We start from the raw sequence: 144,179 nt of genomic DNA on the forward strand, positions 1-144,179 counted from the left end.
ATGTACATGTGAAGCACATATACGTCACAGGTCCTATTCAACATCTTTACATGCGCAGGACATGTGCAATGCACACGTACATGTCCTGCACAAGTGATTTACAAGTAGCACATATTCGATTTACATGTAGTGCACAGGTGATTTACATGTAGGACAGCGGTGATTTACACGTAGCATACAGATAATTTACATGTAGACAGAGGTGATTTACACGTAGCACACAGGTGATTTACATGTAGGACAGAGATGATTTACACGCAGTAACCAGGTGATTTACATGTAGAACAGATGATTTACACGTAACATACAGGTGATTTACATGTAGGACAGAGATGATTTACACGTAACACACAGGTGATTTACACGCAGTACCCAGATGATTTACATGTAGGACAGAAGTGATTTGCACGTAGCACATAGGTGATTTACACGCCGTACCAAGGTGATTTACATTTAGGACAGAGATGATTTACACGCAGTACCCAGATGACTTACATGTAGGACACAGGTGATTTCCTCGTAGTGCAGAGGTGGTGTAAAAGCATATTCGAGATGCAACGAAAAAAAGTTTATATATTTGGTGCCTTACGCAGTAACACCATCTATAACACCAAAGACATCACCTTCAAAGTATATCACAAGTAACTAATAATTGCCAGTGAGAATTGTACTTTTGGAGTTCATTATTTGCAACGAGCAAAGCTTTAGGTAGTATCTTTGGCATGTTTGCCAAGTAATAAATAACGCAACATATTCTGCTGTAATCGGTCACGAAAATAATTTTGTAAACCTATGAACTGTCTGACAGTAGTTACATCAGTACAATGCTGCCACCTATTCATCTTGTATCCTAGCTCAGCGGACGTTATGGAGTGTTTACAATCATTCAGCTGTCATTCGTCGAAAAGTCTCTATAACACCGCCTGGAGGAAAAACGACACCTACCAAAAATGGAGGTTACTTTATATTGTTGATGAGAATGAGAGTAAAAGTATACACTTGCACGATATTATGGACGTCTCATACACACGTGCAGTAGTCGTGCAAATGCACATGTGCACATAACGGCTTAAGCACCGGTAATTTAAATTTGCTTCATGCACGCAAATGCACATGTGCACATGCACGGGTTATGTACGGCTCAAGCATGGGTTATGTACGTGCGCTGCATTCACGCAAATGCACATGTGCACATAACGGCTTAAGCACGGGTTACGTACTTGCGCTGTATCCATGCAAATGCACATGTGTACTTAACGGCTTAAGCACGGGTTATAGAAATGTGTGCTTCATCCATGCAAATGCAAATGTTCACATAACGGCTTAGGTACGGGTTCTATACGTGCGCTGCATCCACGCAAATGCACATGTGTACATAACGGCTTAAGCACGGGTTATGTACGTGCACTGCATCCACGCAAATGCACATGTGTATATAATGGCTTAAGCACGGGTTATATAAATGTGTGCTTCATCCATGCAAATGTACATGTGCACATAACGGCTTAAGCACGGGTTACGTACGTGTGCTTCTTCCACGCAAATGCACATGTGCACATACAAGGGTTGTGTGCTTCATCCACGCAAATTCACGTGTACGGCTTATGTATGTATTCATCATCCACACAAATGCACATGTAGGCACGTAGCCAGGATTTCGTGAAGGGGAGGGGGGTCCGTGAAATGAAATACTGTGGTCATCCAACAGGGGCTCGATCATTCTAAACTATTTTGCCGTGGGACGTAAAACTCAAAAAATTCATTTCATTTCATTTCTAAACTATTTTACTGGAACATATATTGCATCGTTCAGCCAGGATTTCGTAACGAGGGGAGGGGGGCGTGACATGGAATTCTGAATGCCCAGGAGCTTGATCAATCTAAACTACTTTACTACCAACATATATTGGTTCGTTAGGACAATAAAATGAGGATATGTTGGTATTTTAATAACAAACTATGAGAAATCTCGAGTAACAATAATAATAATTTAAAGAACGTGCTGAAAAAGATTTTACAATATTTACATCCTTCCTTTGTTCATTCAAATATAACACTTTTCCTTTCATTATGACCCCAACTATTATAAAAAGTACATACCCAATAATGTCTTGTAAAATATTTTACAATATCTGCATTCCCCTCTCTGTTGAATCATATGTTAACAGAACTTTCTTTCCATATAATTTTTTGTTTTTATTATTCCGTCAACTACTGTCTGTTCCAATGGCAGGTTAAAGGAGCAGTAGAAAATTGTTTTTGAAATAACATGTTTGATACTGCAAGGATGCGATGACGAAAATTTATGATAAAAAATGTCCACGTTGTTACACAACGCTACTATACTTTCGGAAGCTTGAAATCTTCCTTGAAATCCCCCTGACTAGTAGTAGAAATTCTGAGAATTTCGTAACTTCTAGAAATTCTGAGAATTCCGTAACTTTTCTAGAAATTTCAAATTCACTGACTCTTCCAGGATATCTCGCTCACCTTGCCACCATGTATTTCAAGTAATACAAATCTCCTCATAAGAAAGAGTAACCAAAAGCTTCCTGATTTTTTAAAATTTTTAACGCGATCCTTCTTTTTCTCATTTCATTTTCATCCTTCCTTATTTTTTTCATTTCTGGTCTCGAAGGGGGGCTCCGGTCCCCCCCCCCTGGCTACCTGCCTGGCACATGTACGGCTTATGCATGGATAGTGCACATGTGTCGTACACGTACGTGTTGTCTGGGACTCTAGCGTATATGCTTTTTCTGTATTCCTTCATTCAATCCAGATTTTGGCTTATTTTTTAATGGATGGCATATGCACAGTCTTTGTCTTACACTTGCCCAAAAGTTTATATTTATATATATATATATATATATATATATATATATATATATATATACACTATGGAACGTAAGCTGTTCTTTGTTTTTCTTCTCCGAAATCTTTCTCCTCGTTAATCTTTTTTCCTTCAGTTTCACTTTCATAATGCTCTAAACCTCTTCGTGATACACTTTTTAATTTTTTTTCTTCTAAGATGTAGTTACTATTCCTTTGCAGAGATATTCTGGAATAAAATTATTTATGGCATAATATAAAAGAATATTGAGAACTGCTTTTTTTCTGTGAAGATATAAATCCACTCTTAAGTATATATTTATATGGGTCAGTTTTCTGTGTCCAAGCCGACTATCATTTTCCTTGATCGTATGTATTTTTGGATATTTGGGATCAACATAATAGTCTACTTCGACAGAACGATCAAGAAAGCTGAAGGTCGGGTTGATCACAGCATATGAAGTGCTAATAATGAGAATAAGAAAACGAAAAATCACAAAATATACAGTTTTATATTCGGTATGGCATAATTTTCATATGAGAAGCGGTACAAAGAAACTCTGAGATGGATTGAAGAGCTATCTGAAATTACAGTTTTAAAAGCTAAATTCACTGGTTTCCACACACATTTTTTTATTGTTCAATATCCTATATGCTTTATTTTAAGTATTTACTTATGCTATTTTTCATAATTAACGCCTCTAAATTGTAATCAACTTAAAACCTTGTATTTAGCTTACCACTAGCCTTACTTCACAATTACGAACTGCGATGTAATAAAATACTTAATCTGCATAGAAATTCTCTAAAGAAAATCTACATAGACATCACATCACGGCACAAAACAGATTCGTATGGACATTTTTCAAATATTTAACTACTTCCCACTCGTTGCGCTAACAATATTTGTTTAACGAGGACAAGCGGTGCGTCACAGATCAGGACGACGTTTAATCAAAATAAGATAACATGAACAGTAACCGCAGTATCATTTAAGTTAATTTATAATAAATATCAGCAACATTGGTCATTATGATGTATTGACCTACGATTTTTCTTCTTTGCAATGTACTTTTGAATGTTTCACCAACTCCGCTTGTGTATCAAAACAGACCGCACACTCGACACAGCTGTACGTTTTCTGTTCCGAGTGACTTTTAATGTGCGTTGTCAACAGAGCTTTATCAGGAAATTCCCCTCCGCACTGATCACATTTAAAACATGTGTGAGTTTGTACATTCTCGTCCATTAGAGGTTTCGTAATAACGTTCTTTCCGTATTGTTTACAAGGTACTTCAGCGACTTCCGGTGTTGATTCATTGGACATCACCTGACTTCGTGTAATGCGTAAGCATGACTTTTTACTTGCATTCTTCGTAAAGTCCTCTGTCTTTACCACTTTCTTTGCGACAATGTTTTTCTGATTATTCACAGACTGAAGATTATTACTAGTTCTCGGCCTCAGACGCTTCACTTCATTTTGGGAACTGGAAATATAAAAGACTCATATTAGGAACTATTTTATCAATTCAAAAATGCGTAAAAAGAAAAATTATAGAGAAATGTCTGTATGAAAACACTACACCTGACACTGCTGCTACGTAATATACTATTGCAGTGACACCAATAACTAAGTATATTTCGTATATATGTGCGTGCATGCCAGGTCATAAGAATATAGATATTAGATGCCCAACATATTTTCACTTTTTTTTCTTTAATTGGTGATTAAAGTGTCCATGTCTATTTAAGTCTACAAAATATTAAGAAACTATGAATGTTAAAGAGGATTAAATTGTGGTACCTGGAAGAGACCCACTCGTATGATATTAGATCTACTACTAATCTACACACCTAGTTACCATTGAGCTGTTAATTCTTCCTTCAGTTGCCAAATAAATTAGGGAATTTTTACTAAACTATTATTGTCAAATAAACAACCGTATACAAAGGAATTTTTAACCATATTACCTTGTCCTTTTCATTGGAGTTTTTTTAATCTATATTTTTTTAAATAAGTAAATTAATATTTGGAACATAGCTGAGATTGTGATTAAGCAAGATATTTCCAACGAAAGTGATAACAACACGTCTCATTATCACATCTATTTTTGCCATACTACCAATTACTTCCCCTAATTCATTAACAGAAGAAAGACTACAGGAGATGATTGGCAAAATAGTTCACATTGGAAAACTATATGGAATGGAAGTCAACATTGAAAATCGAAAGTTATGAGAATATCCCGTGGGAACGTGCCCTTACGGGTCAGAGTAGAACAAAGAGAACTTGAAGGGCTCGATAACTTCAAGTATATGGGAAGTATTTTGACGAGAGACGGTTACTGCACAAAAAATATTCAGATCAAGAATTTCCATAGTCAAAGAAGCATTCAACACGAAAAGATCACTCTTAACTAGCACACTTAATATTGGGCTCGGAAAAAGTTGGTCAAGTGCTATAACGGGTTACAACTAAAAATCTGCACAAAATGTGCGGAGTCATAAAATAAAACCTATTGACACAGTCATCGCTATTCTTTGGTATGTTGATAGTACACTCTTTGTCTAATTCACAATATGTTTGCTTTCTTTCAGATGCGAATTAAGTGGTAGAAAATGGCGTCAAAGGAAGAAGTCCTCCGTGCACGCATTGTAAATTTCCACGAAAAACATCACAAATTGGGGAAATCATACTGTATGAAACACTTTGCTGCTGAAGGTGTGCCAAAAAGAACAATTTATGCGATACTTACATCCGGAACAATAGAAAGAAAAGCAAGAAGTGGTCGAAAGGCAGCAATTATGACGAATAAAAATAAACAAAGACTAAAAAAGATGTTTGACAAGAAAGACAACATTAGTCAGAACGACGCAACAAAAACATTTAGTGTTCACAACAATATATATCTAAAACATTAAAATCAATGGGAATTAAAGCGTGCAAAAAGAAAAAAGCTCCATCTTACACAGACACGAAAATAAAAACTGTGAAATCAAATTGTCGTTGGGTGATCAGAAATTACAAAGGAAAATCGTTTGTTTTGGATGATGAAAGTTACTTTAGCCTTTCTAAATCCTAAATGCCCGGAAATGACATTTATTATTCCTCAGACAAGCAACACACTGCTTCTAATATAAAATATAAAGGCAAGCAGAAATTTGAAGGCAAAGTGATGCTTTATTTAGTTGTATCGGACAAAGCTGTGTCGCAGCCTTATTTCAAGCCTAGTGGGTTAGCAATCAATCAAGATGTGTACGTGAAGCAATGTCTTCAAAAGATCTTAGTTCCCTTTATACGAAAATATCATTCTGACAATAATTTTATTTCCTGGCCTGACAAAGCCAGTTCTCATTATGCGAGAAAGGCTCAGGAGTACCTCATGTCCCAAAACATCCCTTTTGTGCCCAAAACCAATAATCCAACTAACTTGCCCCAGTGCCCTCCAATCGAAGATTTTTTTTGGACAATTGAGTAACAAGGTGTACAAACATAATTGGAAGGCAAAAACTGTTCAGCAGCTTCAAAGAAGAATACGCAAATGTTTAAAAGAAACTGACCCAACTGGCATCCAAACAGCCTGTGCGTCTATTCCAACACGTTTGCGGACTGTAGCTGATCACGGACCATTTGCAATGTATCATTAGCACTTTCTTTTGTGCCTATGTATATACTGTAAGTAAACATTAAAATATAATTTCCATTTGTCGTCTGGTTGCTTTTATCTTACCTCACATTTTGTGCAGATTTTTAGTTGTAACCCGTTATATAGAGTATTGGACTGTATGGTTCAAAGACTTGGGCACTACGGAAGTTAGAGAAGAAATGTTTAGAGAGCTTCGAAATGTGGTGTTGGAGGAAGATGGAGAAGATAAAATGATACAGAGAGAGCAACAAACGAAGATGTTTTAAAACAGATAGGAAAGAAGAGGACGCTTTTAGCCAACATCGTTCGTAGGAAGGCTAATAGGATTGGACACATCTAGTGAAGAAATTGTCTTCTTCATATTGCTATAGAAGGAAAGTGACGAATAGGAAGACGAAGAACACAACTATAGGTCGTCCAGCGTTTGGTCTGTACTGTGGCTGCTTATGGGCTTTTACTTCTGCGTACTTACCCCCTTAAAGAGAACAGATTTCACTACTGTAGTTTATCTTTAAAAATGTTAAATATTTAACGACGATACCAAAAATAATTTTCATAACTTCTCTTTTCCTTATAAAGTATTTAATTAGCTTTTAATAGCTAGTTTTTGTTTTTTAAACTTGAAGGGGGAAGACACGATAAGTGTAATAGCTGCTAGAACGTTGCCGCTCCATTTGTACGTGACTAAACCTGTCTGCTCAAAGATAGCGTTTCCAACTGCCGAAAAATTTCACCGTAGTGTCAACCTACATTCGTGAGCTCATTAGTATTCACTTCCACTGATTTTACGTAGCTAAAAAGAAATAAAAGTACGGCCAGAAAGAACTGAATGAAATCTTTCTGATTTTTGGAAAAAAGTAAAATTTCTTTCCATCTCCTTTTCTTTCTTTTTTTTCTGTCTCAACCAAAGAGAAATATTTTAATCAAAAAGGAAAGAGAGCAGAAAAGGAGATGCGAAGCTTAACGTGAGATTCGAACAACTTGTGTCCGCACCTGGAATCGAACCCGTGACCCTTTGCTTACAAGGCGACAAGCGTAACCACTCATCCACGGGGGACACTGTGAATAAAAAGGCAGTAATAATTTCAGGGGATGATCTGCAAGATGATTTTTCAAGTACGAAATTACCATCTCAGGTAGTTTAGTTTTATTAGGTCATTATTATTATTATTATTATTATTTAACAAAGCTACAGCCATAATCCATATCTTTCCGAAACTATTAACTTGCTTTGTATTAAAAATAAACGCTAAGTATAAAACTTCTTAGGCCTAGCACTGATCCATGAAATTTTTCTCGGTACATCTGAGTTCGATTATTTACATATATTCCTCGTCGGGAAGGAAATTTTTAGCGAGAATTACTGTAGGACACATTTCATATATCTTCTTTCATCTTTCTTGTATTGAAATTTCTTTGGGAGTTAGAAACTGACCGATTTTTGTTGGGTTTTATAATAGTATTGGTTTCAGAAACTACACCAGGAAATAGGGAGACCGTTTGTTGCGGTGGGTAGGACTAATTGCTTACCTACTGTATCATCTATTGTCGCGCTAGATGACTCATCTCAGACTCCAGACAAAATTCTTCTCTGTTGTGTCTGCTAGTGTGCAGTGTGTGGCGGAGTGTAGTCTCTGAGCATTCGGCATTTTATTGATTGTGTTTATTTACGTACTGTGCTGTTCTGGGAACAAAATCGGGTGTGTCTGTGTGTGAATAGGTGTGTGTTAATATATCAAAATGGAAGAAGTTACAGCAGCACCTCTTTTAAGCGTAACAGTGGTCAAGTGTTGAAGAGCAAAGAAAGGGCTATTGTTATGAACGTGTTTAATTACTTAAAGCAGAAAAACCCGGGTAAAAGTATAAGTTGGTTCGCGAGTGAAACAGCTGAAGCCACGAAAACTTCCAGGACAGCTGTTTTCAAAATTCGAAGCGAGTTATAACGTGGACCTTTAGTAACACCGAATAAGAAGCGATTAAGAAAAAAAATTGCAAAGAACAGTCGATTTGTAAAATATAATGAATTTGTTAACAGTGCGATCAGACAAAAGGTCCATAAGTTATTCTTTAGAAATTTGTCACCAACACTCAATTCCGTTCTCAAACAAGTGAATTCAGATCAGGGGCGGATCCAGGACCGACCTCTGGAAGGGGGGCGGTGGGTTGTCATACTGCTCTTTTTAAGAGCTCCAAACTTTGGGATGGGTTTTATTTATCTATAAAAAATAGTTTCCTCTTCTGGGGGGGGGGGGGCAACTGCCCCGATCGCTCCCCTGGATCCGCCCCTGATTCAGATCCCGATTGGCTGAACTTTAAAAGATCCACGTTCCACGTACGTTTAAAAGAGCTTGAATTTGTTTATGAGAAAAGACAAAGTAAGGCCATGCTTATATAGAGAGAGGATATTGTGTCGTTGCGTCACAAATATCTACGGCAAATAAGAAAATTTCGAAACCAAAATAGAAACATAGTATACATGGGCGAATCGTGGGTAAATATTGGGATAGCCGTGGATAAAGAGTGGAAAGACAAAACATATGGAATGAACTGATCCTTTGGAGTGCAATTTATTCAAATGTGATAAGTTGTTTATTATTATTATTATTTATTAATCGTCGTGGTGGTGGATATTTTACTACGTGAGTTGGCAACATCAGCCGGCAGTATAATAGAAGCGCGATCTGTTCTGCATTTGTGTTTAATGTTCAACTTGGCATCGCTGTTCCCATAAGACCAACAGTCCACTCTTCAGTCTGGATAAGCCATAATCGATGATTTAAGAATAGAAGAAAATATTGGGAGTTAAAAAGAAAGCTGAAGATAGAGAAACGTGGAAGAAACATTTTTAGACCCAAACCTAAAATTTAAACTTATTAGTCCCAGAACCTGCCAACAGGCAGAATACTTAATAATAATAATAATAATAATAATAATAATAATAATAATAATAATAATAATAATAATAATAATAATAATAATAATAATAATAATAATAATAATAATAATTTATTGCAATTGTCTTCCTCACCACAAGAGAGGTTTCGTTCAGATCGCCAGAAATTGCCTATGCCTAAAAGTACTGTAAAGCTAGGTAACTGTATTTGTATCTACTTGATTCTTCTTGTGTTCTATGAAGTGCCTATATTTGTGCATAAATTTGAAGTATTACATCTAAGTATATAAACATATGTACTTCTAGCATCATTGTCTCATTGTATGAAGCTCTTTCACTTTCGGTGACGATCCAAATTCCACTCCTGGTGTGATTACATGTAGTTTAGAACCTACGTTAAAGTGAACGTCCATGCTTCATAGCTTTTGTACCGAAGGGTGTTAACCTCAACCAACATTAGAATTAAATAGTACTGTATGTTTTGTAATTCCTAAATGCATCCTGTTCTCTAGAAATGAAATTGTATTATTTAAAGCAGTTCTACGTTTTAATGTAAGAAAGGAATGTTACAAAATTTGCACATGCACGATTGAAAACAACTATGCCGTTAGCTGTTGTTCACTTATTAGCTTGTGCTGAATACTAGTTGACAAAGACTTTCATGAGATAATTCTGAAGATGGGGGGGGGGGGGGGGTCACTTTGGTCTACATTTGGTTGCAGTGGATATAAAGTAACTTAGCACAAGAGAACGATTTTACCTTTGATAACGAGTAGCGTAAGATGATGTTATCTGTGGCGGAAGCTTTATACAAATATCTGGGAATAAATAACCGTCATAAAATTTTTATCATAAAAGAAGATAAGCAACCATCATAACCCATTAAAACTAAAATTGTTAACACTCATTTTACTGATCACTTTAGGTTAGGTTTTCGAAATAAAGACACTAGGAATATAAATAAAAATACTTTTTATTTTTATAATCCTCTCAAACATTCTATTAGCAAGATTGACCCCATACGCAGATGAAATTATTGGAGATTATCAGTGCAGATTTAGACGAAATCGATCAACTATCGACCAAATATTTACCATTCGACAAATACTCGAAAAGAAGTGGGAATACAATACCCCGGCACATCAACTATTTATTGATTTTAGAAAGGCTTACGACTCGGTTAGGAGGGAAACATTATACAACATTCTTACAAAATTAGGAATACCAAAAAGGCTAATTAGATTAATTGAGATGTGTTTAAATGAATCCTAAAGTAAAGTCCGGGTTGGAAACCTCTTGTCCACGAGCTTTCAGTCGAGAATGGCCTAAAACAAGGAGATGAGTTGTCGCCATTATTATTCAATTTTGTTCTGGAATACGATATAAGGAAAATCAAAGATAGCTACCAGGGCCTAAAGCTGAATGGTGTTCACCAGGTTATGGCATATGCTGATGATGTAATTTCAATACGATATGATAGAAGAACAATAGAAAGAAATGCAGGTCTTATTAAATGCTTGCAGGGACATTGGTTTAGAAGTAAATATAGAGAAAACTAAATACATGGAAGTTCGTCGGGATCGTAATGCAGCAAATTATGGATGCGTTAAAATATCGAATAATACTTTTAATAAAGTGGATACTTTCAAATATCTAAGGATCAGTGTTAACGGACGAAAACCATATTTGGGAAGAAATTAAATGTCGACTAAAAGCAAGAAATTTGTGTTATTATTCAGTTCAAAATCTCTTGTTGTCGCGATTCTGTCGAGGAATTTAAAGCTTAAAATATATAAAAGATAATCATTCCTGTTGTTCTGTATGGTTGCGAAACATGGTCGCTTACTCGGAAGGAAGAGCATAGACTGAAAGTATTTGAAAACAAGATCCTGAGACGAATATTCGGACCCAAGAGGAACGGGAATGGGAATGGCGGAAACTTCATAACGAGGAAGTGCATAATCTATAGGGTTTACCAAACATTGTTAGGGTCATCAAGTCTAGGAGGCTCAGGTGGGCAGGATATGTAGCTAGGATCGAAGAAAGTAGAAACGCTTTCGAAGTCTTAACTGGATGACCAATCGGAAAACGACCATTAGGAAGACCTAAGCGCAGATGGGATGACAATATTAAGATGGATCTCGCAGAAATAGGAATACAAAGTAGAAACTGGATTCAGTTGGCTAAGGATAGAAGTCAGTAGAGAGCTTTTGTGAACGCGGCATTGAAACTCCGGGTTTTATAGGCCATAGAGTTAGTTTAGTTAATAAAAAAAATGATATTTTAAATTTTAGAAGCACTTAAATATCACCTAAGTCGGGCTTAAAACTCAAAATAACCAAGGAGTATACATCACTGCCTTCATTATCTAATGTGCTGATGAAGGTAAAGGCATACTGCTGGAACTGTAACACGGATTAGTAATAAAAAGTGTTTCCTTTGGTCAGATTTTATTTCTATTTAAGCTATACGTCGTTCCTTGAGCAGCTTTCAGAATGAAACGCAATCTTATCACGAAAGGAAATACAATCTTTTCAAACAGAGATGGGTTTTGTTTCAGCTCTAATGATTACTCTTTCGAATTGGTTGTTGGTTGGATTAGAGTTTAGAATCCTTTTCAGCACCGAGGCTATATGAGACGTGGAACTATACGAGCTCTCACCAGGAAGTGTTTCTTTCGAAGTTGCAGACTAAAATTTACTTCTTTTAAGTATAAATTATAACTATGCAATAATAATAGGATTCGTAGAAAATAGACACAGGTTTTGTTTTATTCTCGCTTAAATATATATGACCCGCAGTTTTTAAGGGTCTTCTCATGCAATCTAATCATTTTCAATTTCTGAAAAGGTATTTTCTCATTTAACTCATACAGAAAACTCTTCGGAGAAATTAAAATAATGATTTTTCTATGTTTTTAGATTTCCGAAATTGTTATGCTGGCAGAAAAATACCTTAAACTTTTATTTTATTTAATTTTATGAAGTCTTTACGGAAATGAATTAATGAAATATTTTGTGGTGTATCATCCATGTTTTAGTTGATTTTACATCCTTTGTGCTGATGTTCCCGAAATATTATAGCCCTTTTTGGGATTATTACAACTAATTAAACTATAAAAGTAACGTGACTGTTGACAGCAATGCGCTTCTTGTATCCATCTATTGTGGTAATTTGTAGTTTCTTGAATTGAATTGATTTTTACTTCAGCGTCCCTTTCAGCAGCGAGGCTATATGAGACGTGCACCTACTGATTAACGTGGAATCCGAACCAAATGAGCTCCCGCCGGGAATCGATCTCGGGTCTCCCACACCAAAGAATTTGTAGTTTCTGTTATCAATGATGTCATTAAAGGTAATTTATAGCTCTGTTCAATCTGATTTGTCCTCTTGCCTGAGGTATATACAGGGTGTTTCAAGACAACACTGACAACGTTTGGGAAATTATTCCTGACACCAAGATAAGACAAAAAGTATAGACCAAACCTGGGTGCACAAATGCTTCCTTTCGGAGTTATAGGCTGCCGGAAAAAAAAAAATAAATAAAAAGAACTTGAAAGGCCCGTAGCTCCAAAACTATGCGACGTACCGTAGTCGGGTCAAGACTTCACTTAGGAACTAGTATGTACCCTATCCAAATATCCAAGTTTCAGAATCCTGCAGTACTTCCGCAACAACTTTTATGGAGGGACTTCAAATTAAATGTCTGTAGCCAAACTCCCTCTATAAAATTGTTGCGTGAGTACCTTAGGACTTTGAAACATGTATTTTTGGACAGGGCACATAAGAGTTCCTAAGTGAAGTTTTGACCCGAGTACAATATCGCCCATAGTTTTGTAGCTATGGACCTCTAAAGTTAATTTTTTCACATTTTTTCCAAATTATAACTCCGAAAGGAAGCATTTGTGCACCAAGGTCGGTCTATACATTTTGTCTTATCTTGGTGTCAGGAATCACATCGCAAACGTTGTCGGTATTGTTTTGAAACACCATGTATATACCCAAAGGACTACAAAAAAAAGTACCCTATGAGGTCTTTCGTTAGGACACTACATTAGATAAGGACACGAAACTGAGAGATAAGGAAAAATTGAAGAACAAACTTATTCTGTCCCTTTTTTCTCCTCCCTTATCTGATAAAGTGTTCAGCGAACATATTAAAAAAGAAAAAAAACTCTCATTCATATCCCGACACTGGTAACCAGAAGCTGTTTTAAAAAAAGATAAAGAAAGGGAAAAATCAATTTAATTTTTTTTATTTATTTGATGAATACTTACAGTAAAATTTTAAATATCAATGTGTCCTGTGCAATTAAAAAACAATGCCCTTTTCTGATTTTGCCAATTATAGTTTCCTTTCTTGCTTTTTTTTTTTTTTTTTTTTTTTTTTTTTTTAATAATTCGTATTCTAATTTTGCTACATATTTGATGTATTAGTAGACCATAGTATTATCGACAACTCCTCTTAGTGGACATTTTTTCAAGCAATCAATACGAAATCTCGTAAGGTTAATAAATTTTGAACCCAGCTCAACAAGCACCAGGCTGTGGAGGAAAGCACGTGCACACTCAAGAGCCATTTTTACTTGCATCAAGCATTCTATAGAGTAAAAAGCTTACATGCTTGAACACTCCCTCCCACATTCGATTTTTACCTGGAAGTACTTTGTTCTTCGCAACAAACCAATTCGTGTACTAAGTTAGAACTGTACACAGCTGTGTGCTATGTATATATACTTTTGTCTTCATTTTGTCCTAAGACATTCCAAACAGGATGAATGAAATACACATATGAAATTGAGATATTCTGAACTTTGAATGAAATTTTCAATATACGTGTTAAAATGAGTTCGAATGTTCTTGTACTTTGTAAATTGATCTGAAATAAACCGAACTACGTTATCTTTATTCTATATGATACCTGTAGGTCCTTATATATATATATATATATATAAACTTGCACTGCATGGAACCACATAAATATTTTTTTTTTCCAGAAAACAATGAAGACAGCGAAGAGAGGTAAGTTCAAACTTACCTAATTTTAAGTTCAGAGACACTGGTAACTGTAGAGCAAGGTTGCAATTTTACGAAATGTGATAACAGCGGGCCTATTCATGACATTTCATACGCTTATAGACTCCCTTGAAAAAAATGTATCACCGACTTACAACTGATTCCTTCGTAACTTAATTTTAAGTAGTGAATGACAGAGTTTAGTGTAGTAGTAAGGGAATAAAATATTTCGAAATTCTAATCCACACCCTTTGCTCCAAAGGAAACATCTTACCCTTACTCATGATGCTGTGTTGTGCGAATTTTGTATCCGTAGCGACATTATATCGGAAAAGAAAGAAAGAAAAAATAAAACTGTTAAGTGACCATTTCTCTCAACGACTAAGTCTCAAGCAGTTGTCGCTCAATGTGAACTCCGTACATACAGGGTGGATTATTTATCTTGAACGCCCTTGTAACTTTTAAACTAATGGACAAAAATCGCTGAAATTTTGTGCCATACAAATATCAGGAGGGAGGGGAAAAATTCAATTCCAAACTTATCATACAATGTTGCAAACATCCAGAAACAACCACATTTTTAAGGTTCTAAAATATAATAACGCCAAGTGAAACGGATGGGGTAATGCACATCCGAAGTACCTTAATGTCGAATACTACGGTCATCATACAACGAATTTCGAACGAAGTTACAAACAGTGGCGAGGCTTGAGGGGAGACGGTAGACACTGTCTACCTTTTAGAATTTTATATTAATTTTAATTTTTTTCCCTAACTTAAAATTTTCTTTAATTTCTTTTCCGTTTTATTTATTTACGTTGAAACTAGATCCATGTAAGTAGACAGATCAGCCAGTGTCTAGCGAAACCTTGAACATTATCCCTATATTGGATCTGTATTTCTTGCATCAACTTACAGAAGCATAAGAATACCAGTGGCGAGCGAAATGAAGGACCAAGCACTCGCCGTGTAGAATTCTGTAGAAGACGCTCGACTTTCTGCCTATTACAGGATTGCTAGTCTTGTTTATTTTAAGGTATAATTGTAAGTGCCAGAAACACCGCTTCTTTCTTGTTGTTATTGTTTATATCTTAAATCATCTTTCGAACTCACTCTCTATAAAATGTTAAATTGCTATAACGTACCTTTGAAGAATGATTTTTTAAACACATTTTGTCATTTTGTGTCTAATACCGTAGGAAAAAACTACCAGTAAATTCAGATGTTGCATTGGCACCTCTACTACTATTGTGTATATGTGAAGGTGATAAATAAAAGTGAAATTATTACGACGATTTTTTTTTTTCTCCGTGAATGTTTTACATTACACTGTGTTCAAGGGAGAACGCAACAGGGGGCAATAGTTCCCCCTGGATTTGCGAAAGAAGCTCGGCTTTTAGAAATACATACCAACACTCAGTGATTACAGTATTTAATATATACCTGTAGTTAATAAAGTTATGAAATGTCCGTCAATAATAATTGCAGAACGTGAAGTATTATGTGCGTTACAATGTGTATATTCGCAAATTCACGTATGCATCGGTATTTTGACCCTTGAAAAAAATCCTGCTGGCGTTTCTGACTATTATGAAATCTTAACTATATATAAAACTACATGAACTGACATAAAATAAATGGTCACTTCCATTTGACATGGAAAGTTGAAATTTGGCATGATCGTAGCTTTCCGGGATTAACTTACAGAAAAATTGCCAAAAGAGAATATTTTTAATTTTTAAGGGGTTTAAAGGGGGGATGAAGAAATTCCCCATCTTATTTATTTATTTTATATATATATATATATATATATATATATACCTTAAAATCTCATGTTTTAGGTACTTGGAGTTGGTCAGTCCATATATAATCACCGATATTAGAAAAAAATCCCCAGTCGACCATCTGGAATTTTGATGAAATATGACACACAAGTACCTACATCCCTCGTAAGAAAGCCTGTAATTTTTTTATTTTCTGTCTCTGCCAGTTCTTGAGAAATTGACTTAGAAGTGAGGCAGTCTGAATCGTGACTTGCTGAACACACTGATTATTTAAGTTTTCAATGAGCAAGATCTCGGTTACTAATTATGTTATATGAGTCAAACTTTTTCTGCAATAAATATATGCATCGTTGTAATGAAGTAATATGTTGAAAGTGGCATGACCATTTTATGTTCGGATATAAAAAATGTCAAAATCAGTACTTTTTTACATCAAAGTTTATAAAGCTCATTTTTTAACGTGTCACAGATTTCCTAGATAAAACAACAAATGCCTGTGTTTGTGTGCATTAACTCACAGGGTAGTGAACTATATGCACCAGTAATACAGAGCTGTTTACACGTTATTTACAGGATTTATGGGATGTTAAAGCTGATATCATTGTAAGAAAACACATTTTTTGCTTATTTTCAAAGCCTTATTTAACTATGTTGACAGTTGAATATGAGTGTGATATTTTGGGTGAACACTGCTACTCACGTAACAAACAACTTGTGTGAATTTCAAAACCCTGATGTATTTCGTTTTATTATAAATCATCGCCTTTGTCAACAGGTGTCGGTAGTCTTTCAGGTTTAGAACGGATATGGAGAATGGAAGTAATTAGAGCGAGATTCTCAACAGATGGTATTACCTGAGACTGATTTATCACATACTTCTTATACCTCGCCACTAGATGGAATTAGTATATGAATTAGTATAGAAGTAGCATTTTCCGTTTGTGAACCACATCAGAGAAACGAAACCTTGTAATTTAGGTGTTAGGAATGGTGAAAAGTGCCACAAATTATCATTCTGCAGGAAAGCAGAATTGAAGAAACTGAAAGATATTGAAGAGACAATGTATGTTACATTACTTTGTCAATTGTGGAAGGAAGGAGGCTGTGCAAGATTATCTAATAAACCGTTTTGATGATAACTTACTTGAAGGTGGTGACTATGTCAAATTTAAAAACTGGGTTCACACAGACCGGTTGACATTACAAACCCTACAGCTTTCGGTGAATGCGTTTTGTGACACATTAGCTCAGGGAATTGATAGTCTTAGAGAGCACTATTACATAGCCAAGGCTCTAGCTGCATACCTGAGGAACAAAAACTTCACTTCAGGAAGCAGAGCTAATTGTTTTACTGGACTTTGGCGAAAATTATACGTTCGTTATACGGGTCGAGGTTCAGAGTGCCATTGGAGAAATCCCAGGCAACTGTGTATCCTTTCATGGTGTACCGTAATGATAATTAAACCCTGCAATGTATCAATTTCTGTTGCATATCAGACAGTTTGCAGCATAATGATACTACTGCCTGTATATTCCTAAGGCATTTCATGACACACCTGACACAAATCCTTCAAGATAGGCAGATTGATAAGATAATTTACTTCAGTGATGGTGCTGGATCACAATATAAAAATTATAAGAACATTTACAATCTATATCAGCATGAAACTGTCTTCGGAATTAAAGCAGAATGGCACTATTTTGTAATATCCCACGGCAAAAGCCCATGTGATGGTGTAGGAAAACTACACAAAGATTGACAGCCAGAGCCAGTCTTCAGTCACCTACAAGACCAATTGTTACTGCACAGGGGATGTACGAATAGGCTTACAGCAACATTAAAGGTATACTCTATTTTTATGTGTCTGCTGAAGATATCTCGAGGAAGAGTGAATGCTTAGAAAAGACATGCAAACTTGAAGATCATTCCTGGAACTCGCTCTCACCATGCATTTATACCAACTGAGGCAAACACAGTCCTCATGAAGATAATTTCTGCAGACGAGTTTGATACCACAGTGTATCTGGTGGAAGCAAGAGAAGAATGGCAACATAAGCTTCATAGTGATGTGTACGTTGCATGCATGTATGACAGTAGGTGGTACGTTTGTATGATCAACGAAGTGTCATGTGAAAATAAAGAAATACGTTTGAATTTCATGGTATCACCCGAGTCCTCAGTGCTGACATGGACACTGCGGAAAGATGAAGTTTGGATACCATTTCATGATGTTATCTATACCTAGAAGTACCTTTATTACAAGGCAGCAGTGGACGAACATACAGACTGGATTATAATAGTTACCAAAAAGTACTAGTAGGGGCCACGGTGGTTCATTGGTAGAGCATTCACTTCTGGTGCTTGGGGTCCCGGGTTCGATCCCAGCCCCCGCCAAGTGAATTTTGTGGTGGACAAACACCGTGTGCATGCGTTTTCTCGGGATTCTCTCGTTTCCTCCCACTTTCTTCATTCCACAACTTCATTCATTACTCATCATCACCGTCTCCTTTAGCCTAACCGGCATAATCGTGGGACGTAAAACTCAAAGATTTCATTTCATTTTTTAAAAAAGTACTAGCATGTCTTAAAAAGTAAAGAAAGGTATGTTTTTTGCAAAGGGTTAGTTCATATATGTTTCCACAATTTCAAATCATTTATGTTTCACAACATGCACGTATTATTTGCTTACGTAATCTGTTTAACAGGTTTAGTATGTTCCTTTTCACATTGCATGCCCTTTCTTTACTTATTTGAACACTCAATTTCTTATACTATCAGCTCTGGTGCATGGGGTCTCGGGTTCAAACCTTACTCCCGCCAAGTGAACTTAGTGGTGGACAAACACCGTGTGTGTGGCTTTTCTCGGGGTTCTCCTGTTTCCTTCCACTTTCTTCATTCCACCGTTTCATTCATCGCTCATCATCACCGTCTCCTTTAGCTTAACCGGCATAACCGTGGGACGAAAAACTTAAAGATTTCATTTCATTTTCTTTAATTTCTTATACTAATACAACTGTAATTTTGACCCACAGAACTCTACTTTTTGTAACAATTAATTTCTTTCTATGGCAGGTTGTTTCTTCTTACAGTCTTACAATATATGTTTTCAAGTGCACAATCATTGTAAATGATTGCACCTGGCGCACACGTACGTCTTTACTTCCATTCCTCATATTCGTTCTAAACCTGAGACTACGAACACCTGTTGACAAAGGCGATGATTTATAATAAAACGAAATACATCAGGGTTTTGAAATTCACACAAGTTGTTTGTTACATAAGTAGCAATGTTCTCCCAAAATATCTCACTCATATTCAACTGTCAACATAGTTAAATAGGGCTTTGAAAATAAGCAAAAAATGTGTTTTCTTACAATGATATCAACTTTAACATCCCATAAATCCTGTAAATAACGTGTAAACAGCTCTGTATTACTGGTGCATATAGTTCACTACCCTGTGAGTTAATGTACACAAACACAGGCATTTGTTGTTTTATCTAGGAAATCTGTGACACGTTAAAAAATGAGCTTTATAAACTTTGATGTAAAAAAAGTGCTGACTTTAACATTTTATATATCCGAACATAAAATGGTCATGCCACTTTCAACATATTACTTTATTACAACGATGTATATATTTATTGCAGAAAAAGTTTGACTCATATAACATAATTAGTAACCGAGATCTTGTTCATTGAAAACTTAAATAATCAGTGTGTTCAGCAAGTCACGATTCAGACTGCCTCACTTCTAAGTCAATTTCTCAAGAACTGGTAGAGACAGAAAATAAAAAAAAATTGCAAGCTTTCTTACGAGGGATGTAGGTTCCTGTGTGTCAAATTTCATCAAAATCCCAGATGGTCGACTGGGGAGTGTTCGACGATTTATAATGGAATAACCCAGTTGGAATAAAACTTGAAATTCGGTATACTTGTACGTTTTCGTTAGCGTTAACCAAGTAAATCACCAAAAATTAAAATTTCCATCTTTAGAGTGGATTTATGCGCAATTGAAAAATCTTTCCAATGTTATTTATATGGGACACGTTTTACACCCCAAAATTACTGGGCCCTTCCTGTACGGCTCCGATGATTAAATTTAGCATGATTGAAGCTTTTCAAAACTAACCTACAGGAAAATTGCCAAAAGTGAATACTTTTAATTTTTACGAGGTCTAAGGTTCCTAAGGTTTACGACTCGGTTAAGAAAGAAGCATTGTACAACGTTCTTACAGAACTTGAAATACTGAGAAAGTTATAAGACTAATTAAAATGTGATTAAATGAGTCCCAAAGTAAGGTCCGGGTAGGAAAATTTTTGTCCGTGCTTTCACGTCAAGAATAGCCTGAAACAAGGAGATGCGTTGTCGCCATTATTATTCAACTTTAATAATATGTCCTGGAATACGATATAAGGGAAATCAAAGATAGCAACCAGGGCCTAGAGTTGAACGTTGTTCACCAGGTTATGGCGTATGTTGATGATACGAGAACAATAGAAAGAAATGCAGAGGTCTTATTAAACGCTTGCAGGGACATGGGTTTTGAACTAAATGCAGAGATAACTAAATACATGCAAGTGCGTCGGAACTGTAATAGCACATTATGGATGCGTTAAAGTATTAAATAATACTTTTGATAAAGTGGATACTTTAAAATATCTAGGATCAATATTAACACACAAAAATCATATCCATGAAGAAATTACATGTCGACTAAAAGCAGGGAATTCGTGTTACTACTCAGTTCAAAATCTCTTGTCGTCGCGAATTCTGTCGAGGAATTTGAAGCTTCAAATATATAAAACGATAATCATGTCTATTATTCTGTATGACTTCGAAACATGGTCGCTTACTCTGAGGGAAGAACGTAGACTGAAAGTATTTGAGAACAAGATCCTGAGATGAATATTCGGACCCAAGAGAAACGGGAATGGGGAATGGCGGAAACTTCATAACGAAGAACTACATAATTTATACGGTTTACCCAACATTGTTAGGGTCATTAAGTCTAGGAGGCTTAGGAGGGTAGATCATGTGGTTAGGATGGAAGAAAGCAGAAACGCTTTCAAACTCCTGACTGGAAGATCAATCGGAAAACGACAACTAGGAAGACCAAGGCGCAAATGGGACGACAATATTAAGATGGATCTCGCAGAAATAGGAATACAAAGTAGAAACTGGATTCAGTTGGCTAAGGATAGAAGTCAGTAGAGAGCTTTTGTGAACGCGGCATTGAACCTCCGGGTTCCATAGGTCATAGAGTTAGTTCAGTTTTATAGCTCTAAAACTGTCTCTTTCATACGTTTGTTCTGAATGTCTTTGAAGAGCCTGAATAAATAAATAAATAATAATAATAATAATAAACTGTTACAAAAAATTCACAAAGCTTCATAAACGCCTTTATTTGCATTCTTTCCCTTCTTCAAAGACTGCATATCACATCAAGCTAAGAAGATGCTTCCTCTGTAATCTATGGAGAGTATCAATCATAGCAGTAGGTTTTGTGCTTCCCGAAGTCTGTAATGCGGGTGCAGAGTTCTAGAAACTCTGACAGAAATGAGTGTTATTCAATGATTAATTTCATTTTGTTTCCCAGTAATTACTAGCAAATGTTCCAAGAGCGTCATTTGGGCAGGACAGAAGGATGTAATTCCTTCCCTTAAGTGTGATGACATGTATATCATCACATGTATATCGCTTGATCACATGTATATCAAAATATTGATATAAAAAGCGAAACTCTTATGTCCGCGGAGAATCCCCCCCCCCAAAAAAAAAATCTAAAATGACGCTACTTTTAGCAACAAACCTATAAAATTATGATAGCACATTGCTAGAGCGCTTACATTTTGTTTCAAGAGTCGAAGGTTTGATCACAAGCCATGTGCGTTCATAGTGTACGATACTGAGACAGAGAGAGAGATTCAAATATGCAGACAGAGGGGGATGATTTACATATGCAAGTTTAGAATTGGGGAAAAATAATCGGACAGCATCCATATTATGACGAAATTTGTGATTTTGTGAGACAGAAGGAAAGTTTCCAAAGTGCAATGATCACATCAGGCAGTTGTCGAATTAAGGTTGAGGACTCTTTTTAGAGCATCAGATGATTGCAAAGGGAGAGAAAGAACTTAAGATCTGCAGAATTAAGAATTTAAAAAAACTTCAGTTTTCAAGACGGGTTTCGAACCACGAATCTTTTAGCTATCGAATCATGAACCTATCCATTCAGCCACGAAGAACTCTACGCACTCATTCATATACTTTTCCTTTAGCTGCATGAACTTTCTCTTGTTCAGGAACACTTTTTAAGGCAGTAAATCTTTGTTGCTACTGTGTTAATTGAGTTATATTTGACAGAATCGTCTGATAAAGTAGTGCCAAATACTCAGACATAAATCATTTTTTGCAAAGCTCTAGTGGAAAATGAAACAAATCGTCGTAAACATGTTAGACTTCTCAAAAGAACAAGTTAAAAAAATAGCACTGAAAACGCGCATAAAAACGTCACTTGGATGCGAACATATAACTCTGAAAAATATCACGTTTACGCCATTAGGTTTTACATGAATGTTGCCTCTCCACGTTGTCCACTATGAATGCATGGCTTGGGATCAAATCTTCGACTCTTGAAACTAATGTAAGCGGTCTAGCAATGTGCTATCACACCTAGGTTTGTCGGTAAAACAGCATCATTTTAGAATTTTTTCGGGACAGGGAGGGGGGGGGGGATTCTTCGCCGACGTAATAGTTTCACTTTTTATATCCGTATTTTACTGCACATTTGATCAAATAATATGTTTATCACACTCAAGGGAGGGGGAATTACACTCTCCTGTCCTGCCCAAATGATGCCCTAAGAACATTTGCTTGTAATTATTGGGAAAAAAGATGAAATTAATCATTGAATAACACTCATTTCTGTCAGTAGTTTTTAGAGCTCTGGCCCGCATTACGAACTTTGGGAAGCACAAAACCTACTGCCGTGATTGATAATTTCCATAAATTCCAGAAGGAGCATCTTCCTAGCTTCATGTGATATATAGTCTTTGAAGAAGGAAAAGAATGCACATAAAAACGTTTATGAAATTATGAGAACATTTTATGACATTTTTTCATTCAGGCTCTACAGACACTTCAGAACAAACGAATGAAAGAGACAGATTTAGAGCTATAAAGCTTGTAAACATAGTACCTGTTTTTCGCCTGAATGGAAAGAGTATATTACGTCACACAGACTGCTTTAGACAAGGAGAGGAATAAGAGGAGTTGGATTGAATACCAGGATCAATTAGTCGATCAAGATGTGTGTTTCTGAATGCATAATCAAACGGCCCAAGTGTTTGTTCGTAATTTGGACTTCAACTTTTTGTAATATTTTTAATGCCGCGAACTGTACTATACATTTTCCACTTCCTTAAAGATCCTATGAGAGAAAGCCAAGATGAAAATCCATGTCCAAATGTATTATTAGTTGACATTCCTTAAAGGCAGTATTTGTAGCAAAATCAATATCAGCGTTTTCCACAGATTTTCTTAAATATCCAATTCAATTCGTATACATGAGCTCGAAAAAATTGAAGTTTATGGTTTTGAGACACGGTCATTTGTATGTGCATTTTACCTTTTGTGTGATTTGTTACCGCTGGCCGTCTCAAGTTATTCAACGAAAAGATGCTCCGGCAAATGTTGCAGACGGCAGAATTTGTTACCTGGTACTTTTTGAATCCATGATGAGGAATTATCTAACGACCACGAAGGATTGAACGTGGCCTTCGAATACTTGAAATTGACATGCTTCTTATATGGACAGGAACATTGGAGAGAGCAAACATCAAACACCACAAGTACATCTCTTCACTTAAGATTTTATTTGCCTCTGCAACTTGAATATCCACGCTAAACCAGTAGTAATAATGTTACCTAGGTATAAAATGCGCAATAAATTTATCAGAAAACTGTTACTATCATTCTCCCCGTTTCCTGCTTCTCGACTGTCTTTCTATACAACAATATGCTGTCGTAAATAAAAGCCTGTCGTTGACGATTGTATAAAAATCTCTGTATTCCCACGTACGCTCCCTCACTCCGCTGCATCAAATCAACTTGCATTTGGTACTTCTTGTCCATTTTCGAACACAGCAAGTTTTTGAGTTTAAGCATTGTTAAGTTTCTTAGATAAGAAATAAAAATGCTGAACTAAAACACACAAACAATGAAACATGATCGCGCTCTTAATACATGACAATAAAGCGTATACACTCATTTTTAGGTTGCTATTTATTCATCCAGAATTTCTTGTAATAATGTTTTTACTACTTTGTATTACCTACTAGCTTCGCACATTTGAGTCTCTACAAAATTCGTTTTTAGCAACGAATACTATTGCGGAAGTAAACTAAATTTCCACGCCAGAAAGCGAACAAAAAACCGCTTATTCCTAAGAAAAATAAAATATTGTCCCGGAACATTATTTACACGGGAGAAACAAGTCAATCATTGCTAATTCGTAGTTTCACAACTGCCGAAGGCGCTGTTGGATATGAAAGTGGATATATCGGGTGGAAATTCCTATAAATTTTGATAATAATTAGAAAGGAGAAAAGAAAGACGTTGTTGTTTATACGACATATGAATATTCTGTGAGTTACAAAATAAATGGCTGATGGACATAAGCCTAGCACATCAGTACCGAATTGCTAATGTCAGAATAATGTGGTAATTTATTAATGTGACGGTACCTAATATAATGTAATTGAGTGAGGTACAGTTTGTTTTCAGTACGATCTGAACTGGAAGTACGGGAACAAATGAGTTACAGTATAAAAGGGTAATCATCTGTTTATGTAGCATCAGATGTAACTAGTTAATAAAGTAATATCCTGCAGTTCTAGTGAAGTTCTGGTAGCTTTACGGTAAAATTGAAAATAATTCTACATAACCTAGCACTTAATCTAACGCTAGTTGTAACAATTAGATCTTGATCTTAAATACTACAGGCGTCTTACGGTCATTGACAGAGGAAAGCTCCTTGCTTATCATTTACACTTCACATTAAAACTTTAAAATTCCACAAACGAAATGGTATTTACTGTGTTAATAATTTAAGAAAGAGTCGAATGCAAATAGAGGAAGAAACGGAAAAACCTCGAGAAAACCCGCCTACTTGATGTTTATTTACTATAAAACCCATATTGTGGACCATGATTTGAATGCAAGAGGCCAGAAGTGAATGCTCTGCCGACTACGTCACCGAATTTGTGTTTAAGTTAGTATCAACATGCAAAAGTGTTTCAAAGGCGCACATCTGAAACATAATTGATCCTTTGGATCAGTTTCCTACATTCAATGTAACACATAATAATGAACAGTCAGCAAGAAAGAGTATATTTGCATCCCTAGTTCCAAAGCGCAAGGAACAACAAAATATAAAATAACGTATGAACATGTCAACATTACAACATGGATTGCACATCATGCAACTTGGCTTCTTCCACAGTACACTGAAATCAAATGAATATTATTTTACAACAACGTGAATCGCAAATTCTAATCGTCTCCTTTTCTTTCTTTCATTTCACTGCGAATTGCTCAATACAGAAATCCAGTCTGTGTTACATATTTTTGGGGAAAGGTGCCAACACATGTGTCCCTATAGTTGCACACATCCTCCAATCTTTAGAGCAGTTCTTGTGCCCTCCTCTAAAAGCTGCATTCCAATTACAAAATATTTTTTGCATGTTTTTTCTGAAAGAATCTTGTTTCATAAAACTTTGAATATTTTGTATTGGCATTGAAAAAGCATATAAAAATTTGGCTAAAAGAATGATTGAAGATAGAGAATGAAATTTTATCTGAACTCATGTATCATAAGTTATTCGCAAACTGCTGCATCATTTTTAATGTCACAATAATTTTAAAATGAGAAGAAACAATATTTTTCTAACTTATGTGACGCATTATTAGATATGTATTAGCATAAATTATTAGAGATGTACAGCTATTGGTGAAGGATTATTAAATCTGTGGCTACAAATATATAACAATTAATAAATATTGCATTATAAGCACACAATAGTAGGCGTATTTTGATATCTGTAGACGTATCTCATATTTAACGATTACGAGTCTGATTAAATTAGTCCAGCTATCCACTGAGTGCAAACCCAACGCATACGCTGATGTGCAACCTTATGAGTAATTTTCGTTAACTCATGTGCACTTCTGAAATAAAAGTCTGCAAATTAAAATGCATTATAATGAAAACACAGAGGCTCAAACACGAGTAACTGTATTCAAAAACCCTTTTAGTGGAAAAAACATAAGTTTCTAAGTGGAAAGCTGCCAATTAAATTGATTGATTGATTATTAAATATTTAATGGGGACGTCAGCAGCTGGGCTATTTGTTTTCAGCTCAAGGTCAATAGCCGACACATTCTGTGGACTGAAGATTGAAAATAAAATTTCCAAAAAAAGGGAAGTTCAAGTAAAATCCTGACAAAAATAAGACATTAAAACAAAATAAAATTCAAACTGAACGTGAAAATGCTAAAAGAATAAATAGCAAAATAAAGAGATATAACTAGAAAATAAAGCAAGTTTTTAAAAGGCAAAATAGTGACATATGACAGAAAAAAATCTAAAAATAAATCCTCAAAGCTCGTTAACTATTCCAATATCATGAATAAAAGTGAGAATACGGTCACTGGGGACCGCATTACCTAAAACCAGATTCAGATTTTTTAGTAGCCTTAAACGTTCTCTGAGGTTTGATTATTCAGCACATTCTACTCAGTAGCATAATACAATCCTTACAATACGGACGGTTAGCGCCGCGTACTAAATAGCAATGAGTCAGATACGCAAGCGTATCAGAATCACTTCATCTCGGCGACTAGTCACATACGATGTCTGCCAATTGCGAGAAATAGGCATTACTGAGTAAAGCTTATTTTCGTTGATCTGATTTCAATCTGCTTGCCAGTGGGAGCACATCCGTTGGATGAAACAGCTACAGATATCAGAGCGCGGAAGAGAGTGCTTCAAGTGCAACCTCTCTCAATAGCAATTAAAAAAAAAAAAAAAAAAAAAAAGCAAGCACTCAATCACATCTAAAGTAGTCTTAAAATTTTCATTTTTAAATATTTATTCTTAGCAAATCGAAATTCCCTGACTCTTACTCGTTAGCAGAATTACATAAGTTTTTCCCGATTTCTCAAATTCCCTGAAATTTCTCTGTTTTTCAAGTTTGTCGCCACCCTGTGAACAGTGCCGCGAAAAGAGTTAAAGATTTAAAGATCGTCTTCACGACATAAAGTCGCGGCCACTGTTAAGCGACCCTTACCCATACCCTTCGTAAGAAACAGCTCCTTCCACAAGCATGACCACAAGTGACCACAAAAGTGTTTTCTGCACGTGCTGAGGGACAAGGTTGTCACATTTTTTTCTTGAAAATGTCTGGACACCATATCTTCTTTCTTCTAGAGAGAGCCATTGAGAAAACCGTAGTAGAAACGTATTGACTCGTGAATTGTGTAATAAAAAATGATCTAAGAAAAATGTTATGATCGAGTGCCAACAAAATTCAAATAGGGTGAAAATACCAAAACTGAACACGAATTATTTATGAGTTTTTAAAAAGATATATACACTATTATATTTAAAAAAATAAAAAAAAAAAGATTATATCTAAAGTGACTTACTCATCAATACCTTACTCAAACTATTATAGATAGAAACATGGATTTGTACAGAATATTCCTTTGCCAAAAGGCAAGGGCTAATAAAACAATTTTAAAAATATATGTCCTATAGGAGACAAAGAGGTTTTTTTTTTTTTTTTTTTTTTTTTTATACGAAAATAGAATATATCATAAATTCTTGAGGTTAAGAAGATGGAACTAAGGGATAAATTCTTCATTAAAATTAACAGAAAACACGTTTCAATGATTGCGAAAACTTCGCTCCTATAGGAGAAAAGAGGGGGTTTGTATTAATAATCAAATTACCGATTATTTGTTTAGAAAATGCAGAATGTGAGGATTCGCTTAAGAAGGCGTAAAATTCAGCACATACACTTCTCATTAAAAAAAATTACAGGCCACGACCTTCGGATTTTCTTTCTTTCTTTTTTTTTTAATTCTGTTCCTGAGAAGGGGAAATGGGGTCAATTTCTATAATATTATAATTTTAGTTTTACTAAAGAAATATCCTCAGGTAATTAGAAACAAAGATTAGTGCAAAATGTCAGTAAAATTGCAAATTTGATTAGCATTCGGTTGATAAATCTGTCAGTACCGAAACTTAAAATAAAATTGAAAACAAGCTGTTGAGAATTATATCTGTAAATACTTTACTTTTGTATTGAAATCAATGTAATTCAATTGAGTGCAAGTATCTTACATGAAAAGGTATCCTAAGGTTAGTGACGAGGGCTGGCTGTATGGTTTCATCATTGAAGCCAATAAACTGGTGATATTAAATAAATGTTGTTTAGAATTATTTTATATTATTCCGATATGTGATCTCCTTTGATTAAAGTAAGGTCACTGGTTTTGGAACGCGGAAAAACGATTTAACTCAGCCTTGACTAGTGTTGTCCACGAGAGGAGACGTCTTGTTAAGGTTGAAGAAGTCTCGTTTTGTCTCGATTCTCAAATAATCTTTATCCTTTCTTTCGAAAATGTTCTCGTTTTTTTCTTTCTTTCTTTTTTTTCTTTTTTTTTCAAGTAATTTTATATCCTTGACTTTTGAGAGTAATGTACGTCAATTTTTGCACTTAGTAATAAGAAAATTAAATGCTGTGTGGGGATAAGTGTTGAATAATTAGCATTGATTAAAAAAGATACATATCGCCCGGATTTCTTAACCAATATAAATATCGAAACCAGACCCTAGCTAGGGGCAGCTAGGGTTTGAGCCCCTTTCGACCACCTTCAGCCCCCTGAAACTTTCATGTTTTGCTTCCTCTGCTTTGCTACACTTCCAAGTACACGATTCTTTTATTTGTTACTTAGACTTTTCTGGCTAGAAGGACAAGGTTGCTTATCCTCTGGTACCCCCGAAAGAAATTAGACATTTCCAATCAGCAAGAAAATACGTAGACACCACCAGCATACTACAATCTCTTCGAACAAAATCTCAAGGGAAAGTAGAGAACTAAAACTTACCAACTGACAACTGTGAAAAAAAAATGATGGTCATAAACAATAAATTGAAGCGTTCTATAAGGAATGAAATTTTTTGAGAAAGCATTCCAAGCTAAGATTTTCACTTCCTTCTCTTCGTTTCTTTAATTTGCAAAGCAATACAAAAAAGTTTTAACTTTTAACTTCTTTTTGTGTTGTTACTCAATCGTGGATGAAGACATACTCTTTCCTTCTTTCTTTATATACACTTCAAAAAAATCATGCTTAAATTTACAAATACACCCTCCATTCCAAAAGAAACCGAACGTTTTAAAAAAACAAAAAAGCAATGTACATTTTGGAACAAATCATTTTTATTAATCAATGTATTCCCCTTCTGCACTGATACACATATTTGCACGCTCCAACAAGTTGTCAAACGACTTCTCCATGTCCTTTATTGCAATGGTATTTAGGACGGCGGTCGTCGCCTTCTCAATGGCATCAATCGATGCATGCCACTTTCCTTTCATCGCCAAATGCAGTTTCGGGAACAGATAGAAATCGCACGGAGCGAGATCTGGTGAATAGGGCGAATGATGCAACCGAATAATGTGATTTTTGACCAAAAATTCAGTTACAAGTCGCGAACGATGTGATGGTGCATTATCGTCCAAAAGAGTCCAACTGCCGATTTCGCGATATTCGGGCCGAATACGACGAATTCTTGCCAGCAAACGCTTCATGACGCCCAAGTAAAACTCTCCAGTGACTGTCTGGCCGGGCTGAACAAATTCTTTGTGGATAATTCCTTTTGAATCGTAAAAACAAATCAGCATCACTTTAACTTTTGACTTCACCAAGCGACTTTTTTTGGGTGTTCCTTCATCCGGCGCTCTCCATTCAGCACTTTGCCGCTTTGTTTCGGGCTCATATTCAAAACACCACGTCTCGTCACCAGTTACAATCGATTTCAAGAAGTTTCGATCCTGCCGAGCACTTTTAACGATGTCTTTGCAATGCGCAATTCGATCAACTTTTTGGTCTTCGGTGAGTTTGTGTGGTACAAACCGCGAATTAACCTTCTTAAGGCCCAAAACTTCGGTCAAAATGCGGTATGAGGTTGTTTGAGGAATGCCTAATTCCATTTCAATAACTTTCACCGACGATTTTTTGTTATGTTTGATGAATTCACGCACTTTTTCGATGTTTTCTTCCGATAATCCGGTTCTGGGACGGCCTGATCTTTCGTTATCATCCAGCGTCTCTCTACCCGATTTGAATCGCCTGAACCACTCGTAAACTTGCGTACGGGATAGACACTCATCACCATATGCATTTTGTAGCATTTGGTGCGTTTCACTAAAAGTTTTGCCCAGTTTAACACAAAACTCAATTGCAGCTCGTTGTTTGAAACTCATTTTCCGATGTACACAACACACTGACAGTTGAAACGCAATAACTTTGTTGCCGTGCATCCAAATGTAATGACATTTATACCAGTTGTCAATGAGGGACTACGCCATCTACCGGTAAAATATTACAACAGATGGCACTAGTGGTACTATTTGTTTTCAAAAGTTCGGTTTCTTTTGGAATGGAGGGTGTATATGATTCATTTTATTATGGCTTGCAAACATCGGAAAACTATAAGGGGAAGAAAGGAAAATCACCCTACTACCTGCCTTAAGTTGTAAACTATAGCGCCAAAAATTAGGCTCTTGCAGAAATTGAGAATAAATCAATAAATATTTACCTTTTAAGTGCGTAAATTTTTCCCTTTCCATACTTTTTTTCCTTTAAAAAAATGTCATCCCGAAGAAAATAGAATCCGTTTTTAAAAAATGAGATACTTCGTTAGCTCATTTTCCCTACAGATATTTTATGGGCAATAAATAAACATATCACTTTATCGAAAACTTCCGAATACTAACATAATGCAAGTTGTGTCTAGGTTGAACTAAAAAATAAGTTTTTACTTCTGCTGTTCCCATATGACAAACTGGAATGGAAACCTTCAAAACAGAGAGGAACCAGTTCATTCAGTTTAGAAATCTGGCATCATTGAGTCCTTCGCGACCTCCAGTGCAGTTTGCGGTTGCTAAGCCACAGGGGGTAGAGGAAAGTCTTCCTTCTTCCAGGAAAAATAGTCGCTTATCCATGGCCCCGACTTTATAACAGGTTACGAGAGTTGGATTTCTTGATATGATTCCGAAATGAAAAATCAGTCTTCAATTTGAATATTTCCAGACGAGAAAACTCTCATGAAAGATATTGTGAACAGCGACAAATAGTGATAAGTTTCTCCCCCCCCCTCAAAAAAAAAAAAAAAAAAAAAAAGAATGTAGCCACTGTTCCTCTGAAGGACAAAAAGACGGTTAATGGCAAGTTTTTGAAAACTGCCATGTGGCAGTACGGCAGCTCAAGTTTTTGAAAAAATCGTTCAGAGGCAACCAAAAACATATCTCCGATATCTGCACCATGACGACATCCATGCACAGACATTGCAATACGTACGACTGAATTTCCGGAGTAATCGTTTGTTCAGTTGGTATTCGCCTTGCTTACAATTTACATCTGACAACATGTGAGTTTTATTCCGGAAAGTTACTCTTCGGAAGCAACGGTCAAACACAAGAGGCAGTTGAAGTATATAGGCAAGAACTTGTGATTTACCCAAAGAGGGACTTTAAGAAGCTTTGATAGTGGCTTGGAAGCTGTCACGTCTAATGTTTCTCCCCATCCGGAAATTAAATTACAGATCCTCGTATGAAGTAAATGTTCATATAAATTATCTTCAACATCCTCATTTTCCGTTAGATTTGAATAATTTAACTTTGGAATTAATTACACTTTCAGTACTCTAGAGCATGTGACTATAAATTATTAAATGACTTATGTAGTATGTTTTTTACACTAATAATTATACGAATGTGAATATGTTAGATAAACGGACTGACAGAACCACGGGATCATATCCGAGATATTTGTGCTTATGTACTGTATGAAACAACAACAAACTATTAACTTACATGAACTTTTCTTTATCTATGATGGTTGGTTAAAGTTTAATGTACCTTTCAGCACCGAGGCTGCATGAGACGTGAATCTACAGCTTAACGTGGGATTTGAACGTAAATTTCTATTGGAAATCGAACCCGATTCTCCAGCGCCGAACGCGCTGTGCTAATCATATAGTGACGAAGAAATTAGTTTATTACTTCAAGGTACAAATTTCAAGTGCAAATTACCTTAAAATTACGAAACTATATCAAGTATGCAACATCTACTATATCTGCGGAATATTTAATGTCAGTTGAAAATTTATGTTTGCTCAACACGTGTGTGTAAGCTGGATTAATCATAGTAATGGATACATTGCTTTGTGAAAATAATATGAAGATTGAGCTTAACTAGACTATTGGTAAATTAAGTAGTTCTTTTACGTTGAATAACTTGAGCTATTGAGTACAAAAGAGCGAAGATGGTTAATGATGTTCTCATGTGTAGAACGATCTCTACTCGATAAATTCTTAATAAACACTAGAAGCTGAAGAAAGAAAAAAAGCACAAAGGATAATTAACGTATTGCCTTTAGGATTGAAGAAAAGATAGCATACAATACAAGGTGGCGCGTGGGAGTGGGGATTTTGAAAATGCCGTAATGCATAGTAATATTATATATATTCTTACATCATACTGGGCAGAAGAAGATATACGTATGCCATTTACGTAAAAACAAAAATAACTCAAGTTTTAAAAATGTCCTCTAAATAGCGTCCCTCTCTGCAGTGACATTCTTGCATTCGCGATTGGATGTTTCTGGTAACTCTCTGCAGTATCACCGCAGTAATGGATTGAATCTCTTCACATATCGCAGCAGCTTTATATTCATTCAGTGTATGGGGATGAGTAGCAAACACACGATCCTTTAAATAGCCCCATACAAGGAAATCACACCTGTCAGACCTGGCGATCTTGCAATCTTGCACGCCAGTTCATATCGCCATTTCTTGACATGATATGGATTCCAAATAAGTCTCGTAAAGCGATGATCGATATCCTTGCTGTATGAGCTGTAGCTCCGTCTTGTTGAAACCATATGGATTCATTTACGGAATCGTATATGCTATATTATCATGGTCTCATAGCGTTGTCATATTTAAGAATAACTGTGTACTACGTGATTTAAAATCTCCCACTTCCCTACCCTGTAGAAATTAGTGAAATGAATAATAAAGATTACAATCACTTTGTTATGTCTGCCTTTTTGTAAATCCCTTTAGACAATCTCAATATACGATTTTTAGTGTTGTACTATTGGTCTTCTACCTCGATTCTTCCAAAAGATTTTTTAAAACTTTGTTTATATGCAGGTGTAATACAATGTTCAATTCAATGCCTCATATTTATTCCCTGCAGATTACAGGAGCCAATGATAAATGTAAATGAAATACGATGAAATAATGGTAGTTGAAGGAAATGCGAGTTAAGGAAAATGCATACAATGTCTATATAGCACGAAGATTTCATGACTGTGGGACTGAACTCTCAACTCAGTTCACCAATAGTGAGTGCTACATCCTGAGTCCGTAAATATTCAAGTAATGCCACAACAGACTAGCTCCTCTGGAACAGAAATTCATCTAAATATTCTGAGTTAGACAATGGATTATAATATTTCTCGAGACGTGAAGATAATTAAAAAAAAAAAAAATGATATAGATATAAAATCCAAGACACTAAAATTTTAAGGAAGTACATCAACTGAAATCAGTACTACAAAAGTATGTCCTGAAATGAAATCTTTGAGTTTAACTCTTACGATTATGTCTTTTAGGCTGCGGCAGACGGATGATTAAAGCAAGTGAACGATGATGGAAGAATCAGTGAAATGAGTATGTGGGAGGAAACGGGAGTTTCGCTACGGGCATATAATTTGAAGTACTCATCAACTACCTCTATAAAACTTGTTGCGGAAATATCTCAGGATTCTGAAACATGGATATTTAGATAGGGCACATACTGGTTCCTAAGTGAAGTCTTGACTCGACTACGGTAGGTTCCATAGTATTGGAGCTATGGACCTTTAAAGTTCATTTTTTCAAGTTTTTGGCAGCCTATAACTCCGAAAGGAAGCATTTGTGCACCCAGGTAGGTCTATACTTTTTGTCTTATCTTGGTGTCAGGAATCACTTCCCAAACGTTGTCGGTGTTGTTTTGAAATACCCTGTATAATATACAAATGTATATCCTCTTGTTTATGACCTATTGAAATGCACCATAAGTATCCAACAGTAATAAATGTATTGAGACTGTAGCCTACACGGGTAAAAAATGACACATAACACATTTTCCAATAACAGAATGATTAGCTCGCTCTTATCTTACCTGTTGTTTACATGTTTCCTAATGGAAACTCAGACTTAGGTAACTTTCAAGCTATATACGAGTATGTTTAACTAAAATAACAACATTTATGGATACCAAAGTACTATGAGTTTTACACGAAACATAATAACACGAACTAAGAACACTATACCCGTCTATCTAAATTAAGTGATTTTTAATAAATTTTCACAAACCTTGTACTTGAAGCAACTGCTTGCTTAGAAACGTACTTTCTAAGCTCCTTGCAGAGATCGATTACCTCCAACTTCACGTAGCATTTTTTAAGTTGCAGTCTCATCTCTCGAAAATCAAGTTCTCTTTGCACTAGACTATTATCACTGGGAACTTTTACAGAACCATTCTCCCTCATTCGACGACGTAAATTTGTACTTGTGTTTCTGACATAGGGTTTCCCGCGTTCTCCTTCAACTTTCATGTCGACGAAATAATTACCACTTCTATCTCGTCCAATTCTCAAAGGGTCTACGATGCTATTACTCCCGTGCTGACCTTCAATTTTAATAGAGTCCGTAAACTTGCCATGATAGCGCGTGCTACGTAAACAAGGTCTGTTGTTTTCTCTTCTAATACGCTTAGCATGTTTTGACCGTGCCCTGCCTCCCGTGAAGGAGGCTATGTCTATAGGCTCATTCTTGATATTTTTCGAAATATTATCTATGTTCAACAACACCTCTTCCTTCACATTTCCAGACAAATTGACACTTTCTCCGATTTCAGACTTGATTTGTGCCAGTAATTTGTTCCTATTAACCATAAAATTTCCAAGAGTGAAGCCTGATTCTTTGTTGTCGCTCATTTTAACTACCATACTTTACAATAGGTAGTATTCTCTACAGCATTGCATAGTTCTAGTGTAAGAAACACACACAAATTCACATTACTTCTTTTGAACAGTGAACCTAAGAAGAAGAACAAATATTAGTTAAAACAACTGAAAATCCAGTTAAGTTAGTAAATAGATAAATATTAATTATAAAATATGTTAATCGATTTACAGATCCTTTACAGTTCATCATTTAGTAGATATTTTAATAAACAGCACAGAAAATGATCTCAAACTCCTACTATTAGTGTATATAAGTGTAAATACTAGTATGTATATACTATTAGTATATATACACCCTGTTTCAAAAAGAATATACATATTTCGAATGCATATATTTATTAAACTTTAAGACATACGAATATGAAATTTTACACACATATTTACGAACCTCTCAAGTTCAAATTACAGATGTTCAATATGTCCTCCATCAGCGACACGAACAATATCACATCGATACTCAAATTCCTCCCATACACGGGCAAGCATGTCCTGCGTCACTGATGTTATGGCAGTACGGATCCGGTTCTTCAACTCTTCCAGGTTCTGTGGGAGTGGTGGTACATAAACGTTGTCTTTAACGAAACCCCACAGGAAGAAGTCACAGGGTGTAAAATCCGGTGACTGTGGAGGCCAGCTGAGACATGCTAAGTTGCCAGCTCTTTGACGACCAATCCAACAGTTCGGTAGAGTTTTAATCAGATATTCACGCACTTGGCGACTCCAGTGAGGGGGTGCCCCATCTTGTTGAAAAATGAAGTTGTCTTCGTGCAGCCTTCGAAACAACCAGTTTTGTAATATAGCGAGATACTGCTGACTGTTAACTGTGTTTCCACTAAAGAAGAATGGGTCGTAAACAGATGATCGGGATATCGCACAAAACACATTGATTTTGGGCGAATCTCATACATGTTCAATGACTGCATGTGGGTTCTGTAGGCCCCAAATTCGAACATCCAACAGGCTGTTTACTGACCACTAACACGGAAAGTCGCTTCACCACTGAACACGATGCGTTGTGCAAAAGTGTTATCATTGTCAATAGCATCCAGAATCTCGTTACAAAATGCCACACGTTTGCGTTTGTCATCAGGACGCAGAGCTTGTAACAGCTGTAACTTGTACGGCTTCATAACCAAACGACATCTCACAACACGCCAAATTGTTGTTGTCGGCACTTGTAACTCCTGACTGGCACGACGAGTTGATTTTGAAGGACTACGTTGGAAAGCAGTTTGAATTCGTGCAACATTTTCTTCAGGAGCACGAGGGCGGCCAGGACTTTCCTTTTACATACATATCCTGTATCTACAAACTGTCGATACCATCTGCGAATGTTCCACCCATTCGGAGGATCAATTTGGTACCTCAACATGAAATGTCTTTGCGCTGTAATCACGGAATTTTACTTTGCAAACTTGAGAACACAAAATGATTTCTGCTGCGGAGTAGCCATTTTAAACATATGACGGTTACCAAACAAAACAGAAGACAACTAACATCTAGCGGCTATTAATATAAATTAGACCAGACTATGTATTCGTTTCTCCAATGGCCGAGCCGAGACACAGCGATCGATAGTTTGGAGAAAATAATTCTTCGTAATACGTATATTCTTTCTGAAACAGAGTGTATTTGAAAACTAAAAATTAATTCAATTTCAGTGAGGTCTTACACACTGACTCTGCGAAACTTCAATTTCTTATGCACAATATAGTACGCTGTGCTGTACAAAATGCCAATATTCCGAATTGCCGCCTCAATACCTCCGACAGTGGCTTCTGTTGCAGCAGTTATAGGTCAACTTAAAAGAAGCGAATCAGCATGGTTCACCCGGCACTCTTCAAAGAACTTCCCCATCTCGTAATACTGCTGTACCATGCATTGCGCTATAAAGTTACACCAGTTCACTGTGAATTTCAATATGATTTTCTCGTTTAGCCTACAAAAATCTTACCACATCTTGTTGCTCCTCCTTTGCAGATAATACTTAAACATTCTGCCCACACTACTTCTAAGGCAACGGATAAATTAACTATATCGATCTCTAACGTGAACATAAACTAGCTGCGTTTGAAAATTGTTTTCTGCACACTAAAAATGAGAAAGAAAAAGTAAACATCAACCGATGACCTAGTTACGACCATCCTTCCGAATAATGGATTCTACTTTGTTTCCATGTGATTTTCGCGATAATATAACGTGTACACCAGTAAGCACGTACCAGCCGGTCACTAGTGAGGATCTGCGTGATGGGTAAACATTTAAATTTTATCAATATCTGACAACGGTCAGATCGTGAGGTCCTGAAGGGCTGATGCTTCGATCAAGGAAGTGATTGTACTTGTACTAATGGAGTATTCGAAAGTGGCCGTGGTGAATATGTTCTAAGACTAGTGTCAAAAGTTCCAGAGGACAGTTCCAGATTGATTGTCAGAGTGATCGTCGTTTTCGGCAGCTGGTATGGGTTTATAAACGCAGTATGGTAGACTTCTCAACAGCCCAATACAACTGTACCTGTGAGCAAGTGTCGCGTACTCATACGTATAGGATATTCTACCAGCTGCTTCTGCCGTCGCCCGCTCCTCAACAAAATTCATTAAAGCCAATGATTTACATGATACAAAGATGTGTGAACTGAACAACAGAAGACTGGAAGAAGATTTGTTAAATTCACCATTTTTACTACATTCCGTGGGTGAGTGTACGCATCTTTGGCGGAAATACCATGAGGCATTGAAGTATGGTGTCAAAATGAAGGCAGGAGGTTGCCCGTGCATAGCGTAGGAGATGTTTACATGGGAATTACTAGGCCTCTGGTAGTTGTAAACAAACAGATTACTGATATCTGGTATAACGATCTCCTAGTAGATTGAGTACATTCCATCATATTACACTTTATTTGTTATGCCGATGGTATTCTCAAGACGATAACGCACCTAACCTTCGCGAACGTCCTGTGTAAGAATATTTAAAGAACACTGGAGACTTTTAGCATCTTCCATGGCTCCCAAATTTCCTCAATCTCAACCACATTGAGCACACGTGGTTCGGTGTGTGTTCGAATAATGCGTGGTTCGATGTATTATTTGACACTTATAAGTGTGTTAAAAAATAATGAAATATACCACGAAACAATACATCCCAGCATGCGTTATACCGAATACTAGGAACCACGAAGCCCGTATTCGTTGCTGTTAAAGAAGCTGATTTTTTGTCTACTTTGGACTCACCCTTAAGTCAGACGATATCTGAGAATTTTGTTGGGAGCATCTGTGGGAATCATGCTCTGTAGGAAACTTTGTGTACCCGCTGCACATTACTGAAATGTGTATTTTTGGATGACATACGTATGAGTTTCTTTATACTGATATCGACCACCACTTCATGGTTTCTCGTATTCGAAATAACGCGTGTTGCAATAAGAGACATCATTTGGGAAGGAGAGGAAATTGACACTTCTCGGTTTCAGAAACACCTCTTATTTCAGTTACGAAATGATTTTTAATAAACTGTATATTAATAAAAGATGTGAAACTCTAATGTCAGCAAACTATCTTGTCATTGTATTTAGTGTTTTAATTTTATTTGTGTTATGTAAGCATGTTTTGGTCTTCACGTAAAATATATGATTTCGTTACGTGTGAGGATTAACAATAAATGGTCCAAACCAGGTAAAACCTTACTTTTCTTCACTTATAACTGCTGATATCAAAGAGTTTATCTATCGCGCATGTATGATACTGTACATAATTATCTTCATGTTTGAGCGGTAGAAATTAGTAGTCTCTCAATAGCAAGACAATAATTTAATTCATGTTCGTATTTTTTAAGTAATATTTTTTGTATGCCCAAATTCGAACCATTAATTTAGTTTGTCAGAACAGCTGATTGCGTTTATTATGTCTGTTGGTAGTAAGGTTAACCTTGCAGGAACTTATCCTGTACCAGGTGCACAATGGAAATATTGATTACAATTTAATGTCCCTCTATAACAGGGACCGAATGTATATCGTTGGTGTCCGAAGCAGAGGATGAATTTACCCTATAACACAATTTTTCTTTGAGGCAGCAACAGTAAAAAACACTTTATGTTAAGAACTAAATTAAGAGTAATTAACAGTGGTCGAAGTGAGACGGTATGCGCTGGTATGCCATACCGCCTCTGGTTTTTCAGTGATGAAGGCATACCGTCTCTGGTTTTTCAGTAACCAAGGCATACCACCATGGAACACTAGATGCGAAATACCTTTAAAAAATCCATTTTTATACACAATGGTTTTTATAGGTTGTCAACACGACAATTATATCTTTTTTTCTGTCGTTTGTTTTTAAAGTGAGGCGTCTTCAAAGAAGTTAATCTATTTTATATTTTGATGTGCCATAATTTCTTTCGTATGTATGTATGTATCTTCTTGTTTTAATTCATATAAATATGTTTTGAGCATGGGCGAAATTGGGAGTTGTTTGCTTGCATCTTACAGGGGTTTCAAATACCCTTCATTCGATTGCAGTGACGTGCTGTGGGGAGGGCGAGTTTGGCGCCGAAGTAAGGAGGCGCAAAATTTGGGAAGGAAAAAAGAAAAGATACATACAAAATGGTAGTGAAAAGTAATAAAAAGTACTCAAAATCAAGGAAAAGCAAGGTTTAGTTTTGAAAATTTTCTTGCATTTCGCGGCTAGTCTGTCGACCTCATTCGTATGTAAAGGGGCACCATCGTATACTCTCGCCCCGGGCGCTTATTTTCCACGGCACGGCACTACTCGAGTGGAGATCCAGGAGTTTTCTCGCAGGAAATTGTTAATATATATATATATATATATATATATATATATATATATATATATATATATATATATATATATATATATATATATATATATATATATATATATATATATATTAGCATTTTCGTGTATAATTTTCTATAATATAACATAAGGAGATATTTTATATTTTTTTTCCAGAAAGTTGTTGGTAATGGATCAAAGTCTCTCCATGATCCCCCCCCCCCCCATAACGAAATAGAAGCTCTCCAGTGGTTTTCAGTCATTATGTAAATAGAAATGCAATTTTTAGACAACATACGCTCACTGGATTTCAGCACTTAGATAGCCGCCATGTCGAGTCAAAATCGTAATAAAACATACCACATCTGCTTTTTTCCCACTTCAAACACTGGTAATTAATCAAATATTTTCTTACAGTGTAACCACAAAGAGTGAATCATAGGCGCCGATCCTGGAGGGCCGAGAGGCTCCGAACCTCCTCAAAGTTTACTTGGGCTCCTAGAATCTGAATATATTTGCTTGACTGAACAATTTAACACACACACTACTGAACGGGTCCTCCAATGTTACACAGAAATTGAATTTTAGTATTAAATTTAATATTTCACAACAGCTACTAGTTATGAAGATCTATTGGAGTTTATATAAGATAAAGGAAGGTAAGTAAAGATTGACATTTTCTCGCCTGTGATAGTCATAAACAGTAAGTGTTTATAACACAGATACACATGAAATATGTTCTAGCAAGTCACGTTAAAAACCTACATACAAAGCATGTTTGTTGATATTCTGCAAGTTTAGACATTTTTCTTCGAACCTGCAACAATAATTTTAGTATGAGGCTCTTCATGAACCACACTACACGAATGTTTGTTAATAAGCTTCTTAACTCTAGTCTTCACGAAATCGAAATACAATGGTTCATGTAGCGTCTCATACTAAAATTGTTGTTGCAAATTCGAAAAAACGTCTAAACTAATAGAATATCAACTTTAATGCTTGAGCTTCATATGATATAGTGGCTTTAATATTAACACTTACTTTTTATGACCTCCGTAGATGGAAAAAAAAGTTGATCTTTATGCAAAGGAGAGGATGAATACTCGGGATGACATATATTAATCTTAAATTCATAGTTTTCTGGGTTACTGAGACGAATAGTGACACTTTCCACGTCCTTCAAGCCTAACTTTAGCCCCTCACCATCGAGTGGTGAATAGCATTTACAGAAGTGTAACGCGGAAATCTTGGTGCCGATTTTTCTATTTACAGGTTTTGAAGTGATATAATAATGAAATTAAAAAAAAAAAAAAATAGATTCCGGCTAACACCACGTCTGCGCTTGAGGAGGATTCCAGAGAGCATTGAAATATGAAGAAAATGGCTTAAACACTAACGGAAGTTCGGAGTATAAGGTAAGATTTTGAGTTTCAAACTATGTACCTAAGAACACAATTTAATAACTATCTTAATATACACCTCTTTCCCTGGAATTTTAATTTCTCAATCTGGTGATCCTCTTACTTTATCAGATATTTAAACAAAGGGAAAAACCAGGGTGGAAAAAAATCATGATTTTTTTCAAAAAAATCATTTTTGTTGATTTTTTTTGACTTAAATCGATTCTTTTGATTTAAATCAAATCTTTTTCTTCATATAATACAAGTCGCGAACTGAAGAAAAAACATTAGGAATTAGCATTAAATGTTAATTATGTCATTTAAGTGAAAGTACTGGGTTTTAATTTTGAATTAATTCCCAATCGTTAACCTATTTCAATCCCAAACAATTAGTTTTAAATTAATTCCCAATCGTTAACTTATTTCAATCCCAAACAATGTTTCTTAAGCATTAAGGAAAAAGTACAGCAATGTATATCAACATGACACTTTTCTTTTCACGAAAGTTACTGATATTTGGCAGGGGCATATTTTTAAACAATTGGAACTAGCTAACGGCACGAAATACATATAAAGTACGTAAATTTCGCCTAAAATTAACTAACTCACTCTATGACCTATGGAACCCGGAGGTTCAATGCCATGTTCACAAAAGCTCTCCACTAACTTCTATCCTTAGTCAACTGGATCCAGTTTTTACTTTGTATTCCTATTTCTGCGAGATGCAACTTAATATTGTCCTCACATCTGCGCCTAGGCCTTCCTAATGGTCGTTTTCCGATTGGACTTCCAGTTAAAACTTTGAAAGCATTCCTACTTTCTTCCATTCTCGCTATATGTCCTGCCCACCTGAGCCTCCAAGATTTGATGACCCTAACAATATTTGGTGAATGGTATAAATTATGCAGTTCCTCATCATGAAGTTTTCGCCATTCCTCATTTCTGTTACTTTTGGTTCCGAATATTCGTTTCAGGATTTTATTCTCAATTACTTTCAGTCTGCGTTCTTCCCTCAGCGTAAGCGACCATGTTTCACAACCATACAGCACAACAGGCATAATTATCGTTTTATATATTTTAAAGCTTCAAATTCCTCGACACAATTCGCGACGATAAGAGATTTTGAACTGAATAATAACACGAATTCCCTGCAGCACTTCCAAAATAAAAAAAAATCAAGATGATCAGTTTCAGAAGAAGAAACACTTGTGATTGTTAAAAATATGCTTTATGTGACGTGAAAAACAGTTTAAATGCGAGTTGTCCGTGCATTTAAGACATCTATACATAGCAGGCACGTTTTTATACTTTTCTGTTGGCTATTTTATTTCCTCTGACAATTTTTCCTGCACAGGCGCGGCAAATTTTCTGCGATCACATCGCAGATCGCGGCATGTTCTGCAATGGGGTCAAGTATACACTTTATCAAAAGTATTATTCGATATTTTAACGCATCCAAAATTTGTCATATTACGATCCCGAGGAACTTTATGTATTTAGTACATAAATTTCGCCCCAAATTTTTAATTTTTTTTTTTTTTTGTTTCGGAGAGGGGATCAGACCCCTCTAAATACGCTCCTATTATCTGGAAACAAACAAATAGACGTAGACACAAAAGAGTTTTCATCTTAAATGTCCATGGCGATTTCCCCGTTGAAGTAGAAATTTTAAAACCTTGTGTTACAAAGACAAGAAAGCAGGGTTCACCCGTCACCCGTTCAAACGGGATTTTCCCTGATCGTTCCCTACATTATACTTGTTTTCATACTGTGCTTACATACATTTGAGTCTCATTGTACTATGATTATTATCTTCCATGATCGAAATGACAGAAGAGAAACGGGATTTTACTTACTTTCACTTTACATTAATTCATTTCGGAATTTGATTTAAATCAACGATTTTTATTAAAAAAAATCAAGTGATTTAAATCTTGATTAAAATCGTGATTTAAATCAGACTGATTTAAATCAATCCACCCTGGAAAAAACTCTTGTGTAGTTCGGTAGAGGCAAATACCATAATGTTGCAAATATACGAAAATATTGATTTTTTTTTTTTTTATCTTGGAAGCTACTGTAGGTAAAAAGTAGTGATTGTGCTACCTTTGTTCATTATCCTCTGTTTTATTACCAGTGTTCGCACCTTTATTAAAGATCGCATCTTATTAACACATACATCTGTATAGTAAGGTACGAAGCTGCAATCAAGCAAATTCTAGAATTCCTTTATCTATTTCTAGAATTTATGATATCTTCAGATGATGTTAATTTTTTAATCTGACCACAAGATCTACCTGATATGTGAGTGAGGCTTACTATGAAATACTAAAATTCAGCGATGAAATTTTTCAGCATTAAAATATTTTCCTTGATTCTTTCTTTCAGTTTCTGTACTAACGTCATGTCATAAAAACCTTTGAATTGTTCAACTAGAACACTGCTGAACATTTTTAACAGAAAAACTTGCGAAAATTTTAAGTTAGGGCAAATTCTTAATTCTTGAACTCGAATGATGTGATGAAAAAAAAAAATCTTCAAACAATTCTTTCTAAAAATTTGGAGAAAAATAATATTTTTACGTAACCTTTTCTTTTCTTTCTTCGAAAAATAACCATATTTAGAACGGAGAAATTTTATACCGTCTTTTACACACGAATATAGTACACAATTTGATATAATACTGTTTACTGTCTCACATGAAATGTGGCCTCAATCTCCGTTTTTTTTTCCCTTTCTTTCTTTTTCCATAGAAAAAAGATCAGTCCTGTTTGTAGGGAAATAAACTTTATGTGAATGAATTCCATAAATAAAATGCATTATTTTTCGCTACTCTTTAAATATGTAAAAGCGTACATCATACACTTTTTTATAATAAACATTGAATTAGGAACTGATCTTCAGGGTTGCACGAGTTAAACAGAAATGGGAGTTTAAATTGCACGGCTAAATAACAATATTAATTGTTATTCACGCATCTTTCATTAAAAATGAAAATTTTACGGAAAAATAGTGAATAAGTTTCCGCTTTATATCACTGGCAAAAGTACACACGTAACTTTCCGCTGCTAAGAATGTATGCAGGTAACAGACAAGTTATACTAGTTTCCATTTGTATGCTTTACATAGGGAGCTCCGTTAAAAATTGTTGAACTATAAACTTCGTGGAACATTATAGTCATTACTATAATACGCAACACTTTTTTGTTAAATTTTAAAATGTTAGTTATCTAATATTAAGTATAATTACATTGGACGTACTGTAAGGGTAGTCATGAGGATCCTCTCATGGAACTTGTAACGTTGAAATCACTACTACTGACGATGATTACATGGACCCATTTGGTAAGACATTATTTCATAAATATTATAAGATATTTTGACCGCCGTTTGATCATGCTAGGTATAAGTGCTTCCATTTGTAGGGAAATGTTATACAAACGGAAGCAAAGTCGGTCCCTGAGCTCTCCAATCCAAGGTGAGACGCGTGGCAGTGGGGCGACTACTAGAATCGTATCACAGACACTGCGCTACACACAATGAGGATGCCACCGCCACAAATCTTCGCCATCCTGAAACCCCTGCAAATCAGCTTACCGCACCATCCAACTTTACAATGAAACGGGAAGTCTCAATGACGGCAGCGTAGTGGCAGGCTGCGCACAGTGAGGATACCACAGACAGTTAAAGCAGCAGCTGCAAGAATTTGACGAAACCTCATCAGGACTCAATCAGACATGTCCCGAGAGATGTCCATTTCGAATCCAACAATTTCACGAGTGCTCATTCAGGACCTGGGACTCGAGAGCCTATAAACAACGTACAGGTGACTGATGCATTACGCCACGAGAATGGTGAAATTAAACGTCTTCTAAGCGTTACGCGGGAAATGGTCAAAGAATAATTGATGCTCAAAATAACCGTGTGTACACATCATCATCAATGCAAGCTGCTAAACGTGTTTCCAGAGTGCAAAGATCCCATTACCCAGGATTAGTCATGATGTGGTGAGGTATGAGCTTCAACAGCACAACACGGTTCCATTTTTGTGAACATGGGGTGAAGACATCGGCTACCACGGACCAAACCACAGTTTGGAGCCCATTGTGAAACCACTGAGTACCACCATGTTCCCCAAGTAACAGGATTCTGCTCCCGCGCACAAAGTCAGTCAACATATGAGTGGCCACGGGCCAACATCCCAGACTTTGTTTCCACATTAAACTGGCTCTCTTGCAGCATGGATCTGAAGCCGCTCGACTACAAACTGTGATTCAATCAATGCCTTGCAAGAAGAGACACCTTAATGTGAACTCCCTGAAGCGCGCTTGGATCAGGGCAGCCCGTCACTTTTCCACCAACACTGTTCGTAATTTAATTGACGAATGGGCCGCCGGACTTCGGGCCTGCAATCCAGGCTCAAGGTGGATATTTTGAGAACTCTTCATGCTCCACACTTCCATGTATCACCTTGCAAAACGACATCAATATATCGTAAACAATGTGACTGCTCCAAACCTCTGACAGTATTTATGAAATAACTATATATATATATATATATATATATATATATATATATATATATATATATATATAGGGTGTTTCAGATAAAACGTCCAGTGCTTATAAATCCGAAACGGCTGAGAATAAAAAGATGAAACAAAAACTGAGATAGGAAAATGCCATAGGGCGCATCACATGGTGTTATTGCGGTTACCCACAAGGGCCCTCCTTCAAGGGGGCCCAGGGTCCAACTTCAAATTTTCAAAGAGGAACATGTATTGAATCATACCTCATTCAATAGTACTTGAAAAACGAAACAACTTTTGTAGGAAACAATTTTCGATTTGGGCCACCGTTTTTAAATGGCCGCAAACAGTGGGTCCTATATCAGATAAAACGTCCAGTGCTTATAAATCCGAAATGGCTGAGAATAAAAAGATGAAACAAAAACTGACATAGGAAAATGTCATAGGGCGCATCACATGGAGTTGTCGTGGTGACCCACAGGGCCCTCCTTCAAGGGGGCCCAGGGGCCAACTTCAAATTTTCAAATGGGAACATGTATTGAATCATACCTCATTCAATAGTCCTTGAAATACGAAACAACCTTTGTAGGAAACAATTTTCGATTTGGGGCACCGTTTTCAAAATGGCCGCAAAAAGTCCTGTATCAGTTTGAAGTTGATACCTGGGCCCCCTTCACAGAGTTTCCTGAGGGTCACCACAATAACACCACTTGATATGCTTTATCATCGTTTCTATCTCAGTTTTTGTTTCATCTCTCTATTCTCAGCCGTTTCTGATTTAGGCCTATAAGCACTGGACGTTTTATCTGATACAGGACACTTTTTGCGGCCATTTTGAAAACGGTAGCCCAGATCGAAAATTGTTTCATACAAAAGTTGTTTCGTTTTTCAAGTACTATTCAATGAGGTATGATTCAATACGTGTTCCCATTTGAAAATTTGAAGTTGGCCCCTGGGTCCCCTTGAAGGAGGGCCCTGTGGGTCACCACGACAACACCATGTGATGCGCCCTATGACATTTTCCTATGTCAGTTTTTGTTTCATCTTTTTATTCTCAGCCATTTCGGATTTATAAGCACTGGACGTTTTATCTGATATAGGACCCACTTTTTGCGGCCATTTAAAAACGGTGGCCCACATCGAAAATTGTTTCCTACAAAAGTTGTTTCGTTTTTCAAGTACTATTGAATGAGGTATGATTCAATACATGTTCCTATTTGAAAATTTGAAGTTGGCCCCTGGGCCCCCTTGAAGGAGGGCCCTGTGGGTCACCACAACAACACCATGTGATGCGCTCTATAACATTTTCCTATCTCAGTTTTTGTTTCAACTTTTTATTCTCAGCCATTTCGGATTTATAAGCACTGGACGTTTTATCTGAAACACCCTGTATATATAAATATTGTTTCTCATAGAAGTACATAAAGGTTAAATTAAAATGCATAATTTTAATTGGTCATTTATTTTTCAATTTCATGTCAATTTATTTTTATTTTTATTAATGATCAGTTTTGTGTGAGAACACTAACTTTTTGAATTAATCGATTAATTTTTCCCAACCCTCTAATTTTATCGAATAAATGATACATTACGTTTCACAAATCACAATTCACATTGCACAGTATTTAAAATTTTAATTTTAATCGATCAATTTTGAAACATTTTAATTTTCAAAATTGAGTCGTTATTTTTTTCAGATAATAATTTTTAATTTAATCAATTACTTTTTTATAACCTTTTTGATCTGTTAAATTTTTTTATTAATTTTTCTAACTATGGATCTTTACAATTTTGTATAACAGTGGAAATTTAAGAAAAAATACGTTAATTTTATCAGTACTTGAGATCGCTTGCCGTCCCTATTATCTCCACCTTTCACTCCTATTATCTTACAACTCATCTATACATTTTAAAATATAATTACAAAGACTAGCGTACTAATCAACCAACTAATGCCCTTTCCTTGTAAGCGTGTTTTATATATTCCAGATTTATCAACAAATGGACTCTTCTATCTCCTAATCACTCGTTAAGAAACCTGTTTGAATCGTTGTGCTCAATGTAGCCAAGACTCATTATTATTCTATTTTTACGTCTACTCGTACATCCATGTCTCAAATTCTTAAGTTAATGTATCAAGAATTAATTATATATATCAAAGACATGTAATAAAGTTTTTTGAAGCCAAATGTTTGTTTTTTATTTATATATTAATGCACACATAACCAGAATTCTGCTCGTTGAGCGCCTATTCATGAACCGATTTCCTCAAGCAACAGTCTAAGCCAGTTTTGAGAAGGAAAACTTTCTAATGAGTGTTTCGAATTCGATATTTGTGACACCATATGGAGAGTTGGAAGTGGAATGTTTCAGTATATGTTCCGAACTATGTGTCGTTAACTCGTATGATCACGATATAATCACTAACATGTACACTATCAAACACAATCTCATTCAACCCCTTCATTAAAAGATGAAATTTTATTTATTTGTATTATTTAGTTTTTAACTTACTATTTCTATTACTACTATCACTACTACTATTAATAGTATTATCTGCAGAGGGATCTGTGGTGTTCAGTTCCAGATTACGACACGCAGTCTATCCTGGGTTTGGTTTGAATTCCCCCGAAGAGCATGCGCAGTTTTTAACTGTTTTAAGTGTTAATGTCATCATGTTCCTGTCATTTGCGTAATATTAAAAAAAAAAAAAAAAAAAAAAATACAACACAGGTGACTAAAGTAAATATGCTAAAAGATAAGTCAGCAGAGACACTATCTACTGCTCAATCGCTTATCACAAATATCGAAAATTTCGTATAAAACAAAAGGAGTTACGAGCTTCAGAGATAGTAAATTTAAACTCAAGGATTTTGATATAGATTGCCTGTAATTTTTTCTATCATTATTATAATAATAAATACAACTCCAGACAATTAAATAACGATATTTAATAGGGACACAATACTCTCAAAAGAAACTGGGAAGGTATGGTATTGATTCCCTATGAGAAGAAAACTGGTTTGGACTCCACATCAAAATATAGGTCCATGCGAACATATAAGTGGGTGAGTGCTTAACGTGTGTGCTCCCTGTGCGTGAGGTCATATGTCCGTTTTCTGCTATCTGTCTTGGATACAAAGCCGAGTAGTAGTTGGGATTCCACATTAAATAATTTGTTTTAATTATTTCATACTTATTTTGTTTCACTACAATTATTAATTGGTATATGTTTAGTACGTTCTGTCTCACATAACCTCGTCGCTGAAGGGGAAACTTAAAGTCCAACTCACTCAGTCAATAGGTATGATGCAGTTTCCGTTTCTTTTTAAACATAAACATCCACAAAAATTGTGAAGTAAAATAAAAAAAGCGTATTTTTTAAGAAGTCAGGTCAAAGTGTTGATATTATAAATACGACTTCATCACTTTCCTTGTGAAACAGGCAGAAGCTGGAATAATCTAAGCTAGTTAAGTCAGAATGGCTGGCCGTACGATACAAACACAATAATTCCCGTCTCTCGTTAACAAGGTGAGGTTGAACAGTTTACTAAAATCAAATTTTCCAATGTGTAATTTAAAACAATGACCTGTCTACTGTTGTGATCCGATGTATATATGTTTCTGACTTAGTTTATTTTGGTTGAGTATTAGAGATTAGCGTCCCTTTTCAGCAACAAGGCTGTATGATATTAGAACTTACATTTTTTGATGAAATCCGAATCCCCGAAATGCGTTCGAATTTCAAAGATCTTCCACCGGGAAAGAGTGCATCAAAAGGTCGCACGCTAACACTGGAGTTGCGAGCTATTATTATTGACAAAAATAGTAGCCAGAATGGTGTAATTTTCTTGCATTATTTTCTAAAGCTTTTGTCATACAAGTCTGCCAGCTACATAATATTTGTACATATCATGTATCCTCTCGTTTACTACAGTATATCTCAATCTTTTAAATACTTCTTTTCCATTATTGCTTTTTGTAGAATGACATGATTTTATTTAATTACGTTTTCCACTTAAAAGTTTCATATAGTGTATTTTCAGACAAAAAAGAAAATTTAAAAAAAGTAACTTCATTAAGCAAATGTAATTGTAAACCTTAACATTATGAAGTGAAATCATTACCAAACACGTCTTTCGTATGTTGTGAAGACGTTTTGTGATTTGACGTGTGATCGAAGTACCCTGCACATGTTCAATGGCTTCTCTAGTGATTCAACTGAAACAACGCTCAAACAGAGGAAACAGCTCAAATCTGATGGTGTCTGTATTAATATATTATTATTATTTTGTCCGAATGTAATATGCCACAAACACATTTCTTTCAATATCAGAGGCAGCAGGATGAAGAACACTCATATCTTGCACAGTGTTCGGTCGCTTGAAGGCGCTTTGGTAATCTTAAGATAGGCTTTTTTTGCCCTCTCGGAGCCCCTTTAGGTGTTATATTAACCTGGTGCTAATGTTTCTTTTCGTTATTCCTAGATACATACCTTCACATGAACAAGAAAACTGGTAAATGCTGTGTTCGAGTGTAGCCCTCGAAATATTGACTGAGAAACATTGGTAGATGAGTAATTGGTCATACGACCATTGCAATGTGTTGCATACTGTCGACAAGTATTAACTATAATTAGTTACTTGGTACTATCAACTTAGGGGAAATAACTATTAATACGTGGTTACTTGATGAACTAAAAGTTAAAATAATCTTTCTGAGTTTAATATAATGAAATCATTGAATATATTATTATTAATATTACTTTAAAAATAAACACCACTTTCTACGCAGGAATACACCAATTTCTGACATCATTGGTTATGCTAAGGACTAAACGTTAAGAAAATAATCGCCATACAAATTTAATTAATAATTTTCACGTATTCACTTTAAACGTTACAACTGGAAGTAAATGGCCATTATTTACGTATAATAACTTGTTTAATGAATTCCATTTTACTACCCATTGGCAAAGATTCAAAGATATTTGTGGAAGTTTAAGCCCCTTTAATAAGACTGGCAACGTTACTGAGTGGTTTCTTACAATTTTAGTGTTATTAAACTTTTAATGAATGTCCTAACAAGTGATTTAGAGTACTATTCTTCTCGTTATCATCATCTCTCCGAGGTATTACTGCGTAGTTTCCAGATTCATTTAACAAATTTTCAGCATGTTTCATAATATTTGTTTGCTTCCTCATAAATTACATTACATTTCTACACTTTCTACACTAATTCCCTCCCTTCAAGAAAAAATAAATCTAATCTGAAAGAGAGAGTCATTTACAACTCATGTAGATAAAAGTTCAGTCAGATAAGATAAGTAAAAGCAGACTGTCAGGGAGATAAGATAGTAAAAGTAATGTATGTAATATGAAATAAATATCAAGCGAGAGAAAGGCATTTTCTGCAGGTGTTATTTCTGAAATAAATGACAAAACCATTAGAATACATTTTATCTTTCATTTTCAGAGAACATACCTACAGTAAATACTCCAATATCCAATCTTTGGCGTAGAAACTACTCGGAAAATGTGATACTCCATCAAACTGAAGCTGCAGATCATTCAATCGCAGCAAAAAATATTACAAAACTCTCCACACATGCACTGTAAGAGAATTAAAACAAAAATAAATCTCACACAGTAATCAACTAAATTGTTACCAGTATTAAGAAGAAAAAAAAAAGTAGCTCAGCATTCTTTATGCTTTCACCATGAGATGTGTGAAAGATATCACAACCATTGAACAGTATCGAATTTTTATGTGTCTATAGATTTTAAGTTACCTAAGTAACTTAAAAATCTCAAGGGTGATTTGTATACGAAGTTCATTCCTTGATAACTGAACTTTTGATATTTGCATAATTATACTCGTTATTCTTTGCGTTAGAGCGATCACTTCTGGTGCATGGGGTCCTTGGTTCGATTCCAGCTCGTGCCAAGTGAGCTTTGTGGTTGACAAACGCCGTGTGCGTGGGTTTTCTCGGGGTTCTCTCGTTCCCTTCCATTTTCTTCATTCCACCCTTTCATTCATTTCTCATCATCATCGTCTCCTTTAGCCTAGTCGGCATAACCGTGGGATGTAAAACTTAAAAAAAAAAATCATTTTATTTTATTCTTTGCATTGAAGGAAGGCACTTGTATTGAGATTGATACGGTGAGCAAAACCAACAGGTCTGAGGATTTGTAGTATTAGTATAACAGTTGTGAACTTTTTAACATTAAGCAAATATGTCGCTAGAAGCGTCCTTTGGGAGTGTACCATTAAGAAGGTCAGCGAAGAAAACTATGCAACTATATAAACTGGAAGCAATACTCAAGGAAACACGTTGAGAATGCAGTTTATATTAATTTTCAAAATTATATTGAAGAAAACCTTACGATATATATAACAAGTTGTAACAAAATATGCTAATACTTAAATAATAAATAAAAAATATATAATTGCTTCAATATAGAGAGTAGCTTATCCGACATCTTGTATAAACAAGAGTACTTCTGTACTTCGTAAATCAATAACAATTCACAGATTAAATAGTTAATTATATTCACACACACCGTGAAAAGGAAACCTTTTGGCTAAAATTTACTTGGTGTCCGATTATTAGAAAATAAAGATAAAATCAAAGTTCATTCTGTTTACATTTGTCGATATTTTTCAGTGAACTATTTCTGCTAACCCTACTTCATGTGTGGCTCGATGGAATAACGTAGAATTTCACAAGTCTTTTCACATATTATTGCAGAACTTCTCCACAGGCCCTCGAAAATATAAGCATGATGTTCAAATCAGCAAACAAAATTATTGCGACAGGTCTTCTATCATTCTCCACAGTCGGGCAAAATCAAATAGTCCTTCTAAATTGAAGATATTTAGTAATCAAGTGTAGCTTACTGTAACTATACAATATAAAGATAGTATCAACTTTGTCAGTTTACGTCCATAAGATCTAAAATATTCTGATCTTTGAAGTGTTCTTTCGCTTATTTTGAAGAGGAACATGACTATACTGATAAAATATCAAATATATATATAATGTTTTAAAGAAAAAATCACGTTGATACAGTGGACAGATGAATTTCGAAAATACACAATATAATATTCTCTTTTGTTATAACACTAACATACGCCGTCTGATGCGAATTGTAACGTCAGCAATCGCAGTAATAGCTACCCCATTGGAGACATGCACTAGAGGAGAGCAAAAACCAGTATGAAAAACAATATATTCATTACAGGATGAGAATGCATTATGAGGATTCCTGTATGTCGCTCCAGCAGGTTTAGTAGTAGAACAAAAGCTAAAAATAATAATAATAAAATAAAAATAAATAAAATATGTGGTGTCAACGCAGAATACTACGCGCTCCACACGACTACATTGCAATTACAGCAGAGACGTAGATCTCGTGATGAAAGTCGTCGGGCTAACGTTGAGAAGTAGTTTCACAAGGGAATAGCGAATCATATTGTGATCTCCTTGACAACCATTTGAGGCACGCAATCACGGGAAAATAATGTGGTTTGTTCACTTCTAGTGTACTATTGCAGGATCATAACGCGAGACCACACACAACTCAAGTAACGGTACAAGAATTGGCTCCTTCGTCTTCAGTGCCTACATCCTGTATATTCCCTGGATGCAGCACCGAGTGATTGTCATGTGTTTGGACCCTCAAGGAAACCCTACGTAGCAAGAAGTTTCACAGTAAAAATGAAGTAAAAGAGAGGGTGCTGCTTTTATTTTATTTTATTAATTTATTTTATTTATTTTGTGAAATACACCCACTAATGAAGCGATGGCACAACCGTGTCGCACGCAGAAAGTGCTACATTGAAAAGTGATATATTATTTTCAATCCTTTTGTACGTATTAAGGATACAAAAAATTAATTAAGTTTATTTCACTTTTTGAAACCCCAGTATCAGGTTGTCTAAGAAGTATTACAGGTCAAAATTGAGAACATATTTACTGAGATCTGAAAATAATGTTATGAAACCACATATGCACCATTTTGTTCTGATCTGCCATTTTTCCGGGAAAACTATAATCCCGTCTCTATAGAACTTCTGTGGTTTCTGGTCAAAAAATTGTGGCACATGGTTTTCACAGTCCAGTTTTGAAACTATCTTAACACCATTCTGGGAATTCTGCAGAGACCGAAATAAATTATAAGTCTGAAGGTGCTCCCCAGCCACATTCTCTCAATTTCTGACGGGTAGTTAAAGATGTAGTTGGTCTGGCACTCTTAGCGTGGTATACGAACCCTTTATGAGGACCGATTACCGCCGGATTTGGTGCACTCGCGTTGTCGACAGTATAGGTCCGAGTTTACCTTTCTGGCCAGCAGAAGTGAGGTAGTTCGTGATGCATGATAGCCCTCCAATTCTATGAAACGCACTACATACTCTTGCTGCGTCAGTGTAGAATTCTTTGCCACGTATTCTGAAGTTTTTCCTCGCTTCGACCACGATCTTTTTTCCACATTGTTGTAGGTTATCCACTTTTCATCACCCGTGACCAACCGCTTCAAAAATAGTTTGAGTTCGTTACATTTCATTAGAGATTCTGAGGTAGAAATTCGATCAAGTCATTGTTTTTGAGTAAGATTATGTGGCACCTAAAAGCTTCTTTTTAACGTTAATTTTCTATTTTATATTGCAGCTCTCTCCGAACGATTTAACACTATTTGTTTATGGATATTAAGAAGATTGGCGATGTCATGACTGCACGACTTTCTGGAATATCATCCACTTTTGCTTTGATTGGTCACCCACTGCGAAAAGCATCTAGAATATCGAATTTCCAGAACGAAAGCGAGTGAACCATCCTTTGGCTGTCACTTTTTATAACTATCTTCTCCATAAACAAAATAAAATTCTCCACGGGCCTGCGCCAAATTTGGACCTTTATCGAAATAAAGTTTTTAAATGTAGAGCAGTTTTGCGAAAAGTTTACTCATCTTCACGGCGCTTTAGGTCTGATTTTAAGAATTCCAATACTTTTTGCAAATCTACTGTTAACTGTCAAATGACGTTAGACCTAGCTTACTGCGATCATATGTATATAATTGTAAATAATGGATTCAATAATAAATACATAAATGGAATGAATAAGTTAATAGGTTCGTACCACCAAATTTATCTTAGTTTACATAAAATTATTTCGAGAACTGTATACTTCATATAACCTTACCGTTCCTATCCAGGAATTCGTGAATTTTTCAATACAGTTTGATCCTAAATGATGTACTGCTCGCAACTTTAAAAGAATGAATACTGCGTTGGTAAAGTGATTTCTGATTCAAGTGCTTTTCTGGTAAAAGAACTTTCCATACAGAATTGACTTTCTCTTCCTCATTGTACACTCATGTCCAAAATGACTGTCGCATATCTATAACTGTCTTCTTGTTAGAATATAATTTGATAATGATTTTGCAGGATACTTTTAATACTGATACTATGTGTATAATCGGGAAATGTATGTTTGTGGTAAATTTCATAGGAAAAGAAGTATAAATACGAAAATTAGAATGAGTAAAACAAAATGTTGCTAAATAGACAACACACTTTTATTTTCGTTTTATTGTTCTTATTTACTGCTCTTTTGACATGAAATTTGCCACATACATGTCTTTTCCGATTATACACATACTAAGAGTACAAGAAATACCTGGCGAATTTGTTATCAAGTTATATTCATAGAACATATTTATAGACATGCGACAATAATTTTGGACATGAGTGTACTTGTATCTCTCGAGCCGGCAAAATTTTTCTTTCTTTTGAAGCAAAACGTTCTTTGAACGCGATTGCTAAGGGTCAATAAATGAATGGAAAGTATCTCCATTTATTCAAATTATTTTATTTGCCCACAGAATGACGGTTGGCGCACATGAAAGTACGTACAGCGAGGCGATTCCCAAGAGCTACTGGCTACAAATACAAAAGCTTATTGAGCAATCTGGCTACATCTTTCCTAGTTACGTCCAGTTTTCCTTTCAAGGTAAATGTCATTCTGCATGAAATGTTGAAACCAATTTGATCCTACTAATTTTCTGTATGCATTTACAGGTTCAGGGCGGAGTGCTGGTGCATGGTTTATACAACACAGTAGAGTTTTTCTTATCAGATCAGCAATCTTTTGACTAACTTGATGTCACTTTTAACTCTTCCTTACCCTGAGACCAGACTCTTCAGTTCTATGCACTTATTTTCTCTTCATTTTGAATAATTTGGCCCGTATATGTCAATCCGGGCCTTCCTCTGGGTATTTCTTACAAAAGTAAGCTACTTCTAAAATAAATAAAAAAATAAAAAAAATCAGTTTCCTTCGAGACAGAACGGTTCTCTATCGATGTCACATATACAAATAAACGTTCAGTGAGAAATATAACCTTTCTCAAAACACGATTCCGTTTAGGTGTATTTTAGGTTTTCATTAATACAAACCAATCCACTACGGACTAAACACCACATTAATGGAGACTGATCACAGAACTGACGACAAAGATACTTGTGTACTTTGACATTATATTGCATCTGTAAGCGAAAGAGCCTCAATGAGGTTTTGAGATGCAAGACCCTATCTTACGTTTCGGAAACAAGATCACTAGAAAAAACACGGGACTTCAGCAGTACGCACTTTTCTGTCCTATTTTTTTCATAGTTTATTCAAGCTTTGGTAAGGAGTTCGTAAATGACACATCTAATTGTTACATAGCACTGGTCCAGAAATATTCTTTTTGCAAGTCCTATTGCCTTCCATTGAAAATGAAGAAATAAAAATAGCGTTTTGGTATAGAAAAATGGGGAAATGACTGAGTTCGAGTTGCATTTGGCTACAATATCAGTTTGGAAATTAACATCTCTGCTATATTAACATACTGTCTCTTTATCGCAAAAATAAAGGTTCACTTCGTAGACTACATAATCCCAACTCTCCGTTTCGTGACGGCATTACAGATTCAGCATTTAATAGAAAACTCGATATGGACACATTCAAAACCAGCTACCTGCTTAGATAATCTAAAGAAAAAAAATTAAAAATACAACTTATATTACTTCTAGTTTGCGTTCCTTTACGTTGTCATTATTGTTTGTAACATTTTAATAAAATCTTATTTTTTTATTATTGCCTATCCGCATAAAACAGCAAAATGTATTATTAGTATTATTATTAATTTTCTACATTGTCGAAAATGGAATACAAAACTTAAAAACTGCTACGCAAATTTTGATTTGTTTAACAATTTGTGATGCAAAAACCAAAATCTAATAATAATAATAATAATAAAAAAGCTGATATATAGAGTGGACCATTTATTTTGATATACCCTTGTAACTTTATGGACAAAAATGCTGAAATTTTGTACCATGCAAATATCGGCAGAGGGACATTGTTTAGCCTACTCTGTGATAACACAAGTTAAGTGTTGTTAACCCAACCTAAAGTTGTGTTTTTTCAAATGGCATTACATCAGGTTATTACAAATTTTAAATTTATATGCAATACAAAAACAATGCAATACCACACTTGTCCTACAGCGTTACAAATTAAGGACACTACAGTGTCACAAACATCGAAATAACTCAATTTTGGAGAGTTCTACAACAGTAATACTGCAAGTGAGACGGATGGGGTAGTGCACATCCAAAGTATCTTAATGTTGAATACTGCGATCATCAAATGATGTATTTCGAACAAGCAAAAACAAAGTTACAACTGAAAATTTGTTCTGAAAGGGCTGTTTCGAAAAAGTGTTTAGTAAGTATCATAAGACCGCAATGCCGTTTACAGCAATTTTGGAAACGTTCCAAAGATATGAGAAAAAAAAATTCGCACAGCGCGTGGTTCAGTATTGTCATAACATCTAGCTCTAATTTTCAACTTCTCCTGCATAGAAGCTCCTCGCAATCGTTTTATGGAACGTCCCGGAATACTACCTGTGACCGTGTTAATACCTGCAGTGAGTCCCAAGCTTAGTATCTTTCCTATCCCAGTCCACTTTTGAAGTAGAAACTTACCTTGGATTTCTTCAGGCTTGGTGTCTCCGCCAATTTCACTTGCTATGTTTGAATTAGATTACTACTAATTCACTTCTGTGAATGATATACTTCCATACTCAATATTTATATGCTTCCCTTTGGTAATGAGTAATTTCCGAAATTCTAAAACGAAGAGTTCTCTATGCATAACAGATAAACAGCAGTGCTAATTTTATTGTAAGTTTTCCAGAAATAATTCCTATGAGAAATAAAATTAGAAGTTTAATAAACATGAGTCGATGAAAGTTCGTTCAGGGTCTAGAAGCATAAGTCGCTGTCTGCAACTATTTCAAAAACCTCTTAACTTTGAAACGAACGTGTGAACTGAATCTTAACACCGAAGAATATATTATTCAAGAATAAACGGTACTCTGTTTTATTCAGTTTATCAATGTTAACTTGCTGATATGTTGCACGATAATTTGGAATTACCGCAAATACAGAAGCCGAGAGACACATTAATGGCAAGTACTCTGGAGGGTTGGTCAAGAGTACAACCAGGTGAGGGACCTGTATTTTTTCCCACCGTTCTATTGGCTGCTAATCCTTCACATATCGCAATCGAATTCGAAAGAAGAGCATGGTCAGGCGATGGGAATTAACCTTTGTCGTGTTTGTACGCGGCACGCAGTACTTGCCGCAGTAGCTAACGGTAAGGAAATAAGAATTTTAACTTTTATTCAACTTTAATTATAAAGAATTTACATCATATTTTCGATATTATTATTATTATTATTAGAAGTATTTATGTATTCCAGTTCCAAGTAGACTTTTTTTTTTAATACTATTAAGGAAAACAGGATTGCTCAATGCTTTACACACATAGTTATCGAAATATGAAAATATCTGCAGTTTGCAATACGGAAGATATGTGAAGGTGTGAGTGTGCTGAAGTAGAAAAAAGGTGGTAATGTAAAGTAGGAGACCTCTACGATTTTGCAGAAGTCAAATTCTAGACCCGCGGACAGTTGACGCAAATATATATCTCCGGTGGCCGGTGTGTTAGATAAGTCGCGAGGAACAGTGTCCAAGGTGACGTTGTAAACAGCTCATAGCAATACAACGTCAGCGAAGAGGAAGAGTGTATGGAAGGAAACCCTGAGTGACAGAATCGCCGACTGAAAAGGAGTATTACCAAAAAACGTAGAACGAGTCCCAGAATCATTATCAGACACAAGTTGCATAACCTAAACATTGAAATTTCCAAATTGTCGATCACCATCAACATTTTAACCTGAAAAAAATAGTACTGAGAAAACGCAAAACAGACCGCCGACGATCGGAAATGAGTAATATGGCGCTATGAGTCTTCTTTCACCTAATTTTCAACATTAAGGCAGATTATGTATGGTGGATGCCCAAAGAAACTTATGCTCGGAACGGTTCCCTTTCTGCCATAATTTAGCGGTTCTGTGATGCTGTGGAGAGCAATTTTCTTGTATTCCATGGATCTTGTGACTACGCTCAAAGAAAGTATAACTTCCAATGATACGTGGACACATTCTACCTTATGATCCAAGTGTTTCAGGCCAATGATGTAATTTTCCACGTTGATAGTATGCAAATTTGAATTGCTAGAGCTGTTGATGCGTCGTTTCATGAACATAGGGATGAACTTCAACATCTCGTGGGGGCACACCAGATAGAGCACTAAGTGGTAGAGCACTTAACTTTGGTGTGTGGGGTCCCTGGTTCGATCTCCGGCTAAGCAAGTTTCTAGTGGACAAAATAGTGTCCGTGGGTTTTCTCGGGGTACTCCGTTTATTCCCACCAACTCTTTAATCATTATTCACTTGCCTTAATCATCCGCCTTCCTTAGCCTAACAGCCATAATATAGGACGTTAAACTGAAATACTTCATTTTTCAACATCAGGTATGCACAATCCCCTGATTTCTACACTACCTGCTATAAAATTTGAAGCTAAAATCCGGAGCATATCCACCTCTATTCTCACTACCGGACCTGAATGCTGCACTGCAGGAGGAACAGAACAGAACAATATTCCTCTGGAAGCCATTAATGAGTTATATGCCTCTATTCCATGAAGAATCAGAGTTGTTCTGAAGGCTAACTAACGATGGACCCAAACGCATTTCTCACGTATATTGCATTTTCGTCGTGTTTTTTTTCTCTTACCAGATGATGAAGCTGTAAGACAGACGGTTCAGAAATTCACTTTCGATTATAATCACTAATCACTTTCAAAACTTTTTTTTTCTTTCTTTTTTTTTTTTTTTTTTTTCAAAACTGAGAGAAGATGGAAAAACTGTGGTGCTATATTCTGGATGCACGGAGGTAAGAATATTTCAAAGCAGCATTCTCTTGGAATTGCTTTACCACCAGTCACTTGAGTTTATGTATTAGGACGATTCTGGAGTTTGCAGGTCGAGTACACTTGCATCCTGGGTCTGGAATTTTGACAAAAAATGCTCCTGCTTATAAATTTAAATGTTTACAAGCGAGATGATTTGATTTGGAATTTAACGTTCCTTTCAGCAGCGAGGCTATAAGACAGGACCTACTGATTAACGTGGCGTGATTAACGAACATGAGCTCCAGCCGGAAATCGAATCCAGGTCTCGCACGCCAAAGGCGCGTGCGCTAATTGCTTAGCCACGGAGCTTTGTTTACAAGCGAGTACTCGCTGCTGGAGGCTTTAGAAATTTCGGAACCCATCTGGCCGATACTTTCCTCAGATCTAGTACTTCCATCATAGTATTCATATATCTTTGATGTCACTTCGAATAGTTGCTCTTCGATACTGGAATAACATGTCATGAACAGCATCAATGTTACTTGAGTCAGCGATGCTGAGGATCTTTAATGGACATCCTTCTACGTTTGAAATTTACAACCCAATTTTTCACAGTAGCAAGTTCCCGCATATTCGAAGGTTGTAGCAGATCAACATGGATTCCTTTAGGAATCATTCCCTTCTTGTGGAAGCACTCAATTACTGACTAGTTTTATATTTATTATACCTTATTCTTCCCGTAAGCAGTATGGACAATTGTGTTTGCATTGATATGATTTAGTGAAGAGATTTATTTTTTACACAATGTGTGAAATACTAAAAATTAGTTTTTAGGACGAACATCTTTCTATATTGCATTCTCTTGAAGAGTAAATATTAGACTGTGTTGTATTAGAGTTTAGCATTTCTTTCAACACCGAGATTGTGAGAGACCCGAACTTACTGCTTAACGTGGAATCCGAACCACATGAGCTCTCAGCAGGAATCGAACATACATCTCCCGCACCGGAGTAAACGTTAGAAACAAGAGAATTTGTGATTTTGTCTAATATATACGTTTTAATGTATATTTGACATAGCTGTGATATATTTATAAATTTCTTCCACTTAAACATGAATGCTCTTTGTTAGTAAAATGCAGATTCTCTATCAGAAAAAAAAAAAAAAACCTGCAAACAGTATTTGAATCTATGTTAAAATGAACATTGCTAAGCGAATCCAATACATTGTCCATTACACAAAGAGCGTATGGTTACCAGCCTTCTGCGTTTGTTTCTTATGTTCTGTTGACGTTTCCACAGGCTTAAATCTAGTACAAGTATGCCAGTTTTGCTTTCACTTTCTCTGTCACATATTATGGGTGTTTTCTATATGCCACTTGAATATTTACTTGGAGGCAACGTTTAGATGGTATATTTCTATTAGAGAATATGTATGTTGTTCTGCAAGAAAATGGAAGGAGAATCCGAGGGACGTAAGGATCTAGGTTCAGCTTTTTGGACTTAGGCTCTGGAAAGCAGTCTCGGCTTTTATGACCAGAAGTGTATCATTGTTCCTACGAGCTTCTATTGATCTCATCTTAATGTATATTTCCTTCAATTTTCCCACTCTTTCTAATTCCTTTATGTTTTATGTTTTCAAGTTTTCTTTTGTTCGCACGTCTTTTTCGAAATACGTTATATAAATATCTCCATTTTTCCCTTCTCTCTCTCTCTCTCTCTCTCTCTCTTTATATATATATATATATATATATATATATATATATATATATTCAGGTCTGAATCCAATAGCCAGATCAGAGAATTTGGTCCTTTTTCTTCGCAATTTGGTCGCTAATTGCATCCTCGTATATGTGAAACCTTACAAGAAGACACCAACAGACTTGAGGGCTAGCGAAGCAAGCTCACCCAAGACGGTCATTATAGTGTTTGATGAAACAATTGAAGCTGTGCGAACACGTTTATTTGCGTAGCCCAAAGAAATCAGTGCGGAAGTGTTCCAGAGGTGGGCATACCTAAAACAATTCTTCACTGTGTATTAAAAAAAAAAAAAAAAAAAAAAAGTTACCTTTGGAACAAATTCAGTTACAAAATCTTTATCCACAGGGCAAAGATAGAAGGCTTAACTTTGCTACAGTTAATTCTGGACAGCTTCAATCAGGATGAAATTTTTTAAAAACAAGTTTATTTTCAGTTATGAAACAATGTTTGTCGTTTGTCGATGAGTACATCAGTACAATATTCATATATCAGGTACTGAACCTCCACATGTAATACACCCTCCATTCCAAAAGAAACCGAACTTTTGAAAACAAATAGTACCACTAGTGCCATCTGTTGTAATATTTTACCGGTAGATGGCGTAGTCCCTCATTGACAACTGGTATAAATGTCATGACATTTGGATGCACGGCAACAAAGTTATTGCGTTTCAACTGTCAGTGTGTTGTGTACATCGGTCGGAAAATGAGTTTCAAACAACGAGCTGCAATTGAGTTTTGTGTTAAACTGGGTAAAACTTTTAGTGAAACGTACCAAATGCTACAAAATGCATATGGTGATGAGTGTCTATCCCGTACGCAAGTTTACGAGTGGTTCAGGCGATTCATTTGTTTCAAAATTATGACTGTTTAAATCCCGACTATTATTGTACGGACATACTATAATTCCAATATTAGTTAAAACTATAACGTTGTTCTTGGATGTAAAATAATTATTTTATTTTCCAAAAATAATTTAATATTTATGAAGCAACTGTGTACGACATTATACTGTAAATAATAATCATAGTAAGTGACGTATAAAAATGAACACTTATGAAAACACGCCATAATTACAGAACTGTTATTTGCATTATATTCTTACCCTAATTCTAAGTATTTAACTACAGTAGTTTCTGGAAATTAAAACATAAATAATTAACTTCAATAATAATACAATAGTAAATGTTGGAATTTGAAAATAAGTGAATAAATAAAACGGCTCGATACCTAGAGCGACACTTTTACCAACAAATTCTACGGATTTTTCGTGGGAAGCATCAACCTAAACACTTCCCAACACATTAAGACTAATGTTTAAGAAAAGGTCAATGGTTCCTCGTAGAGAGACGATTAATTATCCTTCAGTTTGTTTTAACGTGTCATTCATATCTTTCATTTTAATGTCTTACAGTAGGAATACTTCTAGTTCTTTGCCTCTGGGCATGGTACCCTGTATTGAAGCGACATTGCCTTAGGTCTGCCATACTTGATTCTTTGTATGAGAAAGGTGCTTGCTCTGTCATCGCCAGATGACGTGATACGTCTCCCTATTTCTTTTATAAAGCTAATACCTTCTCTGCCCCATGAACCACTGGATTCAATAGCGATAGTTACAAAATGATATTTCTCCGCAAGATTACTGTATTTTCTCCTTTTCATTTCGGCTAGCTATATTTCCCGCCTGAATTGAAGAAAAGGGGAGATTGGAAGGAGTGAACGTATCTGAACACGTAAAGTCCCAAATTAGAGCTTTACCTCTCTTCCACGGCAACAGAGTCATCCCATCTGGTCTTTTTCCATCTGTTCTGCTACACCCAATGGGTTCTCTTATTGCAGGTATGCCGGCTGAGATTAGTGCTCTCATTATAATTTCATTAACATTTGAGTGGCGAGTGTGTCTACCTGCGCTTTTGGAACATGAAAGGCCATGTGAACCATTTTTATTTACTTCGCTCTTACATGCTTGACATTTATGGGCTTCACATACGGTATATCTGCCCCTAGGCGTAACGCAATGGCTATTCGGAAGCATTCATTACTTAGGTGAAGGCCGAGCTTGGGCGAAGGTAGGGCTTTGAGCCAAGCACCTGCTTCTAAGGAGAAAGCAAAGACTAGTCTGGCTTTGTCTCCTAAGTTTTCTGCTGACTGGAGTAAAAAGGAGAGGCGTGATTCAATGATAGGCATATCTCATGTGATTTGTTTTGATCTGGTGTTGATTTCGGGTAACTCTAAGTCAACTAATATGACCAAGTTATAGAGCAATCCTCAATCTCAGAAATTCCGCGAGAAATTATATCGTGTTGGAGAAGTGATTCGATTAGGCATTTGGAACCATAGAATGATGGCAAGAGGGCGGGAATAGCCATATCTAAGGCTCGTCGGATGTCTAATCCCTAAAAATTGATCGCAAGAGAAGCTAGAAGCCATGCATTATGATGAAGAAAACAATTCAGGATGGATTCTAATCCAGATTTGATGGAGTTATCGTAACGCTCAAGTAGTTTTTTTTTTTTTCCCAAGATGATGAACATTGTAGAAAATATAGTAACCTTGGTATGGTAAAAGTAGTTCTTAATAAATAAAAAGCTTAGCGTGCCGACATTAATGACAATCGTTGGAAATAATTCTCCAGCTTGGTGGTCTTCTCAATTAGTAAAGATCTTGCTTCAGACGAAAGGGCAGAACCCAAGAGAAAAGCGTTTGAAGGCGACATTAATTGAGTGCCTGGGGCCGCCTCAATAAACATGGTGAAGAATATATTTGTCTGTTCTAGAGGTGTTTTCAGGATGCTAATCTCACATTTACAGTAGTTTAGTTGGAGGCCTATTAAAGATGCCTTTGTATCGATATCATTTAATGTATTTATATTTAGTATGGTATCCGGGTCTCCAGCTATAGTGCCATCGTCCGGTACCATATATTTAAATTCGTATTTATAGAGTTGACGATTGGTTGTAGCGCTAAGACAAATACTGCAGGACCTAAAGGGTCTTTTAGCTGAACTCCTCTTTGGGATAAGATAATGTCTGTGCCGTATAATAAATAACTGACTTGAGCATAACTCTGGAGCACGTAAGGATAGATGGGTAGAAAATTTCCTTAACACCAGTGGGCATTGCATTCCGGTCTAATTCGTTAAAAGCATTTTTAAAATCAACCTTTAGGAAGGCTTTAGGCTTCTGATGAGGGTAGGAGTAATACATACGTGCAGCATGTGCTGCAACTTCAGCCCCATATTGAATGCCTACTTCTAGTTGATGTAGAGAAAGGTGATGAAGTATCTGGCTTTTAAATCTCTCGCATATTATTCTACAAGATAGTCTTCTCCATGTGTTTCTTATGGCGATTCTAAGTCTATCCTTCTACCCCAACCTCCTAATTTCCAATATTGTTTTTAACAAAGGAATGATACACTGAATACTTTACCCAATCTAATTACTGCATCACTTTAACTGATTCAGGTACATACGCAAAACAGCCTGACAAAGAAAGCAAAACTACGTTTCAGAACGCTATTTTCCGGAAACTTATACTTGGTCTTCTTCAACAAAACATCCAGCTCAAATACAATAGCCCACCCCACCATCTTATGTTTCTATGGAGCTTGCTATACCACCTACAGGAAAACAGAAAAATATCTATCTACGTACCCTAATCTACATCTATATATTTCATATTACCTCTGGTTAATCTCTAATTTTTTTACAGCTTTCAGAAGATTGTTGGGCTCAAAAGTACGGAACGAAATGTCTGAACGTTCCAATGAGGAACGTTTTTTTTTTTCAAAACTCGATAGAGCACGAATTTCGAGAAACGGAGGTATATATGGGATAGTTATGCTTATTATGCTACCAATTGAGCGTTTTGTCTGATCTCGATAGAGGTCAATAATATCAAAAATGCAATTCCTGTAAAAAGGATGTATTGTGTCCTATCGAGTATTGAAAAAACGTACCTCAAGTGTATAATGCTGTATTGAGGGAAAGTATTGAAGGTCACCTTACTGGGAATTTGATGCGATTTCGAAAATATGATGTACAGCAACATTAATGAATTCCTAATCTATGAAATATCTGTTCAAAATAGTGATGGTCGATTCTGACGATGTATATAGATTCATTTGTCAAAGCTACTACATCATTCTCTTCTATCAAGACGTAGGATATTGATGTATATATTTGAAAGCGCAGACGACTTTTTATTATTATATATATATATATATATATATATATATATATATATATATATATATATATATATATATATATATATATATATATATATATATATATATATATATACGCTGGATTTTTATTGCTACCGTTAATTGTTAGAAACAAAATCAGGCTTACTCTACTTCATTTAATAAATATGTATGCCTAGAAAATTAAAATTTAGTAAAAAGGCGAAGTTAAGTCTCGAAAGAACTCGAAAGAAGAAATTTCCTACCCATATCTTTTTCATTACCATCACCCAACTCTGTAACCGAAGATTATAATGATTACGCAACTGGTTTTGTACCATTATCACCTAAAACCAAAGTGCTGCCTTTTACAAACATGAGTGATCCTTTCCTAGGAAGGAAAACCCGGATGTAATCATGATGAGTCTCCAATAGAAGTGAACTCCCTATCAAAATGTTCAATCTTGAAGTATGCCAAACGAAAGTAAACGTAAAATGTAACAAAAACTGTACAAATTTTGAAACTTCCGTACGAAAATTTGACACCGCCTTCTTCCGATCACTCAGCAGAGCGTACCAGATCTGCGTAGTTTACAGAAGAAAGCTGAAGTGTATTATCCAGTTTATAGAATGAAGAACAAACTGAGTTTATGCTCATACAGAGGAGATAAAATACAAATCTTAACAGTTGCATTTCAATCGTGGCCACGACAGATAGCTTCTGAATTTCACGTCTTTAAACACAGGTGTGGAAAGCAAGACATCTTGATTAGGTTGGGATTAGATCAGAAACTAAGATCTTGATCAGCCTGAAACACTTGACGATGACGATGCCTGGTAAAAAAGTCAAACCTAATATAATTAAAAATCTAAGTAGAAATGTTTGTTACTATGCAACCACGAGGAACTCTGTCTTAATATAGGGATTTCACAGGAACTTTATTTCTGAAGAAAGAGATTTTAAAGTATTGTCAGTTACGGTCCGGAGGCTGTAAAGGTTAACAACCGGACCACCAAGAACACGTTCACCTTGCGTTATTCTCTTTTGGGATTGTCATAAACTGAGAACTAAATAAATTTATTAATGTCAGTTTATGACAGAAACAATCGAGATCAAATATCCTTCGTCCCAAAATGTGGAAGATTTTATTATAAGAATCTTTGTGGATTTTGATGATATGAAGAGAGATGATTTTCTGAGTGGTTAGCTACGGACAGGAGCAAACTTCGAATTGTGCCACTTTCTCTGACTTCATTAACTTTGTGATTCAGTAACTTCACTCGTACATTTCAAAATACAAAGTGCAATATGTAAAACGAATAGCGCACAATCTTACCATTTGACACTATCATCTAGTACTGTATATTCAGTTGTTTTTAATCTGATTACATGAAACATGATGTTAACTTCGTTCATGAAGCGCAAAGAAAAGTCAATCAGTTCGTAAGACATAGTATTAACAAAAATTAATATACCACCCGCAGACGTAGTGGTCAGTATAACAATAAGAACATACTAAAATTCTGTTCATGCCACAAGCCACAGAGAGTCTATTTGCGATGGTGTATGTGGTAGTACAAAAATAGAAAATTTAACACGTACGAAGTTGATGAGATCCTACAAACAGCAATAATTTACAACCCTAAACATATCAGTAGTCTGCAGTACAGGCAAACAGTTTTCGAAGGTGACCTTTCAGTTCATAAAGGAGTACGATTTCAGTCATCGCAGATAATCTAAACTTGCGTTTTTAACAACACAAAACCATGCCAGGAACATATCCCTCCTAATTTTTAACGCATTATGTACAACAGGGATTGTAAAAAATGAAATGAAATCTTTGAGTTTTACGTCCCACGGTTATGCCGGTTAGACTAAAGGAGACGGTGATGATTAATAATGAATGAAATGGTGGAATGAAGAAAGTGGGAGGTAGGGCTGTGCGATATCGAAATTTCGATATCGACATTCGATATTTTTCTGATATCGATATCGAATAGATATATCGATATCGACAATATCGGATATCGATATCGAATATCGATATCGACAATATCGGATATCGATATCGAATATCGATATCGACAATGTCGGATATTGATATCGAATATCGATATCGACAATATCGGATATCGATATCGACAATATCGGATATCGATATCGACATTATCGATATCGGATATCGACAATATCGAATATCGATATCGACAATATCGAATATCGATATCGACAATATCGATATCGAATATCGACAATATCGAATATCGATATCGACAACATCCAATATTGATATTGACAACATCCAATATTGATATTGACAACATCAAATATGGATATTCAACATATTGATTGGTTTTGTATATTCATGTTGATGGGGGCCGCGGTGGCTCGGTGGTAGAGCGTTTACCTCTGGTGCTTGGGGTTCCGGGTTCGATCCCAGCCCCCGCCAAGTGAACTTTGTGGTGGACAAACACCGTGTGCGTGGGTTTTCTCGGGGTTCTCCCGTTTTCTCCCACTTTCTTCATTCCTCATTTCTCATAATCGCCGTCTCCTTTAGCCTAACCGGCATAATCGTGGGACGTAAAATTTAAAGATTTCATTTCATTTCATTCATGTTGATATAAACAATCTGGTCTCAAAACGTTTCAATGGGGGATATCTGAGAATACTTGTTAGTCACAGAAAACAGACTTGTGTTCCTTCTAATCCACCACTCTTTTCTCCGAAAAAGTTAATAAAAATATTCATTGAATTGTCTTTCTCAGTTACCACATTGGTTATCATTGCGGAAATAATGAGAGTGAAACACGGTGACATAGAATATGCGTGTTTTATTTGTGTGTAGGTGTTTATTTCATGTATATGCATTTGTGAATGTGCACGTGTGGCAGTATGCGTTTGAGAGAAAGAGAGAAGTTCTTTCTATATCATGACACGTGCGTGTGTTGTATTTTAAGCTCACGCACAAACAATACTTGATCCAGATATGGACGATAGAGGCCGTGGTGGCTCAGTGGTAGAGCGTTCACCTCTGGTGCATCAGGTCCCGGGTTTAAACCCTGCTCTTGCCAAGTGAACTTTGTGGTGGACAAACACCGTTGCGTGGGTTTCCTCGGGGTTCTCCCGTTTCCTCCCACTTTCTTCATTTCACCAGTTTCATTCATTTCTCATTATCACTGTCTCCTTTAGCCTAACCGGCATAATCGTTGAACGTAATACTCAAAAATTTCATTTCATTTCAGATATGGACGAACGACCTACCCGACCACAAAAGCAAAATCGGGGAATCCCCGTTTCTCTTTTGTGCTAATTATTTGATGCCTCACTGCAACAGGAAATCGATGCATATCTTTCAGTGCCATCTATAGACAATGGTGCTATTCAGCCGGTTCGTACCGGTTCGCTAGAACCGGTTGTTAATATATTTCGAGTTTGCTAAACCGTTTGTTACACCCAGGCATAACAGTAAATTTTATTCAGTTATACCCAAGAACGAGCAAGTTTCAGTTTGTTTAGCTTTGTTCTTAGAAATTCTTTCAGCTACAGGGTTAGATATATGATCTCTCAGAATAAGGTATAAGCGATTTTTTCTTAATTTCAAATGGGCTGGTTAGATATCAAGAATGAAAACTGGGATTACATGAGTGCAGTGGTGAGGGTTATTTACATTTGAAACGCATACATATTGTTGATCCATTGCTGGGTTAAGGTGTTTCCAATACTTCTTGACAAACATCTATTTTGGATAATTCGTTTCCAAGATATTCGCAGTGTTACCTAATTTTGTCACAACACCTTATATTGGGTTGCTGTGTAGGTCTCTACTTGTCACTTGTAGCATCCAGTGAAAAATTTGCCTTTATCTATCTTGTATGATTTGCTTCCTAAGAGAGAGGGAGAGAGACAGGGGCGTAAATAAGGGCCCCGCAGACCCCGCATTGCGGGGGGCCCCCAAATTGTGATGTAGGACGTAGAAAAGGGGCCCCATTCCACGTTGTCTGCGGGGTGGCTCCCAAGCCCTTAGTTACGCCACTGGAGAGAGACATCTTTCTATGTATCCATCTACTCTCTCTCTCATATATATATATATAAAAGTCACCAGTCACCAAAAATTAGAATAGCACCACTGCCTACAGATATGGAAGAAAACCTCCTTCACTGGAGGAAATCTCATGACAGTGAATTTCCAAAATTAGCTCTTCTGGCTCGTAAGTATTTGTGTAGGTACCAGCGTTCTATCGGAAAGAGTATTTAGTTGTGGATGCAATATCATAACTGATGCTCATACTTCACTTACAGTTAGTGCAGAACATGCGAAACAACTGATTTTCTTTCCATGAACAAAAGAGCTCGTTCCAAAATAGCAGTGTCATGAACTTCAATGCATCATACATTTCTAGTTGAATACTCAGTGCTAATAGGCATATTTCTAAACAAGACAGTTATTGTTCATTTTTCCCTGTATGTGTGATGTATGTGTTTGTGTTCTTCTAAGTTAATCCGTTGGCTTTACAAATTTAACACTTGGACTCTATTTTAATATCCAATTAAAAAAAAGCACGCGATCAATCGAGATCTCTTTCATGTTATTATTAAATTGATAATCTTTTCGTATTAAAAAGCTTTACGCAAAGACGTGACATCTCCCACATGAACTTAAGGGGTTTCTTGTTATTGGTTTTGAGCGAACTCATATCTAAAAGTGTTCATGTTTTTATTAAATTTAGGCTAAACCTTACGTCTTATACCATTATTCAGTTCTGCTTATGAAATCAATTTAGAAAGGTTCTAAGTCATTCCTAATAACAGTGCACCTAATAATGCATATTCTAATATTTAAGCAAATCCAAAGAAATAGGGAAGTGTTAATACTACCTAAACAGAATATGTAGGTCTGTGTAGTGAAATGACAGAATGGAGGCTTTTCTTTGTTTCAGTGGGCTGAGTTATGTGGCTCAACTTTCATCTAGTAACCACATACAAATAAACGGAAAAATACTACTTTGCACAAAAAACGAGTAAATTCTTGTTTCCCTGTCTGTTTAGATTTAAGCAAATTTTAGCACTGGCATTTGATTTTTCACTCGCAATGGCAATACAGCACAAACATTAATTGTAGTGAGGATATCAAGTTGACTCGGTTAAGGAATGCAGCCATGTTAATGATGAGAAATATTTTGGAGGACATAGCTCCCCGGCTCTGCACTGGTTTTGGCTTTATCTTCGAAAGGAACATCATTTCTGCCCAATACAATTTTTGCACAAAGTTTGGTTTGATTCGGTGAAGAAGTGTAGCCGATAATATAAGTTAAATACACAATATTTAGGTGGATTAAGTAGACGTAGAAACATCCCTACCCCACCGCCGCCGATTTCGACTATCATCAAAAGGAACCAAATTTTTAACCCATACTAATCCTCTGTAAATTTGGCTTCATTCTGTTAAGAAATGAAGTCAAAAGAGAAAATTAAATATTAACATGGAATGTTGGGAAGCATAGTCCCCAAGCCCTACATTAATTTGACTCATGAAACGGGGCGTTTTTCTGCCTCATACGAGTATCGTGCAGTTTGGTTTCATTCGGTTAAGAAATGCAAATGCAGCTACTATATATATAAAGCAAAACCCGCCGCATTTTTTTCGAGGAAGTGTGAAACACCAATATCGAATATCGACAATATCGGATATCGATATCGACGATATCGATATCGAATATCGACGATATCGATATCGAATATCGACGATATCGGATATCGATATCGAATATCGACGATATCGATATATCGACATCGATATTTTTGCGATATCGATTATCGATATAAGATGATATCGATATCGACGATATCGATATATCGACATATCGCACAGCCCTAGTGGGAGGAAACGGGAGAACCCCGAGAAAACCCACGCACACGGTGTTTGTCCACCACAAAGTTCACTTGGCGGGGGCTGGGATCGAACCCTGGACCCCAAGCTCCAGAGGTGAACGCTCAACCACTGAGCCACCGCGGCCCGATAACAGGGATTGTAGCATAACATATAAATAGTGATGCATATTCTTTCCTTGAAATATAACTAATTTACAACTGATCGGATTCTAAGCTCTGCATAAAATATCTATGTTAGTTGTGTGTGCAAGAAGTGTTACATTGACATATTATAACTTGATGCATGGATCAAATTTATGCATTCTCAATGGACTTCACATGATTTACTGGCCAAAATCAAAATCCGCGTGAGAGGATGCAAATACTGGGTTTCACTCACAAAAATTGATCGTGAAATTGACATCTCGGAGGTTATAACACAATCCAGCACGCTACAGTACAAACTCTCTCACAAAAGTGTTAAGAAAACCAAAATAAAGACTCAAAACTTGACTTTGCTTCCGTATGGTCTAAACATAACTAAATGTACGGTACGATAAACTACTACTACTACTACTACTTCTTTTTTTTTTTTCCTGTTCATGTTCATTTGATATTTGTAAGCCTTTGTAACATCTTACAATGTAAACACCAGTACTTTAGAGAACACCTGACAGATATGTTTTAAAAACTTGTATGATTTAGAAAAGCAAAATATATTAAAACATTTAAATTTTCAATCAGTAGTCTTACATTTGTCAACTTATCCACTAAAATTTGCTCGTAGGAGGGCCACCATTGCTGGTTCAGTGGAAATTGTGATGGGAGTTCCGGTGGAAATTGGAAGCACAATTTCCACTGAACCAGCAATGGTTTCTGCACAGCAACTCTTTCCCAGAGTGCCACTACTCTCGAACGTCGATTCACAGTAATAACTGAAATATTTGTACGATGATACGATTAAATTCTTATTGGAATTCTGATACAGTAAGCTTCAAATTTCTTTTGCTAAACGCTACAATAATACGATCTTTTGTACGTGACGTAATGTGAGACCCTCCAGTTCAATTTTTCTCCATGTTCTTTCGTCTTCACTGAAAACGCTTGATGGAATCACCAAAAATAAAAGAAGTCTACTTCAGTTTGAAAGGTATTTGACGGACAGGAAAGCAGGGTGGATTGATTTAAATCAGTCTGATTTAAATCACGATATAAATCAAGATTTAAATCACTTGATTTTTTTAATAAAAATCGTTGATTTAAATCGAATTCCGAAATAAATTAATTTAAAGTGAAAATAAGTAAAATCTCGTTTTTGTTCCGTGTTTTCGATTATGGAAGTTAATAATCATAATACAATGAGACTCAAATGTACAGTATACTATGAAATCAAGTGTCATGCAGAGGATAATTAGGGGAAATCCCGTTCTGAGCAGGTAACGGAGCAAATCCTGCTTTCTTCTTCTCGTAACATTGGGTTGGGTTTTAAAATCGTTAACTATTCCAACGCGGAAATCACCATCGACATTTGAGACGAAAATTCTTTTTTGTGTGTGTTTGTTCCTAGATAATAGGGCGTATTTAGAGCGGTCCTATCCCCTCTCCAACTTTTTTTTTTTTTTTAATTTTATAACTTTAGGCGAAATCTATGTATTTCATGCTGCAAGCTAGTTCAGAGTTTTTAAAAATAGGCCCCTGCCAAATATTAGTAACTTTTGTGATAAAATGTGTCATTTTGATAAACGTTGCTGTTCTTTTTCCTTAATGCTTAACCTTTTAAATTAAAACTCTAAATTACTATTTTTAGGTGATAGGGTAGAGTCTTCATTATTCAGTTAGAAAAGTACCAATAAGGCTTTTTACTTAGTTTTCTTCAAGACTGAAGGCTTTTAGAACACGTTACATATGCCTTCACGCCTTTCTGCGTTGAGGCATAGTGTGTGATGACGTCATAAATTTAAAGAGATATTTTTTGTTATGCGTATTATTATTTTTTGACGGGCTACCTTTCGCATTCAGAAGACTGAAATTTTGCACACTCCTTCAGTGCACCCCTTAATAATTTTCAGATGTTTTCAGATCTTTGCGTGGAAACAGCGGGGTCCAGACAGGGGGCAAAAATGTTTTTAAAAAAGGATATTTTTAACCAAAAATAGCTTTTTTCGTGATTTTCCCGTCTCAGATGAAGACATATGAATGGTACCGTTTGAAAGGCTGTTCTATTCTGAAGAAAATGATGTTCGTACTATGCTCCTATTATAAATAGGGATGTCTCAGGAAACTGTTAGCTCAGATCCTGTTTTATACGGGAATCTGGAGTATTTGGGGAATATTATTTTTCGCGGGCTTACTTCTGCACTTACAAGATTGAAATTTTGCATATTTACTCAGTGCATCCCTCAGTATTTTTCAGATTTGTTTCAGATCTCTGCCTTAAAACAGGGGGAGGGGTCCACAGAGGTAAAAAAAATTTTTAAATATATTTTTAAAAGAAAATTCCTTTTTTTCCTGATTTACCCGCCCCAGATATATGGAGACATTTCAAGGGTGCCGTTTGAAAATTTGTTTTATTCAGAAGAGAATAATGTACAAATCATGATCCTAGGATAAATAAGGATGTCTGAGGAAATTTTTATATTACATCCGCGTCCTCTAGGGCATTGTGGAGATGTTCTTAGCTCATTGTTAAATAGTTTCCTGACCCTTACTACTCAAAATAGAAGCTTGAAATATTGTGCACACATTTAGTACACCCTTAGTATTTCCCAGTTGATTTTGAGATCTGTGTTAACACAGGGAAATCCAGACGGGATCTTTTTTTTTAAAAAAAAAAAAGTTAAAAAAATGCAATTACTCTCAAAATTTCTCGTTTCAGGGACATGATAGGGAAATGTGAATCTTACCGTTTCAAAAGCTGTTCTATTTTAAAGCGAGTGATGTATGTAACATGATCCTAGGGTAAATAGGGATGATGCTGTAGCTGCTTGACTGAAAGTCTATAATTTACCTTTAAAAGGAGCCATAATTTAAAAGGGTTAAGAAACGTTGTTTGGGATTGATATGAGTTAACGATTGGAATAATTCAAAATTCAACCCCAATACTTTCACTTAAATGGCATAATTAACATTTAATACTAATTCCTAATGCTTTTTCTTCAGTTCGCGACTTGTATTATACGAGGAGAAAGATTTGATTTAAATCAAAAAAATCGATTTAAATCAAAAAAATCAACAAAAATGATTTTTTTTAAAAAAATCATGATTTTTTTCCACCCTGCAGGAAAGCCCACATTATGACTCGCAATAACTCCAACGCGTGCCTCTTCACTTAAGACCTTACCTCTGCCCATGGTTTCTAACAATAATGGCAACAAACACTCAGAAGAGACAAAAAAAAAAAAAAAAAATCCACACAATACCGTTCAAAACGTCCCTGTACGTCTTATAATATTGTTCACTAATAACGTAGATTTCTGACATTATTTATGTCTGATAAGGCCTGTATACTATGGAATTATATTCCAGAGGCAACTATAAAAAGGAATTAACTACTAACGTTTAACCGTACCTCGATCAGGCAAACTTATTTCGTGATCTTGATCACATTATTTTTAATTAAGATAATCGCCAATTTGACAATAGATCAATAATCTTTCATTTTTACTATATGTAAACACGTTACAAAAAGGAAAGACGTCTATTATGCTCATGAGACATTATAAGAGACTTACACAAACAAAATATATCGATTTAGTAGCTTTCCCTATCGAATGTATAATGATTAGTTCATTAAAATGTAAGTTGAATCACCTGTCCGGAAACTTTTGACCGGCAGTGTATATTGCATTACACATTTCTCTCTATACATACTTCGTTTCATTTTTATGATATGTCTTGACCAGACTGTATAAACATGTCATTATGTGCTTACAGCAGGGCATTTAAATCTGATTAAGATACTATTTCGAGTTCAACCAGTATATCGCACGAAAATACAAGTTAAATAATGAACCTATCAGTACAAAGGCACAGGTTATCTTAGAGCACCATACACTACAGCCAAAATACTGACGGGAAAATATGAACAAAATGTTAACTAGCCTTTATATGGACGATCAAAAAAGGCAGAAAAAAAAATAATCTTACGGTATTTATTAAACAGAGAAACTGACGCATGTTGATCGTAAGTTTTGTAGTTCATTACATTGTAAAATAGTGAAACTACATGGTAAACCTAAAATTATCCACATTAACGTTTTTAGGAAAACGTTGCTTCGCTACAATGAAAAATAAAAGCAATGTTTTGTATTGTCATGAATGCATGCGTTGAAGAACGCCTGAAGCAATGAACGAACTCTAACGAACTTTGATTTAATAATAATTACCTTATTTCTAGTTGAATTTCAATGTAATTGGTAACAATAATCTCCTCCAACATTAAGGTAGTGTCGTGATTCCACGCCAACAAGTTTTAAAGTTGTATTTTGGAATAATTACTCCGGTTTATATAAAGCCTCGGAAAACGATAAGGCGTACTCCGTAAGCAACGCGAAGAGGCTTCACTAAACTTCCGTGAAAAATGGGCAAGAGCTATCGAGTCGAGGATGGGCCCGGTTCAAGAAACTAGTCCACGTGAAGGTAAGAGTGGTAACATGTCGAAAGATGAACGGATGAGGAAGAGATATTACTGATCGGATGGAAAGAAGGAAGTTGGGAATCTTATGCGTACAGAGGTTGCTGTATGGTAACGCAATCGTGCTCTTTCCAGTGAACTGAAGGATAGTGAAATAGATGTGAATAGGAGCGTTGAACGTATTGCAGGGTCGAAATGATCAACGTAGTGTGCGCATATGCTCCGGAAGTAGGCTGCGAGGAGAAAAAAAAAAAAAAAAAGCCAAAATCATGAAAGAATTTGGAAGATGCACCTTGCATCAACCCGACAAAAGAGAAAGTAACTAAGATTGATGACTTTAATGGGCAAGTCGGTAGAGGAACTGAAAGAATACACGGTGGCTAGGGCGAGAGAAAGAAAGGACTCTGCGACGGAACTGATTTACAGTTTTTAGACGAGGAAGGAATATCTTTTGATTTACAAAAGTAGTAGAAAAGAAAGTCAAAATCAGGGAAGATTTTTTTAAAAATAATTTTTTGTATTTAAATAAAATCTTGCTCCTCCTATAAGTAGCGAACTGAAGAAAACAACATTAGCATTAAATGTTAATTATGCCATTTAAGTGAAAGTATTGGGGTTTAATTTTGAATTAATCCCCAATCGTTAACCTATTTCAACCCCACACAATGTTTCTTTAGTAAGGAAAAAGTACAGCAACGTTTATCAACATGAGTTTGTTTTTCCCACAAAAGTTAGTGGCAGGAGCATGTTTTTAAAACATCGGAACTAGCTTGCAGCACGAACTACATAAATTTCGCTGAAAGTTATAAAACCTTCCAAAAAAAAAAAAAAAAAAAAGTTTCGGAAAGGGGATTGGATCCCTTTAAATATGCCCCTATTATCTGGGAACAAACAGACGCGCACACAAAAAAATTTTCGTCTCAAATGCCCATGGTGATTTCCCCGTTGGAATAGTTAATGATATAAAAACCCTAGAATACGAAGAGAAGAAAACGAGATTTTTCCTAATCATCCTCTGCATAAAACCTTGTTTTCATACTGTGCTGTACATACATTCGAGGCTCATTGTATTATGATTATATTCCATAATCGAAATAACAGAAGAGAAACGGGATTTGACTTATTTTCACTTTAAATTAATTTATTTCTGAATTTGATGTAAATCAACTATCTGTATTTAAAAAATCAAGTGATTTAAATCAGACTGATTAAATCAATCGACCCTGGTCAAAATAATTATACTTGGTATCAAAAGACAATATCTCAAGGAAATTACAAACTGCAAAGTAATAAATGACGAAAATGTGGTCTACGCAAAATAGAATGATAAGCGTAGACTGAAAGTTCCGGAGAGATACAATAGGAGGCTAAAATATGGTGCTGAAAAAGGAGATATTAAGGGGAGCGTTCAAAGAATGTGTTATGGAAAATGTAAACCTGCAAGAAGAGGGTGTGCAAAAATGGTGGAGATTAAACAACAGGATCATACTGACGGCTGCAGAGAAAACTTTGGGTACAACTTGCGGAAAAAGTCCCCCTGCAAGAAAAGAGACGTGATAGTAGAACGTTTCTGGGACAGATTGAAGGCAGCTAATAAGGTAGCAAAGAAGTTAGTAGCTAGTGGAAAAGCACAAGCTTGAGATGAAATGTAAAATACCAGGTAAAGTTAAAAAGCTATACAGAGTAGCAAAAACTAGAGAAGGCAACAAACGACATTACGCATAGTAGGCAAATTAAAGATGAACAAGGTTTGGTGCTTGCCGATGAAGATAGGATCAGAGAGAGAGATGCGTTAGTTATTTCGAAAAGCTTTTAAATGAAGAAAATCCGACGAAAGTTTACAGCGATAAAACTCCAAATCTTAGAATAGCACCAAGAATAACTTGAGAAGAAACAGAGAAAACAAAGTAAATGAAGACGGGAGATGACATATCAGTAGAAGCACGAAATAGTTTGGAGGCAGAAGGTATAGACACAGTACGGGACGTAATGCAGACGATGGAAAAGCAGGAAAAACAAAAAGGATCACATATGTCTTTATAAATTTGGAAAAGGCCCACGACGAAGTACCATGTCACGAAATAAAGAGATGTCTGAGGAAGAAACGAGTGCCAAAGAAATATGTAAAAATAATCCAAGATTAACACAGCAAACCCCTCCTCAGATTGGATTTCACCAGGGCTCAGCCTTAAGCCCATACCTGTTCAACACTGCCATGGATCTTATAACCCAAGATGTGAGTGATGAAGCTCCTTGTGTATGTTATCATGATTATCCATGATACTGTATTATGGAATACTGATAGCGAAGAAGTTGAAAGCAAAGTAGAGAGTTGGAGGAAGTTTCTAGAAGACAGAGGCCTAAAAGTTAAGAGAAAAAAAAAATAATGAATATATTGAGTTTAACGGAGAAGAAAATGGAAAAGTTAAGCTCCAAGAAAGATTGAATGAAGTGAAAAATTTTAAATACTTAGGCTCAACTGCTGCCAAAAGTGGTGATTTAGATGTGGAAATAAAATAAAACAAATAAGCCTAAATGCAAAATACATATAACTAACACCCTCAATAATCCAATACTCATAAGTTACAGTTAGTGGAAGTATAGTATAATTTGTCGTGCACACATTACGAAACCTTCTGTATTCAGACACTGAACCATATTTTGCTCTAAATACTCAATCCACGTGAATCTGACCCACGAAATAAGAAAAGTATGTTCTTGCATATGGACAAATGGATCTGATCTAATCGGATGCTTATCCTACATTAATAAAGTCTGTACTCATCTAAGCACCTGTTTTGCTAATCTATACCGTAGACGACTCAGTGACTGGCTTGTCGCTTTCTACAACACGACTTCTTAAAGGAATTTAACGCTGGTTGTAGAATTACATTGCCACTAACACTCCTACACTGTGGAACAAATTACTTGCTCACTTTGAATTATTTACTTTAAAATGAACTTAATGATAGCAGTTTCCTTTCGCCCTCCATTTGAGTCGCGTCCTTTTTACTGGGTTCCATATTCAGTTTGTGTAACTCTTATCCCTGAATTTGGAACCCACTAAGAAGTAGGCCACTCAAGTGAATAAGAAAACTACGATCACACATCATTAAACCTTCAGTGTGATTCAGTGTAATTAAGAGGATAGTTTAGATAATATCTTGTTGCATATTCTAGGAATGTTAACGGTAATGTGCTTTTCAAACATAATTAAAAAAAAAAAAAAAAAAAAAAAAAAAAACTCGTACCCGCAGAAGTGACAAACCGGTCGCAGAAACGTCTACAGTAAAGATTAACAAAAGCTAATTACATGGATACAAACTTTATTGATGTAGATTTAATAAAGCTAACATTATCAGTACTTAGGTCGAGCTTTATGAATTCTAAACACAACATATACGAAAATAACTTTCTAAAAATCTAAAATTTTCTCCTATATTGAGATTAAGTGCGGGAACAATTCATTCTTTGAGAATCCTGAGTCAATGGTTTCACTTGCAGTAAATTATAAACTAATACGTCAAATTATCGCTCGATGGCAAGACACTAGTAAAACGTATATTACCTTTTCAGTTTGACTTACAACAATCTGTTTCCACTACACGCAAGGATTCACGTTAATTAACAGAAATGAAGCACGATTTCATGTATAAATAACGATTTCTAGTCCACGTCAATTAGCTTAACGAATTTCTACAGGAATGAACATTAATGGAACATATAGAAAACATAAAAACCATTACATTATATTATGTTATACAAGAATATACCGTAATCGAACTACCATGATGGTCTTCTGCGATACTTCACCAAACTCGTCCGCAACATGGTAGTAATAAACGGCTGTATTATTAGCAGAACCGACTGAAAATCTTTTATTTAATCATTGACACTTTTAGGAGTAGCACACTAACCAAATACACATCTGACTAGTAAGCCCGAACTGCATTTAAATGTAATCTTCCCCGTTTAAGACCTCGGTGTGTAATAAGTAAAGAAGAACATACACATACTCAGTAATACTTTAATATATACCGGTACATGTTTTATACCGCCTTGCAGCATCATCTGGTCGCAGTTTTTGTCAAATAAAGTAAATCCTTCCTTTCTTTCTATACCCACACTGTCAAATCTTTCAACAGGGCGTGTAACACAAATATTATATTGGCAGGGTTCTAGAACACTGGTCCCCCCCTTCACTGAGTTGCAATAATGATACAAAACAACGTGCCCTGCGGGGCTTCTAACCCGCCTTCACTCGCTCGGCAATACTGTGTGAATTACAGATTGTGCTGTGGTACAGAAAGGTACCAACCTGGTTACTAATCTATATTGGGGACCTGCGTTCCAGAACCTTCCCTTTATATATTCATTTTTGTACACCTAAAATTAGGCAGTGAATGCGAATACTTGATGCATAATAAATAAGTTTGCATGTACAAGCTGAGATTTTTATTTCTTATGAAAAATTTATTAACACTTGACTATAACAACTAGATTACCATCATATGAGTAAGATCTGTGTATATTCAGATTTCCCTACTCTTAATCATTCTTATCTAGTTGATAATTCAAGTCTTAACAAGTACAAATGAAACTTAAGTAAAATAAAAAGTTTACCTTAATGCCTCCCCTATAAGTACTATTAATATTTTCCCTTATCTAGGCCTATATACTGAATAGATTTTCACTAACAGAATACATGAAATTTATAATGCTAAGTTTATAAAACTGTTATCATATTATGCATAAACGTTAAGTGCTAACTACAGTTGTTATATCAACCTAACGAACAGTGATTCAGTGTTGAAATTGCTGGATTAGGCTTCCTTAACAATTTAAAGAAAACAGTAAACCCTACGTACTTATCTGAAGTGTTTTGGAATACTGCAAAAATATGTGCATAGCTCTTTGCTTATTTAAGGAATGCAACTCTACAAACTACTTTTGTCTACATTCGTTCATAAGATGGATAGACGAAGATCAAGTTTACGTGACTGTATATCACAAAATTACATGAAAAGCTAATGGCACATAACTACTTATCATAATGGACGTGTGTCAATGTAAGTGCAACTTCTTGTTAAATTTTCATTGCTACATTCCCAATCCTTTCCCATAACCTTTGACAAACTCATCAATAAACGGAAATTATTTTAGAGTAATAATTAACATTACGTTATAACCAATCATGGCAAATTGAATTGTAAACTAAGCAAATTAACATGAATACGTAAAAATTAAATAACAAGGAATCAAGAACATTTTGAAAAATCTTCACGTAATTAACACAGAAAAAAATATATGAATCTTCATTTTAAACATAGCACTAATGACTATAACAGATTAAGACTGTAACAAGAATACATTTTTATATCATGGAAAGCCTTATTGAACGAAAGTCAGCACAAGGGGTTTTCATTCTACCACAGCGAACCCTCCTTTTCCTTTGCTGGAACTTCAATCACACGAGGTTTACTTATAATTCTTGCGGTGCGATCCCCTTTCTCCACAATACCAATAATCCACGCCTGATAACCTTCAGTTTCATCTATGTCTCTGCAATACGCAGCTGCCTGTTCTCTTGGCAAACAAATTAACAAACCACCAGACGTTTCAGGAGAAAACCCATCAAGTAGCTTAAACATCGTACCACAAGCTTTTGCCACAGCAGACATTTTAGCAATCGTTGGCAAATTATGAATAACAAATGAAACTTCGTTACGCTGATGCCTAGCTAAATTCTGAGCATGTCCCAGAAGACCAAATCCTGTAACATCTGTTGCTGCATGAGCATTATACTTATGCATTAATCGAGCTGCTGTGCGGTTTAGACGTGCCATAGAATCCATTGCGCGTAGGTAACCTTTGCGTACATCCTCTTCAGACACAACTAATTTAATTCGATTCCACTTTTCTTGTTGATCCATCCACTGATGAGCACTCACAGCAATTTGGGTACCTAATGGTTTTGTTAGGACAAGAACATCACCTACTACTGCATTATCCGGTACTATAAACTCGTTAGACTGACATACGCTAGATGCCACACCTCCAATTGTGCACCATGGATTAATCACAGTTTGTCCACCTGTTACATCTGTTCCAGCTTCTAACGCGGTATCCTTAAAACCTCTCATCATTAACGGGATGACAACATCACGTTCCTTTTCAGTCATCTTCGTTGACACGCCTAGTATCATATGCATATTATCACATTCAGTTACACCCATTGCATATAAATCACTTAAAACATTTGCACAAGCTATTTTACCCATAACGTATGGGTCTTCAACAAGAGGATACAAATAATCTGTTGTTTGAACTAATGATAACCCACCATGCCTTAGGGGAGTTACAGAGGAGTCCATACCAATTCCAACCTTTGGCGCTGTCAAGTGCAAAAAATGTGAATGTTCATCCTGAACATTACTTTCATCTTGCAACAGTCCCTCAAGGAGTTTAAGAAGTACCTCCCGAGGGACTTTACACCCTCATCCTTTCAAGTCTGCAAAACGTGTAAGACGGAATGAAGCGTCTAATTCATGCGCCACTGGATCAAACGGTCTTTTTATACTCATCACTACAGGATTTCCTTCTGCCTCCAACTGTACTGCTTGCAATGCACCTTGACTTACTACTGTTGCCTGCATCTTTATCCTATCTACCTTATTTTTTCACAAGTAATCTACTGAACTATGATCAGCTCACTAACACGTAACAGCTTTCCCGCAACGCCCGCAATCACCTCAAGATAACACTGCACAGACTAAATATAAACAAATGACAATCGTACTTCCTCTAACGCAATTTGATTTCAAAAATATTGTTTATTATATTTGACTTTTGCATGCATTTATCATTTACCTCTTAACATAATAAATTAAGTAAAAAGAAAGTTATATATAATATAATTTCTTACCAGAAACTGCAGCCAATATAAATACTTTGTTTACTCTTGACATAACTCCGCCATTTCATAACCCTACCATCATTTTTTTTCTTGTGTTTGATGTTGGCACGATCAAAAATGGTTTTCCGCCCAAATCAGCGTTAGGGAAAACCCGACGACACCTTCATTCCTTCTGATTATAATAAAAAATAATTTTAAAAATTCAATGATATTTAAAATTTATTTATATTTTCTTGTAAGCAAATAGATTTACAGCTTGCTTGAAAGATTTCTTATTGAACTTCAATATTATTATTTTTCAAGGTAAATGGTAATATACTAAGTGAAAAACAAAGTAGAATATGCTAATGAAATAATAAAACTTCGTATAAAACGGTGTAGAGTATCAATCTGTTCAGTAGAATATAACGGTGTGTTAAATTTAATAATACTGAAACCAGCTATCGTTTAGATAGCTAAAACAACACAATATACTGTAATTGCTTTAATGATAGTTTGCTTTGTTAACAAAATACACATATGCCAGATTATTTATTATAAAATTAATGACTTCTTTCATATTTTTAAATTATTTAATATAAAAGTACAGAATAAAAATACATCCGTCAATATGAAAGACTATAAATGTATTTTGTTTTGCATCACCATCAAATAATCTCGTGCTTTAAAAGTATTCATTCATTTGACGACTCGGTTTTAACTATAGGTACGCTTATACGTGAGAGTCTTGTTTCATAATAACTAGAAAGAACAGGAGGAATTGATTTGTAGCTGCCTCCGCAAAAGTTGCCTTAGGAAACGCAACGCAAAACTTCCAAAATTCATTTATAACTGCTCTACAAACTAAATTGCATATCAAATCGCAGATTTTTAGTTGAGTAGATGCAACGTTACAAAATGCGGCCCAACGCGGATAAAGATTCAATTTCTTCAATGGCATCGCAAAGTTTGCAGACAATAACGCAACTCAACGCAAAATTTAATTGAAGACGTCGGTGCAAGAATGGAACAGCTCCAATTTTACATCTGGTTATGATTGACCTTTTAAACAAAATATTATTAGAAATCTATTTACACTGCTTTAGAATCCAAAATGATTGCAGAGAAACGTTTTACTCCTATAATACAACATTTCTTTACAAAATGTTTGGAGGCTAAATGAAAATAAATTGCCTTTTAACAGTTTTCTTGTTGAATTGTGAATTAAATCCGCAATTGGAGCTATCCCTTTCTCGCACCGAGATATTCAATTATAGCTGCTATGTCGAGTATTACAAACTACAACGCAAAACTTGCATTACGTAGAAGCAAACCTTTCGGAATAAGAGTCCAAACAAAGAAAGAGCAGGCGAGTAGCAAGAATTTATGGCAGGGGCGGATCTAGGGGCCGATAGGGGTGTCTGCCTCTCCAGAAGAGAAATCTACCTTCTTTTATATGTAAATAGAACCCATCCCAGAGTTTGGAGCTCTTAAAAGTAGTTCTAAATAGTAGTATTAGGGGAGAGGTGCCGAATATCGCTCCCATTTTATTTTTCGTACGTAGCGAAGCAGAAATAGTTGAAAATGAAAACAGAACAAGGACAAGGCAAAGGATGGAGTGTTTGCCAACTCGTGTGATGCCTAGAATGGATTTCAATACATTACATACTTGTACACAACGTAACAAAAGTCTACGGTTTTCCGAGTTGAAAACAAGTGTGCATAATATCGTACCCCGGTGCGATATTGAGAACATATTCTGTAAGGGCATAATGTGCAAGACTTTGTTGCCGAAAACAAGAACAAGAAGTTATAATGAGGCATGTAATTAAACAGAGGCCTCTTACATGTTAATATGCTACAACTATTAAGGCCTTTTACATGCTACAATGAAAAAAAAAAAACATGTTTGGTCTTCATTCTAAAGCATGTAACATTCTTGTACAAATTATCTAGAAATGGAACATGGACATTGCAGAATAGCCTACATGTGTGCTACAAATTACAAATGAAACATCGAAATTGCATAGGCCTACAAACTAAGCTAGAAATATTCAATGAAATATGGAATGGATGCTCTGAAAAAACATTAGAAAGATGTAGTTAAAGAAGAGGCGAAATAAAAAAAAACAATGCCGCCAATGCAGTTCAGTGTTCACGTCAAATTCAATGTGAAAGTGATTATTCTAATGTTCCAAACACAAATCACACACAAACTGCTTGTAGTCGTGAGTACTCGTGCATAGCTCATGCCACCAAGAGCTACACTGAATACAACGGATCCATTTTTCGCCTCCTTTGTCACGTGAAAATGTTCCGTTACAATAAGGACATTCTCAGTCTTCATTTTCACTGTCTTCATCAGTTGACACTAAATGAAAAGACATATCCAAATCTTCATCACTGGTTATGCCAGGGCTTCTCTCCCGTGTTTTCTTCCCCTTCTTTAACGTTTGTTTATTCTGTGTACGAACGTGTGTCCTTTCCAATTCGCTTTGCTTCTTTCTTTTCATTTTGTTTGACTGTTCCTTTTTGAGATGCGCGTTGCAAATCTTTACTGAGTTTATTTTTGTATGGTGAGCTTGTTAGAAGAGTAGTAGAACCACCTCGTCTTCCTCTAGACATAGGCCTACCAGGATTAGGCACATGATGAGGCACTGGGCTTACACCCGATGGTAAGACGAGCGACGATGCACTGGAGGTGCATCCATTTGAAGAATTCGAAGACTGGTTGAACGTATCGGTGTTTCCTAAATAACAGCCTTCAAAAGTCGTTGAAGAGTGAGCAGCAGGTGATTCATGCAGGCCTAATGCTGTAGATTTATTGGGGTCTTCTGTTGGTGATGTAGGCCTAAGTGTTCTCACGTGTGTGGAAGCCACAGTCTCTCCGTTTGCTGCTTCCTTGCTGACTTTCGTTTGCTTCAGCAATGTATTCATGCTCAGGAAATATATTGCGATCGCAGGGATACAGACCAGTCACTCGGTATCCATTGGCAGCTACTTCAATTGTGGCAGCCTTTTTGTAAGCTTCTCCAAACAATGCTGCAACTTCGTAGTGGGTAACTGCTCTGTGTTTGTTATGTTTGAGCCATGTCTCTATTGCTTGCGCATAATATGTCTTCAGAGGTTGCATAAAAGCTCTGTCTAGAGGTTGCAATTTATGTGTCGTGTGTGGTGGCAAAGAACAAATGTGAACACCATTCTCGCGTGCCAATTGAAGCAACCTAACATTACACGTATGTTAGTAATGGCCATCCAGAATAAGAATAACTGGATTATGTTTGGAGGGTCTGACGTTCGTTAAGAACTGCTTCTGGAACCATTTAAGGAAACTATCAATTTGTATCCAGCCTGAGCTGTGGCAATGAGAGATTGTGCCATAAGGGGCACCATCCAGAAGTTCTTGCTTCATATTCTTTCTAGGATATAAAATAAGGGGTGGTACAATATGCCCTAACGCACTCATGCATGAAACCACTGTGACTAGGGAACCACGTTCCGCGGACGAAACTGAACCAACTTGCCTTTTCCCTTTAAGAGCAATCACCTTTGTTGTTTTGTGCTGGACGATGGTAAGGCCTGTTTCGTCAACGTTGTAAATTTTTGTTGGGTCATGATGCACAATGTCAACCAGTGGTTCGTATATATCAAAAAATGCATTAACCTTTTCTTTAGTGAACCCCTTAATTCTAACAAGACTTGTCGGTTGATGTTTTCTTAGAGTGAGCTTCGGATTGCGAGTCATAAAGCCACGAAACCATTTAGCACCAGCTGACTAATGGTTCTTTGGAAATGGATGTGGAATTGATTTCGGCGAGTAGAAAAGCTAAAAGTTTGATATCCTTGGCCGTTAAACCAAAAAACACAGATTCCATATCTACACAATACTTCACTAATTCACTTTCCAGATTGTACCCAAGAGTTGGTTTTCGCCCTAACCTAATGGAAACTAGCTTATCTATATCCTGTTCGGCACAACCCACACGGAACATGCCCTGTACAGTCTTATGTGACATCATTCTAAGGTGAAAAGTGCTATTTGTAATATCGCACCCATGTGGTATTTGGAACATATGCAGGGTGCGATATTCGGCACAAGTGGGCATGCTAACATGGCGCCTACTTCTACCACTTACACATTTGGTATCCACTTCGCAATATACACTTTCCACTATAACTAGGTAGTTACACATACCATTTATGCACTAATTATATGATTATATCATACCTTTCACTGCAGAATATATCGTTGACGACAATCTTGCAAAATATTTTGGCCTTCACCAAAATTACAACAGCTCGTACTTTTCTTCCACCTGCACACAGCGCGGCGAAACTCCGTCTACTGGAGTAGATACCTCAGCCGATTATAGTACACGTGTTAACACCAGAGTGCAACACTCCCCGGCCGAAATCCAACGGGGTACGGAATTAGGAAGGGGTGTGATAATCGGCACTTCTTCCCTACAACCCACCACCCCCCAGAAGTCCGTCCTTGATCCGCCCCTTTTTATGGTATTGAAAATCTGTTTGAGCGCTGATAGATATAATTTTGACAAAGTACAACAAATCGACGAACGTAACCTTTTGAGGATCAGGAGGAAAGTTTAATCACATAAGTATCAGAGTTTTGAATTTACTTTCAACATACTTTTTAGTCTTTCATACACTCTAAAATATAGACTATTTATAATCTTAGGTAGGCTTTTAAAATACTTAGATCTTCTGAATCATAGCACTCGCCAAAACAACAAACAATTCGATACAGTTTACACTACAATACAAGCTGCTTAGACTTACTTGATTTGTGCAGTTTTATAGATGTACCACTTGTATATATATACACAGTGACTGGTAATTCGAAGCATTTATTACAAGGGGATGTTCTGCAAGTATTTTGCAACATTTTCGCCTATATGAGCGAGGGCTCGCAAATCAATAGTCACTGACAAGGGAACCTTCCGAAAATGATAGTTGGAGTGAAAGATGTGACCTATGCCAATTGAAAGAGCAGTAACAGAGATGAGCATTCCCAAAAAATTAGCTGTCCATAGCAATAGGTTCAAGAAATATGAGGGGTGGAAGTTCGGAAACAGCAAGGTTGGACAAAGGGGGAAAAGTGCAAACTCCGCAAAAAAGGGGGGCACGGCAAAATACAATGCTGACAAGTGATGTGTAGAAAGAGACTTGCCACAATAGGGAACAAATGAAGGCCACCAGTGGGGTTAACAATGTTGCCAACTGCGATGAAAAGTACATGTTTTGCAAAGAGCATTTTATGAAGTGAGTGCAATATTCAGTGTCAACCTGTCATGTAGAACATAAGATCTGGCGTGTATAATCAGTGTACAATCTAACAACAGAAAATAGAAAAAACAGAAGTACGAAAAATACGGAAAAGACGGAGTTGGCCATAATGCGCCACATTTGATCACGAGCTGTACATATTAGAATGTACAAAACAAGAAGCACCGACTATGCAGGAAACCGACGTACCTAGAGTCGAAAAGAAAAACTAGTTCCAAAGTTGGCAGCACTGGCCATGAACATCCAGACAAGTCTAATATAGTTAGGCCACTCGCTTCACAAAAAGAAAATTCCGGCAACAGGCATCACTCGGAATGCATCAATGCTGGAGTGATTGAGGCAATGTCAAGTCGGGGAACATGAAATGGTTGGGTTGAGCCAAAAACCGATAATAGAAGTAGTGAACATTTGTCATGGTTGGGTCGTATGTGGGAATATACAGGGTGTCCCACCAAACTTTGTGACCTCAAAGATTTGTGAAACGAACAAAAATGTGACGGATCCAGTTGTGCAGGAATATACCAATGTCAGGGGAAGATAAAAGTCTGTGAGAAGCAAGTGCCCCCAGGATCCCCATCATAGGGCCCCAGGAGTCAACTTCAAACTTTCAAATGGCAACAGGGACCGAGTGATACCTCTCTCGATAAATCATGGAATGTGCAACAACACCTATAGGAAATATTTGCAATATGAAGCATGTTTTTCAAAATGGCCGCCACAAATATATGTTGTGTCTTAACATGGCATCGAACATTGTGATCTCAAATTGCTGCGAAGCGGAAAGAGATGTTGCAAATCCAATTGCACAGGAATGCACTCATGTCAAGGGCCAAGAAAACTTTGTAAGAAGCAAGTCCCCCAGCGCCCCCATCATAAGGCTCGAGGGGCCAACCGCAACATTTCAAATGGGAACAGGGGGCGGGTGATATTCCTCTGGATAGATACAACACTGCCTATAAGAAACATTTGCTATATGAAGCACTGGTTTAAAAATGGCAGCCAAAAGTGCACGTTGTTCATGTCACGGTGCAGATATTTTTGGCGGCCATTTTGAAATTCCATATAGTAAATATTTCTGATATGCGTTGTTGCATATTCCAAGATTTATCGAAATAAATATAACTCGACCGATGGTGCTATTTGAAATTTTGAAGTTGGCCCCTGGGACCCTATGATGGGGGACTTGGGGGCACTTGCGTCTCACAGAAGTTTGTCGCCGGCTGACATGGGTACATTCCTGCACAACTGGATGTGCCACATTTTTTCGCTTTAAAACTATTTCAATCGCAGAGTTAGGTGGGACACTCTGGATATATCATATAGGCGGTGATAGTACTGCAGACAGCAACACACAGCAGATCAAGCCTTTGATTATGTTTGCTTTCAACAGGTGTGGATATGTGATAGAAAGACCACCAAAGGTTCCGACACCTCTAGAGTACTGTTTCGAGACATTCACAGGCGATCATTGTACCATATGTGACGGATTGGTAGTATGCCGCTGTGCTCACTGCAAATGTATCTTCTGTTTGGACCATTGTCTCATCGAACAATTGCACGTACAATGTGGACAAGCATGTACAAATGATGCGAAGGCTAATGCCTGTTGTCGGAATTTTCTTTTTGTGAAGCGAGTGGCCTAACTATATTAGAATTGTCTGGATTTTCATGGCCAGTGCTGCCAACTTTGGAACTCGTTTTTCTTTTCGACTCTAGGTACGTTGATTTCCTGCATAGTTGGTGCTTTCTTGTTTTGTTCATTCTAATATGCACAGCTCGTGATCAAATGTGGCGCATTATGGCCAACTTCGTCTTTTCCGTATTTTTAGTACTTCTGTCTTTTTATTCTCTTTTGTTAGATTGTAACACTGATTATATACGTCATATCTTATGTTCTACATGACAGATTGACACTGAATATTGCACTCACTTCATACAGTGTTCTTTGCAAAACATGTACTTTTCATTGCATTTGGCAACACTGTTAACCCCCACTGGTGGCCTTCATTTGTTCCCTATTGTGGCAAGTCTCTTTCTATGCATCACTTGTCAGCATTGTATTTTGCCGTGCCCCCCTTTTTTTCGGAATTTGCACTTTCCCCCCTTGTCCAACCTTGCTGTTTCCCAAACTTCCACCCCTTATATTTCTTGAACCTATTGCTATGGGCAGCTAATTTTTTGGGAATTAACATCTCTGTTACAGCTCTTTCAATTGGCATAGGTCACATCTTTCACTGCAACTATCATTTTCGGAAGGTTCCCTTGTGAGTAATTTTCACATGTGTGATTTCCTGGAAATTAGCGGGCTAACGAGAGGTGCGCGAGAAAATTTTACCCTGACCCACTATCACATACCGTAGTTCGATAAAATTTTACATATGTAATCCTGCATAACTATGTAGGTCATGTGGTAATGTACATCTCGTAACTCTGCACCGTTGCTGTGTTATAGGCAGGGCCGTGCCGTGGGGGGGGGGGCAGCGGGGCGTCGGCCCCGGGCGCCGAATTAAGGGGGTGAAAATTCGGGAGAAAGAGAAAAAAAGATAGGAAAAATTACTTGGAATATGTGTGTGGGGGCGCCGTTTTATACTCACGCCCCGGGCGCTGATTTTCCACGGCACGGCACTGGTTATAGGTCCGAACGTGAAGTAAGGTGTAGTGGTCCAAAATCCATTACCGCACATCAGAAAGCAGCGTGACAACATCGCAGAAGTACTTCCCCTAGGAAATGACTGCATGGTTGGAAAGAGGTGGAATGAAGATGGTGTGCGGTCAAGAGAAATCGCGAACTATGACGGATTTCATACCCAAGCTCATGCATCTGTTGGCCAATATTTCGGGCAGTGAACGGGTGCGTTGGTTTCCAGGAGGCGGGCACCTTTTCCCAGCATACCACGCTCTGGAATTTCATAGAATCCCGCAACGCACCCAGCAGTGAAGCGTAGTATATCCTAGTAATTGTGGTGCCCTTTGCCTGGAAAACTAGCAGTAATACTCCATGCTGATCCCAAATAAATGTGATCATTACTTTGGTCACTCAAGAGTTGAACACAGACTTCCTTTGGTGGTGATATGTCAGCACACTATCATTGATTAGACTAGTAGTCCAGTCAATAGGTGCTTTTTGGTTGCATTAAGTGAGGTAGTTTTAAAAACTTGGTAGAAGTGTGTATTATACTGTTTGTAGACGATCCAAGAAAGTTTGAACAAGAGTCTTGTTCAAGATCATTCAAGACTATTTGATGAAAAAGACGTCAGTACTGACGTCATTTTTGTCTTGAATTCAATAGTTTCTTTCAAGAGATTTCGTTTCGTTCCTGTTCTAAACAATCCAATTCAAGAGCTTTCAATAGCCAATTCGCGCTCGAATTGAGTGCAGGAAAATACAAAACAATTATGATGGCGTCGTGAGACAGAGAAGCAGTTGTTGAATAAATATCCTTTTATTACTCTTTTCCATAATTATCTGATATTCCAAGTGTGCATTATAAAAATAAACAAAAGCTAATATTTGCGCCGGAAGATATTGTTAGTATTTTTTGTTGATAACATACACGATTTATATAGTTATAATGCTTGCATGTCCATAACTTTTGTCAAATTTTGAGGCAAGGAGAAGTATAAGTATTAATTTGAGAATTTCATATACAAGAATACCGGGTGTAGATTAAGAAAGAAGAGTCAATTATATATATATATAAAACTCACTTTTCTTGATTTAATAAGACGTTTTGTACTGTTATTAATCTGATAATATCAAATAAATGCGTACAGATTGATAATATGTTCGCAAACTGAAGTATCCTGGAAATGATTACATGTTATCCCATTGTAATCTGATTATTTTAACACGAAATCCACAATAGTACCGTATTTCAGAAGTTATTTCTTAAGATAGAAGTTGCTTTCGCGCGTGCAAGATTAATTTTACCAGTGCTTTCCCGTAAGGTACAAATGTGCATCCTGACACAGACTACATACAAGACAGTGCAATAATAATAATAATAATAATAATAATAATAATAATAATAATAATAATAATAATAATAAAATCGAGAATGCTATTTAACAGCATCAGGGCAGGAGCATTGAAGTGGGCCACGGGAGAGTACGTCCATAGGGAGCAGCGCGTCATCGACGGAGGTTATAGTGCAAGAAACAAGAATAAGACTCATGGATAAATGAGAATAGTGCAACAAACCCTTCACATCGTATTCACTCATTTGAACTGAACTATAGCCCTTGTAATGATTTGATACTGGCAACATTAAACTTCTAAACGTAAAATACTGGTTTCTTACATTATACAGGCATGTTTCGACAGTGGGAATTATTACGGTATCTCAGACAATCCTCCTTCATACGCACTCACACATTTTAACAGTAAAATTATACCCTACTATTCGTGTCACGGGTTATTCTTAACCAGTACCAAATATGGGATAGATTTGTGAAGAAAGTCTAATGCAGATATGGGCGGTAAGTCCAGTAGCTGAAGAAATATTATCATTGCTTCGTTTGGTTTTCTGTGTTTTCAGCCTTTTCTTTAAAAAGTCTTCGATGCCATAGCATAAATAACATCAAAAGGCAGACATTGCCTACAATTTTAGGAAACAATTCGATTTTTTCTTTTTGAGTGTGGTTCTGTCATCAGCACGCCATTTGAAGAATCAGATTTTTAAAAAAGCTTAGTATAGGGAACGATTTTATACCTAAGCAGCATTTTACTTTTTTAACATCAGCTAACCTAACTCGCATTTAATGTAAAAAGGACAAAATACTTAGTGAAAATTTGATGGGATTTGTTGTAAAATAAATTGACCTGTTTTCTAAATTATTTAATATAATCTATTAAACTACAAATGCCTGCAGAAAGTTACGAAAAATATGCTAATATTATAGTTATTCATGCACAGGCCTGAACTAAATTAGTGGGCAGTTTCGCTTTCATTTGCTTTCATAGTTACAGTCACTTGTTTAGGACTGCCATTTATTAACAAGAATATAAAACAGATTCAATACCTCTATGATCGTGTAAAAGTTGTTTCAAGTCCATTCGAGACTCTTGTTCAAGTGTCACTCTTGATCTTTTGAACGTGTAATTTGAAGTATTGAATGGTCTTGTTTAAGCTTTTTTGGATCGTCTTGAATTAGCATACTATCTGGGCTGGAAGATATTGTTAGTAATTTTGTTACTAGGGATGGTATCGAGACGAGACGAGACGAGACTTTATACAGTCTCGGTCTCGTGTCGGTTGATAAGTAGCGGTCTCGATCTCGTCTCGAGTCAAAAATCGCCGTCTCGGTCTCGGTCTCGTCTCTGTCAACAGATGCTTGTCTCGATCTCGGTCTCGGTCTGGAAGGCCAAGTCTCGGTCTCGTTTCGAAAGTCTCGAAATAAATAGTGTGAAATTAAAATTGTGAAAGTATTATTATCATACAGTCTGCCGTTTCCGCTTCTTATTTTTTGCCTTCATTCTTGATTTAGAATTATGGTATGATGTACCTCTTCGTAGCTAATTTGCTAGCGCTAATGCTTTCCATATGTGTGTTCCAGCTTCAGTCATCAGTGGGTATAACATCCCTATGATAAAGCAATAATAGTAACCCATATTTCACTTTCAACAATAGACTTTGTCTCAAATAGCCTCAGTACTACCTATACAATTAAATTCTATTAAATTAACTCCAGTACTATACAGTAATTTATTTATTTCCTTTGAATCAAAATTGTTCAATACCTCCTAACGGATAACGCAACACATAGGAGCACGAATGTACTTAGAAATAATCGCGCCGAAATTGAAATTTACAATTTCTCAGTTATTATCCAATACATTCTGCTTTGCCTGTCATTTTAGAAACAGAATATAACATTCATTATCTTAACAGAGTAAATTATTACTACATTATATTTTGTTTCAAATTGACCAAGTGCTTTATTACCGTTTCACATATCAGTGTTTAATTGACACTTTAAAACAGGAACTTCTTTAACCTTGTGGTGGGAGCTACGGCACTCATCTTTGTTACCTGTGGTCTCGGGTTGGATCACCAATTAAGTTAGATTCAAAGTCCGATGTTTCGTATAGTTCGCGTCTCACTTTAAGTACATTCTGTTCCTTATACAAGTTCATAAAGTCGTAATGTATTACATAAGCATATATCCAGTGCTGTAACATGGATTAAGCTTATTCCTGAGCTCTCAGCGGTGCATGTGGTCTTTATTCGAGAAAACTAATCGTGCGTTCATTATGTTGAAATTTTATATTGATTGAAACATGGACGGACTTGCTAAACATGGACGGACATACATATTATATAAGTATATAGGTAATTCGAGCTATATGTATCTATTTTCTCTGTCCCGGCTCACGTCCCCGTCTCCCAACAGTGTATGTCCCCGTCTCCCAAGCATCCCAGTGTGGCAGTGTTGCCAATCTGCGAACATTCACGATTTTCGCATGAAGTCTACCGCATTTTCAAACATGACAACATGGATGCTTGTGAATTCACTAACATACTACAAATCTAGTATGGGCCACAGTCTAATTATATCCCCGTCTCCCAAGTCCCCGTCTCCCAACAGTGTATGTCCCCGTCTCCCAAGCATCCCAGTGTGGCAGTGTTGCCAGTCTGCGAACATTCAAGATTTTCGCGTGAAGTGTACCGCATTTTCAAACATGACAACATGAGTGCTTGTGAATTCACTAACATACTACAAATCTAGTATGGGCCACAGTCTAATTATATCCCCGTCTCCCAAGTCCCCGTCTCCCAACAGTGTATGTCCCCGTCTGCCAAGCATCCCAGTGTGGCAGTGTTGCCAATCTGCGAACATTCAAGATTTTCGCATGAAGTCTACCGCATTTTCAAACATGACAACATGGGTGCTTGTGGGTTCACTAACATACTACAAATCTAGTATGGACCACCGTCTAATTGAGGTGCTTGGGAGATGGGGACACTCACACTATCTTTTACATTGTCCAATGCTGCTTCTATCACTTTTGTCATATGTTCGTTCAATGACATTAACGACATCTTCAACATTGTGATGTTTACACTTGATGGCAACACTGACAACCTAGAACGGTTGGGAAACGGCACACTCAACATCTTTATGCTATAGTTCGTGTGATGTTTCTGCCAAGCTTGGTGTATAAACGTCTCATATCGTACGGAAAGTGTTTTACAATTTCTTATTTTTATACTTGGTTGGCAACACTAATAAACTGGAGTCCTTGGAAGAGGAATATGTCCGAAGTAAATTTTCTCTAGTGACGAATGATGTTTATGTCGCGTTTTCATGGATATACATCGAGTGGTACAGAAACCATCTGCCACGTTGTATTTACAATTCGTTGGCAACACTGACGAAATGGGTATGTTTGGGTGAAGAGTGATATTATCAAACCCTTACTCGAGTCACATTCTAGCAGTGAGCCAAACAGGAACATGATGGGCTCAGGGGCTTACGTGTGATACATCGTAATATTCATTTTTATTTCTGTCGAATATACCATACATAAGGTCACAAACACCAACAAACTGGCTCCATATAGGGTCAGTTTGCGGGATTGAAAACGGTTTCGTACTTCTCACGGCGGGAGCTTTCAGACGATATATAGGTTTTCCCCAGGTACTTGGTCTCGGTATGGAATCATCCCTAGTAAGTAGTTACAAAGTAATAGGATGCTTTTAGACTTACATTATTACACAACTAGAAAGAACATAGTCTCCGGTTTTTCGCTTCTCCTGTAAAATTACGAAATTATGACTTGGTTTAGTTTATCTCTGAGGTCCAGATATAATAAAATCATGACCATAATCATGATCAACCATTATCAACCCACTGCTGGATGAAGATCCTTCCAAGTCTTCACTACAACTATCTATCTTGAGCAATTCTTTTTCAGATTACACCCCCCCCCCCCCAGTTGTCCTTGATTTCGTCAAACCTTCTTGTACAAGGACGTTTTCTAGGTTGTTTTTATCTCGTGGTATCCTGTCTAGAATTGTCTTTGTTCATCGATCATAATTTCTTGCAATATATCCAGCACATTTTCCAGTCCATGTTAAAAATCATTTCATTAGTACCAGTCATTAGTTGCCAAATAATTCATTTCTACTGTATATATTTGGCCTACAAATAGTTCAAATCCGCAACTTTTGGAGCACAGACACGCTAGTTTTTGATCTTCGAATCTGACAACACTGACTCAATGATTTAAATCAACACAATGTGAGGACCTGCATTTGGTCTAGTGACTAGCACGCTTGACTTCGGTTCGCGTGGTCCCGAATTCGATTTCCGGTGGGGGTACAGTTGAACGACCGATGTGGTTCGGATTCCATTATAATCATTAGCTCCACGTCTCCTTTAGACACCCTAGCATAATCGTGGGACATTAAACTAAAACAAGCCAAACCAAAAATCAACACAATGTGTATTACTAACTTGCACAATTGCATATAGCTATATAGTATGGATAGCGTTTGAGGTGGTCGGTGTCAAACTAAAACAAGTGAAATGTAACTAGGGCGTAATTAGAACTTTTAATTAAACATGGTTTTCTGTACATCAGGATTAAGGGTTAGGGGAACAACTAGGGTTACTGAAAAGTTATCAGTTACATTTAATTTTAGTTACAATTTGCATTTACATGTATTGATGGAACCAAAACTTTGACATTAACATTAACATTATAAAGACTACGAAAAAAATCGTCTTTTGAAAACATTCTTGCACCATAAAACAAATAACGAGTAATTTTAAAATATTTTACAGTTTAACTACGTTATTTGCACTATATTTAGAATATTATTTAGCAATTTATTTAAGCTGGTAACACTACTTAAAACAACGGAACTGCGACTTGTAATTAGAACCACCAAAAACTATTGTTGTAATGTTATAGAAGCAAACTAAAGCAACAGTCATTATAAAAATTTAACACAAATACGTTATTTTAAGCATATAACGATAACGACTCATTTATTTGGTATCTCTGAAACGGTATTATTGTAAATGACATTATGATCACTTAAGTCTTTTCGAAGCATATACATGATGAGACATGATATGTCAGCGCGTTTTCGAAGTGAAGTCTTTACAAAAAGTTAAACTTTCCATTTCTGGTAACTTTGTTCCTTCATTCATTCGAAATACATTATAACACGATCATAGAATTTGACGCCAAGATACAAATGATGCGCATTGCACCGTCTATGCCATTTGAGTTATTAGAGATCTCTAAAATGTTGATGTTGGTGATACTGTATTGCAAGGTGACCAGACGTCCCGTTTTAGCCGGGACAGTCCCTTATTTTGAACCGTTGTCCCGTTTTTTTCTGATTCTCAAACGGAATGCCTAAATGTCCCGTTTTTAAGCAAAAATGACCCAGATGGCCCGTAATTATTATTCAAAATATAAATGGTCAATGCTAATTCTACACTCTTCCGTACCAACACTCATTGGGAAGGTTCAGCCGTGCCTAGAACTTCTGAATATTCAAATGAGAATTGAGTGTTCTGTGGTTCAAGAGGGAATTGAGTGTTCAAGTAGTTAAAAGTATTGTTGGGTAGCACTTAAGTTAGAAATGCTGTGTTATCATTCTTACTTGTGTATTTTGTAAATTGAAAACACTGCTGAGTCCCAAAATGCAATGTGGAAGTCACCCCTGCCCCCCCCCCCACAACATGGTATAAATTTTCAGCATTTTTAATTATATATATAAAGGCAGGGATCCAAGGGAAGGGCTATAGGGGCTATATCCCCCCTTAACGCTCAGGTATACACTGAATAAAGAGGCAACGTATGATTTAGCCCCTCCCTTGATCATATCCTGGATCCGCGACTATATATATATATATATTAGGGTGGTCCTTAATTTTCGATTTCCGAATTTCTTTGCTCCCAACCCCTAAATTGGTTCCATGTTGGACCAAATTAATCTGTGAAAAAAATGGGCTCAATCGAAGAATATTTAACCGATCCCCAAGCGACCTAAACATCTGAATGCATTTACAATGTATACTATATGGCAAAAGTTTGTAATAAACTCTTGTAACTTAAAAATGGCTGATGGAAAGGAATCATATCTTGGATAGAGGTTGTAGAAGTAGATCCATACCTGATACTGAGTAGTGACCGAGATGAGGCATATATTTACGTCCACAATCTTGGATTCGTGCACAAAATTTTAAATAGAAATTACCTCGTACGATATATCATTTTGAGGTAGCTTTTGACGACAAACAGACGTCTGCCTTTATTTTCCACTTATCTCTGAACGTGTAATAATTATCAACTATGGAAAATAAAAGCTCCGAAGTAGCTCCGAAGAAACTTAATATTCTGTGAGTTTATATCTCTGTACGGGCTGCAGATTTATAAGATTGTTGAATAGTTTCCCTTATTTGAATTAAACCATAAAGTAAAGAAAAAAATGCACATGCCCATCTACTTGGAAAGAAGATGTGAATTTTCAACGTGGGTTGAATATATTGAAAAACATTATAGTGGTGAATGATGTTGCAGAGAGGGGTGTGAAACTGATACAAGAATACGGGAACATTTTAACAAAGGTCGAAAAAGAGAAACAATACATATTGCAGATAGTCAGTGAACACAGAAAAAAGTATCCAGATGCTACAAAAATTGGCTTAATGATGGAGTGGAATTTGGCTAGTTATCCACAGTCTTCAGCTTTCTTTTATCATTTTAAACATTCATTATATTATTTATGTAATTTCATTTCATATCAATAATTTCAATATAGGCTGGTGTGTATTTCGACGGGATGTAATTATATAACAACATATATAATTATTTCCTTGTTACATGTATGTAATAGTTTATTAATATTTCAGTAACCTATAAAGAAAAAAAAGCAATATTGAAAGATAATAAACTATTATTTCAAAGCTAAAAAGAATTAAATGACCAGAGATAAGTTGAAAATATAGGAAGATGTGTTTTTATAATGAAAGGTTACCCAAAAACGATGTCACAAAAAATCATTTCCATTTAAAATTTTGGGTCCGAATACAAAATTGCGGACTTCAAAATGGCCGCCATCATGCTATTTCTCAGGGTGAGATGTGGATTACTTCCAATCCCTGTATCCAAGATTTGGTCCCTTTCCCTTCAGCCGCTTTAAAGTAAGAAGGGTTTATTCCACGCTTTTCCTATATATTAAGATATTGGATTTGCATTCAAACTTTAGGTCGGTTGGGAGTCGGTTAAATATTCTTCGATTGAGCCCATTTTTTTCATGGATAAATTGGGTCCGACATGGAACCAATTTAGGGGTTGGGAGCAAAGAAATTCGAAAAAAAAAATCGCCATGTAATTAAGGACCACCCTAATATATATATATATATATATATATATATATATATATATATATATATATATATATATATATATATATATATATATATATATATAGCTAGAGAGAGAGAGAAGATTATATAAAACAGCAGTGGATTTTGTTACGAGAGAGGCTTGAGGAACGGGTAAGAAACATTTGTGTTGTACATGCAATGCGAAAAAATGATCAGAAATTTATTTCGGGAGGAGCTTAAGACCGACACCTACCCCCTAAATACGCCACTGTACATCAGTCAACCATTCCCATATTATCTCACACAGCAACGAAACAAATTTTGAGTAAAGGCAAAATAGCTGTCAATATTCGTGACGAGACCGAGACTGACCAAGGTCTCGTCTCGGTCTCGTCCCGATTTATAGAGGTCTGTCTCGTCTCCGTCTCGTCTAGGTATGTAAAAGCCCGTCTCGGTCTCCTCTCAGTATGTAAAAGTCCGTCTCGGTCTCGGTACCATCCCTAATATACACAATTTATCTAATTACAGGCTTGCATGCCCATAACTATTGTTAAATTTTGAAGCATTGATAGGTATAAGTATTAATTTGAAAATTTAATATAGAAGAATAGCGGGTGTAGATTAAGAAAGAAGAGTCCATCAAATAAAAAATATAAATCTATTTTTCTTGCTTTAATAAGACGTTTTGTACTGTTATTAATCTGGAATAATAAAAAAAATAATTGCGTACAGATTGATAATATACTCTCAAACTGAAGTACCCTAGAAAAGGTTACATGTTATCCTATTACAAAAAACATGCAATTATTTTATTACGGAATTCACACGTAGTATTTCAGGAGTTATTTCTTAAGGTAGGAGTTGCTTTCATCGTGCAAGTTAATTTTACAAGGACTTTCTCGTAAGATACAAATGCGTATCCAGACACATGCCACATGTACGAAAGTGAAAAAACACTAAAATCGAGAATTCTATTAACAGTGTAAGGGCATTAACGTAGAAAGGTATCCACCCGAGAGTACGTCCGTCATGAGCAGGCGCGTCATCGACGGAGGTTATAGTGCAAGAAACATAAGAATAAGCATGCAACAAACTCTTGACTTCGTATTCACTCTTTTGAACTCAACTATAGCCCTTGTAATGGTTTTATACTGGTAACATTCAACTTCTAAACATAAAATACTGGTTTCCTACATTTACAGGCATGTTCCGACAGTAGAAATTATTATCCCAAACAATCCTCTTTCATACGCACTCACACATTTTAACAGTAAAATTACTGTTTGTTTGACGGGTTATTCTTAACCAGTACCAAATATGGAATAGGTTTGTGAAGAAAGTCTGATGCAGATATGGGCACTAAGTCCAATGGCTGAAAAAAATAAATTGTCATTGCTTCGTTTGTTTTCTTGTGTTTTCAGCCTTTTCTTTAAAGTCTTCGATGTCATAGCATAAATAATATCAAATGGCAGTCATTGTCTCGTGACACAATTTCGGGATATAGTTCGATTTTTTCTTTTTGAGTGTGATTCTACCATCAGTACGCCATTTGAAGAATCAAATTTTTAAAAAGCTTAGTACAGGGATTTTATACCTAAGCAGCACTTTACTCTTTTTTAACTTAAGTTAACCTAACCCGCATTTAATGTAAAAGGGGCAAAATACTTTGTGGAAATTCGAAGGGGATTGCTACAAAATCAATTGACGCATTTCTAAATGATTTCATATACCAGTAATCTATTAATTTCCAAATGCGTGCAGAAAATTACGAAAAATATGCTAATATCATAGTTATTTATGCGCAGGTCTGAACTAAATCAGTACGAAGTTTCGTTTTCATTTGTTTTCATAGTTTTAGTAACTGGTTTTGGACTGCCACCTATCAACGAGTATATAAAGCATGATTTAAAACCTCTATGATCGTGTAAAAGTTGTTTCATATCCATTCGAGACTCTTGTTCAAGTGTCTTGAACAATACTCCTTTGAACGTGTAAATTTGAGGTATTGAATGGTCTTGTTCAAGCTTTCTTTGATCGTCTACAAGCAGCATTAGAATGTTCTTAATAACATACTAAATTTGCAACCTCGTCAGATTTCCGCTGGCGCCGCCATCTTGGTAAAACGGTGCCTGAAACAGAATCTTCCTTAAATAGCGTGATGTTTCTTTACAAATAATTCGGCTCCCTTACATTCTAACAAAATAAGTTACTATCAAAAACAAAGAGCATAAAATTTGCTACAATTAAGGTCCTATACATTTTTTTCGTAGAATCAATAGTTTAGATCAAACAGTTCTAGGAAATTGACAATGCTTTTTCCGAACCTACATTTTTTTAAAATCTCATTTTCAGTAGTTTTACCACTTCGCACTCATGTTTTAAAAATTTTAATTTGATTTCGCTTTCAGTACAGAATCTCGTGACAGAAGACGCTTAACCAGCTGGATAATTCTAACGGGTCTCCGTTGGGTTGAATTGCAGTATCCATTCCGCTGACTCCTCAAAAGGGACCATAGACGCATCTCTTTCTATTCGGTCATTCACAGTCATATGTTGTAAGTGCAGAACTGTGTGATGGTGACTTCAGAACAGCAGTGTTTTATTTGCGAAACAAATTTATCGGAAAGTCCTATTTGTGTTGGGAAAGAGAAAGAACTGAATACTTTTTGAGTGTATAGTGCTAAGAGAGGTGATGAAGATACTATTGTTAATAGGGTTAACTTCCGTAGTCGTTCACGATATGTGCCGTAACCGATATACAAATGAGAAGTATGTCAGTTCATTTAAGTGTAAGCTTAAAACCAGAGTTCCGTTTCCCCGCTGAGATCTAGCGAAGTTTCATTTGACTTCAAGAAATGTTACTTCTTGTGTGCAGAGGAATTAATAGAAGAATTGTTTTTAAAAAAGGGTAATCGCGAAGTTGTGTACGACGTGCTAAGTTAAACTGTTAAAGACAGTCTTAAAATCGGCGAAAAAGCGTAATGATGAATGGGCCCCTAAAATTATTGAACGAGTCGAATTTATGCCCGATCTAGTTGCAGTAGATGCAAAATATCACAAATTGTGCATGCAAAAATTATCTAGTCCCCAAGAACTAGCAAGGAGAAACATTATCCACCGGCTACAAACGTAGATGAAGCTATGGAAGATATGTATGAGTTCCTGGAGTCACACAGTGATGAATGTCAATTTAGTTTAATAGAAATTATAGATGGAATCAAAGGAGACTTACGTCCGGATCCAAGAACAGTGAAAAATAGATTGTTACAAAAATATGGTGAGGATATTCTCATTGTCGAAACTACTCAAAAATCTTCGGTTGTTTGCTTCCGCAGTACTGGATACCGGTATAATCGCAATTACTGACGCATGGTATGCAAATAAGAGAAACAATGAAAATGGTTTGTCGAGGCAGCAGCAGCAATTGTTCTGGAGGATATCTGACGCAAAGTATATGCAACATCATATCTTCCTCCTGATGATTTTCTGCACGATGTAAATTACGTTGTTCTGGAATCGTTAAACGTATTCTTACGGCGAATCATTTTAACAAATATCGCAGACCTTTGGAAAAATGGTAGACAAAATGTACTGCTCTCGCACAGGCGATTATCGCCAAAGCAAGACCTCGATCATTTCTGTCACCCATGCAAATTGGTCTCGCCTCATTTCTATTTAAAAAAATACGGATCCAAAAATCTATCAACGTTGTTTCTTCTATGGAATTCTCTGCGTTCTTGCACCCACTGACTTCAATCAAGGAAGGTTCATTCATTTTCGCAGTTCGCTTTTGATAACGCCGTTTTCAACACTAACACTGGGTGGTTACAATACCTTCCATGCTATGGGTGGCAAACACTGTATCATCCCAAGCACAGCTATTGCTCCGGATCAAAGAATACTTAAACTTTCGACAATGTTATCTGTAAAAGTAATGGGGGCAATTTTGATATGTTCCTTTGAAGACATTTCAGCAGCGTCGGAATCTGGGTTGAAAAAGATTATGATGATAGATTTAAAAGACATGAATACAGTTTCTGATGTTGTGATGCCTTCGCCCGGTTCATCTCTATGTTGGAGAAGAAATTTGAGAACGCGAATTACGTGGTTAGACAAGCAACGGAAGATGCAGACACACTTATTGTAAAAACAGCTATCGAGATGTCATCCTCTTCTTTATTCGACAATGTAGTAATTGTTGGAGAAGATATAGATTTCCTAGTTCTTTTAGCAAGTTTAGGCGTAGCCTATGAAAATCTTAACTTCTTGAAGCCAGGAAAACGAGCAAACTTGCAAACATTGTCTTCTCACCGTTTACAATGCGGAAAAATAATTGAAGACAATATACTTTTTCTCCATGCATTCAGTGGCTCAGACACGAACTGTGCCCCATTCAATCCTGAGAAGATGAAGTTCCTAACAGTTTTGAGTAAACAAAACCATTTGAATGAATATGTTCAGGAGTTCCAGAAAGAAAATGCTGAACCGGATGCAATTGCTGATGTAGGAGAACGTTTTCTTCTCGCATTATACGGATACAATAAGAAAGAAAAAAATTCATCGACGAATATCGATATCACTGTTTTTCCAGATGCTTAACATAAAGTAAATTTCATCTTGCATGGTTGCCACTGACAACCGCTACTGCAAGACAACATTTAGTACGAACTTACCATCAAGTTTAGTTATGTAGTGAGGTTACGAAGAATCCGAAGCAATGGGGTTAGAAAAGAAGACAAGCTGATTTAATTCCAGTTTCAACATTGATGAATCCTGCACCACCAGCGTTAATGAAGTGTATATCTTGCAAATGTAAGACAGGATGAGAAATAGCATGCGGTTGCAGGAAAGCTGGACTAAAATAACTCAATAATTTGTTTAAGCTGTAATGGAAAATCGTGTATCAATGTACAAGAAGTTCTCGATGAGTCTTACGAGGAAGACATTCTTGACTCACAGGTCGAAACATTTTTTCTAAGCATTGAGGACGGCGTCACATTGCAGTCAGAGTGTGGTGATATGGAACCCAAAGGTTTTAGTATTATAATTGAACCCAATTATAATACTGGTACCGAGGATGATTTTAGCGATTCTATTTTGTCAACATCAGGAATAAAAGCAAGAAGTCTTGCAAAACAATATGTTTGTATTACTTACTGTGGAGTAGGCCTACTGGGGATACCATAAGGAGAAGAAAAAAACGCACCGCAACCTTTACTCAAAGGGTGGTATGGAAATGAGATTATTGCAACAACCTATTGAAGCAATATTGCAAAATGTAGCAAACATGAAAGTGAAGTGGTACGCCGAAAGGAAAACAATACAATCTGGCAGATACAGAAAATAAATGACAAAAAACTTTCTGTAGGAATGAAAGAATAAATATCAATTTCCTACGACTATTTCATCTAAACTATTGATTCTTCGAAAAAAAATGTATGGGACCTTAATTGTAGTAAATTTTATGCTCTTTGTTTTTCATAACTCATTTTGTGCTAGAATGTAAGGGAGCCGAATTATTTGTAAAGAAACATCACGCTATTTAAGGAAGATTCTGTTTCAGGCACCATTTTACCAAGATGGCGGCGCCAGCGGAAATCTGACGAGGTTGCAACTTTAGTATGTTATTTAGATCATCCTATTGCAGTCTTCTATCAAGTTTTTAAAACTACCTCACTTAATGCAATAAGCACACACATTTTGGCACCTATTAACTGGACTATATGTATTCCCTCGTTTTCTTCACTCCCACAAGGCGAAGGCCGGAATTGTACCTTCTAGCAGGCCAGGGCCAGTTCCTTCCCAAATCCTGGGCACACCTAAAAGACCGACGTAACGTCGGAGTTGGAGGTCCGAACACTTTTTTGAGTCATTCCCTTGCATAAATACTTACATAAAAACCTCATTAAATCAATGATAGCATGGTGACGTACCACTACCAAAGGAAGTCTGTGTTAACTCTGAAAGACTAAAATGATGATCACGCTTATTTGGGATCAGCATGGGATATTAGTACTAGCTTTTGACATAAAGAGTACCACAATTACCGGGATATACTATGCTTCAGTGCTGCATGCTTTGCGGGATTCTGTGAAATCGCGGAGCTTGGCATACTGACAAAACGTATCCGCCTCCTGGAAAACAAGCACCTGTTCACTACTTGAATGTTAGCCAAACAGATGCACGACCCTGGGTATGAAAACCCTCATAGTTCGCGTTTTCTCTTGACCCAGGCACGTAGCCAAGGGGTGGGTCCGGAAACCATAAATGAAATAATTAAGGAACTATGAAACAAAAAGAAAAGAGAAAAAGAGGAATCAGCGTTAAAAATATAAAACTACAGCATACGTTTGGTTACTCCTTTTTTATGAGGAGCTTTGTGTGGAGGAAACGGAAGTGGTTCAAGTTTAAAATGGGCATTATTGGAATGGAGCATTCCGAATTCCACCTAACTCCATGCCAATCCTATGGACTACAAATGACAATCGATAAACCGGTTCGATTAGATCGACTCTAGGTTAGAACTTAAGAAATGCCCACAATCACCAAAAATATGAGCCTGGCAACATAGATTCCAGTTACACGTATTAAAGAAATTTCGAATTTCTCAGCAATACTAATCCATTTTATAGAATGTCTTTACTGCCAAAGAGATCTCATTGCTATCATTGACGGCATTAAATGATTAGAAAAAGAAGAAAGAAGACAAGACGAACCGAGTTCGAATGACCTCGAAAGACCATATCTTTTTCAACATTTTAAAAATATTCTTTTAATGGAGATTTCTTTATAGTTTGTCCTTAAAGTATCCTTATTTTATTGTCCTAACAAACCAATATGGGTACATTGCCAATAAAGTAGTTTAGATTGATAGAGCCCCTAGTATGTAACCACAATATTTCATGTCACGACCCCCACCCCCATCCATTACGAAATCCTGGCTAAACGAACTAATATATGTTGCCAATAAAATAGTTTAGAACGACCCAGCCTCTGGTGTGATAACCACAGTGTTTCGTCAAGGACCCCCCACCTATTACGAAATCCTGGCTACGTGCCTGCTTGACCACACACGATCTTCATTCCACTTCTTTCCAAATATACAGTCACTTCCTGGGGGAAGTACATCTGCGATGTTGCCACGCAGCTTTCTAAGGTCCTGTAATGGATTTGGGACCACTACACTTTACCTCACGTTCGGACCTTTAGCACAACAATGGTGCAGGGTTACGAGCTGTACATTAACACAAGACCTACATAGTTTGCAGGATAAACATGTGTAAAATTTTATCGCTCTACGGTATGTGAAAGTCGGTTAGGGTAAAAATTTTTCGCGCAGCTCTCAGCAGCCCGCAAATTTCCAAGAAATGAAACATGTGCAAATTACTCATTAACTGTTGATTTGCCACCCCTGGTTCATAGGTGAAAATGTTCCAAAGTACTTGTAGAATATTCGCTTTCATGGAATGCATCAAATTACCAGTTATTCTCATTATATGCAGGGTGTTTCAAAACAACACCGACAACGTTTCGGAGGTGATTCCTGACATCAAGATAAGACGAAAAGTATAGACCAACCTGGGTGCAGAAATGCTTCCTTTCGGAGTTATAGGCTGCCGAAAATATGAGAAAATGAACTTTAAAGGCCCATAGCTCTGAAAGTATGGAAACTACCGTTGTCAGGTCAAGACTTCACTTAGTAACTAATATGTGGCTATCGTAAAATACATGTTTCAGAATCCTAAGGTACTCACATAACAATTTTTGGAGAGGGAGTAACGCTTCGGTCTTATAATTTGAAGTACTCACAAACCACCTCTATAAAAATTGTTACGGAACTAGGCCTACCGCAGGATTCTGCAACATGATTATTTTTATAGGGCACATATTAGTTCCTAATTAAAGCCTTGACCCGACTGCTATATGTCCAATAGTTTCGGAGCTATGGACCTTTAAAGTTCATTTTTTCATGCTTTTAGTAGCCTATAACTCCGAAAGGAAGCATTTGTGCACCCAAATTGGTCTATACTTTTCGTCTTATCTTGATGTCGGTAATCACCTGCCAAAGCTTGTCGGTGTTGGTGTTGTTTTGAAACATCCTGTATATATATATATATAGCGAGAGAGAGATAATAGATGGATAGGTAAATAGATAAATTTAATTATGTTAGGAAACAGGCCATACAAGGTAGACAAAACAAATCTTTTCCTGAATACCACAAGTGAGAAGTATAGATGTACCTAATACATTCTAAGACATCCTAATACAAAGTGGTGTGACGAAATTAGATAGTATTGCGAATATCTTGGAAACACATTATAAAAGATAGATGCTTGGCAAAAAGTACAGCAATGGATCAACAATTCTTGATAATTGTACGTATGTATTTCATAAATAAATAACCCTCACTGCTATATTCATGTGATCCAGTTCTCATTCTTGATGTCTGAGCATTTGAGATTAAGAAATAAACACTTATACCTTGCTCTGAGAGATCATACGATTTATGCAGTTATTTTGACTCGTGATTAGAATCATACTAAAAAGCTCGACTAACATGTTTCCTGCAGTAGTCAGGTCTTTAGTATGACGCTAATCATACGTCAAAACGACTCTGCACAAGGCGGTACTTGTTCAACCCTGTAGGGGTAAGAAATTCTAGAAACAAGGATAGTTAAACTAAAATTTTGTTTTTCTGGGCATAACTAGGTAAAATTTACTGTTATATCTGGATATATAACAAACGGTTCTACGAAATCGAAATATTTTAACAACCGGTTTTAGTGAACCGGTGCAAACTGGCTAAATAGCTACACTGTGTAATTGGAGTGTAACTTGAGTAAGTAGTAGCTTATTTGAGTGTGTTTAGTGTATGCAGTGCATTTTCTATGAAGGAATATATAGCATCAGTAAATATGCTTATGTTACGAATGTTTATGCTATTTCTACAAAATTAGTTATAGCTATGTCAGATGCGTAAATACCTAATTTAAATATCATTCTTTTCATTATGAAGTAATAATTTCCGAATCTGTGGCAACATTAAAAACTGTTTTAAGGCGCCACACCAGTTACAGACTATAATAAGGAAATTACCTTTGCCAAATACTTTGAGGATGTCATCTTCCATCTTCACATATTTGATCTCGGTGACCCTCCACACTCACGGTTTCAACTTACATTTACGAACCAACTTCGTTCCGATGATTCACTCCTTGCTCCCATCATCCAGGACGACATCTTGAATGCCTTCAAACACAGTCGGAATACAACTCAGGGGCCAATAACACTATGTGACAGTCATTTTGTAACTGCGGTGCCAATGTGTGTTCTTTACTAATTCCAATGCGCTGAATCCAAATTTGTAACGCAAAATTTTTTAGCACGTACCATTTTCTATTTACGCGTGACGTCACTTCCGGTGCCACGTTGCGGCAGAATTTTTTAAATTTATATTGCTGGCAACACTGCTGAACTAAGGAAAAAGAAAAACATGTGGCGTATATCAGTCGGCTAGATCTTTACCCGTGATAAATAAACCGGTGGGAGTTTCTCGTGATAGTTATATTATTTGTCTTTTCTCGTGGTGGAAGTATAGTTGCTGCAGTTCATCCGCTTTACGTAGTTGTATTGGACAGCGTGTTGTGAAAAGAATATTTTGTTTCTGTGGTTTGGATAAAAATATAGTCAAGTTGGAACTCAATGGCTACAGCACGGAACCGTAAACTCGGTTGTTACAAATCCAAACTGCTTCTGTTACGTGACGTGTGTGGTAAGTTTACACCAAAATCACAGAGGAAACAAATTTCGCAACTGATACGGACTTCATACAAAGCATACTTTGATTGTCCCCTAGGCGATCAAGATAAGTCATGGGCACTCATGTGTGTTGTGTATCATGTCTGGTAACATTAACTGAGTGGATGAAAGGAAAGAAGCGAGCAATGAAGTTCGGAGTGCCCATGATTTGGCGCTAACCGAAGGACCACACAAGGGATTGATACTTTTGTGTGACTAGTGTTTCAAGTTATTCCATGTGTATGCCGACGTGATATCAGCAATGAAACCGGTATCGCAGGGGCCGGATTTGCCAATCCCCTCGGCACCATCAAGCACAGTGACTAAAAGTGAGGATTGTAGCAACAAAAGTGAAAGTGATTCTTTATCAGAATGGGAATTTGAAAATGACCAGTTGCTTCACCTCATTTAGCAACCTGAACTTAATGACTTAGTGCGAGACTTGAATTTGGCAAAAAATGAGGCCCAGATACTTGGGTCTAGGCTGCATTAATGGCATCTCTTAGCACCAGGCACGTCTATTTCACTGTACAGGGATCGAGACAAGGAATTCGCACAATTCTATCGGATGGAGAATACAATGTGTGTGTGTGTACCGATGTGAATGGACTGTTCCATGCAGTTGGAATTGAACATAATCCAATGCAATGGCGTCTGTTTATTGATGCCTTTAAGTTGAGTTTAAAGGCATGGTGCTTCTGCATAACGGCAATCAGTGGCCGTCCATACCCATTGCCCACGCAGAAGGCATGAAAGAGTCGTATCAAACTATGGATGAAGTGCTGTCTGCCATAAAATACAACTCTTTTAAGTGGAATGTGTGTTGTGATCTTAAAGTTGTAGCCATCCTCCAGGGTTTGCAAGGAAGATACCCAAAGTATAGTTGCTTTTTGTGTTTGTGGAACAGCCAAGACACTGCAAACCACTATGTACAAAGGGTTTGGCCTAAGCATGAGCAATACACAATTGGTGAGCAAAATATACAACATTTTTCACAGATTGATGCTAACCAAATCTTACTTCCCCCACTGCACATTAAACTTGGTTTAATGAGTACATTTGTGAAGGCTCTGGACAAGGAGGGCGTAACTTTCAAGTACTTAAGGGAAACATTTTCCAACTTAAGTGAAGCAAACGTTGTAGCAGGATCTTGTACCAGCTGTCAGATAAGGAAATTAGATGACCCAGGTTTTGAAAATAAAATGAACCATTTTGAAGTCGCTGCATGGAATGCATTTGCTGCGTTATGTGACGGTTTCGTAGGGAAATACAGGAGTCCTCACTATGTACAGTTGGTCGATGATTTGATAGCAACCTATAAAGTTCTAGGTTGTCGCATGTCATTGAAGCTACATTTCCTTGATTCTCACTTGGACTTTTTCCCTCCAAACTTTTGTGACGTGAGTGATGAACACTGAGAGCGATTCCACCAAGAAATTTTCCAAATGGAACGCCGGTACCAAGGCAGATGGGATGCTTCAATGATGGGCGACTACTGTTGGTTTTTGTGCAGGGAGTCCGACACTAAATCACACAAAAGAAGATAATCAAGGGTTTATTTCCAGCAGTAACAAGTAAGTGCCTCGTAAAACTAATTTCTCTAGTTTGTCTTCACAGTGTCGGTGCAGAAAAGAATGATTTACTACTTTACTATCCCAATACATGATGCGCTGCATATAGTGAGCCTATATGGGATATGGAAACTCGCCATATTCTGTAACTCAGAAATGTGACGTGATATAATATTTCTAAATACACCATTAAATTCAGCGACCCCAAATTAGTAAAGAACAGATACTTTCATTCCAGTTATAAAAAAAAAAAGTTTCAATTTGGTGCCTAGTGTAATGTTTCATACCGTCAACTTCTCAACATTCCTCAGTTCTTTCTAACACTGCCTACCTCCCACTCCACGAACTTAACAACTGGCTACTCTCTAAGAAAGATTCCTTCTCAGTGGTGTCTTACCGACTTATCAGTCTCGCCAATGCTACCAGTAAAAGGTTCGAACGAATCCTAGTGAAGCGACTGCATCCATATCTTGCAGCAAATGTCGTATTATTTCCGCATAACGGAGCAAATGCATTCCATGCAGTGACTTCAAAGAGTTCATTGTATTTTCAAAACCTGGGTCATGAAGTAATTTTCTTATCTGAAGGCCGGTAAAAATCCCTGCTGCAACCTTTGCTTCACTTAAGTTGGGAAATTTTTCCCTTAAGTACTTGCAAGTTACGTTCTCCTTGTCCAGAGCATTCACAAATGTACTCATTAAACCAAGTTTAATGTGCAGTGGGGGAAGTAAGATTTGGTTAGCATCAATCAGTAGAAGATGTTGTATATTTTGCTCACCAATTGTGTATTGCTCACGCTTAGGCCAAACCCTTTGTACATAGTGGTTTGCAGTGTCTCGGCTGTCTCACAAACACAAAAAGCAACTATACTTTGGGTATCTTCCTTGCAAACCCTGGAGGATGGCTACAACTTTAAGATCACAACACACATTCCACTTAAAAGAGTTGTATTTTATGGCAGACAGCACTTCATCCATAGTTTGATACGACTCTTTCATGCCTTCTGCGTGGGCAATGGGTATGGACGGCCACTGATTGCCGTTATGTAGAAGCACCATGCCTTTAAACTCAACTTAAACGCACCAATAAACAGACGCCATTGCATTGGGTTATGTTCAATTCCAACTGCATGGAACAGTCCATTCACATCGGTACACGCACACATTGAATTCTTCATCCGATAGATGCCATTAATGCAGCCTAGACCCAAGTATCTGGGCCTCATTTTTTGTCAAATTCAAGTCTCGCACTGAGTCATTAAGTTCAGGTTGGTGAATGAGGTGAGGCAACTGGTCATTTTCAAATTCCCATTCTGATAAAGAATCACTTTCACTTTTGTTGCTACAATCCTCACTTTCAGTCACTATGCTAGATGGTGCCGAGGGGATTGGCAAATCCGGCCCGTGTGATACCGGTTTCATTGCTGACATCACGTCGGCATACACAATACAATGTTTTTTTTTACTGGAATAACTTGAAACACTAGTCACACAAAAGTATCAATCCCTTGTGTGGTCCTTCGGTTAGCGCCAAATCATGGGCACTCCGAACTTCATTGCTCGCTTCTTTCCTTTCATCCACTCAGTTAATGTTACCAGACATGATACACAACAAACATGAGGTGCCCATGATTTATCTTGATCGCCTAGGGGACAATCAAAGTATGCTTTGTATGAAGTGCGTATCAGTTGCGAAATTTGTTTCCTCTGTGATTTTGGTGTAAACTTGCCACACACGTCACGTAACAGAAGCAGTTTGGATTTGTAACAACCGAGTTTACGGTTCCGTGCTGTAGCCATTGAGTTCCAACTTGACTATATTTTTATCCAAACCATAGAAACAAAATATTCTATTCACAACACGCTGTCCAATACAACTACGTAAAGCGGATGAACTGCAGCAACTATACTTCCACCACGAGAAAAGACAAATAATATAACTATCACGAGAAACTCCCACCGGTTTATTTATCACGGGTAAAGATCTAGCCGACTGATATACGCCACATGTTTTTCTTTTTCCTTAGTTCAGCAGTGTTGCCAGCAATATAAATTAAAAAAAATTCTGCCGCAACGTGGCACCGGAAGTGACGTCACGCGTAACTCGAAAATGGCACGTGCTAAAAAATTTTGCGTTACAAATTTGGATTCAGCGCATTGGAATTAGTAAAGAACACATATTGGCACCGCAGTTACAAAATGACTGTCACATAGTGTTATTGGCCCCTGAGTTGTATTCCGACTGTGTTTGAAGGCATTCAAGATGTCGTCCTGGATGATGGGAGCAAGGAGTGAATCATCGGAACGAAGTTGGTTCGTAAATGTAAGTTGAAACCGTGAGTGTGGAGGGTCACCGAGATCAAATATGTGAAGATGGAAGATGACACCCTCAAAGTATTTGGCAAAGCTAATTTCCTTATTATAGTCTGTAACTGGTGTGGCGCCTTAAAACAGTTTTTAATGTTGCCACAGATTCGGAAATTATTACTTCATAATGAAAAAAATGATATTTAAATTAGGTATTTACGCATCTGACATAGCTATAACTAATTTTGTAGAAATAGCATAAACATTCATAACATAAGCATATTTACTGATGCTATATATTCCTTCATAGAAAATGCACTGCATACACTAAACACACTCAAATAAGCTACTACTTACTCAAGTTACACTCCAATTACACAGTGTTGCTATTTAGCCAGTTTGCACCGGTTCACTAGAACCGGTTGTTAAAATATTTCGATTTCGCAGAACCGTTTGTTATATATCCAGACATAACAGTAAATTTTACCTAGTTATGCCCAGAAAAACAAAATTTTAGTTTAACTATCCTTGTTTCTAGAATTTCTTACCCCTACAGGGTTGAACAAGTACCGCCTTGTGCAGAGTCGTTTTGACGTATGATTAGCGTCATACTAAAGACCTGACTACTGCAGGAAACATGTTAGTCGAGCTTTTTAGTGTGATTCTAATCACGAGTCAAAATAACTGCATAAATCGTATGATCTCTCAGAGCAAGGTATAAGTGTTTATTTCTTAATCTCAAATGCTCACTTGTCAGATATCAAGAATGAGAAGTGGATCACATGAATATAGCAGTGAGGGTTATTTATTTATGAAATACATACGTACAATTATCAAGAATTGTTGATCCATTGCTGTACTTTTTGCCAAGCATCTATCTTTTATAATTTGTTTCCAAGATATTCGCAGTACTATCTAATTTCGTCACACCACTTTGTATTAGGATGTCTTAGAATGTATTAGGTACATCTATACTTCTCACTTGTGGAAAAGATTTGTTTTGTCTACCTTGTATGGCCTGTTTCCTAACATAATTAAATTTATCTATTTACCTATCCATCTATTATCTCTCTCTCGCTATATATATATATATATACAGGATGTTTCAAAACAACACCAACACCGACAAGCTTTGGCAGGTGATTACCGACATCAAGATAAGACGAAAAGTATAGACCAATTTGGGTGCACAAATGCTTCCTTTCGGAGTTATAGGCTACTAAAAGCATGAAAAAATGAACTTTAAAGGTCCATAGCTCCGAAACTATTGGACATATAGCAGTCGGGTCAAGGCTTTAATTAGGAACTAATATGTGCCCTATAAAAATATTCATGTTGCAGAATCCGGCGGTAGGCCTAGTTCCGTAACAATTTTTATAGAGGTGGTTTGTGAGTACTTCAAATTATAAGACCGTAGCAAAACTCCCTCTCGAAAAATTGTTGTGTGAGTACCTTAGGATTCTGAAACATGTATTTTACGGTAGCCACATATTAGTTACTAAGTGAAGTCTTGACCCGACAACGGTAGTTTCCATACTTTCAGAGCTATGGACCTATAAAGTTCATTTTCTCATATTTTCGGCAGCCTATAACTCCGAAAGGAAGCATTTCTGCACCCAGGTTGATCTATACTTTTCGTCTTATCTTGATGTCAGGAATCACCTCCGAAACGTTGTCGGTGTTGTTTTGAAACACCCTGCATATAATGAGAATAACTGGTAATTTGATGCATTCCACGAAAGCGGATATTCTACAAGTACTTTGGAACATTTTCACCTATGAACCAGGGGTGGCAAATCAACAGTTAATGAGTAATTTGCACATGTTTCATTTCTTGGAAATTTGCGGGCTGCTGAGAGCTGCGCGAAAAATTTTTACCCTAACCGACTTTCACATACCGTAGAGCGATAAAATTTTACACATGTTTATCCTGCAAACTATGTAGGTCTTGTGTTAATGTACAGCTCGTAACCCTGCACCATTGTTGTGCTAAAGGTCCGAACGTGAGGTAAAGTGTAGTGGTCCCAAATCCATTACAGGACCTTAGAAAGCAGCGTGGCAACATCGCAGATGTACTTCCCCCAGGAAGTGACTGTATATTTGGGAAGAAGTGGAATGAAGATCGTGTGTGGTCAAGCAGGCACGTAGCCAGGATTTCGTAATAGGTGGGGGGTCCTTGACGAAACACTGTGGTTATCACACCAGAGGCTGGGTCGTTCTAAACTATTTTATTGGCAACATATATTAGTTCGTTTAGCCAGGATTTCGTAATGGGTGGGGATGGGGGTCGTGACATGAAATATTGTGGTTACATACTAGGGGCTCTATCAATCTAAACTACTTTATTGGCAATGTACCCATATTGGTTTGTTAGGACAATAAAATAAGGATACTTTAAGGACAAACTATAAAGAAATCTCCATTAAAAGAATATTTTTAAAATGTTGAAAAAGATATGGTCTTTCGAGGTCATTCGAACTCGGTTCGTCTTGTCTTCTTTCTTCTTTTTCTAATCATTTAATGCCGTCAATGATAGCAATGAGATCTCTTTGGCAGTAAAGACATTCTATAAAATGGATTAGTATTGCTGAGAAATTCGAAATTTCTTTAATACGTGTAACTGGAATCTATTGTGCCAGGCTCATCTTTTGGTGATTGTGGGCATTTCTTAAGTTCTAACCTAGAGTCGATCTAATCGAACCGGTTTATCGATTGTCATTTGTCATTTGTCTTGAATGGTCTTGTTCAAGCTTTCTTTGATCGTCTACAAGCAGCATTAGAATATTCTAAATAACATACTAAATTTGCAACCTTGTCAGATTTCCGCTGGTGCCGCCATCTTGGTAAAACGGTGCCTGAAACAGAATCTTCCTTAAATAGCGTGATGTTTCTTTACAAATAATTCGGCTCCCTTACATTCTAGCACAAAATGAGTTATGAAAAACAAAGAGCATAAAATTTACTACAATTAAGGTCCCATACATTTTTTCGAAGAATCAATAGTTTAGATGAAATAGTCGTAGAAAATTGATATTTATTCTTTCATTCCTACAGAAAGTTCTTTGTCATTTATTTTCTGTATCTGCCAGATTGTATTGTTTTCCTTTCGGCGTACCACTTCACTTTCATATTTGCTACATTTTGCAATATTGCTTCAATAGGTTGTTGCAATAATCTCATTTCCACGCCACCCTTTGAGTAAAGGTTGCGGTGCGTTTTTTTCTTCTCCTTATGGTATCCCCAGTAGGCCTACTCCACAGTAAGTAATACAAACATATTGTTTTGCAAGACTTCTTGCTTTTATTCCTGATGTTGACAAAATAGAATCGCTAAAATCATCCTCGGTACCAGTATTATAATTGGGTTCAATTATAATACTAAAACCTTTGGGTTCCATATCACCACACTCTGACTGCAATGTGACGCCGTCCTCAATGCTTAGAAAAAATGTTTCGACCTGTGAGTCAAGAATGTCTTCCTCGTAAGACTCATCGAGAACTTCTTGTACATTGATACACGATTTTCCATTACAGCTTAAACAAATTATTGAGTTATTTTAGTCCAGCTTTCCTGCAACCGCATGCTATTTCTCATCCTGTCTTACATTTGCAAGATATACATTTCATTAACGCTGGTGGTGCAGGATTCATCAATGTTGAAACTGGAATTAAATCAGCTTGTCTTCTTTTCTAACCCCATTGCTTCGGATTCTTCGTAACCTCACTACATAACTAAACTTGATGGTAAGTTCATACTAAATGTTGTCTTGCAGTAGCGGTTGTCAGTGGCAACCATGCAAGATGAAATTTACTTTATGTTAAGCATCTGGAAAAACAGTGATATCGATATTCGTCGATGAATTTTTTTTCTTTCTTATTGTATCCGTATAATGCGAGAAGAAAACGTTCTCCTACATCAGCAATTGCATCCGGTTCAGCATTTTCTTTCTGGAACTCCTGAACATATTCATTCAAATGGTTTTGTTTACTCAAAACTGTTAGGAACTTCATCTTCTCAGGATTGAATGGGGCACAGTTCGTGTCTGAGCCACTGAATGCATGGAGAAAAAGTATATTGTCTTCAATTATTTTTTCGCATTGTAAACGGTGAGAAGACAATGTTTGCAAGTTTGCTCGTTTTCCTGGCTTCAAGAAGTTAAGATTTTCATAGGCTACGCCTAAACTTGCTAAAAGAACTAGGAAATCTATATCTTCTCCAACAATTACTACATTGTCGAATAAAGAAGAGGATGACATCTCGATAGCTGTTTTTACAATAAGTGTGTCTGCATCTTCCGTTGCTTGTCTAACCACGTAATTCGCGTTCTCAAATTTCTTCTCCAACATAGAGATGAACCGGGCGAAGGCATCACAACATCAGAAACTGTATTCATGTCTTTTAAATCTATCATCATAATCTTTTTCAGCCCTGATTCCGACGCTGCTGAAATGTCTTCAAAGGAACATATCAAAATTGCTCCCATTACTTTTGCAGATAACATTGTCGAAAGTTGAAGTATTCTTTGATCCGGAGCAATAGCTGTGCTTGGGATGATACAGTGTTTGCCACCCATAGCATGGAAGGTATTGTAACCACCCAGTGTTAGTGTTGAAAACGGCGTTATCAAAAGTGAACTGCGAAAATGAATGAACCTTCCTTGATTGAAGTCGGTGGGTGCATAATGTTAGATATTTCAAATAGTCTCGCCTCACTGTAGAACGCAGAGAATTCCATAGAAGAAACAACGTTGATAGATTTTTGGATCCGTATTTTTTAAATAGAAATGAGGCGAGACCAATTTGCAAGGGTAACAGAAATGATCGAGGTCTTGCTTTGGCGATAATCGCCTGTGCGAGAGTAGTACATTTTGTCTACCATTTTTCCAAAGATCTGCGATATTTGTTAAAATGATTCGCCGTAAGAATACGTTTAACGATTCCACAACAACGTAATTTACATCGTGCAGAAAATCATCAGGAGGAAGATATGATGTTGCATATACTTTGCGTCAGATATCCTCCAGAACAATTGCTGCTGCTGTCTCGACAATCCATTTTCATTGTTTCTCTTATTTGCATACCATGCGTCAGTAATTGCGATTATACCGGTATCCAGTACTGCGGAAGCAAACAACCGAAGATTTTTAAGCAGTTTCGACAATGGGAATATCCTCACCACATCGTGAACGACTACGGAAGTTAACCCCATTAACAATAGTATCTTCATCACCTCTCTTAGCACTATACACTCAAAAAGTATTCAGTTCTTTCTCTTTCCCAACACAAATAGGACTTTCCGATAAATTTGTTTCGCTAATAAAACACTGATGTTCTGAAGTTATCATCACACAATTCTGCACTTACAACATATGACTGTGAATGACCGAATAGAAAGAGATGCGTCTATGGTCCCTTTTGAGGAGTCAGCGGAATGGATACTGCAATTCACCCCAACGGAGACCCGTTAGAATTATCCAGCTGGTTAAGCGTCTTCTGTCTACGAGATCCTGTACTGAAAGCAAAATCAAATTAAAATTAAAAAAAAACTACTGAAACTACTGAGTTAAAACTACTGAAAATGACAAAAACAAAACAAAACAAAAAAAATGTAGCCGCGGAAAAAGCATTGTCAATTTCCTAGAACTGTTTGATCTAAACTATTGATTCTACGAAAAAAATGTATAGGACCTTAATTGTAGCAAATTTTATGCTCTTTGTTTTTGATAGTAACTTATTTTGTTAGAATGTAAGGGAACCGAATTATTTGTAAAGAAACATCACGCTATTTAAGGAAGATTCTGTTTCAGGCACCGTTTTACCAAGATGGCGGCGCCAGCGGAAATCTGACGAGGTTGCAAATTTAGTATGTTATTTAGAATATTCTAATGCTGCTTGTAGACGATCAAAGAAAGCTAGAACAAGACCATTCAATACCTCAAATTTACACGTTCAAAGGAGTATTGTTTAAGGCACTTGAACAAGAGTCTCGAATGGATATGAAACAACTTTTACACGATCATAGAGGTTTTAAATCATGCTTTATATACTCGTTGATAGGTGGCAGTCCAAAACCAGTTACTAAAACTATGAAAACAAATGAAAACGAAACTTCGTACTGATTTAGTTCAGACCTGCGCATGAATAACTATAATATTAGCATATTTTTCGTAATTTTCTGCACGCATTTGGAATTTAATAGATTACTGGTATATGAAATCATTTAGAAATGCGTCAATTGATTTTGTAGCAATCCCCTTCGAATTTCCACAAAGTATTTTGCCCCTTTTACATTAAATGCGGGTTAGGTTAACTTAAGTTAAAAAGAGTAAAGTGCTGCTTAGATATAAAATCCCTGTACTAAGCTTTTTAAAAATTTGATTCTTCAAATGGCGTACTGATGGTAGAATCACACTCGAAAAGAAAAATCGAACTATATCCCGAAATTGTGTCACGAGACAATGACTGCCATTTGATATTATTTATGCTATGACATCGAAGATTTTAAAGAAAAGGCTGAAAACACAAGAAAACAAACGAAGCAATGACAATTTATTTTTTTCAGCCATAGGACTTAGTGCCCATATCTGCATCAGACTTTCTTCACAAACCTATTCCATATTTGGTACTGGTTAAGAATAACCCGTCAAACAAACAGTAATTTTACTGTTAAAATGTGTGAGTGCGTATGAAAGAGGATTGTTTGGGATAATAATTTCTACTGTCGGAACATGCCTGTAAATGTAGGAAACCAGTATTTTATGTTTAGAAGTTGAATGTTACCAGTATAAAATCATTACAAGGGCTATAGTTGAGTTCAAAAGAGTGAATACGAAGTCAAGAGTTTGTTGCACTATTCTTATTCTTATGTTTCTTGCACTATAACCTCCGTCGATGACGCGCCTGCTCATGACGGACGTACTCTCGGGTGGATACCTTTCTACGTTAATGCCCTTACACTGTTAATAGAATTCTCGATTTTAGTGTTTTTTCACTTTCGTATATTTGGCATGTGTCTGGATGTGCATTTGTATCTTACGAGAAAGTCCTCGTAAAATTAACTTGCACGATGAAAGCAACTCCTACCTTATGAAATAACTCCTGAAATACTACATGTGAATTCCGTAATAAAATAATTGCACGTTTTTTGTAATAGGATAACATTTAACCTTTTCCAGGGTACTTCAGCTTGCGAGTATATTATCAATCTGTACGCAATTATTTTTTTATTATTCCAGATTAATAAGAGTACAAAACGTCTTATTAAAGCAAGAAAAATAGATTTATATTTTTTATTTGATGGACTCTTCTGTCTTAATCTACACCCGCTATTCTTGTATATTAAATTTTCAAATTAATACTTATACTTATCAATGCTTCAAAATTTAACAATAGTTATGGGCATGCAAGCACTGTAATTAGATAAATCGTGTATATTATCAACAAAATTTCTATCAATATCTTCAAATCCATATATTATGCTTCTTCTAGACGATCCAAAAAAGCTTAAACAAGACCATTCAATACTTCAAAATTGCACGTTCAAAGTATCAAGAGAGATACGAACAAGAGTCTCGAATGGACTTGAAACAACGTTTACACGATCATAGAGATATTGAATCTGTTTTATATTCTTGTTAATAGATGGCAGTCCGAAACTAGTGACTGTAACTATGAAAACAAATGAAAGCGAAACTGCCCACTAATTTAGTTCAGGCCTGTGCATGAATAACTATAATATTAGCATATTTTTCGTAACTTTTTGCAGGCATTTGTAATTTAATAGATTATATTAAATAATTTTGAAGACAGGTCAATTTATTTTACAACAAATCCCATCAAATTTTCACTAAGTATTTTGTCCCTTTTACATTAAGTGCGGGTTAGGTTAGCTGATGTTAAAAAAGTAAAATGCTGCTTAGGTATAAAATCGTTCCCTATACTAAGCTTTTTTGAAAATCTGATTCTTCAAGTGACGTGCTGATGAAAGAACCACACTCAAAAAGAAAAAATCGAATTGTTTCCTAAAATTGTAGGCAATGACTGCCTTTTGGTGTTATTTATGCTATGGCATCGAAGACTTTTTAAAGAAAAGGCTGAAAACACAGAAAACCAAACGAAGCAATGATAATATTTCTTCAGCTACTGGACTTACCGCCCATATCTGCATTAGACTTTCTTCACAGTGATAGTTATAACTTCACAGTTAAGAATAAGTGATAGTTACATACCTATTACGATTAAAAATAATATCATGTATAGTGACGAATTGTTAAATGTGTTACTAAGTGATAAAGCGGCTGGTGCAACTGTTACTGGAATTTACCCCATTGACAGACTTCCTGTAACGGTAGATCCTCCTGCTGCACTTGTGATTAATCTCGATACATCGATACATCGATTAACCTCTTGTACATGGATAAGAAAAAACATGGCTATTACTTTGATAGTCTTGCTATGGACATTCCCAAGGAAATAAAAAACTTTTTATCAAAAAATGCTAAAATATACTTTACGAATAATCATCAATAAAACATGGTAACTCTGTATTGTGCGGATATTTTGTTTTATTTTTTGCAACATATGATTCGCACTCATTCATTTCAAAAGTGTTTTAAAATGTTTAACAATAAAAACTTGAAGAAGAATGACGATATCGTTTATAAACATGTAAACAAGTTTTAAAAAACACAAAATCTTTAAAATTTCTTTATTTTTATTATATATTTGCAATTTTTATTTTTTTTATCATTTATACAATTTTTTTAAATTTTCAATATTTTTTAAAAACAGATCCCAGCGTTTTATTTACAATTCCTAAGAAAAAACATTATAATCTTAATAATGCATTAGTTAATGCTGTTGATCTTTCATATTTCCACCAATAATTCAACTGTTGTGCATTACGATATGCACATCCTGATTTCTTTGCAACATTTGTGTGAAAAGTACAATATTCATTAAATGTGTTTTCACATAATTCAGTTAATGAAGGACAATGTTTTGTTTCTAAATCAATGACATTATCAAGTACAATAAAGGGTTGAATTCTTTTATACAAGGTTTCGTATGCATGACACAGTATATCCAGTTTTGCTATTCCATTTCAAACCGTGTAAATTTAAAGTTAGCCAATCAATTTGTTTTGGCAACCTAATGATAATAAATTATAATCTATTGGCGGTTTTACCAAGCAATGAAAATTTACTGGATCATTGCATGCAGTTAAACAAAACTCACGGATGATAAATTCGTTATTAGAAAATTTAAAATCTTGAATATCGATAATATACTGATTTACACATTGTGAAATTTCATTTGTGTGATGAATGTAAAACGGAATAATCTGTCCAATGAATTCTGTATTTTTTAAAAAATCACAAATTTTACGCATAAACCATATAAATGAGATTTCTCTATGTTCTTGTTCAAAAATTTCAAAAAAATCACTAAGAGTTTTATCAAGAAATAAGTACTTCGTTGCAAATGTTCCAGTATTGTGAAGATGAGCACAATCATGAGTAACATTTAACTTGCATTCCATTCATTCAATTGGATTATTTGTTACGTAAGTAGACTTTCATAGTTTTTAATACACATTTCACATTATTGTTTTCATCAGTACATAACACACATCAGTACATAACACACACACTAGCTCTATTCGAATACATTTTTTTCAATCTGAAATGTCTGATTTCCGTCTGTCTTTTGTTATGAAAATGTCCAGTAATTCCGGAAGATAGTCTGTATCACTTAATAATTCCACATATGTTTCATAGAATTTTTCTCTTGTTAATATTCCAATAATATGTGTGTTTCATACAGGTAAAACACATCTTCAACACTAGGACTTGCTATAATACTCCAAGCACGGATTTCCAATGACTTTGGGTGTACATTCATACAATCATGAGCAAAATCATGCAGGGATCCTTCTCTACATCCGTCGCATATTTATGTATCGTTGAAATCCCATTTGCAATAGTCTTCTTTATACATTCACGGTCCACTTTTGACTATTACAACAACAATCTAAACCCCAAAATCGTGGTGTTCTTGATAATACAACTGGAGATGACGGTGGGGTTAGTGAAACTGTTAGCGCTGGTGATTCTATCGAATCAAAATCATATTCTTCATCTGACAATGATTCGTATATTTATATTTTAGCATCAGATATTTCTTCAGTGTTAACTTCGTAGGGTTCTTCTTTCTCAAAGAGAGCATGATGTCTCTCTCTATATTTTCCGCTATAGCCCGTATTTAGAGTATTTTCATACCCACAAGGTAATCACGTGTTCACCATTCGTGGCACCGAACTTCTTTTTTATTACCAATTAGCATAGGGCCATGTTTGAACATGTTCACCTACCACGACCTCAATCTTCTTTGTATTCTCCACCGATAATGTCTTGTGTTCACCTACCGCGGCGCTAAACTTCTTTTCTATTGCCAATTAGCATAGGAGCATGATTCAACATGTCCACCTACCAAGACCTCAATCTTTATATTCTCCGCCGACAATGTCTTATGTTCACCTACAGCCGTGCCAAAATTGTTTTTATTACTCTGTCGGCATTCTGTGATGTCTACCCGACGTGGCGTCGCTTTTCTCGTGTATTTGTCTTCATGTTTTAACACGCACCTGTATGGCCATTACCCGACAACGCCTACTTCCACTCTCGCTCAACTGGTTTCCAAAAAGCGCGCGAAAAGTTCAGTTCATATCACTGTTGCCACACTTGGTACAATTGTACCAAATTCAGCCCCTTTCGTCATTCATCGGCCCGTTGGTACCACGCTGGCATTTTCAGCCCCTTTTGTGAAAAAGTTGGTACAATTCTACCCAAGTCAGCACCATTTAACAAATACTTGTCACATTTTCAAAAGTGTCAGTAAGACTTTTCCTACATCTCACGTTACTCATGCTATGTGATGTCATGAGGAGCGAACTCGGAGATGATTGATTTGTTTCTCGTTTTATATACACTGCCGGTCAAAAGTTTCCGGACAGACCAAAGAATAGGGAAATATTAAGTTTGGCTTTTAATACGGTGCAATTTTGGACAAGATACTTGGTAGTTTAGGAACACAGTGATAGATTTAACATCAGAATAACATAATAGCGTTATCCAAAAAAGGAAATTGGCAAATTCTTTAAATGTTCTTCTCGTCAAAGAAACCGCCCTTCGCCGCTCTCATTTGTTTCACCAATCGGGGCATGTGGCTTACAAGCTTTTGAAGATTTTCATCTGAATTATTATTCCAGGCGTTCTGAGGAATATCAAACACATCCTCAGCAGATGTTGGACAGTCTTTTCGTTCACTTCGGCCAAGCTCTTACCAGAGAAGTTCGACGGGGTTAGGATCTGGAGATTGAGGATTCCAATCAGTGGCGTGTTTAGGGGGGCTTCCGGGCTTAAGCCCTCCCCGAAATCTTACTTACTATAGTAAAATATATGAAATATCTTGCAGAATTTTCACATTTTCAAGCAAAGCCCTCCTCGAAAGTTAGCAAAGCCCCTCCCGAAACAAAATCGTAAATACGCCACTGATTCCATTCCATGTTATAAATATATCCTTTGGCTTATTTTTTGTTAAAATAATTGGAACAAACTTTGAACGTGTCCTTCGGATCAGCATCTTGCAGAAAAGTGATTCTGCGACCAATCAAATCAAGTTCTGAGGGAAGAGTATGGCTGCTTAAAATGAAATGATAACCATTTTTGCCCAGATTTCCTTGTATTCTGTGAATCCAACCCACCCCAGAAATTGCAGAACATCCTCCATGTTTATTAATCGGGGTTGCACAGTTAGAACGCATCTTTCCTGTAACAGATCTTTGAACATAAACTCGATGTCGTTGCCCAAAAACTTGAAATTTTGATTACCAGTTCATAATACATGCTTCTACTGCTTTGTTGTCCAATTTTTGTTCTTGAGGGTCCATGGAGTCTCTGTTACTTGTTTCCACTGAACATGCGATGGTTTCTGCACAGCAACTCTTACCCAAAGTGCAGCTACTTTCAAATGTCGATTAACAGCAATAATTGAAATGTTTGTAGGGTGACTACGATTAAATTCTGATTGGAGTTCCGCTGCAGTAAGTTTCAAATTTCTTTTGCTAAACAATACAATACTACGATTTTTCGTGCATGACGTAATTCGAGACCTTCCAGTTTGATTTTTGTCCACGTTATTTCGTCTTCGCTGAAAACGCTTAATGGAATCACCAAAAGTAGATGGAGTAAATTTCAGTTTGAAAGATAATTGACGAATAGAAAAGCCCACATTATGAGGCGCAATGATTCTAACGTGTGTCTCTTTACTTAATATTTCACCTCTGTGAGTGATTTAATTAGAAATTAACTGCTAATTTTTAACCGTACTTCGATCAGGCAGTTATATCATGATTGTGGTCACGTTATTTTTAACTAAAATAATCGCCGACTTAACAATAACTCAATAAACTTTCTTTTGTGCTACATGTAAACATGTTAGAAAAACGAAAAACGCCTATTATCCTCCTGAGACACTATAGAGACCTACACAAACAATATATTTCAAATTGGTGGCTTTCCCTATCGAGAATATATTGATTAGCTCATAAAAATGTAAGTTGAAGCTAGTGTCCGGAAACTTTTGACCGGCATTGTATATATATATATATATATATATTTTTCATATATGGCCATAATACCGTTTTAGTTTATTGGTCACTTTGAAATAGAGGCGCGTTCGGTTTCCTTACAATACATACCGAAGACGATAACTGTTTTCTCTTAATTTGCGGCCTCTGTCATACATCCGACGTGCGAGAAAATTTAATCTACTTCCACGGATGTTTAGGGTCCTCCCAGTGGCGTAGTAATAGGGTAGGCAGGGTAGGCATTGCCTACGCGAGCAGGACGTTTCGGTATATTAGGGGGAGCCCCAGGCTTTTAGTAAAAGAGAAGCAAATGCAGCCTCAAGTTTTCGTGGTCTTCATTTCCAAACATGACAGGAATAAAAATTCCTGCTCACTTCACTTGCAGTTTATTACATTTGCGTATCAAATTATTGGCATTACTGTTAACTCGTCGAGGTTATAGCACTGTATGATTAAGAAATTAACCCTTAGGAGCTCTTGGCTTTTTGGGCTATTTTTGAGACTTTCAGTCAAGCAGCTACTGCATCGTCACTATTTATCCTAGGATCATGGTTTATACCTCATTCTCTTCCGAATAGAGCTGGCTTTCAAATGGTACCACTTGCATGCTCATACCATATACCAGAAGCGGGAAAAATGTCAAAATGAAAATTTCGGAGGGAAAAATTTTTTTCTTGAACTTTGGCCCCCTCTGGACCCCCCTGTGTGATCGTAGCCATCTAAAAGAAATCTGATAAATAGTACTTGGTATAGTGAATGTGGGTGCCAAATTTCAATTTTCTATCTTGAATAGTAAGGGCGGGAGAATTTTTATAAAAAATTCCCACAATGCCCCAAATCACCATAAAACACTATGATCTCAGGGGAAAAAATCCTGAGACGTCCCTAATTACCCTAGGACTATAATCCGCCAATCATTCTCTTCAGAATAGAACTGTCTTTCAGGCGGTACCATTCACATGTCTCCATCATGTATCTGAGGCGGGAAATTCCTGAAAAAAGGGATTTTTGGGGCAAAATTTCTCTTTTTTCAACTTTTGCCCCTCTGGACGCTCCCTATTTTTACGCAGAAATCGAAAACAAAACTTCTGGTAAATACTACTCGGTGGATTGAATGTTTGTGCAAAATTTCAATCTTCTACGTGAAAAAATAGGCCAGCGTTCGTCGTTCTCTTCAGAATGGAACGAGCTTTCAGACGGTATGACTCACGTGGTCCTATCGTGTATGTGAGGCGGGAAAATGACGAAAAACGGGATTTTTGGGGTAAAAATATCTCTTTTTTAACCCTTTGCCCCTCTGGTTCCCCCCTGTTTTAACACTGACATCGGAACAAAAAATCTGGTAAATACTACTCGGTGGACTGAATGTTTGTGCAAAATTTCAATCTTCTACGTTCAAAAATAAGCCCGCCAAAAATATATATACCGACAATGCCCCATTTTTCCATATATAGAAGTATATTTTTCAAAAAAACCCTGAGACATCCCTAATTACCCTAGAATAATAATTTGACCGTCATTCTCTTCAGAATGGAACGGCCTTTCAGACGGTATGACTCACGTGGTTCTATCATGTATGTGAGGCGGGAAAATGACGACAAACGGGATTTTTGGGGTAAAAATATCCCTTTTTTACCGCTTTGCCCCTCTAGTCCCCCCTGTTTTAGCACTGACATCGGAACAAAAATCTGGTAAATACTACTCGGTGGACCGAATGTTTGTGCAAAATTTCAATTCTCTACGTTCAAAAATAAGCCCGCCAAAAAGTAATGAACATAGGCTTAAAAAGGGAAAAAATACATTTTAAGATTATGACGTCATCACCTCCCATGTCTGGATGTAGGACGGTCTGAAGCCATACGTAATGTCTTCTACAATGTCTCTGGACTTGAAAAAGAAAAAAAACGACGAAAAAGCTCAAATAGAAGAGAAATAACGCAATGTACCATGAAAAACGCGTATTGTACAAAATGTACCATAAGATCCCCTAAGGGTTAATCCTCTTGGTAGTTAATTATTACCGTATTAATACGATACCAGTCCTATATTACATGTACTGAGCTTACTAACTATAAATAGAATTCTCCTGCGCAACAGGCTTTCAACAATAACTATAAATTGGTGGACAAACACTGTGCTAGTGGGTTTTCTCGGGGTTCTCCCGTTTCCTCCCACTTTCTTCATTCCACTATTTCATTCATCTCTCATCATCACCGTCTCCTTTAGCCTAAGCGGCATAACCGTTGGACGTAAAACTGAAGATTTCATTTCATTTCATTTTTCAATAACGAGAAATTCTATGACCTATAAGATCTGGAGTAAAACGAGTTAAAAAGTGTTATCATGAGGCACAGCATAATGCCACGTACTGCGGCTATACAGAGCCAAGCACAAACACCAAAGGTTGGGCAAACCGGGCAACTGTCCGGGACGGTAACGTCAGGGGGCGCCCAAACGAGCACTCCAAAAAATATTTTCGAACGTATTTTCTGTACATCACTGTAATAAAATGTAAAATATATTCTAGGACTAGGTGAGGGGGAAAGACTCACTGGCAGGGGGGAAATTTTGCCTTCGTCCGCTCCTGACGTTGACTGAGATAACGTAGTGTTAAATGGATGAGGACGATACTGACCTATTTAGGTTCTAATCTCAACATTATTGGAGAGTAATAATTAGCAGATCTTAAATACCGATTGCAATATTACTTACAATATTTATGTAGACGTGATAACTTTTTTCTTTTTTGCAGTTAGCGAATTTTTAGCCCTGTTTTAGCGGAAGGAAAAATCTCGTGTTGGCAACACTGCCCAAAGCTAGCCAAATGTGAGATGGTCATACATTGGCCTAATTAATGGGTGAGGGGGCACAATTAGGGATTTTGCCTAGGGGCGCCAAATACCATTGTTACGCCACAGGGTCCTGCTATTTGGATGTTTTTAAAAAATATTTTTTAAAAAGAGCACTTTCTTGATTTGGACTCTTGGAAGAGGGGGGAGTGTTCTAGAACTTTATCTCTTTTAGTATCGTGCTATAGAGCCATATATTATACTGGTATAAAATAATGAATTCAGCCCTTTTTGTTTCAATTTGGTACTATTTTTCAGCCCACTCCAAAGCTTGAATTGTGGCAACACTGGTTCATGTCTTGAATTCACCAGCGAAAGACGTACGAGAACCATGCTCTGTATACGTACCAGCATAGCGTATGGTGCTGGAGTATACGTATTCCGTACACGAGCTTTTAGTACGCTCACACTCAAATTTAACAACGAGTTTTTTTAGTACGCTCACACAATGTTCGAGTAATCATTACGAGAGAATAAAAGATACGATCCGTCGAATTAAAAATGTCCCGCATGAATAAAGTTTATTCCCTCCCATCTTTAATATGATCACAGCATAGCTGTTCTATGGAGTATGCTATGCATACGATTTGGGATGCCGAGTTTTCTTTAATGAAAACGAAAGAATAAAAAAAGATACGATCCAACACATATGTTGAGTTTCCTATAAAAACGAGCCCTATAAAAATCACGTGATACAGGTCATTCAACCTTTTCTAGAAACTACTCCATCCCTCCTAACACTCAACCTTTTCCAGGAACTTGTCTGACCACCTAACGGTCAAGGTAGTAAATCTTTCCCCTCCTAATGACCTGCTCGACCACACCTCCCCCCACAGACAAGGATGTCGTTAAGTAACAGCTGAAATAGACCCCCTGCTGTTCTATTGTCTACGACAAACCTAGACTTCCCTACTGTCTTCCGCCATCTTGGAACCAACTTGTTTATTTCAAATAGCAACACGGTCATGTGACATATTAAACAATATCCTCGTTCGATGGGAAACCCAACGGTAAGGTTATTTTTTGAAAACCTGCAACAATTTTAAAGCTGTGAATAGATTTAGGATCTGTGTGAAATGCTGTGAAATATGCTGTTGCAAAATTTCGAATTAAAGGATAAAGTAAAAAGCAAGCTTTGTAACATCCCACATTACGTATTCTTTAATAACCAGAAAAAGATTGAGCTAACACACATGAGACAATTACTATCACATGACATGTTCAACATGCCCACCATTCTGTTCTATGCATATCCTTAACCGTTCGACCCAGTGCTTGTGCATTCTGCGAAGCATAGTTGGTTATGTTTGTTCGCAGGTCGTAATGATTCTTCTTTTCAGGTAGCCAATGTCATTAATTTTACACTGGTAGACAATAGACTTAAAGTGCCCTCAAAGATGGAAATCCAACGGAGATAGGTCGTGGGATCTTGCTGGCCACTCAACTGGTCCATGCAGACCTATCCAAAATGTTCATTAAGCCATCGATTACATTACGACCATAAAGCTACGGTGCCCCATCTTGTCACTAATATTGATGAAATTACCCTTCCAAGTTCAACAAAAGTGGCATAACGTTATTTACAGCATATCTGCATATTGCGCAGCGTCCGATGTCCCATCAATGAAAACAGGTTGAATAAGTTTTCCGCCCCCTATTCCACACCACACAATTACTTTACCTGCACCTTCCATCTTTGATGCATCTATCCAATTAAGATTTTTATTAGCCTAGTACCGGACATTTTGGTTGTTACTCTCATCTGTTGCATAGAAATTTGCCTCATCACTAAAAACAATGTTATGAGGAAACATTCTGTCACTTGCTACCTGGGCCAACACCTACTCACAAAACTCCATTCATCTATCAGAATCATACTCTGGCAGTTTTTGTTTCCACTGTAATTTTTAAGAGTGCCACTTTTCCCTTTATAATATTCTTTGAACAGTTTTGATTCTAACATTATGTCACTTGATAGACGTCGCACACTCTTCGTAGGACTTTTCACCAATACACCAGACACAGCTGCTGATGTGTCTGGATCAGTGCATTTCGTGATCGTCCTGATCGAGATAAATCATCAAGATTTCCCGTTGTCCTGAATTTGGGGAATAATTTTTGTACAGCAATGTCTGTCACGGGTTCGTGATTAGGATGTCGCTCTTCGAAGAAGGCTGTTGTTGCTGAACTGCGTCCTCCAGCCAAAAGAATAATTTCCTCTCGAGTTAGCATCCTGTCCTACTACAAGAAAAATGTAAAGAGACAGTCGGTTCTCGTCTATACAATATTTCAGACATAACAAATATTTAAGTCTAAATGATAATAAAATCTTTACTAAATCCATTCACAGCTTCAAAATCGTTGCACATTAAAAAAAAACTACCGTAGGATTTCACGTTACTAGAAAAAATGTACGGTATTGATTTAATACAAATCTTAATTAGATAGATGCTTCAAAGATGCAAGGTGCAGGTAAGGTAATGGTGTGGTGTGGAATATGGGGCGAAAAACTTATTCGACCTGTTTTCATTGATGGAACCTATTTTCACTGATGGGACCTTGGATGTTGCACAATATGGAGATATGCTTGAAAACACTGTTACACCACTTTTGTTGAACAAGGAAGGGTAATTTCATCAACATTGGTGACAAGATGGAACCAACTCAGCATTATGATCGTAATGTTATCAATGGCTCAATGAACATTCTGGATAGTTCGGCATGGACCAGTTGAGTGGCCAGCAAGGTCCCACGACGTAACTCCGTTGGATTTCCATCTTTGGGGGCACTTTAAGGCTATTGTCTGCCAGTGTAAAATTAATGACATTGGCTACCTGAAAAGAAGAATCATTACGGACTGCGAACAAACATCACCATCTATACTTCGCAGAATGCACAAGCACTGGGTCGCACGGTTAAGGATATGCATAGAACAGAATGGTGGGCATGTTGAACATGTCATGTGATTGTAATTGTCTCATGTATGTTAGCTCTCTCTTTCCCTGGTTATTTAAGAATAAGTGTTACAAAACTTTGTTTTTTTTTTTAAACTTAATCCTTTAATTCGAAAGTTTGCACAGCACATTTCACAGCATTTCACACAGATCCTAAATCTAATCGCAGCTTCAAAATTATTGCAGGTTTTCAAAAAATAACCTTGCCGTTGGGTTTCTCTTCGAACGATGATGTTGTTTAATATGTCACATGACCATGTTGCCATTTGAAATAAACAAGTTGATTCAAAGATGGCGGACAACAACCTTGAACACGTCATGTTTCCCCCCTCACACCAGCATTGATCCCAATTGACTCTGGATCGACTGCATTTACAGTTTCTCAAATATTTAGCCCAGTCCAAATTTTGTATTTTACTTAACAAAATATCATCTCTCAATTACTTCAGACATTTTCCAATATGGAGAACGAAGAAATTGTGGGATTTTAGTATGTCATTTAGATAATCTTTTCCAACATCCATGTCAAATTTTAACTTGTTAATAATTACTTCCGAAGTTCAATAAAATTTTAAATGAGTTTGACGATAGTTTTCGGAGTTTTAGAATTTAGAGCTAAATATTTCAAAAATATGTGTTTTATGAAAAATTGTTTCTTTATTAAAATATTGTGTTATCTATGTTCTATAAAATGACACTAAGTTTATCTCTTTATGTTCAACCATGACGAAGATATTGCTATTTTTATCTGGCTATTGTTCATTTGATCTCTCCAGCGGCCATTTTCCAATATGCATTTTTCTATTGTGCGCATGACTTCCTTTACGCTGATAAGGACAACCATCCACAGTTTCTGGAATTTGAAATAGAGCCTGTTGAAATTTGGCTTTATCGCGATTTTGGATAGCCCTAGTTCTGCAACTATGTACTTTTCTCCATAGGTCCATATGAACTTTTTCTCTTATTTTGATGTAAGGAATCACCTTTTACGGTTTGTTGGTATAGTTCATTAACACTCTGTATATATATATATGTGTGTGTTTGTGTGTTGGTTCTACATACCTTGGTGCAAGTTAGTTGTAAACCTGAGGCCCCGCAAAATGTTCCCAATCGGATCCCGCACCGCTTAAGGCCGGCCCTGCCTATGTCTTATGAAAGGAAATGATCCCCTGTACACCGCCTATGTAACCATATAAGGTAATAAGACTTCGTCATAGGGAATAGATTGGATCAAAAATCTCTGAAATTTGAATTCTTGTCAATTCTTTACCCATGAAAGGGAACGAGATGCACCCCCAAAACTTATAGAGGTACATACATGGATCCTAGGCAAGCATACCAAATTTTAGATTTGAAAATTTCAAAAATTTAAGGGGTTGGTCCTCCGTACCTTCCAAAATTTCGGGGGTGGGCCAAAGTACCCCTGCCAAATGGAGAAGGGTGATCCAGGTACCTCTAAATCATTGGCCTGGGCGCCCGGATGCTCAAATCCAGGGGTGCAAAGAGATCAGCCGACCTACGTACTATTAAGTCACACCAGCTTAGCCACTGGACTCACTGGAATCACCATTAAAAACTGCTCTCCCCAGACGTAATCGTTTCCGCTTACAAGCATTCACGACAACCAATCGTGGTCGAAGATCTCCGGAAGCTCCGCCTTCTTTATTGGAAGGGACATTAATGCAAAACATGCTAGCTGGCAGTCTCGCGTGAACAATATCATGGGTATCATAACCGAAGCTAACGTGGCTAATTTTGGATCTTCAGGCTTCGACGTCTGCCGATTCTACTTTCTTTCCGCACACCTACGGATCTCCTGACATTCTGGCACTGTTTCTCTCCGCCAATGTGACACTTACAGAAGACACGGTATCGATCAACGCTCTGGACTCTGATCATAACCCTGTGCTGCTAACTATCTAGCAAAATTAAACAATACCCCAATACCGCATTACACAAATACGCACAATAGATTGGGATGGCTATTGTCGATAGCTACATCAACTCATTGATCTACACATACCGCATAGCATGACGGAAGATCTTGACGGTGCTGTTACCCAACTCACTTCAGATATAAACAGTGCTTACTCTTTATCGATAGTCTCATCCAGCACCTATCAAGCCCTTGTGCTTGATGACCTCCGCACAACAGCTATTGTTTACCTAAAACGTTGGGCAGGGAAGGAATGGCAGCGTCTTTGTCATCCTAAAACTCTCTACAATACTATCTTCCGGAAACTCAAATTTCAACTACAGCGTCTTGAAGAGAAAACCTGGAACACCAAGATTCGTTCTCTTCAAACGGCTAATCGTGACTGCTGCCAATTTCCCTCACTCTCTCTTTATCTGTCACCAACCACTGCACGGGCCGAGATGACTCTTACGACTCAGCCAGTAAAGTTGACACTTTCGCCCACTAATTGTAAATACAATTCTAACTTAACTACGATCCAGTTGACGAACGCATCATCCGAAGTGTGCATCGCTTCCTTCAAACTAGAGATAAACTTCGAGACATCGCACCCAACCTTCTATGTACTCCAAGAGAGATTACCGCAGTTCGTCAGCTACTATTTGACAAGGCCCTCGGCCCTGACCGCGTAACATCACTTGCACTTAGACGAGCATTCAGGAAACTTCCAGTCATCATCTGCCGCATTATCAATACCATCTTGGAAACTCAACATCTTGGAAGCTGACCACAGTCTGCATGGTGTCAAAGACAGGGAAAACTCCTTGTTTCGCGAAAATTATACCCAATTGGTTTATTTTATCTTAGCAAAGTTGTCTAGTACCCCGTTTTCCGAGACTTATAAACCGTGTAGAGGACAGGCAGTTTCTACCACCTCATCAGTTGGTCTTTTCATCTTACTTTCAATGCTACGGTACAGGTTAGCAGGATCCTTAAATGGATCACGGAATTTTATTGACCGTGAACTTGTACTAGGAGTTTTTCTTCAAGTTGTCCGCGCTTTTGATCATGTCTTGCATGGATGACTTTTCTACAAGCTCCACCATTTTGAATTTCCTCCTCACCTCACTGTTGTCGTCCAGTCATTTCTACAGGACCGCTCATTCCAAGTCCATAATGAGTCCACATTCTTTACCAATAGCAGGTGGCGTTCCAAAGGGTTCCAAAGGTGCTTCTCACCTCCTCTCTACAACTCATACTGCTGACTTCCTTGCTACTCCACACATTTACATGGCTGCTTGTGATGATGATGCTGTGATTTTTGCCTCCCGCAGAAACATCAAGTATACCAAATTGTGGATTCAACGTCACTCAACGAACGGCATTGAGGACTGGACCGAACGGTGGCAAATATGGATAAAATCGTGACGAAACTTCAGTAATCGTTTTCTCCAAGCGCTGAACTTCACTGCCCGTACACCTTACATTTCTATCTGCCATTTCCTCAAGTCATCAGCACCAAATATCTTGGAATTCATCTGGATAGCAAACTCACTTTTTGTCATCATCTTCAGTACTTCTCAGCACGTGTCAGACAGCAATTGAAACAACTCTCAATTCTTTTTTGATCTCCGGATCTCACTCTGGAAACCAGGAGGCTTGTCTATATCACCTAGTAAGATCAATTATGCTATATGCCAGCCCAACTTCGCAACATGCTTCGCGTACATATGGCGCCAAACTGCTAGTAATTCAGGGCCACTTTGCACATCTCATTACACAACATTCACATGACACACGGATTGCACAGCTCCACGAGAACCTGAATCTATCTTATCATACTGAAGTTCTTCAACGACGACGACGCAGCTCCGGAGACTACTTTCATTACTCACATTTGACATTCTATAAAGAATAAGTACCGTACCCTCTATACGTCACAATACCAGACCTCAGCTCCGTAAGACCTTCTCTTGGGCAATCTTCATTTCCATACCAAATACCGGCATATTCATCACTCTTAATGCTGCCGCTTTTGCCAGTAACAACGAAGGATAAAGGGAATATACAAATAAAAATTATACCCACACAACATTAATACTAAGAATCATACTACTGTATTTAGAACCAGCGACAGAATCACATCTGTTTTACTCATCACAATGCTGATACTACATATGACAAGGCATGGGTATATCTTACCTGAAAATCAAATTCTAAATTTGTCATTATTACATTTCAATCTTTCGAATTTTCACCTATTTCAGAACTGAGCAGACACGTATTTTCGCGCTCTAAATAAGTGACTCCGAGATGGCTTGCATCAAGAATTTCTAAAGTAGATTGTAGATATCATCATGAACAACTCAGTCATGAGGGAATGACCATATTGTACTAGCGGCATTCCGTTCACAAATCCATGTATGAAACATGACTGCATATTTAGCAAAGAAGACAAGCGAGACATAGAAATTTTAATATCCAACACTATTCGAGGGAAAAGGAACAAGAGAAAAACAAGAAAAACGCAAAAAATAACAAGAAGGAGATTTGAACTTGAACAGCGACGTCAAGGAATCTACTTTTCAGCTGGCCAAGCATCCCACGAAATCAAGACTGCCAACTTCTAATCCAGCGCCTACCAGGAACCATTATACCCCACTGATACATCAGGATGTAGTCCAGCCTGTAGAGGATGATACGACGATGGACACTTCGGGATCCAATAACACCACTGTTCACATACCATCAGTTGATTCCTCTGAACAGCCGTCCTCAAATCTAAAGATATTTACGACTACTCAACTAGAGGTCTGCACGGGCCCGTGAATTTATAATGTGAGGCCCGACCCGAGTCCGAAATATCTTTCAGCATTTAGGTCCGAGTCCTGCCCGAGCTCATGTGATAAGCCAATGAGCCCGAATTACAGAAACTTAATAATTAACGCAAAACTGTATTTTTATTTACAGCAATTAGAGGTTTAATTTTGTAGTTGTGCTTTAAAAGTTCTCCATAAGGAACGGTCTAACAAGTATCGTTGTACAGTATATTGACAAAGTTAGGCCCGAAAATGCCCAAGAAATATGGCTGTATATTTAAAAATTAATTACCCGAGCCCGAGTCGCGCCTGAAGTGATATATGCTTTGCAGGCCCTTAGTCCCGCCGGCTCGGCCGGAGCCCGTGCACACCTCTATACCCAACAGCGAAAGAGTAGAAACTTGGCCAATTTCCGTATTCACAGAATTGCCGTATTGCGCAGTCACGATTCACGAACAACGGCATGAAATTTCAATGCTCCAACCAAGATGACTATGAGGCACTGGAACTGAGTTCCAACTCTCCTACTCAATGGAAACATCTAAAATAGATAGAAATAAATAGATTTAAAGTAGTGATCAGGTAACTACTAGCCGACATTAAATTGGACAATATCACTACTGATCCCACAAACAGAGGAAGTGAAATAATTATTGTTCAACAAATGAAGGGGATGGCAAAATCCCGCTGCACTCTTCCTCTTCACAAAGAGGACTCCTGAAGCAAAGGCTATTTACGAACTTCGTTTTCTGAAATTTTACAAAATTTCAGTGGAATCCTATCGACCTAAGACGTATATCCAATGCTGTAGATGCCAACACTTGGGACACACTCAATCACTCTGCCATGATATTCAGAAAACCCTCTAACTTACCAATGCACACGTAACAAAGAAGCCAAAACTTACAAATACTCGAATTGTGAGCAGGTCCACCAGACAAACTTCAGGGGATGTCCAATGATTCAATATATTAAAACACAACTAGCTCCGGAAGAAGTATGATTGGCGGAATAAGATTTTCCACCACTCTTCGAAGAAACTGGACTATTGCCAAAGAAACGACCAGTTACAAAATCTACGTACGCAAGTAAAATCAACTCAAGAAGACGCTTCACCACAACTCAAGGACAGACATTAGCGAAACCGACAGAAGATTCTAGTTTTACCATCACAGAGCTCACTCAAATTTTCCAGGACCTCAAACTTGCAGCACTACTTGATGCCTTTAACAAGATACCATAACTACGCCAAGCAAAAGACATATTCAGCAAATGTTCCATTTTACTGGAAATACTAGCTGAATTCATCTAAACAAAAAATTAAGCAGCGTCTCACCGGTCAAGTAATGCATGGGTGACATTTAGAATACTATGTCAAGTAGCGTTCTCCTATTAGCCCAGATCATTAGCTACTTCAGGAGTTGGCTACCCACACTATAGCCAGTGCATCAGCAGAAGACATAGCTTTCTTCAACCACATATTAACAACAGAGGTTGCGAGAGTCGCGTCTCTCATAAATCATACATGCACTTCAACTCCCATACATTAACATCACATTCGAGGCAGAGGTTTCAACCAAGCTCGGAAATCCACTAGGAAGAAAACCGTCAAATTCTGTTCGCTCTGTTCACATATCTCATTTAATTGTTTTTGGTACACTCCGCATCTAAAAAATTGAGACAGCTAACATCGTATAGCTAGGCCAACAAATATGCGGCTTCTTATACCATAAACATGTCTGGTAAAGAGACCTCCTCTCTCTTCTCCTTTCCTCTCTCCCATGTTCAAATCAGCTACCAACACGATCGCAATTCTAATTTCAAACAACACGTGTATTAATATCGATAAAATGAAAGATTAAAACCGAGATGAAATAAGATTCATAAGTTGATGTAGGGAGAAACTTCAACACACACAATGAAAAATTGAAAGCAATGAACGTATATTACATATAGGTTCAGAAATGAGGCACAAAAGGAGAGAGAGAGAAGGGAATAGAAAAAGAAAAAGAGAAAGGAGAACTAATAAAAATGTGGAATTTAAACTCAGTAAGTAAAGAGCCTAATATCATAAAGTTGAGTTTCCAGAAATCCAACAGTAGTATAGAAGTAACGTTTATTTTTTTATATTTTTTCAGGACTATTCGAATATATGGAGGATGCTTGAAACATTCATTAAGTCATTTTCAAAAACAATAGCATACTCAATTTCCTGTAGAACTGTAGATGTCCGAGATACATCTAGGATAATGTCTAAAAACTCACATACTTTGTTTCCGCGTGGTTCGGTTGCAAATTTGGTAGTGTTCATAGGAGGTACTGACCCAAAATATTTTCTAATAAACCGAGTAAGTAGCGTAGGTCATATCTACCATTCCACAGTACCAATGTAAACTGAATAAAAATGGACTGCTATGTTTTTGCTAAATTTATATCAGAAATACTCTATATTAAAAGTCCAAACTGTATCATGATGAAAAGTTACAAATGCTCAAAAGGAAAATTGGATGTTCCTTATAGATGTAGCAGACCTACAGGATGGAAACAAAATTTTTTGTGTCGAATTAATATAAAAATCTTGTTTTCAAATAAAAAAGAGGGGGCTATTTTCTAGTTTTTTTCGAAGATTTATTTGTTTCGAACATCCCGTGTCGATTTCATCTATTACGGATATAACGTTGTAATCCGCACAGATAGAATGAACAAGCTAGAGCTCAAACGGGACATCGTGTCAGTCGGATGATGTTGGTTAGCTTATGGATCACCTCTGGGTCGAGGATTCAAACCTGAGTGACCCGGTGATTCGATTGAGACTTGGTAACACAGAGAATAAAAAAGAAATTTTACTTATTCCCTTGCGTTTAAACAGTATTTCTTTCAGAGATGACCAGCACTGAAGATATCATCCCCAGAGCACGAGAAACACGACTCCGAAATTCCCAGTTAATTAGATTTTCCAGATCGGGTCGATCGGGCTCTTGCTCTATTTTAGCTATTTAACACGCTCACACACAAAAAACTGTGTGTGAGAGAGAGACAGAGAGAGAGAGAGAGAGAGAGAGAGAGGAAGAAGTGAAAGATGCAAAAAGAGAATAGGGAAACATCAAGAAAGACAGATATGCAGAGAGAGAAAGAGAGAGACGAATATAAATATGAAACATACTTATTAGTAATAATAATAAATGTTCACATTCACAGTATAATTGTCAATTACTATTATTACCATTATATTATTATTATTATTATTATTCGCGTACTTTTGAAATTGCACGTTCCAAATTACTGCATAATATGATTTTATTTCTGTAATTTTCCTGTATTTTATGTTATTTTATTTGTTAGTGAGCACTAATTTTCTAGGTCATCGAATAAATGAATTTCGTTATGCACTTTGGTGTAAATATTCTTACAAGAAGAAACAGGTTCGTTCCAAAGATCAGGGCTGAAGTAAATAATATATTGGCTTTTAGTTTCAGGTGGCATAATAGTGTAGGGTTAACGTAATGTGCTTACAAATAGCGCAGCTATACAACATAGGTTCAAATCCTGTTCACGGTAAAGTTTTTTTTTACAAAGTGAGTGTGAAGAATCGACTTCTCATACTAGACGAGCAATACTTAGGAATGTGGAACAAAATACCTGTATCATGCTAGAGATGATTTATGAATGTTGGTTAAGAAAGGACAAGGGAATTACCAGGACATTCGAAACACTTCATTGAGCTACAGTAAACACTTTTCGTGTTATCGTTCTTAGAAAGAAATACTACACAATTTGCAAACAAAATTTGGGTAGAGCAATCGATGAAGGAGTGGTATCGTGCAAGACTTCCACACAATTTCGGTTCGATTCCCCGTCAGGGAGTATTATTTTTTCGCATAAAATAATGGCTGCAAAAAGAGATTCATCTTCTGTTCGAGAACTTACAAAGCATCACTGGCGAGAATTCGAGTGAACAGTGTGTGCGTTATTTATCATACACTGTAATGATAAGTATGTTTCATATTTATATTCGTCTCTCTCTTTCTCTCTCTGCATATCTGTCTTTCTTGATGTTTCCCTATTCTCTTTTTGCATCTTTCACTTCTTCCTCTCTCTCTCTCTCTCTCTCTCTCTGTCTCTCTCTCACACACAGTTTTTTGTGTGTGAGCGTGTTAAATAGCTAAAATAGAGCAAGAGCCCGATCGACCCGATCTGGAAAATCTAATTAACTGGGAACTTCGGTGTTGTGTTTCTTGTGCTCTGGGGATAACATCTTCAGTGCTGGTCATCTCTGAAAGAAATACTGTTTAAACGCAAAGGAATAAGTAAAATTTCTTTTTTATTCTCTGTGTTATCAAGTCTCAATCGAATCAGCGAGTCACTCAGATTTGAATCCTCGACCCAGAGGTGATCCATAAGCTAACCAACATCATCCGACTGACACGACGACCCGTTTGAGCTCTAGCTTGTTCATTCTATCTCTGGGAATTACAATACCATATCCGTAATAGATGAAATCGACACCTGATGTTCGGAACAAATAAATCTTTGAAGAAAACTAGAAAATGGCCCCCCTTTTTATTTGAAAACAAGATTTTATTTATACTAGTTCGACACAAAATTTGTTTCCATCCTATAGGTCTGCTACATCTATAAGGAACATCCAATTTTAATTTTGAGCATTTGTAACTTTTCATCATGATACAGTTTGAACTTTTAATATAGAACATTTCTGATAGAAATTTAGCAGTAAAATAGCACTTCATTTTTTTTGTTCAGTTTACATTAGATTCTGGAATGGAAGATATGACCTACGCTACCTACTGGGTTTATTAGAAAATATTTTGGGTCAGTACCTCCTATGAAAACTACCGAATTTGCAACCGAACCACGCGGAAACAAAGTATGTGAGTTAAACTTTAGACATTATCCTAGATGTATCTCGGAGATCTACAGTTCTACTGGAAATTGAGTATGCTATTGTTTTTGAAAATGACTTACTGAATGTTTCAAGCATCCTCTATATATTCGAGTAGTCCTGAATAAATATATAAAAACAAACATCCTTTACTTCTATATTACTGTTGGATTTCTGGAAACTCAACTTTATGATATTAGGTTCTTTACTTACTGAGTTTAAATTCCACATTTTTATCTGTTCTCCTTTTTCTTTTTCTTTTTCTTTTTCTATTCCCTTCTCTCTCTCTCCTTTTCTGCCTCATTTCTGAACCTATATGTAATATACGTTCATTGCTTTCAACTTTTCATTGTGTGTGTTGAAGTTTCTCCCTACATCAACTTATGAATCTTATTCCATCTCGGTTTTATTCTTTCATTTTATCGATATTAATACACGTGTTGTTTGAAATTAGAATTGCGATCATAGTGTTAGCTGATTTGATCATGGGAGAGAGGAAAGGAGGAGAGAGAGGGGTCTCTTTACCAGGCATAATTATGGTATAAGAAGCTGTATATTGGGTGGCCTAGCTCCACGGCGTTAGCTGTCGAATTTTTTTAGGTGCGAAGTGTTCAATTATTACCACGTCGGTGTCTTTTAATTCTTCGAAGAGGGAATGTCGACTGATTTGTTACGATTGTAATACAAATATGAAGGAGTATTTATCGTATTTCAAAGGCTGTCAGTCAAGGACATGTAGGACATGTTGGAATGTATGCAAAGCAAAGCGATTTTGTAATCAGTTGAACTGTCTGGGAGCATGTACATGAACCAAATGTTGCTGAAGCTCATTGTGGAGCTATGGTAAACAACACGTGGAAGTGAATTGTGGACGAACCATTTGAAGCAGTCACCAATGGCTGATCAAGCCCGAGGCTGGGGAGCCTAGGCCTTCCAGTTTTTTGAGTGACAAAAAGAATTTAAGGTATTAATTATATATATATGTATATATATATATATATATATATATATATATATATATATATATATATATATATATATATATATATATATATACTGTTCCATAATTCCTATAATTTTCTACAGCACTGGGAAAAGATGAAGTTTTCACACTATTAATGTTAAATTTGGCACTCTTATTGAGAAATATCTGAATTTTTCGCATTTCTAAACGAATTAAGAGAAAATTGCTGTTTAGCCCCTTTTTGAGGGTGTAAACACAAAAGTTCATTTTCCATATGGGAGATTCAATGTTAAATTTTGGAAGCAGTTTTCTCCAATAATTATTCGTAAAGATTTTGGGGCAAATGAGTTGTATTTGTTACAAAATGCAAAAACACTCATTCACAAAGCTAGTAAAGCCGTCTCAAACATTATTTTGGGAACGTCCACCTTTTGGGGGGCAAGGGGAGTAAAAAGGTGGTGGGTGATGTGTTATCAAAATCCCAAAATTTATTTTCAAAATGCAGTAAGCATTAGATTAATCAAAAATGTCACAGAATTAATGCTCGAATGCTCCTTACATGTAAGAGTGACTGATAATGGGGCTACGGCCCCCTTTCAAAAATAAAATAATCACCATAAATATCCTTAGTAGGAACATACGAGAAGAAGGTATTTTTTTAAATTAATGTGAAATTTGGCGTCATTGTAGCAAAAAAAGTATGCGTTTTTCATTCCTGGAATGTTATTTTGTAAGCACCGCCTTAGGGGGGCACAGGGGGCGAAGCACCAAATGATGGATCTTTATAAAAATTCAAAATTTTGTTCCAGAAATGCCAGTGAGCGTCAGATTTTTCACAAATGTCACAGAATTAATATTCTAACGCAACTTGCATGTACCAGGGAC

The 144,179-nt window shown here is 36.7% G+C and overlaps 1 protein-coding gene and 1 pseudogene across 1 annotated transcript; both read right to left on the reverse strand.

Annotated features, from left to right (window-relative positions):
- Positions 1 to 3,322: 3,322 nt before the first annotated feature.
- LOC145660600 (uncharacterized) lies at positions 3,323 to 84,153 on the reverse strand. The gene is made up of 4 exons (XM_081725861.1): positions 83,941 to 84,153; positions 51,743 to 51,870; positions 34,889 to 35,614; positions 3,323 to 4,316 (listed from the first exon to the last, which is right to left on the reverse strand). The coding sequence occupies exons 3-4, from the start codon at positions 35,521 to 35,523 to the stop codon at positions 3,875 to 3,877; spliced, it is 1,077 nt and encodes a 358-aa protein (XP_081581987.1). The 5' UTR covers positions 35,524 to 35,614; positions 51,743 to 51,870; positions 83,941 to 84,153; the 3' UTR covers positions 3,323 to 3,874.
- On the reverse strand, positions 81,456 to 83,798 carry LOC145660599 (inactive selenide, water dikinase-like protein pseudogene; annotated as a pseudogene).
- Positions 84,154 to 144,179: the final 60,026 nt, after the last annotated feature.

This window comes from Thermobia domestica, chromosome 9 (genome assembly GCF_964235325.1).
Source record: "Thermobia domestica chromosome 9, izTheDome1.hap1.1, whole genome shotgun sequence".
Classification (NCBI taxonomy): domain Eukaryota; kingdom Metazoa; phylum Arthropoda; class Insecta; order Zygentoma; family Lepismatidae; genus Thermobia; species Thermobia domestica.

What these genes read in the sequence shown, in the direction of transcription:
- LOC145660600 (XM_081725861.1), bottom strand. Translation starts at nt 35,523, where the DNA reads ATGGTAGTTAAAATGAGCGACAACAAAGAATCAGGCTTCACTCTTGGA. An exon ending in GCAGTTGCTTCAAGTACAAG is followed by an intron (nt 4,317 to 34,888) that starts GTTTGTGAAAAT and finishes TTATATTTCCAG; the next exon opens with TTCCCAAAATGAAGTGAAGC.